The sequence below is a fragment of the Mustela putorius genome, unplaced genomic scaffold (assembly GCF_011764305.1).
Source record: "Mustela putorius furo isolate JIRA1106 unplaced genomic scaffold, ASM1176430v1.1 tig00003909_pilon_pilon_pilon, whole genome shotgun sequence".
Lineage (NCBI taxonomy): Eukaryota > Metazoa > Chordata > Mammalia > Carnivora > Mustelidae > Mustela > Mustela putorius.
This window is the reverse complement of record NW_025422057.1, coordinates 27,515,188-27,656,877: the sequence shown is the minus strand read 5'-3', so window position 1 is coordinate 27,656,877 and position 141,690 is coordinate 27,515,188. Positions and strand designations below refer to the sequence as shown.

General features: G+C 51.7%; 1 protein-coding gene across 8 annotated transcripts; it reads left to right on the top strand.

Moving 5' to 3' along the window:
- The first annotated feature begins 40,481 nt into the window (after positions 1–40,481).
- Positions 40,482–120,935, top strand: PAX2 (paired box 2). 8 transcript variants are annotated; one of them, XM_045068806.1, is made up of 11 exons: positions 40,674–40,864; positions 44,400–44,568; positions 45,358–45,555; positions 71,884–71,969; positions 73,645–73,764; positions 79,310–79,378; positions 98,244–98,419; positions 100,818–100,944; positions 115,857–115,958; positions 118,087–118,173; positions 118,672–120,935. In XM_045068806.1, exons 1-11 carry the CDS (start codon positions 40,822–40,824, stop codon positions 118,791–118,793), a joined length of 1,299 nt encoding a protein of 432 aa, XP_044924741.1. In that variant the 5' UTR covers positions 40,674–40,821; the 3' UTR covers positions 118,794–120,935. The 8 variants fall into 8 exon arrangements, with proteins under 8 accessions (XP_044924747.1, XP_044924741.1, XP_044924742.1 ...); XM_045068807.1 differs by having other exon boundaries at positions 118,653–120,935; XM_045068808.1 differs by lacking the exon at positions 79,310–79,378.
- The last annotated feature ends 20,755 nt before the right edge of the window (positions 120,936–141,690 follow it).

Sequence of the window (141,690 nt, the reverse complement as noted above, 5' to 3'; positions counted from 1 at the left end):
CAGGCTCCCCACTCAGTAATGGTCTGCTTCTCCCTCTCCCTCTGCCCCTTCTCTGAGCCACCCCCCTCCCTGCTTGTGTGCCCATGCTTTCTCTCTCAAATAAATAAATAAAATCTTTTAAAAGAAATACAAATTTAAAAATAATTTAAAAATGGGTGTTGTTTTAAGCCACTAAATTTGCAGTATTGTTATAGCAGCAACAGAGAATTAATACCTATCTTAAATCCTGTCTGCTCACAGGAAGGTTGGTTTCTTTTTTTTTTTTTTTTAAGATTTTATTTATTTATTTGACAGAGAGAAATTACAAGTACACTGAGAGGCAGGCAGAGAGAGAGAGAGAAGGAAGCAGGCTCCCTGCTGAGCAGAGAGCCCGATGCGGGACTCGATCCCAGGACCCTGAGATCATGACCTGAGCCAAAGGCAGCAGCTTAACCCACTGAGCCACCTAGGCACCCCAGGAAGGTTGGTTTCTTTCCATGACTTTGATCCTACCATGGCCCAGACCCTCTGATCTCACTTCTGCCCACCTCAAATATTGGTCTTTGGGCCTTTCTCCCCAAACCCATCCAACTGGCTCAATACCACCAGATTAATTTTCCAAAGTCACACACCCTGATTGTATCTTTCTCCCGCTCAGAAAGCTTCCACAACAGTGTACTTTGGTGGTTATACACTGGAACCAGAATGCGGGGTCTAAAGCCCAGCTCTGCCTCTTAAGTAGCGGGTGACCCAGATCAAGTTGCTTAACCTCATCCATAAATTCAAAGGAAGAGAACCAACTTCACAGGCTGGTTGCAAGGGTTAGATGAGACACGCATGCAAAAAATTGGCATGCATGACCCAGCACTGCTAGACACTCCAGGCTATGGATGCTGGTTGTTGGCATATCACTATCAATGACTCCAGGCTGCCGACTGATCAAGCTCTTCAGCCTGGACTTCCATTCACACCCCACCCCACAGGCTGTACATGCATGCGGACAGACAGGCGAGCGAGTGCGCGCATGCGCGCGCACACACACACTCATTTCTCTAGCCTTTTCATTACTCCTGTTAGTCCCAACTTTTCCCTCCATCTTCATCACTGCCTGCCTCCTTCACACTATCCCCTTCTATTCCCAGGGTCACACTCATTCACATACCTCCATTCTCTGCACCCATCAGGGACTGCTGAGAACACAAGCCTGGCCGTGTCGCTTGTGGGTTTAATTCCTTCCATGGCTCCCACTGCTGTCAACATAAAGTTCAAAATTCTTCCCCCAACAGGTGGCAGCCTGTCCTGCCAATACCTCCAACCCCTTCCCTTGCTTTCTGCCCTTCTCCCTCATATTCACCAGCCCCTCTGCCATTGGGCCAACCACCCTACTGTTTCCTCTTCCCCAAACATTCTTTTTTTTTTTTTTTTTAAGATTTTATTTATTGACGTGTCAGAGAGAGAGAAAGCAAAGGGAGAGCACCAGGCAGACGTGGGACTCTGGGATCACGACTGGAGCTGAAGGCAGACACTTAACTGACTGAGCCACGCAGGACCCCTTCCCCAAACATTCTTCTCTTCCCTCTTTGCCTGGTTAATGCCATTTGTCCTTGTAATCCTCAGTTTGGTGGGGAATTCATCTGGGAAACCTTGCCTGACTAGACAAGACCTCTCTGGGGTGCCTGTGTACTTCAGTCGTTGGGCCTCTGCCTTTGGCTGAGGTCATGACCCCAGGGTCCTGTGATGGATTCCCGCATCGGTCTCCCAGCTCAGTGGGAAGCCTGCTTCTCCCTCTCCCACTCCCCCTGCCTATGTTCCCTCTCTTGCTGTGTCTCTCTCTGCCAAATAAATAAACAAAATCTTAAAAACAAAACAAAACAACAACAACAAACAAACCACCTCTCTCTCAGAGGTTCTCTGTTCCAGGGCTCCTTTGCAGACCTCACAGGAGAACTTACCTCTTCCTGTTCTTATTCAACTGGCCTAAGGTCCACAAGGCCTGGGGCCATTTCTGTTTTTGATCACCATCGTGTCCCAGGTTAGAGCACAGTGCCTGGCCCAGAAACTCTCCTCAGCAATGCAGGTTAAAGGAATGAATGAGTGAACGGAGTACAAGGACTCTGCTTCAGCTAAGCTGGATTGCTTTTCCCACGGATGCTTTCCTGTCTGCACAACCTGCTCACTCACGTTCCTCCCCCTGATATGCTCCCTTGCCAACTCTGTTCTATAAATCCAGCCCACCCCTGGCAGTCTCTGCCAAGTAATCTTGCTCAATATTTGAGCCTACAGTGGCTTCTACCTCCATCCCTCCCTCCGCCCCACCAAAAGCGTCTACAGTTGGTATTCTTTCTTTCATTTTTTAAAAAAATATTTTATTTCTTTATTTGACAGAGAGAGAGGAGAGAGAGATAACAAGTAGGCAGAGAGGCAGACAGGGTGGGTGGTGGGGGAAGCAGGCTCCCTGCTGAGCAGACAGCCTGATGCGATGATGCGAGGCTCCATCTCAGGACCTTGAGATCATGACCTGAGCTGAAGGCAGAGGCTTAACTCACTGAGCCACCCAGGCACCCCTGTATTATTTCTTTCTGATCTTGAAACCAATACACGTACATTGTAGGAATTTTAGATAACACAGCTAGTGCCAAAAAATATACAAGAAGAAAGAAAAACCGTTCAAAGACCGTGACCCAGTGATAACTGTTGCTTTTGTTGGAGAGTCAGTCCACTCATTGTCCCTTTCCCAGTCATGGAAAAGTTTGTAAATTTGTAACTCACAACAAATCAATGAGGTTCATGTTGATCCCATTTTATAAAAAAAAAAAAAAAAAAAAACAGAGAGAGAGAAGAAAAGGAAAAGGGGGGAAAAAAAAGGAAGGTAGAAGGTTGGGATAAGTTTACTAACTTGCTCAAGATCACACAGAACTAGTGAAGAACAGGGCCTAGCTTGGGATACTCAATGACCCTGAGCCCCTTGTTCCTGCCCTCTCTTCTGCCCCGTCTCCCCATGCATCTCCTCTTCCTCCTCTGGGACTCCTGCTTTCTCTCTTCAGACCCAGAGCCAAACTCTCTCTGGCACATACCCTTTAACCCAGTAATTCTACTTCACGGTTGGTCACGTTGGCATTCTTTGCAATAGTAGAAAAGTGGTAACAACTGAAATGTACATCCACGTTGGTTTGATTAGTCACAGTACATCCTCACCATGGAGTATTGCCCTGCTGTTCCGAAGAATAAGGAAGATCTTCACGTATCACTCTAGAATAAGCTCTAAAATAATTTGTGCCCTGGTCCCCCCTCTGGATGGGGATTGCCCAAATAAGGCTCACGTTTTCTGAGACTGAAGACCTGGTCTCTTCCACCAGACTAGTAGGAATCTGCAGTTACTCCAAAGCTGGGGACTTTTGTTCCAGCCCTGGCTCTGGCATTTGCAGGACATGTAACCCTGGACAAGTCATCTGACTGCTCCGAGGGTAAAGTCATTCCGTCTTCTCCATCAGTCAGAACCAAGAGTCCTCCACCAGCCTCCTAACTTCCAGATCTTCAGTCTGTTCCCTCCTCCTAGAAGATAGTTCTCTTCCCCCTCCCCTATCTTAGTAGCTCCTACCCATCCTTCAAGACTCAGCTTTTACGTCACCCTTGAAGGAAGCCATCTCTCATCTCTTAGTCAAAGTCCTGTTCTTTTGCTGTGGACGTCCCTATCACAAGCCCCATCACACTTAGTCAGCAGGACATGTCCAGGGTCACCTTCCTGGTTAGACTAAAAGCCCCATGAGGACAGGAGCCATACCATGTTTCTCAAACCTAGAACAGTGCCTGGCACACATGCAGGCTCGGTAAATATTTGCTCTGAGAGTAAATGGCCACGTTGCCTTTGTCCAGAGCCTCACCTCAGATACTGTATCCTGACAGACTTTAGCAGCTTCTCCTGGGCCTCTCATGAAGGACCATTGTCGTTGGGGATGTGTCCCCTCCGTTCCTATCCTTTCTTCAAGGTCTCTTAGTCCCCAGGGGCATCAGAGCCTGAAATCTTCCCCACAATCACATCTTCAGTCTCCAAAGCAAGTTTCTGGAGGTGTCAGCCCAGTGTAAGTCTCTCCCTCAGGGAAAGGCCCACCCAGGCCAAGGCCTGGCCTCAGACCCATTCCCCACCTCCAACCCAGCCTGAGAACACAGTGACCCAGCCCAGCCTAGCGGGCCTGGCCCATCAATCGTGCTCCCAGGGGTACAAACCAATTTCTCTTGCTTTCCTGAGCCCGTCTCCCTGGCGGAGCCTGGAGGAGCCTTCAATCGCATTAATCCCAGCCTGGCGGCGGTGACGAAGACGGATTTCTCCACCAAACGATCCATTTGTATCTCTCGCGCACTCACTTGGTTTTTTTTCTGTGCGGATGTTCAAAATATCATGAAAAAGGCGTTCGCTGGGTAGCTGCGGCGCAGCGAAATAATAGAGTGATCCGGCAATGCGCTCCTGACCTTGCAGGACAGCTAATCCATCCGCACATCTATCTTAATTATTCCCGGTTACAAAAGAGAAACTCCACCATCCATTCATTCCAGGCTGGCAATTCCATTTTCCACCCCCACTCACGCCCCATCCTTTCTCCACCATTCCCCTAGCCAGGGAGGCCCATTCACCAGGGTGAAAACAGACTCTCCCCATGGCAGCCCAGTCTAGCCAGGCCTGGGCCCATTCCCGGGCTGCCTGAGCCCTAGCTTGCTGCTCCTTGAGATCACAGGAGACGCCCCTCTGACTCACTTCCCCAGATGGCTGACTGATGTCCACTGGAGGAAGACTAGCTACCAACAGGATTGAGTAAGGTACAGCAGGGACACACATACACACACACACACACACACACACACACACCCTGAGACCCTCACAAAGGCAGCCCTATGTAGACTCAATGTCATCCAGACTCTGACATTCAGACCACCTCTCACGCAGACACTAGCAGACAGGCCCACCCCCTCTCCACCCCAAACCAGATCATTTTAAGCCTCTTGCCGCCTTGGCACAGATACTGGGACAGATGCTAGGAGGGACATTTTGACTAAAGCGGGGGTGGGGGGTGCTCCGTGGGGGATGTCTTGGTCTCTCTGTCTCCCTCTCCCAAAGCCAGAGACCCACATATCCTTTCAGGCCAGCTCAGGGGACACAGCCTGGGCACCTGGAGGAGCAAGGTGAAGCAGGGCAGATGGAAAAAGCAAAAGAGGAGGAGAAAGAGGAAGGAGTCTGAGCAGAAGTCAGGCAAATGGGAGAAAAAGGAATAAGGGAAGGGAGGGTGGGCATGTCGGTTTGTGGAAGTGTCTGTTTGTGTAACACAATTTGAGCTAATTGTACCATATTCACTTTGGGGATACATGTGTCAGTCTCTAAAGCCCTTTCTAATTCTACCCCTTCACGTACAATTTTCAGATCCCTCATTCTAATGATTTTAATGCAATCAGCAAAACTAAGCATGTAATTGTCTTGGCTCTGTGCTTGGCCATGGTGGCTCCAGGGAACCCCAGCTCCCAGTTCCCATGCCCTCCTCCACCAATCCTTCCCTGCCTCCGCTTTCACTCCTCTTTTCTGCCTTCAGTCAACAAGGGCACACTGAGGCTTCTCTGGCTCTAGGGGCTGTGAGAGAAGTAGAAGGAGGCGTTTTAGTCCCCTTACCTCCCGAAGCCCAGATCTGACTAAGGAAAGGAGAAAGGACACTGGGTGTCTAGGCCAGAACTGGGCAGTGGGGACTGTCTGCTGGCCCAGCCTGGCTAGATTATCGGGCTTGGAGAGGGAACAGGGCTTCCCGGAAGAGCTCCGCGGGCTCTCCCTCCCCTTCCCAGAAGCAGCAGGCAGCCTGGGCTGGGCCTGTGGGGCTGTGTGCAGGGGAAGGGCCATTTGTCCCGAGACAATGGCAGAGAAGGGGTCTCGAAGCGGCTGTTGAGAGCCAATTTGTAGTGGTGACGGCCGAGGTTGCTCCAAAGGCTGGGAACAGCTGGAGCTCCGGGTGACTGATGGGTGGGCCCAGGAGAGGGGCCATTGGTCTGGCAGACACAAAGGCCCCGATGGTGCGCGGATGGAGCCCGTCAAAATCATTAAGGGCCGAAGATGGGAGCCGTGGATTTCAGATGGGACCAGTGGTTGGGGGGAAGAGGTCAGGAGCCGGCCCCTCCCTCCCTGAAGCCCCTCCTCCACTCCATCCCCCCAACCCTGCCCCGGCTTCGGCAACTCGGCCACCCACGCCTCCGTGACCATCTTCTTTGCATGGACACCCCACCCCCAGGCTCACGCCAGGTCCCTGGCCTCACTCCATTGAGAGTCCAGGTCCCAGTCCGATTTCGGCAGCTCTGGCTCATGGGGCCAGCCCCGCGCCTCTTCGGGGGGCCTCGTCCCCCCTGGGGCACTGCCTTTTCTAGCCAGCGGCCTCATGCATTTCTCAGGAAACAGGACATCCTTAGTTCGGGACCAGGAATGGGCCTTCACCCCACACACCTCCATTCCAAAGGGAAGAAACCAAGGCCCAGGGTGGTGCTCACTTTCGGTCCCTCCGTGAGAGATGCTGCTCCCGCCTGACCTTGCCCCAAGGCAGAGGGGGGCGGGGAGCCTGGGGGACCCCCGCCCCTCCCCCGGCTGGCGGCGCCCGCGGCGGGAGAGAAGCAGTGACCCGGCCAGGTGGCGATGACGCGGCCGGCCGCGCTGGTCACTCTTGGCCGCTCCCCGCGCGCAGCCCGACCCCCCTCGCACGGGTCACGGCGCCGGCAAAACTCCCTGACACAGAAACGCCGCGGGGCCTGCGCGTGTCGGGAACAATCCTCCGCCTGATGGGAAGCGACAGCTCCGCTCCGCCTCCCTCCGCTCCTTTCCCTCCCGCGGCTCCTCCCCTGAGCCTCGCTCGCCGCCCGCCGCGGCCGGACCCGGGGCTGGGGCGCCCCAGCAGGTGCCCACCGCCCACCCCCCCACCCCGGCCCCTCGCTCCAGCCCAACAAGTCGCCGCGGCCGCCGCCGCCGCCACCACCACCAGCACGCCCTCCCCGGGGGGGTCCTAAGGTGGGGATGGGGAGGAAGAGGAGCCTCCCTAGGCAATGAGCCCTCGGGGCTGGGGTGAGGGGGAGTGGGGACTAGAGGGGCGATCCAGAGCCCTCCACGATGGCAGGGGGAAAACAGGCAGCAGGACCCCTTGTATGGTGCCACCCCACTTCTGTTGTGACCATGTTCGCCTAGAAAAAACACTGGAAAGAAATATCTCAACTTTAGAGGGGGGTGTGGATTGACAGGTGGGGTTTCCTTCCTTCTTTTTGCTTCTCTGTATTTCCTGGGCTCTGCATGTGTCTGTGTTTGTAATAAACACATTCGGAAGCCATGCCAGGGCAGAGGGGCTGTTAGAGGGAAGCTCCTGCCCGGACTCCAGGCCCTGTTGAGGCCCGGCACTAATTCAGCCACAGGGAGGGAGGCTAGTGGACTCTGGAAGGGCCCTGCAGATCAGAGCAGGCCGGGGAATGACCTCTCACGGGTGGGGGGGGGGCGTTGGGGGGGGCTGCACTTCCTCCCACTGCACCTGTGAGGCTGAAGACCTGTGAGGAAGAGCACTAGCTATGGGGGAAAGGCCCAGACGGACACAAGTCACCTCTCAGCATTTCCTCACAAAAGGACACTCAGGAGCACACTGACATACTGGCAACACCCACGCACCTATAACACACACTTATAGTCACACCCAAGAACACACTCAGAGCCACAATGCTCTGGTACTCACACACTCAGCCTGCCCTTCACAACCTCAAATACTACATCCTTCTCCAGCTGTTTTTCTGCTCACCCAGTCTTCTCCACTCTGTCGGCGGCCCTCTCCCTCTCCCTTAAGCTCCTACTCCACTTGGTTTTGAGATAAGAGGGAAAATTTGCCTGCTCTCCTACCTGCCCTCAGCCCCAGATTTGGCATGGCAGGAGCAGTGCCTGAGGGAGAAAGTGAGGGATTCTCCTTCCCCATCCTCCACACAAACCCCCCTCCCCCACTCCCCCACCCCCCTCCCCCAGAGATGAGGCCCTCCTACCTTCGATCTGTGAACCCAGCTCTACCACAGAGGCTTCCTCTTCCTCCCTTCCTCCTACCCATCCTTTATGGCCTAGCCTGAAGCCCAGGCTCTCTAGAAAGCCACCCCTCTGGAGCTACCAGCCCAAGGCCTGCCACTTGGGACTTGGGACTCCTGGCCCCTGACTTTCCCCTCAGTCAGATGACATTCCTTTTGTGCCTTCATCTTTGATCCTCTCTTCATGGTTATGAGTCCTGAGAGCTCCTACAACACAGGGGTCTCATCATGCCTCCCCCCAACTCCACCGATCTGCCTGGCGATCTCTCACCTGACTCCAGGATAAATGAATGAATGAGCTGAAGGCTGTTTGTGAACACGGGTTGTCCGTGCCATTCAGAGTGACTGTGTGTGAATGAAGAGGAAGTAGGAACAGAGGCAGCTGCATGGGGTAAGTGCCACCACCTGTTCCCTCTGTGAAAGTACCAACAACAGTGTAGGCCTCCCAACTACTGGATGTGGGAGGCCTCCGTTGGAAAAGGAAACAGACTCAGAGGGGTTACAGGATTTCCCCAAGGCCATAGCACTGGGCATGGCAGAGCAAGCCAGATTGTCAGACTCAAAGGCAGAGGATGCTAGCTAACGGCTTCTGCCTCCCTCCTCAAAGCCCAGGATGGAGCAATGGTGGGAAGGAGCTGCTTTCAGATAACCATCCTGCCCCACCCAAACTCTCCAGGGAGGGTCTGGTCTCCTCTCCATCCCTTCTTTTTCCCCCTGAAAGTTTCCCCCTGAAACTTTTCTTCCCCACTTTCCACCCTCTCTATTACATCATCTCTGTTCAAGACCACCATCTCCTCAGTGTTCCTTTGGCCTTGATCACATCTCCAGGAGCAAGAAAATAGGGGCTACAGTCTCTGCTTCATCACTGACCAGCTGGTGGCCTTGAGCATATCACAAATCACATGTCTTCTCTGACCTGGGTTGCCCCAAGTGCTTGCAGTGGGATGGGGCTTGAGTAGGAGCTGTCTGAGGTCCCCTTCAGTGTCAATCTGTGTTCCAATCTCTGGTGAGAGCAGGGCACAAACAAGCCAGCACCTTACCCAGCCCAGTCCACCCCCAGGCCTCCCAGAGGGGCTTGGGCTCAAAGAGGGCTGGGAAATGCTGTGAATTAATTACCATCAGACCTCCGGCCGCTGTTCATCTCTGTAAACAAACATTTTAATATGCAGTAATTAATTACATCTGCCACACCAACCCTCCTCTCGTTCATCCTTCTTCAGCTTTTCTTCTGCTCACCCTGAACCAACCCCCTCCTCCCAGTTGGAGCCAGAGAACCCAGGCAGGCCCCCCTACCATCCCCCCAGCTTTCTCCCCGCCACCAGATGCGGAGGGGGGACTCACATCTGCCAAGCTACTCTGCAGCTTTTTGTTCCTCTTTCCTGTTACTCTAATACCTGCCTGTCTTTCTGACAGTCCTTTGTCTCTAGTTCTCTCTGCCTGGATTTCCCTCCCCAGCAAAGTTTGTTGCCAGGGACACATTCTGAGAGAGAGAGGAAAATAAGGAAGCCGGTGGATCTGCCTCGGGGGCCAGAGAACCTGAGCGCACGCTGGGACTCCTTCATGTTCCAGGACCAGGCTCATTTACAGGATTATCGGAAAGCCAGAACAGACCCTGTTCCGGGGTACCCCTCCAGGCCCTAAGAGTCCTCTTAGCCTCCCTCCCTTCTCCTATCCCACTCCCTGCCTCCACAGTAGGTCAGTGTGAAAAACACAGAGGGGGCGCTTCCGCCCCAGCCCACATCACAGTTACTTCTTACCACCTCCAAGGGCCAGGGGTACTACCACTGGATTTCCCCTTCCGCGGCGCAGCCCGCCCCAGCCCTCCCGGTCCTCTGTACCGGCCAGGGATCATGGGAGACGCCCCCAGATGGTGGAAGGGAGTGGCCCCCTTTTATGGAGAGGGTCATTGTGCCCTGCCTGCAGTCTGGATGGGAGCGGGAGTGACCACACTGGATCAGAGGCGAGGACCCCAGATGAGAACGAGACGAGAGGGACCAGGAACCTATGGCTCGGAGCAACAGAAAGGGTGGGAAGAGGATGGGTGGCCCGGGAGGTCCAACCCAGCTCGGCCGCGCAGGGGGAGCCGGGAGCGGGGTGGGCGGGGTAGGGCGGGCGCCACCAGGCGTGGCGCAGGGAACCGAGCAGAATGAAATGCAGATGCAAAACGTGCTCGTAAGAGTTTCCTCTCTCTCCCCATCTGCCAAAGCCGAGATTTTAATCTTTAATCCATGAGCAATCAGCGAGCAGCGGCGAATGGCACATTACAGATGTTTTACTGTCGCGGGCGCTCGCAGCTTCCGCGCTTCGCACAGGCGCGCCCGGCGCCCCCGCCCCGCCTGCCCCCACCCTCCCCCTGTGGTCCTCTTCCTCTCCCTTTCCCTAGTCCTCTTTTAACAATATCCCCCTCACCTGCACGCTCCCGGCCTGCTGCAGAGGTGGGAGTAGGGCACAGGACCATTAACCCTTCCTAGCGGACCTGGAGCTCCGCTAGTGCCGGCACAGGCAGGGGCACTGGTAGGGCAAGGGAGGCACTCTGGGTTGTGTCGAGGCGGATTCCTGGTCCGTCTAGATCCGGGAACCGGAGAACAGGGGTGTCGAGTGCCCCGCTAGCTGAGCTGTCCCACCCCCACCCCTTTCCCCGACCCCACCGACAGGGCCGCTCGCTCGCGGCTCCTGCGATTAGCGCTCCAGATGTTCAACTGCGCTGGGGCTCCAACTTCCAGATGTTGGGCACCTCTGTTCTCACGCATGGGACCACGATCCCCTCAGCATGAAAAGGGAGGAGAATACTTTCGTGGTCAGATTTGGAAGACCCTAGGGAAATCTGACTGGATGAAGTCTTGAAAACCAGCTGATAAAATTTCACTTTGGTTGCTGCAGAAGTCCCTCCTACCTCTTGGGAGCTTGAGCAGGAGGCAGAAGAGGAAGACCTTATCGGGCTCTGAGTCCAGTTTGCTCCCCATAACCCCACTAGGATTCCTGAAAGCCACAGGGATGTACTATTCCCCCAGCGCAGAAATCCTTAACAGTGATCCCAGTTTTCTAAGGAATTATTTGTGTGATGATTTGATTACTATCTGTCACTTCCACTAGTCCATAAGTTCCATGAGGTCAAAGATTGTGTTTTCACTCATCATTATGTTCCCTGGGTCTTAATACTGGGCCTGGCACATAGTAGATGCTCAATAAATATGTGTTGACAGAATGAAGAATTCATATGGTCTGCTGTAGTCTTGGGATCATATTTTCTTGTGCCCTTATCAGTGAAGACAGGCCCTTCTCCCCCATGTACATAGCGCATGCTCCCTCACACCCCTCCAAAGACTTCCCAATCTGTAGCTTTCATCTCTTTAACTAATAGCCCATTTCCTTCTCCCTGCCTTACATCCATGATGGGTCTTTAAAATTAAATAGAAGGGGCTGCCAGAGTATGTCCGACACTAAGTCAGGGCTTCTTTGGCAAGCTGCCTTCTCTCCCCAGACCCTGGGAGCCTGGGGTCCCTCAGATTCAGTCTTCCCCCACTACTCTTAGACATCCTTCCCCTTTCCCCCACCTGACTCCCTCTGTTTGCATGGACAGACACCATAACCTCTCTGACATTTCTCTTCCCTAGCGACCCCAAATGTACCCCCACTCCAGGCCCAGTCCTAACCTAGTCCAAAACCCTATTTCACTAAGCAGGGTCCACCCCATCCTCCGGACCCTACTCTCCTGCCAAACAGCTTCTGGTCTTCTGAGAAGAAAAGAGAAGGGAAGGAGATGGAGACTGGAAATGCAGTGGTTAAAGGGGTGGAAAAGAAAAGCCTGATCCCCCTCTCTCTCTGCCTGCCTCTCTGCCTACTTGTGATCTCTGTCAAATTAAAAAAAAAAAAAAATCTTAAAAAATGGGGGGGTGTGCCAGAGTTGCTCAGTGGGTTAAGGCCTCTGCCTTCGGCTCAGGTCATGATCTCAGGGTCCTGGGATCGAGCCCCACATCGGGCTCTCTGCTCAGCGGGGAGCCTGCTCCCCCCCCCCCACGCCCCCCCCCCCACCGCCTGCCTCTCTGCCTACTTGTGATCTCTGTCAAATTAATTAAAAAAAAAAAAAAAAAATCTTAAAAAAAAAAAAAAAAAGAAAAGCCTGAGAGGAAACCTAGACAGTTGTAAGAAGAGATCCGCAGCATAGGCCGGGACAGAAAGGGGCATACTGAGAGGACAGAAACACGCCTGAGAGAGGGAGAACAGGAGAGGCAGAAACAGTGATTGGCAGAGGTCTTGGGAGAGGCCCAGGCCTGCGTTGGTGGGAAGAGGGATGGTAAGGAGGGAGGGTGCTGGAGTCTGGGTGGGGGAGGGGAGGCTGAAGAATGGGGCAAGAGGAAGGACTCGGCTTCTGGAAAGAGAGCGCCGGGGCGGGAGAGCCGAGGGACCAGGGTCTGAGATGGGTCCAATCAGCCCCGTGTCTGGGCCTGCCCTAGCCGCGATGCCGGCCAGGCCGCAGGGCCCACAGGCGGCCCTGAGAGGCGGCAGCGGCGGTGAGGGAAGCCGGAGTGAGAGGCAGCGGAGCCGCGTGTGTGTTTTTATTATTATTATTTCTGATTAAAGAGGAATTCATCTCGTATCTGCCTCCTGCCAGGGGCCGAGGCGCCGCCATTGGGGTTAACGGTGCGGAAGAATACAAAAAAATTTCATTGAGGAGGATTATAAAAGTTACTAGCTGGAACATTAACAGAAGAGTAACTTGTAAAAAATGCAATATTACAATATTCACAAGGACGGCAGAGCGTGGTAAAGCTATAAAATTCAACATTAAAATCTTCCACAGCCTAGATAACCTAGTTAACAAACATGGTATTGGAACTACTTTTCTGTTGGGGATGAAGGATACGAGCCGGGGGCTGATCACACCTCCGCCGCGGCGGGAGGGGCGGGGCGGCCTATGCTGGCCCCGCCCCTCCCCAGCCTCAGCCTCCTCCCCAAGGAAATGGGGATACCCCCTCGGTCCAGGGTTGGAAACGAAACACTTCACAACCTCGGGTAGGGCTGTACACTTGGGAGGTTATTTTTTATGTGAAGTGCTAATTAAAGACGACTATTCACCATGGACTTAGTCCTGATGAATAGGATATAGGTTTCTGTAACCGCAGAATGTGCGTATAAAATGTATCAAGAAAGAATTGTATGTGTGTATGAATATACGTATTTGACGTGAGATATCGTGTGTTGGTGCAGGATGTGTGTCTTCCCGGTCTCTGTAGGCATGCGCATCGTTCTGGAGAATGTATGCGTAGCATGGAAATGTGTACGTAGGTGGGGTATGCAGGGCACAGAGCTTTGGGGGTACAGGGTGCGATGTTTAAAATGTATGTATGTCAAATGAGTATGTAGGGTATATGTGTAGGTAAGATATGTGTCTAGACAGAATAGGTATTTGCTAAGTTTATGTATGTACTTAGTGTATTTATGTGTAGGTAATGGTGTCATTGCAGGCACATTCTATATCTTTGCAAGATGTATATTTATGAAAAAGATATATGTTTGCTTGGTTCTGTGTGCATCCATGTGCCAGGCATATACACGACAGGGCATTATGAGGTTGTGAACACAGAATGTGTGTGCAGATAGCAGAGAACGTATAACACGTTTGCTGTATGTGCAGAGTATGTCCTTATGCATAAGCTCTGTAGGGACAGTATGCATAAATGTGTTTGGGGCATGTGTGTACGAGTGCAGTATGAGTGTGTGTGAACAGAGGGGATGTTTGTGAATGTGCGTCCAGGTATTTTGTGTATATTCAATTATTTGCATCTCATATGTATGTGAGCAGAATACATATATGTGGAAGGCATGCCTATGTATATGTTATATGTTTGTGAACAATATATAGACATCATGTGAGATGCCTGAGTGTGTGGAATGTCTATAGATGTCACAGGCCCCCGAATACTTAATAGACTTTGGAGACAGACAGATTCGGACTGAATTATAGCTTCATCATGCACCAAGTGTATGATCTTGGGCAAATTTAACATTTGGTGGCCCTCGCTTCCCCAATGGCAAAAACAGGGATAATAATACCATCCACTTCATAGAGTTGTTATTGGAATCAGATGAGTTAATACTTGCTGTGGCAGGCAGACTAATGGCTGGTTGCCCCAAAATGTTCAACTCCTAATCCCCAGAATCTAGGATTATGTTACCTTCCATGGCAAAGGGATCTTGAAGATATGATTTTATTAAGGATTTTGAGATGAGAAGATTGTCTTGGATTATCTGAGCAGGCCCAATGTCAACACAAGTGTCTTTACGCCAGGGAAGCAGGAGTATCAGAGTCAAAGAAGATGGGAGGACAGAAGCAGAGATCAGTGACGTGGCCATGAGCCAAGGAATGTGGTGGCTTCTAGAAGCTGAAAAAGGCAAGACAACTCATTCTCTTCTAGAGTCTCCAGAAGGAAAACAGCCAACCTATTTTAGACCTCTAACTCAAGAACTGTGAGATAATCATGGTGTTGTTTTAAGCCACTAAATGTACTGTACTTGGTTACAGCAGCCATAGGAAAGTAGCACACTTGTAAAGTGCTTACAACAGTGCCAAGTACACAGCAAGAACCTTGTAAGTATTTGTTAAATACATTTCTTGGACATGATGCTTGAGGCTCTAGGGGAAGCTGAGTGTGTTAGTCACTTGCCAGGTTTGCTACCCCCATCTAAGGCTGCCTTTGGCTACCCTGGGCCCTCCTAAGATTCTGGATCCTGCCAGAGCATCTGTTTTTCCAACATGGAAAAACAAATGAATAGGCATGGACATATTCATGGAGGTTGGGGGGGTGTTCCCTCAGTATCTGCCTGTTTCTTCTCCCTTAGTCATGCACTAGAGTTCAGGCTAGTACTGGGGATCCAGCCATGTGGCTGAGGGGGCAGGGGGAGGCAGGCTGACAATCTCTGGTCTTCTCAGTGTACTTGCTCTTTGACTCAGGCTTAGCAGGAGGACAAAGTTGTCATGGGGGAAGAGAAACTTGTGTGGGAAGCTGCACCTTGAGTTCTATGGAGTAGACACATGTCCTTGGGCACAGAGAACTACACCAGGCCACTGGTCACATTCAGCCACCATTTTAGCCAAAGAACTCAAGCCATCAATGAGGGAAGTTCTTGCTTATAGACTCTGGCTGTCCCCTTACCTCTCTGCTTCTTTTGCTGTCTTCCTCCATCTCCAGCTTGGGGACCCTGGGTAATGCTCCCCCCACAGTTTCCAGATGGGGACAGGGATTATGGAGACATTGCCACGAGATAATGGAGTAACTGGATTAATTTGCACCACAATATAGTTTTAACTCATATAAGTAGATGTGATGTATGAGTCTCAGTTTCCTCATCCACAAAAAGGGAACAATAATAGTAATCCTTTCCTGCCTTCCTCACTTGTCATTAAGAGACTTGAGAGAGAGCATGCTCTACAGTCATTTGGTCCTGCTAGTGCCTGGGGCCCTGGAGCCAGACTCACATTTACTTGGAGAAAAGAGGCAACTCTAGGGGTGCCTGGGTGGCTCAGTTGGTTGAGCGACTACCTTCAGCTCAGGTCATGATCCTGGAGTCTGGGGATCGAGTCCCCAGTGGAGACTGGCTCCCTGATCATCGGGGAGTCTGCTTCTCCCTCTGACCCTCCCCCATCTTGTGCTCTCTATCTCTCAAATAAATAAATAAAATCTCAAAAAAAAAAAAAAAAGAAAGAAAAAGAAAAGAAAAGAGGCAACTCTAGTTGCTCTTGGGCATGGGGCAGCGTATAAAGATAGAAATAGGAAGGCTGAGTCACAAGGGATCTGAAGGTCCATTGTTGGCATTTAGGTATCCATTTCTTCTCACCACGGAAGAGGACAGAGGAAGTCTGTGCAGATGCATCTGGACTCTAGAAGCCACTGGACACTTGTGACAGACCCGAGGGAGGTATGATAGAGCATTCTTGGGATGAGCCCACCGTGGGCACAAGAACAGGTTGCAGAGTTCTCTATGTGTGTTGAGATGGTTAAACACTGAACTCTGAAATTAGAATAACCAGGTGAGGATCTTGGCTTTACCATTTCCTAGCCAATGTAACCCTGGGCACCTTAATTAACCTCTCCATCTCAGCTTCCACATCTGTAAAACGGTGTCTGATTCATAAAGTCACAAGGATTAAGTGTGACGCGAAATATTTATCACAGTGCCTAGTATGTAATAAATTCCCAATAAACATCGTTGTTGACAAAGATAATGTTAAGCATCCTTCTCCTCCCCTCTTCTGGAAGATGCAGGATGGTGCTGTGGCCTATGTGGCCTATGAACTAGAGGGACCTGGTTAGAATCGAAGCCCACTGCTAACTAGTTGTACAAACTTGAACTGCTCTACAACCGTAATCCAGAGGAGCCTGAGCCTCCTCATCTGTATAATGGAGTCAGTAATAACTACCCCCTAAAGACACACCATAAAGATCAGAGTTAATGAATATGTGACCCAAAAGCTGAAGCTGGCCTTTAACTGGGTTTGCCCTGCATCTACTGTAAATAGGTAATTCATGCAGTTACTGCCAAGGCCAAAATATACTGAGCAGTACCCAGGGGAAAAGCTTTCCTTCCACCCCTGCCTCTTTCCTATTTCCAGTCTCTTGTATACCTTCCAGAGCTCGTCTGTCTGGCACAAATGTGTGCATGCCTGTATATGTGTCTCTTTTTCTCTCAGTAGATGGTACCTTACGCATTGTTCTGTGCTTAACTTTTTCACTTAATTCACCTTGGAGATCTTTCCATTATCTTTTTTATTTTTTAAGATTTTTATTTATTTGACAGAGAGAGAGACACAGCAGGAGATGGAACACAAGCAGGAGGAGTGGGACAGGGAGAGGCAGTTTCCCGCTAAGCAGGGCGCCCGATGAGGGCTCGATCCCAGGAGCCTGGGATCATGACCTGTGCCAAAGACAGACACTTAACAACTGAGCCACCCAGGAGCCCCTTTCCATATCTTTATATATAAAGATTCATTTCATTCTTAGTGAAGGCTGCCTAATATTCCATTCCATTCCTGGGTGCTCTAAAAAAATCAGACAACTTCGGGACACCTGGGTGGCTTAAAAGTCTGGTTGTTAAACGTCTGCCTTCGGCTCAGGTCATGATGCCAGAGTCCTGGGATTGAGCCCCGCATTGGGCTCCCTGCTCAGCAGGAAGCCTGCTTCTCCCTTTCCCACTCCCCCTGCTTGTGTTCCCTCTCTCCCTGTCTCTCTCTCTGTCAAATATATAAATAAAAAATCTTTTAAAAAAACAGACAACTTGGTATCCTTGGCCCCCACTTCTACGTGGCAGGCACAGACATTAGAGGCCTCACCCTCTCTGTTTGTCCCAGAACCCCCCACCCTGTTGTCTTCCCAGGCATTTGTGCTTATGAACCCCAAGTAAGGCTTAGGATCCATCATATGTAAATAATGTCTAGCAGCCAAGAAGTGTTCATGTGTCCGATTCCTGGGGAAAAACTCATCTACAGTCTTGTTTTAGGGATACAGGTTTTTGTAGTGTGTAGTGGTCCTAATTGTTGCAACAGCAGGAGGAGCCACACTCAGAGGCCCTGGGCTCATACTCATAGGCCTTTCATGGCTCTGGGAGGAGGGAGAGGATTCCTTCCCACACATCCTGCCCCATTTAATGAAATGAAGACCAACCTGCCCAGAGACCTGTCCTGGTCAATAGAGTAACCATCAGCCACAATTAAATTAAAGAAACCAATTGAAATAATATATATTTTATATATAAAATAAAAAAATCAATTCCTCGGTCTCATGTGGCCCTCTTGGAGTGCTCAGTTGCCACATGTGGCTAGCGGTCCCTGTAATGAAGAAGGTAGGTATAAAATATCTACCCTATCACAGAACTATAGTTCCATTGGACAGCATTGCTCTAGACTGCAATCTCCATGGAGGCAGCGCTGGGTCTCTCTTGTCCACCACTGTAATTCCCATGCCAGGCCCAGAGCTGACAGAGGAGGCCCTCAGCAGGGGCTGTTGAATTAATGACTGAGGAATGAATGAATCCACCAACAGCCCACAGGACAGAGAGTCACAGGCTTCTCCACAGCGACCTACTGAGGCAGGCTTTTGAAGGGAAAGTGAAGATGGGCTGGGTCAGAAGGAACCTCAATATGGCTGCCTCCAAGGACGCCAGCAAGGTCCCCTCAGGACAGAAGTCCCAAAAGGAAGTAGTCACCTACCCATGGTTGTTTGAGTCAGAAATCTGTGTTCTGAATGTTCGTTCCCGCTGTCACTTTTTGTGAGGTCTCCCTCCTTAGAATCTAAATATTCCAGTGTCTGAGCCAAGGAGACCTCACTAACCCTGTGGGTCAATGCAGAGCCAGTGCACGTACAGGCTAAGACAGACAGAGAGGAGAGACATGAGGGAGCCTAAGACTCTGGGTGAGAGGACATAGCCCTGTGTGTTTGGAATGTGTCCTCCTGCACCTCTGGGCTTCTGTATGTGCTGAGGGCTGTGTGTATGTATGTGGGGTCTGTGTGTGGTATGAGGGGAAGCTTTGTGTGTAGAGAGAGTGGGCCCATGTATATGGTTAGGCTCCAATGTGGGGGAGTGTACTGGGGGTTGTGTGTGTTGGGGGCTGTGTGTGGTGGATGTGGTGTGGGCCTCTGAGTGCGCTGGGGTGTGTGTGCTAAGTGTGGTGTGTGTAGCTGTGTGTATGCCTTCTTGTGGGGTGTTGTTTGTAGTGTGTAGTAGACTGCAGTGTGTGATGCGCAGGAACAGTGTCTCAAGTGGGGCCTTGCTTCATCTGCTCAGACGCTGCATGGGCCAAGGGCCGCCCCTGAACTGACCTGGGGAAAACCTCCTCAGTCCTGGAGCCGGGGTTCAAGCTGTTCTGTTACAAATTGCCCTTCTTGCTTCTTGGTTCTGGCAGGGAGATGGGGATGCCACCTGGGGAGAAAGCGAAAACCGAAAGAGACAGGGAGATAGAGAGAAAGAAAGATATAGGAAAAAAGAAGACCTGACCAGGCCCTGGAGACCAGGTGAGGGTCTGGAGGTGGGGAGGAGTGAGACAGAGAGGGAGGAAGCTAGTGGGGAGGGAAAAAGCAGAGACACAGTGGATCCGAGGCCACAGGGAGAACCGAGAGAGGGAAGAGAGCTGGAGGGAGAGGAGAGAAAGAGAGATTGATGGGGAGAGAGAGAGAGAGCGCGATGGGGTCCAGCCGAGGCAGCGGATCTAAAGCCAGAGTCGGGGCCCACGTCCTGGGTGGGGGGAGGGGAGAGGAAAGGGGGGCGAGGGGAGGGGGCTCGGCGGGGGAATTGCCGGGCGGGCGCTCGGGCGCTCCGAGCCGCGCGGCTCCCCGGGGAGACGGCAGACACTTTGCGGAGATGTTACTCCGGAGTTGGAGACGATGATAAATATGATAATTTGTATAAAATCTGAATGGGTCTTGTTTTCAGGGAGAATGCCTCGGATGATGAATGGGCCCGGCTCTCAGATAGATGACTGATAAAAAGTGTATTGGATTGTTGAGAGCGATTTTAATTCTCATTCTGTACCTGCAGATGCCGCGGCCGCCGCGCCCGGCCTCCTCCTCCCTCCTGCCCACCGCGCGGGGCGGCCGGCGGCCCGGCCGGCCTCGGCGGCTCAGGAGGCTTCTGAAATGACTCTAATTACAGAGTTATTAATTTTAAGAGGAGGGTGAGCGGGGGGTTTATGATTATTAATCGAGCGCCGGCGCGCGGCGGGCGGGGTGGGGCGGGCCGCGGGCTAGCGCGCTCGGAGCGGGGAGGACGCGCCAGGCCCCGGGGCAGCTCCAAGCCCGGCGGGCTCCTCGGCGGCAGTGGCCAGGCCGGCGTTAATGGCAAGCTGCGGGCGACCGAGTCCTCCCGCGCGCGTTCCGCACTTCTCTCCACCCCTACCCCTAATCCGACCGGGCGGTCCAACAGCCGAGCGCCGGACTCTGCGCACCCGGGATCCGTGGGTCCGCAGCCTCAGGCCCGAGAGGCGCGACTTTGCCCGAGGAGGCGCACCTCCCAGCTCTCAGCTCCCAGCTCCCACAAGTGCTGACGAGTCCCGGTGAACACCGAGCCTGGGACTGAGGCAGTGCGGGCTGCTTCTTAGGCCTCCGATGATAACAATGACATTTACGGGGGTCGCTGTGCATACCAGGAGCTGTGCCCGGGCTCTAATGCTTTAATTTCCCGGTGCAGAAGCGAGGCACCTCCCACTTAGACGGGGAAGATCAAACTTGGAGAGTAACTTGTCTTTGGGAAAGGATCTATTTCCTTCAGGGATGCGGCAGGCAGCCCTCCCCAACACATCCCCTCTCCCCCCAGCCCCCCTCCTCCGCCAAGTACACAACTTTAGTTGCTGAAGACCTGGGGTGGGAGACAGGAAGGCAGCGGCAAGAGAGACAGCTGCTCTCTAATCCATCCTGTCACCAGCGCTAGGGGACTATTGCCTCACACCCTGTCCATCTTGGAGGAAGGTTTTCAAAAGACTAGGCTGCAAACTGGAAAGCAGTCACCTAATAGTCCATAAGTGGCTTTGCTCTGTGGGGTGGCACTTTGGCAATAATATCTTCCTGGCTACAGTGACTATTTAAAAAAAAAAAAAAAAAAAACCTCACAGGTAAGGAGTTGGTTAAATTCCAGTAGAAAAGAAAATTTATATACAGGAGACCTCTCAATATAGGCTCAGACCTCTCCTCTCACAGGCACACATTCATCCCTGTCTCACTCTACCTGGATGGGTTAAAAGAGTGTAGATAGTTTTGACAAGCCTGGGGAATTCCAGAACTTCTTCAACTTCTGTCTTTTGGCAAAGATAACTCCTGCTCCGAGGGGGAAAGGAAAGACCTCTGTGGGCCTAGAGAAAGGAGGGACTGTAGGTAGTTCCCACACATAGCGGGAAGGGCAGCTCTTGGGCCACAGGGAAGTCAATGCTGGGGAGAGCCACAGTGCCTGTTAGGGGGACCCAGGGAAACCAGCAGAGAGGATGGGCTCATGAACAGGGTCCTCTGCGCTTCTGTGCAGTTCCCAGGGACAACCAGGTCAGTCCTGGAGCATAGGGGTGGAGGGAAGGGCATCAAGATCAATCTAGGCAACTCCTGGCTGTGAGGTTTAGGATCCACCTAGGTCTGATCAAAGGCTGAGTCTAGGTCCAGAAGCTGGAAAAGCCTGGGAGCCCCAACAGAGGGACAAGGCCTGGCTGGGAAAAACCACAGTGTCCCAATACAAAGGATAGCTCTTAGGGTGGGGCTCCCAGCTTCCTGAAGGGCTGAGTGAGGGGTGGTGACCCTGAAGCCACATGGACTTGTCTGGCCTGGTCACGGGACCCAGCTCTGAATTTCCAGATTCAGCAGCCCTGGGCAGAGAATAGAAAAGAGCAGGAGGCTGGGAAAGGGACCGGATGTGAGGATCTGCAAGAGAGGGGAGAACCCCTGGGATGCCCTGGAGAAATCCTCTCACACCCATTCAACCTCTGAGCCACAGCCAGCATCCCTTCTCCCCCTGGCTTCCTTGGGGACACTAAGAATATCTAGTATAGCCTGTGTTTAAGAATGTAGCTTATGGAAGCAATATCTGAAGTACAGATCCTACTTTTGCTATCTACTCACCCAGTGATTGTGGACAAGTTATTAAAACTCTCTGTGCCTCAGTGTCCTCATCTTTAAAATGGGGTTAATGGTAACAGATGTGAATTAACAGAATTAGTATATGCAAAGCACTTAAAGCAATGCCCGACACTCAGTAAGCCCTCAGGCATGGTTTGTTAGGATTAACTTTGCTCCAGTGAAGCACCTGGCCTTCCCTCTGGACTGACAATTTTTCCAGAGTATCTCCATGTCCCTCTTCCTGGTACCCCCTGACACTGGTGCCTGTGCAAGAGAAAATGCTGTATGAGTGCGTGCAGAGGCCTGGGTCTGGGCTGGGCATAAAGAAGGAATTCATGTGGTCATACATCTATGGCTGGGGTTAATATACCCTTTAATACCCTCCAACAATTCCATGAGGCAAATATTCTTGTCCCCATTTTACAGATTGTGGACATGTAGGCACAATGAGTTCAAGGGATATGCCCAAGATCACAGAACTAGTATGTTTTAGAACAGAGAAAGGTGGGGTTAATCTCAGGACTACCTGATTCCATTTTTCACTCTTCAATACTGCCTTCTTTGTCTTGGGGTTAGTGAGAAGTTACCCCCTTCTTGTTCTATGAGGCTGCCTGGTAAGGACGCATGAGGTGAGGAGGAAAGTATTGCTTCCAAACCTGATATGTGGATTTCCACTTCTATAATCATTATGAGGGGGAGGATTTAAGAAAGGGGGGTGGTGCTCGCTTTGGCAGACATATACTAAAAAAAAGGGGGGGGTGAGTGTGGGGAGGGGTCACAGTTGAGACTGAAGTTATTCAGAGACCTAATTTATCATTTTTTCCATCACACGCGTGCAAACACACACACACACACACACATCCCCTCTGTGCCCAAGTACTCACCATCCTGCTTCCATCTCTGACATCTCTTCTCTATCTCCCTCAGACTCTTTTCAACCTTCCATCTTCTCTTGTCGAGAACACTGTTTTCTCAGTCTCTGCTGCTCTCTCTCTCTCCCTCCAGCCCACTGTCCACACATGGAGATTGGTCTTTCCCCTCCAAATCAGATCTTCCTCCTTCCCTGATTAAAGTCCTTCAATGGTATCCCATGGCCAAAAGGAGAAATCAGAACTTAGCAAAAGTGTTCCTTGATATAGGCCCCATCTACCTCTCAGTCTTATTTCTTTTGCCTCACCTCTGACCCCCTATTACTCTCCCAGAACCCTTAGCAGTTCCCCCAATAGGTGGGTTGTTGCCCCTTCCCCATGTCTCTGCCCCTGATCTCCTTATGCCCGGGGAATATCCCACCCAGCTGCCCCCCCACCTCTAGTGGACATCTAATCATCTTGCAAGATACCATCCGTTTATGAAGCATTCTCTGACATCCTCTGTGTCCTACATCTTGACACTTTCTGGAGTTTTTTTGGCAAAGCTTTCTTTTTGCCACCAGATAATGTCCTCCTTGAACGCAGAGGCAGTGTCTGACTTACTTCTGGAACCCCGGTGTCCATCACTGAGCAGACCAAGGTGGACTGACCAACTGACTGATGCCCTCTGAGCTGGTTTAGCTTGGTCACCACCTCGCTACTTTCCCCAGATTGAAAGGGTTCTGGTTTAGGTATCAGTTTTGTCCCGTCTCCCTACAAAAGTAGAAATGGACTGAACTGTCAATCTTCTTCCTGAAGGTCTTTTCCCCCAACTCTTCTAGTCTGGCTCTGTGGCTGCTCGGGCCTCCCAGGGAAGAGAGAGGACAGGGCAAGAGGGAAGGGAGGAGTGGACTGGACTGGACCATACCCACCCAGAAATCCCAGAGGCTGGAAATTTTCCTGGCGCTAGTTTCCACGGGCTGCCTGGCAGGTGCCAGGAACCTTCTCCTCTCTTGGCCCCACGTGCACAGAGGCCCCCGGCGGCCCTGTTGGGGTCTCAATCTCTAGCCCGACGTCCTGGGGGCGCCACAGCACAGGGGCTTGCGATGAGTGAAACCAGACCGGGAAGGGGACATCCCATCTTTGTCCGTGAGGTGACCTCCTCAGACCGCAGGGCGGCTGCTCCCTAACATCCTTGTACCCTCTTTTCCCTGCGGTACACATTTCCGCTTTTCATTCCTCTCTACTCTTCTGCTCCACTACCCCCCTCCCCCCAAGTCCCCTCTCCTGTTCCTCCTCTTCCGCACTCTGCCCCGGGCAGCTCGCGGCGGGGCCTGGCCCCTAGAGCGAGCGGAATCTGCGCCGCGCCTCTGTCGCCGCGGGGAGGCGGTTCGGGAAATGCGCCCTCCACTGGCGCCGGGGCGCGGTTCTCTCTGCGTGACTTTTTTCTCCAAGCTGAGCCTGGCGCGCCAGTCCGGGCGCTGGGGTTCTGCAAGAGGGGGCCGGGCTGGCGAGTTCTCCAAGGCCCTGCAGAAGAACAGGGTCCGGGGGTCCTAGGTGCGGGGACGCTGAGGGGTCTGAGCTAAGCGGCCGAAGCCCGCCTGCCCCGGGTCCCCGCCTCCCTTTGCGCCAGGGCAGGAGGTCCTAGGCTCCCGGGACGCGTCCAAGAGAGCCTTGCGGTTTTTATCTCCCATCCCTTCTCCGCCGTGGATCCAGGGTGACCCCCCCACACACACACACAAACACCATGACTTTCGGGGTCAGATACTCCGGACTCAGCCCCCTGGAACTTCACCTTGGAGTCGGAATATGTGCCCGACCCGACCTAGAGCCCCGAGTGCGAAGGCTGCGCGGCCCGCCGGGGCCTCCGGGGTCTGCGACCCTGGCGAGGGATCCTTGACCGCGGCGGGGCGCGTTTTCACGGCCGAGCCTGCGGCAGAGGAGTTATTGTAGACACAAGCATTTGCTCTTTTGGTTTTCTTTTATTTTCTTTATTCTTTTGTCCTCACCTTCTTAAGCTCCCCCTTTTCGCCCTCCTTTCTTAACTTCCACTTCCCCTCATTTTGCCTTTCTTTTCGTTCGCTTTTATTCATCACTCTCCCCGCCTCTCTCCGTCCGTCTTTTTCTGTATCTCCCTTGCTTATTTGGGCCCCTTCTCTGCCGCTGGGTCCCTGACTTTCTTTGGGTTTCCCTTCCCGGACCCTTCGCTCTCCGCGGACTAGGGTTGCGCCATCTCTCTGCCTCTTTTTTTCCACTGACTCCGCTCCCCTTTTCACTTTTTCGTTCTCCCGGCGGCCCCAGCCTGGCGGGCTCGGGTCCGGCTCCCCCGCCGCCGCCGCCACCACCGCCGTCGCCGCCGCCGCAGTGATTTATTCGCCTCACCCGGCGGAATCAGGTGCTGAACCGAGCTCCGGAACGAGGGAACAGATTTCTCCCAGGAAGGGTTTGTGAACTAAACGATGCTAATTACGGGGTGGGGGACGCGCCGCCCGAGGAGGGGAGGCGCGCCAGGCCGAGCGCGCGGGGCCAGAGGAGAGGCCGAGGCCGGGGCCCGGGCACGGCCCTCCCAGGCCGCCTCCCCGGCCTCCTCCCCTGCGGCTGCCGCCCTGGCTTTCGCCTTTCCCTGGGAACTTTCCTGTCTGAGTTAACTATTAACCGCTGGCGAGAGGCAATTTTCTTCGGAATTCAGCGATTTCCTTTCCGCGGTGGAGGCAGATTAACATGCAAATGCGAGATCCTCGGCCTGAGTCTGCGCGCGGGCTAGGATGCCTCCGTCCCTCCAAACAGTGTCCTTCGCGACCGCGGAAAACTACAGCCCCGGCCTCCGTGCCCCACCCCCACCATGCCGAAGCAGGAAGCCGTGACCGAGCCAGTGCCCCGCAGGTGCCCGGAGTGAAGGTGGAAAAAGCCGAACGCTCGTGCTTGGGGGCGGGGTTGAGGGGGAAGCTTAACCTGGGCAAGCCCGGGGAAACTCAGACTCAGGGCTGGGCACGGCCATCCGAGGAGCCTGCGACCAACACAGCCTGGTCTCTACTCCGAGTCCCATTGAATGCGGGGACGCTCCTGGGGGCGTTGGCAAACTTTCCCGCCTCCAGAACCCCAAGACTGCGCCTCACTTCCCCCCTTCGCCGCTGAGAGCACCCCTACGCACATGCACACACACCCTGCTCTGGCTTGTGACCGCCGCAAACTTTGTCAAACTTGAGCCGTTGGGCACGAACTGCTCGCCTTTTCCTCCTTTCCTCTTTTGCTCGGGCCGCTCTTCCTGGTGCAGGACGGGAGAGGTTCTTGACTTCCAGGCATGGGAGAGGACAGTTTATGAACGTGTTGGCCTGGCCTCGCTGGGACGCTAGCCCCTGCCTCCCTCCAGGCCGCCGGACCCCCAGCGCGTTCCACCGCAGAAGGCGCCTTGGAGAGACTCAGCAGGGCCCCGGCCGGCAGCCCCGACCCCTCACTATTGCGCGGGGCCGTGCTGGGCGTGGAGCCCGGGTTCAGGGCTGCCAGGCCCTTGGCAGCCGTCCTTTCTGCGCTCCTAGTCTTTCCAGCTTATTTCTCCCCAGCCCACGCCCGGGGTTAGCTCTCTCCCGCCCGACTCGCCGGCTCGTCTCTGGCTGGGCGGCCTCTGTCTCTCTGTCTCTCCCTGTCTCTCTGTTTCTGTCTCTCTTGTTTGTTTCGACGCGCGGACACTGATTGCGCCTTATGAAGTTCTAACTGGTTTTGTGTCAGGAAGATCTTTCTCGCTGCTACCCAGCCTGGCGTGACGGATTAAACATCAACTAGTTAAATAAAAATTAATATCAACTGCCTCCTAACTTCTAATGTCATGTTGTTTATAACTAATGAACTGATTAGGGGATAAACACATCACGAAGACGTTCGGCTCTCCTGCCTGAGCTCGCCGCCGCCCAGTGCCCACTCCCTGGCGCAGCCTGAGGGCTGCCAGGCCAGAAGGTGGGCGGGGGTCGGAGGGGCTGCGAGCTCCCGGGGGCCTGCTCCTCTGATTGACTGACTGCCTTGGTCTCTTTCCTGCTCTTTCCCTGTACATTCCTCTGTACATTTCTTTTTCTCAGGCTCTCCTCTTTACCTTTTCGTTCCTTCTTTCTTCTGTCTTCCTTCCCTTTCATTCCTCTCTGGCCTCTGCTTCTCTGCAAAGACCAGTCCCTCAGACTGTTCCTGGTTGTGTCTGTCTGTCTCTATCTCTCTTCCTTTCTCTAGGAGGTAGTTGGGAGCCTACCTCTCTCTTCCCAGCTCTCCCCCACCTCATTTGGATTCAATTCTCCCCCAGCACAGAATGTAATGATTAAAAGTGTCCTTGTGACTGGGCTTCCGCCCTGCTACAAAGCAGGAGGCTGCCACCCCTCCCTCAGCACCTAGGGAATGACTGACACCCCCCTTCTCAGCTATTTAGGGGAAAGGGAAGGGAACTAGACTAGGTGGGGTTTGTTTTTTTTAAATTTCTCTTCTATTTAATCTGGAAGAAGAGGGAGAAAAATAAATGTGATTTTTAAAACTTTCACCTTTCCTCTTGTCCCAGAAGCAATTAATACAGGTTCAAGTGTTCAATTAAATATTCAAGGAAAGAAAAAGTGCTTTGGTGTTCTTCCTCAAGAGGCTTCAGAGCTCTCTCAACACACATGCATCCCACCAACCCATCCCAGTCTGATCTGAGCAGCTTCCTGAAGGCCCCTTTCCCTAAAGATACTTAAACCAAATCACAATTGTCATCATGACAACAATAAGTCAGGAGAGCAAGTAATCACAGACCTGGCCTCAGTGATTTTTTTTTTTCCTAAGAAGCCACAACGTTTAAACTTGGTTTGCCCTGGACCACAGGGTCTGACAAGACAATAACAACAGAAAAGGCTTTTAAAACCAATTTAGCACATGTGAAAATGTAATTCTAATGAAGAATCAATAGACTGGTGGTTCATTTTTCCTGGGACTCCTTGGAGAACCTGAGAGAGACTTTCAATCAATGGGGCGGGCAATGAGCAAAAGGGCCCAAGAGACAGTGTGGAACAGGGGTGAGGGCTGGAAGACAAAGAGAAGCAGAGCCTGAGGGAGGAGGCTGGAGGGAGGCCGAGGTACAACTCTGGACCCTTTGACTGGCATCACTTTGCAGGCTTCCGGAGTCCCCAAGGCTCCAAAGGTATCAGAGCCAAGAGCTAAGAAAGTTCCATTCCCTTCTTGGTCTGCCACAGGCTACTTAGCACAATGACCTCAGCTGCCTTCCCCTGGGCTTAGGCCCCAGCCCTGGCACTGCCCCAACCCTGGGCCCCATGTTCAAGTAACTGTGACGAGCTGGCTCAGGGGCAGGCAGGGACAGTGATCCAAGTGTGTGTGTCCCCAGTTCAAAACACCTGGTTCCCCAGTGGGTACCTCCCTGCTATGTGTGTTTCTGGAACATTGGGGTCTCGGTTCCTGTGTCTGATAATGCGGTAACAGGAGAAATGAACGTGTGTGTAGTCACACTTCACGTTTTATAAATCACTTCCACACAAGTTATCTCTGGAGAAATGTGTGAGAGGTGCAAGGTTTATGAGCGCTATCTTCCAGAGGTAACAAAGGCACAAAGAACTGTGCAGAGAAGGTGTGACTCAGCAGGCCCTGGATGTATGTCTGGGTATGGTTCTGAGTAGGTGACAGGGTAAGAGGGGTGTGTGTGTGTGTGTGTGTGTGTGTGTGTGAGCATTCATGAGTGTGTAAAATGGTAAGCCCATGAGTGTGATTTGTGTGTGTGATTAGGGTTTCATTTATGCACATTACTCTCCCATCCTTGTTCTTTGGAATAATGTTGCTCTGTGCATAACAAAAAGAAAAAAAAAATCTGTTAAGTTTTTGTGCTCTTGGAATGGAAAAATCACTGTTTAATTTTTTTAAGAAGAAGAAGAAGAGAAAAAAAAACACACACACACCAGCAAAGTCTGATGCTTTAAATCACAAATGTTGGTAAGATTTTGCCATGACTTTCCTAAAAAGGGCAGAAATTCTTGTTCCTGTAGGAAGATTTTTAGACGTTGAGGAGCAATGATAAAGGTTTTTGCCCCTGTGCCACACACCCCACCCTGTCCCTGGTCACACCATCTTTCTAGAGGAACTTTCGCTGAAATGGATGGGACTCCCAGAGAAGAACTTCCAGTTCCTTACCCAAGGGGGCTCAGTAGGCCGCACGAGCCTGCCCTTTGCTCGATGGCCTTCTGCCTGAGGCCTGGAGTTGTCTGTACAGGGGATAAGGCCAGCCTTAGACCCCTGCTTGCACATGGGGTCTTACCCAGCACTTTTCTTTGCAGCCTCTCCGTGTTACTCGACACACGTGAGCAAGGCTTTGTGAGCGTGGGAGGCCCAGAGTAGGACAAGTAGGTGGAGTTAGAGAGCAGGGTAAATGAGAAAGGGGTACATGGGGGCTAGAAACGGGAACATTGTGCTTGAGGGGTGTGTGATTGTGTAAGTAGAAGTACAAGAGTGTAAATGTGAAAAGTGGTGGATGAGAGGTTTGAGGGAGAATTTGTGACAAGGGTGTGAAGAGCGAATTCCAGATGGGGAGGGCATGATGTGGATAAAGCGAAAGTGAGACTCGGATTAGGGCTGAGTGTGCTTGGAGATGGTGTGAATCTGAGGGTGCAAGGGACTGTATATGCAGTAAGAAGACCAAACTATTTTGGAATACTGTGGCTCAAGTGGGGGTTTGAGTGTGGCAGGACCTATGGGAGGGGTCTGGCCATTGCCCCTTTCCTCCCTTTCCTGTGGCCCTGATCACCTCTTAATGGCAAAGAAGCCAAGACTTTTTCCTTCTATTCTCAGTTAAAGGGAGGAGGAGGAAAAGAGGAGGAAAGGGGAGAGAGGAAGAGGAGGAGGGGGAGGAAGAAGAAGAAGGGGAAGGCAAAGAGGAAGAAAAAGGAGGAGGTGGAGAGGGAGGAAAAGGAGGAAGAGGAAGAAGAAGAAAACGAAAAAGAATCGGCAACAGGAGGGCTTGTGAAGAATTTAGTGAGCAGTTAGTTCCATAATGCATTGGTGACAAGGACCTTCAGGGAGCGACCATGCGTTCCGACAAAGTTGGGGTGCGTTTGCAGGGCCTGGAAACTGAGGCTGAGACGGGGGTTAGGGGGTGGCAGACTGTGGAACCCCACATCGGAAAAGCGGAATGGGGCGAAGCTGAGAGTGGGGGGCGGGAAGGGGGCCGCACAAAGTTGGGGAGTGCACGAGAGTGAAGACGCCCCTGCGTGCGAGGCTGGGCGGCTGACGGGGAGCGTGTGACAGTGAAGAAGAGGGGGTGGGGTGAGAGGGTGTGCCGGCATCTAGGCTGGGGATTCGGTCTCTGGGTGCCTCCGGCAGCGCGGGCGCCGGCGTGCCGGCGGCTGGCTCGGGGCCTGGGTGCGTGTGCGCGCGTGTGCGCGGGGCGGAGAGCCGGGGGCTCCTCCGCGCGTGGCTGTGCCTCGGAGCGGCGGGCTGTGCGAGCGCGGGCGCGAGCGGACGCACAGCCCAGGCGGCGGGCAGCCGGGGTTATCTGAGCCGCTCGGTCTTGGGTGGCTGCGCTCAGATCTGGGGGCGGCGGCGGCACAGGCGAGACGCGCTGTCGGGCCGCGGCGGAGCCGAGAAGCGAGACCCAGGCCCGGACGGCAGCGGCGGGGCGCAGAGCATGGAACAGCGCACGGGCCGGGCAGGTAAGAGCGAGGAGCGACTGGTCAGCGCCCCAGGCAGCCGGTAGTGAGGTGGTGGGGTGGTGGGGGGCGGCATGTGGGAAAGATGGGGCAACCAGGAAAGAAGGGCAGACCCCACTCCTTCTTCCTTCTGTGCCCTGTGGCGGGGGCCAATGTAATTGCTGGGGACTGGGACTCTGCGGCCTCTCCCCACCGGTGGGACTTCCTGTGCTCTCCCTCCCGGTGTCCTCTAAATCTGCTAAAAACTTTCCACCCAGAAAACGTGAGTTTTACAACTTCTCTTGGTCTCTTTACAGAACCGGGCTTTTCCATTCTGTTGTGCCTTTAGGACTTTATCTTTCCGCTTTGCAGTGTATAAATGTTTTGCACAACTTCCTCCAACTTGGGTGCAGAAGGAAGGCCTTGGTTTCTAGTGGGAATGGAGTGTGGGTGTGTGTGCATATGTGTTAGCGGATGGGGACACGCTGTGTGCACATGTCTGTGTGCACGTGTATGAGGGTCTTGTGTCTTTGAGTTTGAACTTAAATGTAAGCACTGATGTAGATGTGTCTGATGTTTAGAGAAAAGGCTCTGCCACCAAAATAAACTTAAGGGAGGCCTGAGGCAAGGGGAGGGATGGAAGGCCCCAGGGGACCCAGATGGAGAGCAGAATCTGAACCCATTGACCCACAGGGCTAAGGGAGTGGAGGGCTGCTCCTTTTTTTTTTTTTTCCTCCCTCCTTCTCTCCTCCAGGCCTGCAAATTCAACTCTGTCTGCCCACTACGTGCCCTAGAGTAGCATGGGGGTGTGAAGCCAGGTAGCCAAGTTTCGTTTTGGATTGGTGGGGAGGGACAGGGTTGGATCAGTTTCCAAGAGTTTTCCAAATAATTCCACAGAGGTCAAGGACCTACTCCGGGCCCTTTTTTGCTTCATTCCTCACCTTTCCCCTGTCTCCCTCACCCCTTTCACCAGACCCCAACAGCTCAGGTTCTGTCTTTCAGCTGATAATCCAGTTCCACTCTCAGGATTGGTCTTCCTCTAAGCTTCTTGGCCCAGTCCCTGGGCTGCCTCCATTCCCCCTTGGGTGCCTGTACCCACTAGGAAACCGGGGCCCCCAGGAGTGTCAACTGTGGTCCCCTGGGCTTTTAGGGCTCTGGGCCACCCCTCTGCACCAGAGGTTTAAGTAGGGAGATCAATAGCAAACAGTTGTAATGATCTAATTAATTATGGCAAAATTAAAAGCGAGTACAAAATCAATCTCTGATGGTGTTGAAGATGGAATTCAATTGAGAGCCCATCTGTGCACCCCCTCGACCGTATAAATATGCAGCCCAAGGACAGACCTAATGGCTGGGCCTTCCTGGAAACCTCTCTCCCCCTTTCTTCCTCCCCTGTCCAGGGCTTCTCTCTCACTCACTGCATCTACTTTGCTTCTTACCACCTCCTGCCCCCACCCTTCCTTGTTTCCCTGTCCCTCTGCTCAGGCTCTGGACACTCCCAAAGGCGGCTCTTTCTGCCTTGCAGGCCTGAGGTGCGCAGACGGGTTCCCAGTCCCGGCAAGTCTCCCAGCAGATGCAGCCAGGCTTCCTCCCCAAAGCCTCGGGAAGGAGAAAGAAGAGCGGGTTTGGGGGGGGGGCATCCCTGAGCTCTGTTAGAGCCCTCACCCCGTTTCTGAGCCTGCGGGATACTCCAGAAAGAACCAGGGCGCTTCCCCAGCGTCGCCTGCGCCTACCTGCACCAGGCCTGGTAGCCGCACTCCTGGCGCGGGTGGTAAAGAGAACCGGCGGACCAGCTGTGCACCGCACTCCCTTTCCCTTCCCTCCTTTTCCCGCTTTGGCCAGTGCGGGGATCGCAGTCCAGCCAGCGGCGGCCTGGGGGAAGAGTGGGGAGGAACGGAGCTGGGCAGGAGGCAGGGCTGTGTTTGAAAGGAGGAAGCCACCATTCTCTTCGAGGCGGCCCCACGGAGCCCCGGAGTCTTCCGCCCTCAGAGCCGCTTTCTTTATTTTCATGCCCCCCTCCCCGGCCCTAATTTCTACTTTAGGCACGTCTGGCCGGGACACAGCTCCCCGGGGGCTCTGCGTCCCCCAGACGGCCCCCACGCCCCTTTGGCCTCATCCGCCTAGTTCAAAATGACAATGACACGCGCGCGAGAGCGAGCGTGCCTGCCTGACGCCCTGGCGCAACCGCTGCAGCCGGGTTTGCGAAGGATGCGGGTTTTATGTAGTGTCGCTGAGCCAGATCTGGAGGAGCGAAAACCACCAGGAAAAGGCGAAGCATGGAGGAAGGAGAGAGAATCTGCAACTAGGTCAATTGTGGTCTTTGGCCTTCGTTGCAGATACCCCCAGAATCACAAAAATAAGACGTTTGTTTGATGTCTGCCGGCCTGTCCTAGCTGGTTCTCTGGCTCCCTGTCCCTGGTCCCCTACCTCTCCCTCCTGGGGCTCTGCGCCCACTCCCTGGCCCACACTGAGTTCCCAGGTTTCTTTCTGCCCTCAGAGACCCCTCCCACTCCCTGGTCCTCCGCCGGACCCTCAGAGCCTGGGGGAGACACAGCTCAACGCCTCCCCTCCCTCTTTTGCCAGGCCTCCTCACCCCGTTATTAATTGCTGTGTTGACCTGCAGGATTGATTGGCGGCCCCGCAGGAAGAGGCTGAGAAGGCCTTGGCCTCGGAGCAGCCTCGGCAGAGGGCAGAGGGAGGAGGGGGAGGTGTTGGCTGGAGATGGGTCTTGAGCTCCTATCTCAGCCCAGCCTGGGACACAGCTGTTTGCCCAGACACCCTTCTCCATCCACTCCCCCGCCCCACCACACACACCTTCCAGGCACCCTTACAACATTCTCAGGCGATCCCCTCACCAAGAGATGTTCAACCCCAAGGAGACCCATCAGAAATTCTCCTTAATTGATTTAGAAATGGAAAGAGGCTTCCTCCCTCCATTAGTCAGTTTCTTCAATCTGTTCGTTCGCCGCGGGTCTAGACCTCACCGCGGGTCCAGACACGACAGAGAAAACTACTGGGACCCGGCTTTTTTCTGTCCAAGATTTACTTTGCGTCCCCCCCCCTCCCCGCCCAGGAGCAGTTACAGAAAGTTAAGAAATAATCCTGGATGCAGTGACCTTTAGAGTCTCAAACCAAAGCACTTTTAACAGGAAGAGCCCTTGTCCTGGCTCCTGGGAGAATTCGGTGCAGCCCTTTTGTTTCAAGTTCGGGGCGGCTCTGTACCGCCAAGGGTGGAGGGCGGGGGCTTGCAGCAGCCTGGGGCTGGGGTCTAACCCTAGAGCGGAGACCCTCCCTCCTCCCCCCACTCCGCCCCCCCCCCCGTCTGCTTAAACCTTCGCGCGCGCGCACAGATACACGCGCGCACGCGCGCGTAGACACACACACACACACACACACACACACACACACTCTCTCTCTCTCTCTCACAGGGCCCCCACAGCCACAGCAACACCCCTTGCCCCGATCCCAGGCCACAGGCCCACGGGCCAGGCACCGGAACAGGAGCGAGCCCCCCAGACGTCCCGGCTCTGGTCTGGAGTGGGCGGAGGTGGCAGGAGAGCCGGTCCCTGTGCTTTGGTTCTCTCCCCGTCTCTATCAGCCCCACTCTTTTCCCTTCTCCCATCCGCTCAGGTCCTTTGTCTCCAGCCACTTCGCGGCGCCCAGTAGCTTGTCCCCCGCCTTGGCGGCCCTGCCCTGCGCTTCCCTGTGTTCGGTTGGCGGGACTCCCCCTGCCTTACCCGCTCCCGGCTCTGGCGCGTTCTCCGCCTGCTCCTCGCATCCACACGGCTGCTGGGAGAGGAGGAAGGGAGGGCGGGCGCGCCGCGGATGGATCCGACAGAGTAGATTTGGTGCTTGCTCGCAACTCCGGCAAAACTCAGCCCGCCGGGGTGCTCCCGCCCCTCTCTAACTATTCCTCTGCGCTGCGGAGCCGCGCGCCCGCGTTTGGCCCCTTCCTTTCCTTGCACGTCGGCTGTGGCTCCTTCGCTCCCCGCTGGCCTGCCCAGCATCTGCAGTCGCGCTCTCCCCGCTGCCCTGCACTCCGCTCCCTTTCGGCTGCCCCCCAGCTAGCTCCCGCCCGCCCCCTTCCTCTGCAGCCCCCTACGTATCGGTGGCGGTAGCGGGGAGCGCCGGGTCGGTCCGCGGCCCGTCCGTATGGTCTCTCCCTCCACCCCAGCCAGGTCCGGCTGCAGGTTCCAGGCCCGGCTGAGAGCGGGTGTTAATCATTACTTGCCCCCCACCCCCACCCCCGCCCGCACAGCCTCACTCGCGCTCTCTCACCCGGGCTTGGGGAGGAAGGGAAGAGGTGTTGGCCGGCTGGGGACCCCGGCTTCGTCCAAACCAGCCTCTTCGGGCCTTCCAGAGACAGGTGTCTTCTCCGTTCCCTCAGCACCCTTTTCATGTCCCTTTTCTTCCCCTCCTCTCTCCCCGCCTTCCACGATTCCCCTTCAGCAGGCCTCTCCCCACGGTCTCAGCTCCGCTCAGGCTTTGGCAGGTTGACTGAAGGTCCTGGGAGGACCAACTTTCTTTGTTTGGAACCAGACTGGACGGGATTTCCTTTCCCACGTCTCGGTGAATCGTCCAGCCACCTCCCAACGGTTTTGGCAGACTGGCCCAAGGGGGACCGCGCCTGAGGCTGCAATTAACCTGGCTGTTGGGGGGGCGGTAGGACTTTAACGGGTCCTCTAGCATCTGCGCTGAGGCAGAGGGGTGAGGGTGCAGGAAGAAGTGAGAATGGAGTGTCAGGAAAGACAGAGCAGAGTGGTAAACATGGACAGGGTGTGGTATAGTCAATGGAAGGAGGAAAAATCCTGAAAGGGGGGAACACACGAAGGGAGGCAGCAAGGAATCCTCTTGTTTCCTTTATAGAATAGAGGTTGGATGTAAAGCACCACTCCTTGGCTTGCCTAACCAATTCAGATCCCTCCTTCCCTTTGCGGAAAGCTGAGCACTTACTCCTTAACCTACCACAGAAATGTTTTGTTTTCAAAGTGCTTTGGTCCATGGAGTAGGCAAGACAGGTAATCATCCCTATTTTACAGGTGAGAAAACTGAGGCCCAAAGAGGGAAAGGGACTGTGAATGTGGTGGCTGCTGCTTCTTCTGGGTTGTGGGGTGAGTGGCCCCTTTAGCTGTGCAAGTCCATGAGTGTCTCGGTGGAGATGTGTGGGACAGGCTGTATGCAGGTCTGAGCTGGGACCCTCACGGGCTCTGTGGGCCTCTTGGCTCTCAGCCTCCGCTTGTTTTCGGTAACACAGGGCCCTCCACTCTTACCCTGTAGACCTACTGGCCCAGTTTCTCCTGGCTTGACAATTTTTTCAGCTCCCCAGTCGGGTGGCCCACCGGCGGCCGCCACCTGGCAGGCCCGTGCCGCTAAGAGGCCGCTTTGGTGGCCAAGTGGCTTGCATTGTCGTTTTCCCTCAAAGGGGCTGCGAAGGGCCGGGCAGGTCGCTGGGACCTCTGGCGAGGAGCAGCCGGGTTCAAGGGGGAGGGGCCGGCGAGGATAAAGGCGCAGCACGTGCGCCGGGCCTCCACAGGACCAACAGACCGAGCGGGCGGGGCCAGCCGGGAGGCGCCCCCCCTCAACCCGGGCTTCACGCAGGGAGCCCAAATATTGGGAACAAAAGCGGGAAAAGAAGAGTGAGAGCAGAGGGAGGGAGGGAGCAAGGGAGGGAGCGAGGAAGCAGAAATTAGGGGGTCTTAGATGAAAAAAAAAAGAAAGTAGCTTTAGGGGGAATGTGCCGTGGAGTGTGAAATTGCAGCCCATGGTGCTCCATATTGTACCAGAAGCTCTTCCAAAAAAAAAAAAAAAAAAAAAGCCATCCTCCAACGTGACCAGAGGGCTAGGAAGGGGGAGGGGCGGGGAGAGAATGGGGAGGGGGAGGGGAGAGGGCCGGGCGGGAGCAGGTCAGGCCTAGCTGGAGAGGGGGCCGGGTGCCCGCCCGGGAGGCCTGGTATCTGGTCGCGGAGAGTGGCGCCCCGGGCTGCGCCAGGACCCAGAGGGCGAGTGGGCCGCGGCCGTCCCACACTTGGATTGTCAGCGAACTTTTTTTCTCTTTGCTTTTTTCTTTCTTTCTGGTGCCAGTGGCGGCGACTTCCAAAGCCGGGACTAATTCAGAAAAGGAGCTCGGCGGCGAAGCTGCTACTCTGCTCTACCTTCCTCTCTTCCCTCCTCCGTTTCTGCTTCTCTTCCCTTCGGACTAGTTTTCTCCCCCCTTGGTTCTAAACAGCTTTTTTTCCCCCCTGAACTTTAATGCGTTTAATTTGGTCCGCGCAGTGGGGAGCATTTCCTAGGGAGATACATTTAATTTCGGAATTTCTAATCCCCTCCCTCAGAGGCCTGGCCCTGGCTCCCTTCGCCGCTCCCCAGGAGGTGGAAGGAGTGGAAGGAGGAGGACAAGCCCAGGCCAAGCGGGAGGAGTCCGCTGGGAAGCTCCCTGGCGGCCCCTACCCCACTAGGGCCCAGCTGCCTGCCCGAACTGCTCCAGGTGGGGGTGGAGGGGCAGTGGGGGGTGAGTCTGGGCTCTGGGTCAGGGCTCTGCCTACAGCCAAGAGGTAGCTACCCCTCTGCCTTTCCTCACCCCGACAGGAAGCGCTGGGCCAGGGAAGGGGAAACCAGGAAAGGAGAAGGGTGGAGAAGAGAGCTGGTGTAAGTGGGGGAAGCGTACAGGGTCTACACGAGCACTTCACTTCATGCACAATCTGTCCGGAAACGCATCTGGTAGCTCAGAGCACTAATGATGCTCGCCTTGGGATGCCTGTGCATTTGTCCACTTGGGGTGTGGGGGAGGAAGTCAAGGAAGGGGGTCCTGCTTCTCCCACACCTACACCCCAGGGGAGCAGGCCCTGGACAGCGAGAGTCAGGCCAGCTGCAACTCAGCTGCCAGAAAGGAGGCAAGAGCTGGGGCAGTGGGAGAGCCTGGCAGGGAAGGGAGCGGAGAAGGCGAAGGAACGGAGATCCACAAGGAAGATTTATTGGGCAGATCAGATGCACAGAGGCGGCTAATGAAGCAAATCCCGAGATGGGTATCAGAGCAACTCCCCAAAAGTTTATTTGCCTTTAAATTTCCGCAGGGAGGCGGGCGCCTTGTTTGAAGTGTAAATGCCCCTAGGTTGGGGGGTGGAAGGGCCGCTTTGAAAACACCAGAGAGAAAAGGTTCATTTAGAGGCAGACGGGAAAAGCAACCAACCCTGACAGGTCGGAGCCCGGGTTGTGTTTGGGGTTGGGTTGTTTTCTTTATTTCTCTTTCTTTTCCTCTTTCCTCTGCTTTCTTCTTCCCTTTTCCCCTTTCTTGCTATTTTTTTTTTCTCCTCTACTAGACTCTATAGAAGAAGAATGGGAAGAACAGGAAAGGGAGCATCAGAGGGAGAGGCCAGTGCCTGGAGAGAAATCTATAGGCCAGCTCCGGAGCCATAGGAGAAGGAAGAGCCTTGGCTAAAAGCATTTCTAATCATCAGGGATCATTGCTCTTTAACTTTCTAGACCCAGGAATGGGCTGGAGCTGAGGAGGAAGCTGCCAGGGGCTGGATTGGAGGGAGGATGAGTGTCCAACTAGTGCAGTGCTGGAGAAGGGGTCCCAGGAAGTGGGGATGACCAGGGTGGGAGTGATTCTGGGACATCAGAGGCCACCTGGGAAGTGAACTGTCACAGAAGGGTCTTCACTCCTTGGGGGGTACATGGGAATGATAGGTGTGCGAGTATAACTTGTAGCACACTTGTGCATTAAGTTCTCCTTTCACAAAATGTGACATCCCTCTTGCCCAATACATGGAAATGCCTGTTGTCTGCATCCACACTTCTTCATAGTATGTGTAACATAGAGATATGTCTAGCTGGGTCTGGAAAAATCAATGAGTCTATGTGTGTGTGTGTGTGTGGGGACTGTCTACAGTCTTATTCCTCATGTAGTTCAGACTCCCCAAGACTTAACTTTCTGGACCAATGTAGGGAAACCTGGGGGCAAAGGGCTCCTTGAGTTCTGAGCTCCTTTCAATAAGGGTCCTTCCCCTGTGCCTTTCCCTCCACCCAATCTTGGTTAATTACCTTCCTGAAGGAAGCCCGAGGCTGTACCAGGTAATACCACCTGAAAGCTCCTTTCTCCCAAGCCTGGGAGCCTTTCCCTTAGGCTGCCCGAACTGGGTTTTCCTTTTTTTCCGCTCCCCACACAAAGTTAGTGTGCGTACACGGGGTTGGGAGGCCAAAGCAAACCCGGGAGCGCCATCTGCAGGTCTCTAGAGGAAGAGACTGACCTTCGGGGCTAGACCCTGCGCCTTCACCCTCTAGCCCAAGGGAACCAGCCTGGCCGCCCACGGGAAGAGGGAGTGAGGGTTGGGAAGGAGGGGGCTGGAGAGAAGTTTGTTTTTTTGTTTTTTGTTTTTTGTTTTACCCTCCCAAAAGTTACGCTGCAGGTGGATTAAGCAAATTAGGCTCAGGAGGATCCAGGAAGAGGGAATGTCCAGCTGAGTCAGCCCCCTAAGGAGTGGGTGGTTCAGAATCCTATAGGACTGAGCCTGGCTAGATCCCCCTCCGAGGATTAAGGGCATTCTGAACACCACCCCCCCCCACCCCCTGGGTGCAAGAGGCCCAGTAGAAGTCTCCTGGCTGAGTGGAGCGGTGTGTCCCCCAGCCTAGCTGCTGCCTGGCCAGCGGGACAGCGTTGTGAGGCTGCGGCTCTTTCGCAGGCGCCAAGGTCTGCAGTCAGGGTCCAGAAGCGCCCGGAGACCAAGCAGCAAGAGCGGAGCGCGGGCTTTCCTGAGCCGCCCTTTCGCAGACCCAGGGAAGCGGGGGGAGGGAAGGAGGGAGAGAGAGTTAAAACATCAGCTGAAGTGCCAAGATGATTTATGAGACGAGGGAAAATATTTCATAAAGATCTCCCGGATATTCTGTACTTAACCAGTTAGGAGACAAAGGGCTTCTCCTGCCTGGTGCGTACGAGGGGACCCGAGCGAGCGCGGACGAGGGCTGCGGAGGCTGGGCCAGCGGCTCCGGCAGGAGCGGGGCCGGGCCAAGCGCGCTGCGCCTCCTGCGCTAGCTCGGGATCCGTCAAGCTGGCAGCGGGCGGCGCTCAGCCTCGTTCGCAGCCTCTTCTCTCCAGCCGGGGAGAGCAAACCTCGGTTCCCGCGTCCTCTGCCGCCAGCGACCAGTCGCTTTGCACTGTCTCCCTCCCCAAGCCCTTCTCCCAGGCCACCCGAAGGTCCAGAAGCCAAGTCCCTGGCTCTCCCACCGTCCGCTGGGTCCCACTGAGGCAGGTGGGTCCTCGCTGGAGGTCTCCAGCTCCATCCTAAACCGAGCGTTCTGGGCTACCCAGACTCTGATGGCCAAGGGGACGAGGGAAGTGCTCCGCGCAGCTGCGCGTGGAATGAGAGGACAAACTGCCGAGCACTTTGCCCCGGAATGAGAATTGGGGGTGCGTGGGTGGGGAGGCACCTCAGGAGGGAAAGGCGAAAGGGAAGGACCAGAGAGAGGAAGGAAGACTCAGGAAGGAACGGAAGGGAACTCAGAGCTGAGAGGAGGGGGGTTAAGACTAGGGATGCGGACTGGGCTCGGGGCCGCGTGGCCCACGCGGGCACTGGCCGGTGGACGGCAGGGCTGGGTGAGTTGGGACTGTGAGCCTGGCTTCCGAGAGCGGCGCGCTCCGCGGCTCTCGGTCGTTGCCTGAATATTCATTAGACTGGCCGCTCTTTATCCTTATCTAACGTTTATCTTATCGGCGAGTTTCGTTTCTCAGTGTAGTTTTAATCCCGGGCTCCCCTTTCCCCTCCCCCTGGCCCGCTCCCCTCCCTCCCTCTTCCTTCGCCCGCTGCTTCCTCCCTCCCTCCCGTTTCCCCCTCCCCTACCCTCCCCTTGCCGGCACCGGAGTGACAGGCGCGGGGCCCTCCTCGCCGAAGCTCGGGGCTCCGGCGCTGGCGAATCACAGAGTGGTGGAATCTATTGCCTTTGTCTGACAAGTCATCCATCTCCCAGCGCGGGGAGGGGGAGGGGGTCTGGAGGGGGCTTTGCAGCTTTTAGAGAGACACACACCGGGAGCGGAGGCTCCAGTCTCCGGCCGAGTCTTCTCGCAGCCGCAACCCACCTGGGGCCAGCCCGGTGCTGCCGGCGCTGCTCGGCTCCCTCCCTCCCTCCCGGCCCTTCGGCCGCCGCGGCGTGCGCCTGCCTTTTCCGGGGGCGGGGGCCCGGCTCGCGCTCTCCCCTCCCGGAGTCGCCCGCTCGGACATCCCGAGGATTGCTACTTCTCTGCCAACTTCGCCAACTCACCGGCACTTGGAGCGGCCCGGCTCCCCGCCCGGCGCCCTCGGGCCGCCCCAGCTCCTCGCCCTCTCCGAACGCCGCCTCTCGGATGACCGGGTTCCTGGGGAGTGAGCGAGCCACCTCCCCCCGCCCAGCCTCAGCCGTGGCCTCAGCTGCCGCGCGCGCCATGCGCCCCCAGATCCCCCCGGCCCGGCCCGCCGCCCCGGGTCCGCTCTGCTGACCGCCCAGCCCCGCGCCCCGACGGTGGGAAGTTGCGGTCGCTGCGGTTGCAAGCTCCGATCCGCCCAGGAAGCGTCCCCGCGGGGAGCTCACCGCGGCGTCCCCCGCCCGCCCCGCCGCATCTGGGCGCCCGCTCACCTCGCCCCCCTCCCAAACGTCCCTCCCTTTTCTCCTCAAGTCCTGAAGTTGAGTTTGAGAGGCGACACGGCGGCGGCGGCCGCGCTGCTCCCGCTCCTCTGCCTCCCCATGGATATGCACTGCAAAGCAGACCCCTTCTCCGCGATGCACCGTGAGTACCGGCGCCCGGCTCCTGTCCCAGCTCGGGGCTCCCCGTCCTAACCCTCTCCCGTCCTGTCCCGGCGCGGCCCTGGCCCCCTGCACTCAGGTCCCATCTTGGAGACTGCGCCGGCTTCTCCAGGCCCCCCCTTTCGTTCTTCCTCTTCCCCTCATTTTCCAGCGTTTCTAAAGCCTCCAGTTTCCCTCTTCTGCCTTATGTCACCAATACTTCTCCCTCTACCTGCCTTACTTTCCCCGGTGCCCATCACCTGCCTTCCTTTCTTCCACCTGCTCCTTCTGAGGTCATCAATCCACAGCCCCCCGGCCCTGGCTCTAGCCATTCCACTCCCTGGTCACCCTCTTGCCCTGGGCTGGGAGACTAACTGGCAGGCAGTTTTAGAGGGGTTTGTGTTGTGTTGTTTTCTCTGTTCTCTCCCTCTCCCCCTCTCACCTACCTCTCTCTCTCTCTCTCTCTCTCTCTCTCTCCCATCCTCCCCCACCCTTCATTCATTGCTACCTTTCTCAAACTTGAGTGTACTTGTCCAGGAGGAGACTCCTAGCACCGGCAGCTTCAGTGTCAGGGCAATCAGGCAGAAGAGTGTGGGGGTGGGGTGCCCCCAATTGAACCTCAGCTCCCAGCATCTCCAGGCCCTGGCAGCCTAGCCAGGGTTTCTTGTGAGCTGGCTTGAAATAGTTCCTCTTCTTTTCTTTCCTCCCTTCTTCCCCTCTCCTTCTCCTTCCCCTTCTCTTCTCCTTGAGTTGGGAGGCTGAGACTGGCGGGACACGGTGGTCATCTTTCTCCACTTCTCCCTGAGAGATGCTCTAAAAACAAAGAGGGGTTCCAAGGAGAAATCGAAGTCAGGAAGAGATGGAGTAGAGGAGCCTGCCAGGCGGCCCCTGGGCAGAGCCAAGCTCTGCTTGCAGTTCTGGAAGCTCTTTGCTGGCCTCCCACTTCATGACAAAGATGGTCCCGCCAGTGACCTGGCCAGTGGGTAGTCCAAGAGGGGGAAAGTGAGGGGGAAAGAACAAAAGGAAGGCAAACGCCCAAGCTGGGGAGAAAGGAAAGAGAAATTTTGAAAAGGTGGAAGAAAATAAAAGAAAGAAAACAGAAAGGATGTTATCCAGGAAAGAGGAGGGGAGAAAAAAATGAAAAAAGAGGAAAAGAGGAAATTATTTTAATGAAATTTGAATTTATCTAATTCATGTCCTGTGTCTTTAGCTTGGAGAACAATTCAGAGATTTTTTTTTTTTTGGCAGTCTTTTTTTTTTTTTAAGATAAATAGATTCTAAATAGAAAACTTCTCCTCCTCTGTAGATTAATAATTGAGGATGATTTGTAACTTTTCAAGGGGAAACTTTTTTAGCCCTGGCTTGGATCGGTGCTCCAGAAAGGAGAGCCAAGGAGGAAGACCTCTGTTTTTCTTTAAGCTTATAATTAGCATTACAGGGGTGAGCTTTAAAAAAAAAAAAATACTCCTGGGGTAAAATATATTTTTAAAAATAATTTCCAAGTACAGGTAATCCGAGTCAGGAGCCTCGGGCCGCCGCTGGTCTCCACCAGCTGAGCCAGAAATCCTGTCTCCTTTTCCAAGCGAGTGGAACCGGGTCTTCTCGCCTTCTTCGCCCAGCCCGCCGGCCTCCCTGCCCGGCCGCCTCTGCTCTCGCTCTCGCTCTTTGGCCGATTCCGCGGGGGATTTGCCGAGTCTCAGCCGCCCACTGGGTGTCACTTTGAAACCCAAAAGGGGGCAAGGCGTGCTGAGGGTGGTCGGAGGAAGGGAGAGAGCGCGGCGCGGCGCGGGCGGGCGGCCGGGCCGGCAAGCATCCGCAGCCCGAGTCCGCGCCGGCGGCAGTGGCGCATTCCAGGCCTGACTGAGCGGCGGCTCCCGGCCCGCGGCCCTGGACTCCTGTCGGGCCCCTTCCCATCCCCTTCCGTTAGATTGGGGACGAGGGGCCGGGCCTGGAGCCCTGGGGAGGCTGAATTATTCATCTTTAATCTGCCCGCAGCTGCCGCCTTTTCATACCGGTAACGCGAGTTCTCCCGGGGCCTAAATTATTGATGGTCGGGGTTTGGAGGGAAGGGAGGGGTGACGAGTGGGGCTAGAGGTAGGGAGAGTAGCGGGAATGAGAGGCAAAAATAAGAGGTTCTAGCCTTCCCCAGCCTGCAGATCGGGAGCCTCTCCCCAGGGGTTTCACCGGCCCTTGCTCTCAGTACCCACAGGAGGGGACGGGAAAGAAATGAGCCGATCGCAGATGTTCCCGCTTTCTCCGAAAGTCGCCTGAAGCCAGCAGGACCCGGCCTGTAGGTTCCTGGCCAAGTCAGGCCCGCCACTAGAACTCTGCGCTTGGATTGCTCAGGAACTGCGGCGCTGGGTGATTACTCTGGGTGCAGGATTTCTAGACTACTGTAGGCCAGGCACCGCGCAGCGTCCTCGGGCCTGATATCTGGTGACCACTTTGGCTCCGAGGTTGGAGGACCCCGCTGGAGACCCTGCGTCCTCCTCCTGGCCAGGAGAGCAAATGCCCTTGCTTCCTGGTGTCCTGGGATGCTGCCGAGGTCTAAGAGGTCGGAGGGATGGGAGCTAGCTCCGGCTGACAGCACGGGGTGTCCCATGAGCCCTCAGCCTGTCTAGGCGACCTGTACCATGCTACCTAGGTGAGGCAGTGGGTTCCAAGCCTGGCTCAGGGCGGCAGGCAGACGAGCCCCGGCAGCCTGTATTCTCTGGCTGCTGCCATGGGAGCCCCGCGCGGCAACCGGCTGCCTCCCCGGCTCTGAGCACGGACACCGGACCCCTGCATCTTCAGCCTTCCGTCCTCCACCTGGCTTTCTTTGAACTTTAGACGCTAGGGATTCAAGTGGGAAATACGGCCTCGAAATATCTAAAGATAGAAAACATAAAGGAAAGGAAAAATCCCGATCGAAAGCCAGAATAAAACAAAAACAAAAACACAGAGAAGGAAGCAGGAACACCAACTCTGATTAAAAATAGATACAAGAGGTAGGGAGCAAAAGGAAGGAGTCAGACACTTAGCCCCTCTTTCTGCTCAGAGCCCTTTTGTATTGAGTCTATCGGTCCCAGACCCCACCCCCCAAGTTATCTGCCTCCAAGCCCTAACACGCACCAACGACTCCCCTTGCTTGCGGCTCAGGCGGGATCCCGCTTGGCCCTGCTTCTGCTCTCTGCTCTGCCCTTCTTTTCCTCTCCTACATTCTTTCCTGCTGGCATTAATTCCCCCTCTGCCTTCTTCTCACCCTGCTTCTCCATTCCTTCCCTCACTTTCTCCCTTGAGAGGTGCTGGTCTTAGAGCCGTGTTCTTCCCTGCTCTCTGCCCTGCGTCTGGGTTTCCGCGTCTCTACGGCCCGGCCCGTGGGTTTCAATCCCCAGTCGCCCTGCGTTGCTCGGCAGCGGGGACCACCATTCTGCCGCGCATCCCAGATCACGCCCCTCCGCCCTGCCTGCTCCCTTCGCACGTCCTGGGCCACGGACCCTGACTAATGGCCGGTCCCTGCTGTGTGTGGGGTGTTGTGTTTTTTTCTTGTCTCTCCCCAGCAGGGCACGGGGGTGTGAACCAGCTCGGGGGGGTGTTTGTGAACGGCCGGCCCCTGCCCGACGTGGTGAGGCAGCGCATCGTGGAGCTGGCCCACCAGGGGGTGCGGCCTTGCGACATATCCCGGCAGCTGCGGGTCAGCCACGGCTGTGTCAGCAAAATCCTGGGCAGGTGAGGGCCTCAGAGCCACCCCTGGGAGAAGCCTTGCCTCCTCAGCCCGAGGCCCTGGGTCTCCAGACCAAGGACTTGGCTCAAAGTCCAGGATGCCAGTGGGAGATGGGGTATCTGGATACTGGGGGGGAACCTAGAGAGCTGCTCCTTTTGGAGAGAGTCCTCAGATGGTGGCCACGGGCCCAGGAGTAAGGGTGGAGAAGGATCACTCAGCTCCTGCCCAGCTTTAGGGTTCTTGAGAAGAGGCTGCCAGATCCCAGACTTCAGACAGGGAGGGAGTCCTCTCCCAGCAGAGTTCATGCAGACTGGGGGGCTCAGAGGAACAGGGTGGGGAGCGTAAATGGGTCCCCAAGAGGAAAGTAAAAATCAGCCCTGGGGAGGGGACAGGAAGGTCCTGGTTCTCACCAGGGCTCCGTGCTCAGTAGGAAAGGGCTGGAGGTGGGGGCCTCAGCCCTGGAGGGCCTGGAGGCCTGGAATCCTGCTGTTCCTCCTGTTCTTTCTAAATAAAAGGCCGGGCTTTCAAACTCCGAGGGGCACCTATTCCCGCTGGTGTGCTCTGCATGACTGTCTTCCTGGAGGGAGTGTCCCTCTCATCTTCCCCCTCCTCCTGCGGTCCATCCCTCACCCCAGCCAAGCGCACCCTCAGGAAGCTGGCTCAGCCACGCTGAGTCTTTTCCCTCCACGCTGCTGCCTCGGGTGGAAGCATGGCTCCACCGCCCTGAAACCTGCAGCCTCCCTGCCCCCTGCCATGGCCTGTTCTTGCTGACGCCGCCGGCCTTCCCGGCGCAGGTACTATGAGACCGGCAGCATCAAGCCCGGAGTGATTGGAGGTTCCAAGCCCAAAGTGGCGACGCCCAAAGTGGTGGACAAGATTGCTGAATACAAGCGACAGAACCCCACCATGTTCGCCTGGGAGATCCGAGACCGGCTCCTGGCTGAGGGCATCTGCGACAATGACACCGTGCCCAGCGTCTCTTCCATCAACAGGTGAGCAAACCAGCCCGGACTATAGGGTGGGGCATCCCAGCTCCTGCCCATCAGGGTGTCTCCCAGCTTGTGGTTTCTCTTCTTTCTCCTGCCCCTGCCTTTGCTCCAGGCTCTCAGCCCCCGAAGTCCTTAAGTCCTTGGGGCAGGGAGAGGAGACCTGGGAGGCAGAGAGACAGACAGACAGAGCTGTCTGCAGCCCAGGGCTGGGTATTCCCTGCCAGGCTTCTCCCGCCTGCGTCCTGGAAATGAATCCAAGTGTTTGTGGTAATTAAGACTCCAAGATTACGTGCCTCGGTATCTAGAGACAATCACAGCCTAAGTCGAAGCCTTTAAAATGACCAGTGTCTATTCATCGCTTCCAAACAGACTTCCCTTTCTAAAGGCATGCTCCCTTCCCCAGGGGCAGCGCCTGTCCTGGCTTCCCCACCCTCCCTGCCAACTCCCACAAAGCTTGCCTCCCAGGAGCCCAGGCCTTGCTGGCCAGCTCCGCACAGATTTCCGGCCTATAAGCACCAGTGTCCAGGCCTGAGAGCAAACGCTAGCCACCAGCCAGCAATTGGCAGGGAGCAGAGGAGCTGGACAAGGAGTGGGACACCAGGCAGGCAGGGAGAGCTCTAGACCCCCAGGCTCCACTTTGGGATGTGTAGGGCTAGGGAGAAGTCTGTGCAGTGACAGGCTCAGGCACGTGGGCCGACACAGGCTGGAGTTGTGCAAGGTAGCCTCCCACTCCCCAAGCCACTCCAGCCTGCTCTCCGGGACAGTACGCATGGACGCTCCATGTGTGTACACACCGTGCCGGTGTGCAAAAGTGGGCCTGTGTCAGCTACAGCAGGCACAAGGAGCAGTGGGATGCAGGGACCCAGGATGGCTTCAGCATCTCAGAACTATACTCTGACATCAGCAGAGACCCTGTACAAGTTCCAGACAGCCTGGCCAACCTTTCAAACCCCCCCCCCCATTTTAGGGCAGATTCCCAAGTGAGAAGAAGGCTGAGGGTTTCATACCCTTGTATTCTTTGTATTCTTCATAGACTCATTATCAAGACAACTAATAATACAGATGGTGCCTTTTTCTGAAACTGGCATCACGTATCAAGTTTTTTTTTTTTTTTAAATATTTTGCAAATGATATGGAATTATCCCAAATCATCCTGAAAACAGCAGGTAAAATTAGCTGGTAGAATGTACCTTGGCTAAAGAAGATTCCCTCTGCCACACTCGTGCTGTAACGTACTGTGAGGCGACCCCAGAAATTATCCCAGTGTGTGCCATCTGTATTAAAATGGTTATTCAGTTATGAACAGGGTAACATAATACTGATCAGCTAATTATACACCCTCCGAAAACCCTCCAGCTCCCTGGGCCTGGCTCGCTAGGTACTGAAAGCATAGCAGTTTGACATTCAGACACCTTCGAAGGAGCTGGATTAAGACTCTGGGTGGTTTGGGAGAGGAATGTGTCTTTTGCATTTAAAAGCCAGAGGAGGCTGGGGAAGCTCTGGGGCTGGGGCAGGATTGGCCGTTAGGAAAGGGCCGGGGACAAAGCATTTGTTTTCTGAGCCATCTGGAGACTCAGCCTCTTGGCTCTCTGCTGGTCCTGGGAGCGAGCTGGAACAGAGATATGCCTGATGAGGAACGATGCTGATGGGACTGGGCGCTGGGGTCCTGGGGGACATTCAAGAGAAATGCTTGTCATCAGTGGTAGGATTTGCAAGGCTTTGGAGGCCCCCAAGACATGCACAGTAAAGGTGGTCTGTTTTTCTTGATGGTTGGAGGACTGGAGCAATCAAGGCACTTCTGGGGCCAGCATTCCTTGCCTCCCATCCCACCACTGTCTAGAACTCTGTCCTTCCTCTCCCCAACATACACCTTCACTGGCTCAGATGTTTTGGAGACCTGGCTCATGTGGGAGTTTGGGAAGGCTCATTCTGAAAAGGCACAGAAAGCAGGGAACAGGTGACCCCAGGATTGACCTCAGAAGCCTGGGGGTGCACTCCCCAGCTCTGGGGGAAAGTAGAGGGGTGGGTAGGGAGTAGGAAAAGAACGGCCTCAGCTTGATAATGATGACAGCTATGGAATCTGCTCGTCGCGTGGAACCCCACCACCCTGAGGGGCACCGAGGCTTCCTTTGGGTGTGTAGCAATGGCCCTCCATGGGCAGGTGTTGCTGGAGATGGAGAGGGAGTGGGAGGAGAGGAACAGGGAAGCCACTGGCAGCATAGGCAGCCAGCCCTGGGTCTGCGACTAGGCTTCCCGGCTTGCTTTGCCGACAAGGAGCAGTCAAGGTATTCTTGCTTTCGCTCTGGGACAGTATCCCACCATGGATCCAATCTGGGAAAGAATTCTGAGGGCTTCCCCTTGTGCTGCTGAGTTGGGGCTAAGGGATGTGTCTAGGCCCGCATGTCCTCGGCTTCGTCCCTGGGGGCGCTTGGCTCTGAAGGGGGAAAGATTTATCTGAGATTTGTAGTTTCACCCTGAAGCCTGATAAAGACGGGATGTTTCTGTCAGCGTTGGTGATTTCAGGAACTTTGTAAATTTTTACTCAGTATAGGAAGGGCCTGGAGATTTTCCTCTGTGCAGGAAGTGTGGTGCCTTGGGGTGGTTCTTGAGTATAGGGCCTTACTCTTGGAGAGATGCCCACTTGTCATTGGTACTCTTAACTGTTGTAAGGGTGTGTGTGTGTGCCGGTGGCTGGCAAGAAATGAAGTCTACACATACCCACCTGAGCCAAATTGTGAGTTTTTTCCTTTTTTTTAATCTTCTCCTCCCAAAACAGATGCTGTTGCCGCACTTGAAATATGCTGTTATGGTTATAAATGAAATTGCCTTTCATGCCTTAAAATTGGTTTTGGTTTTCTCTGATCCTGTCGCGATAAAGGCTTGGACATTCCGTCCACGTACTCCACTGGTAAATCCTCAGAGAAATACCTCTCTGAGTCAGTGGAGTGGGTCAGGGATGCCTCGCAAACACACTCCTGCCCCTAGAGACCACTGTCAAAAATCCAGAGGGATGACTGGAATGCTTAGTCTGTGGAATTTCTGTGACTCAGTCTCGATATTGGATTACTGACCGCTAAGCATGGTGTTGCCACCCTCAGTTTATATGCCGCCCTTGTAGTGGACCAAGGTTTATAAACAGGTGACTTGAGACTGAAACCTAGTGGGGGAAATGGCCTGGGGGCTGAGCGAGAAGAGATGGAGGGAAATCCATGCTACTGAAGGGGGGAAAAGTCATCCAGTTATGTCACTGAGCAACTGACCAGGCTGGAAGGGATTTCCTGTTTATATGCCAGCGTCTTCTGATTTGGCCGTTGTTGTGGGCAAAGATTAGCGTTCCTTTGAAAGAATCAGTACAAACTCCAGGTGGAGTCTAGGGTTACCAAGGATCCCCTGAGGGTGATCTCTTAGAATGAGCCAACGGAAAGGCCATTGCTTTCTTAACTTTTCCAGCCTGCCCTACACTCTTGGGATCAGGGCCTTCCCTGCCCCTAGATCTTTGGAGTGGACTCTTCCAGAGTCAGTTTCTCACTGATCACCTGCTACCCATGCTCTCCCTCAGCCTGTTTGGCTCTAAGCGAGCATGTTCATTTTCCCAGCGGTGACAACACTGACTTCCAGGCTGTAGCCCCGGTGTTGTGCAAGGATTCCATCCCGTGTCATTCGAGGGCCTCATTGGAGGTCTGGCAGTGGGGTGACAGTAGTGGGTCAGCTGTTCATTTGAAGGCCAATCCAAAGAAGCTGGGAACGCTGAAGATATGTTCAGGGCCGGAGTATATGTCTTTCTCTGAAACTCAGGTTCTAGAACATGGCACATTCGACTCTTAGACTCTCAGACCTGGCTTGGCATGAATCTGGGCCAGAAGGATGGCTTTACCTGTCACATCTCCATGCCCTTGTAGCTGTTGGACTGTTGGTCTCATGGCAAAGAGCCAAGGCAAGTTGGTGGCCTAAGAAGGAGGCTCTGTCCTCAGAGGGCGAGGAGAAATAAGGACAGAGAACTTGCCTTCTGTGGCCCGGGGCCTACCAGACTGGGGGTCACAAAGAGCAAACAGATGCACCAGATTCTGTCTGAGGAGGCTTGCTCAACCATCCTTCCCCAGAGAAGGCTCTCCTGCTGCCAAGATCACCCATCACTAGACTAACATGGGAACTGGGTACGACTGTTGATCTTACTTCTTCAGATGAGCTGGAGCTGTCCTCTTGAAAAGCCATTTTTTAAAAAAGATTTTACTTATTTACTTGACACAGATTGAGAGACAGTGGGAGAGGGAACAGAAGCACAGGGAGTGGGAAAGGGAGAAGCAGGCTTCCCACTGAGCAGGGAGCCCGATGTGGGGCTCGATCCCGGGACCCTGAAATCATGACCCGAGCCAAAGGCGGACACCCAAAGACTGAGCCACCCAGGCACTCCTTGAAAAGCCATTTTTGTTCCCTTAGTTACAAGAGAGGGAAACTCCTCCTAACTAACTAACTAGTGTCCCAACTATTTTGAGAACTCAATAAAACAATCACATCAAATATGAAGAGGCATAAATCTTGTGTCTGCACAGGTAACCTACTCAATTGCTTTTATTATCATTCAGGCTGCCTCCATTTATTACCGTCCATAGCCTGGGCAAAGAAGGTTGCATGGAGGGTGGTCTCCGGGTGCAGTCCTCCACCCCGAGAGTCAACGATCAGCCCGTAGAGCCAGAGATTTCGATGGGAGCTCAGGAAAGGCCCATCTGTCTGCATGAAAACCAATCAATAATTCTGTAACCAGAGCCCTTGTCACAGGGAAATGGACAACACAACAGTTCAATATAGGGGCCACAGGGGGAATTAGCCAGGGGAGATGGGGCCGGGCAGGAGCAGCCCCTGGAGAAGGGAGACAGGGTACCCAGAGCAGGGAAGGTTGGGGAGGGAGCAGAGCTATGTGTATATCAGTAGAAGGGGCCAATTCCTGTGCGTAGTAGATCCAGGGACTGGATCTAGTGTTGGAAGTTGGTGTGGGAGGGAACAGTTGGGCTTATTCCGGTGCCTGCAAGAGAGTGTGGTTGTACATGGGATGGAATGTGCTTGTAGACCAGAACATCACAGCTTCCAGAGAAAGAGGAGCCGTGGTAGTAACTGGTGCAGAAGATGAATGCCACCCCTGCCCCCACAAACCACACCAAGAGCCTGCACTCTGAAGAGGGGCTTATTCGGAACCTGCAGGGGATAGGAGACCTCCTTCCCCGGCTTGTCCGTAGGACTGATGAAGGAACTCCCTAAGCCAAGAGCTCCATTTTCTGCTCCCAGCTTCCTAGATCTCCAGCTCTGTGACTTCCTCTCTTAGTTCTCAGGTTTGTCCTCAGTCCCTCCTTGTTGCTACCTGGAGTTGGAGGTCTCATAGTGAGAAGAAATGATGTCTATATAGTTCTTTTTCACTTCTGTTCTTTCTTTTTTATTTATTTATTTATTTTTAAAGATTTTATTTATTTATTTGACAGACAGAGATCACAAGTAAGCAGAGAGTGAGAGGGAGAGAAGCAGGCTCCCTGCTGAGCAGAGAGCCTGATGTGGGGCTCCATCCCAGGACCCTGGGATCATGACCTGAGCCGAAAGCAGAGGCTTTAACCCACTGAGCCACCCAGGCGCCCCTGTTCTTTCTTTTTTAAAGATTTATTTATTTATTTACTTGAGAGAGAGAGAGATCGTGCCAGAGAGACCGTGCAGGGGGAGGGGCAGAGGGAGAAGGAAAGAATCCCAAGCAGACTGCCTGCAGAGCCCAAAGTGTAGGGGGTGGGGTTCGATGTCACGACTCTGAGATCATGACCTGAGCTGAAATCAAGCGTCTAATGCTTACCCGACTGCGCCCTTCAGGCGCCCCTTCACTTCCTGTTCTTTAAAAGAGTGCAGTGAAGGCTTCCAACCTGGCCGGCCACCTCTCTGAATCCCTGCTGTTTCCCGGCACACCCATGCCAGGTGTCCAGAGTTCAGATTCTTGCAAGGGAAGCAGTTACAGGTGCAGCTGTGGCCAGTGCAGCGTACCTGGCTGTGTGGGTGAGTCCAGAAAGGAGAGAGAGATCCCTGACAGATTTGAGGCATGGGAAACAGTAACTCACTAACCAATGCCCCTATCCCAAGTGAAATAAACAGATGGGAAATGAAATTTACCAGGAAACCATGGGGTTGAAAGTTTTCCTCCCGTGGAATCTTTTGTTTGGGTGCTGGCAAGGTACAGCCTGAACACGGCTCACAATGGTTTCTAGGCACAGAGGTTGACATTGTGAGTGTGTATGGCTGTGTGTGTGTGTGCGTGTGCTCTTTGGCAAAAAGGCTCCGAGGCCAAGAGGAAAGAGAGGAAGTTCTAAAGGATGTGTCCTGCAGTCACAGACAAAGGCTGGACACCTTGTCCTTGCCCATCAGGTTAATCAGTGAGGCAGTCTTTGGACCAGTGGGTGATAGTAGGGCTCAGCTAAAGATTCTTTGTTTCATAATTTGGGCAAACTGAAGTCAAATTTTCCTTCAATCTTTGTTTAAGCTGTAATACTCCACGGTCCATTCAGCCCCCCAAAAGAGGGCCCTGGCTACAGGGATGTCACCTTCGTACTGGAGAGGTGTGAGGTCAGCTGTCCGTCTTCACTTAGACACTCACTTTGTCCCAGCCCAGTCGGCAAGATCAGTTAGGGACCAACTGTATACACAACTAAAAAGATGCTCTTCACAGTGGGTCTTTTTCCTGTACGTTCTAACGCCAAGACCCACCAAGGGATATAGGTTCCCCCCGGCAGGAGGCGTGACAGCAGCACGGGAACACAGTCATTGGCAGAGCTCTCCCAAGGGCCAGGCCCTGGGCCCAGCTGCCATGTCCTCCCCCAGGAACCCAGGAGCTGAGGAAATAAGGAAGAGGCTCTGTGTAAGAAACACGTAACTGGGGACTGGAGAGGCCTTGGAGACCAGGCAGGACATGAAGGCACAGGCAGATGCCTTGGGCTCCGGGAGCTGTCAGAAGTGGGAAAGCGGAGAGTGACAGGGGACTGGAGGAGAAGGAGCAGGGACCCATGCCATCCCCCGCAGGTAGGAGAAGAAAGTATATAGAAGGAAAGAGGGAGACGGGAGAGGCCATGGAGCCAGGCTCCTCTGGTAGGTCGTTTTCAGCAACCACAAAAACCACAAAACAAACAAACAAACAAAAACCCAAACAAACAAACAAAAAACAATGGACTCTTTCTTTTGGGTGTTGAGAGATAATAGAAGAAGCTATTTTGTGTGTTTCACGTGAGAGTGTGAGAAACCGAGAGTTGGCATTCTAGAGGGGTGAGGTTGATTGGAGGGACGTGGAGGGAGGAAGGTGGGGCTGTGGGAGCTGGGAGGGAGCTGGTGAGAGCTGGGCCACAGCGCTGGAGGATGTGGGCCCAGCCTAGAGGCAGAAGATTTGGGTTTTGAAAACTCCTCACTGGTGGATGAAAACGTGGCTTTAGGCCTGATTCAGTCCTGGGACCCTGGTCTGTAGCCCCAGGGCTGGGTCACCAGACTTGGCTTCTCTTCCCTGCTTCAGACCAGAGCTCTAACTGTGCAGGAGCAGGGGTGTGGGGGATGTTTCCAGAGCCCCTTAGTCCAGGAGCCCCCGAGGAAGGTAAGTGGAGAGGGGAGAGTCCACTCTCTACTGTGAGGGCAAGGGAGGGTGAGGCACGAGTAGGAGCGGGGGGGGGGGGGGGAAAGGAGGTGGGGAGGCCGAGGGGTGAAAGGGAGGGGCCTCGGAGCTGGCTTGGCTGGATGAGAATGGAGTGCATGGCCAGAGTACACAGCAGGGAGCTCTGGAAGCTTTAAAAGGGGGTTGGATCCCGTGTGTCTCCACCAAGGGCCTCTCGTGGTGCTTGGAGGTGGTCAGAGGGAGCCTGAGCTCCGGGCAGCTGGTAGACCAGGCTGAGAGGGACTTCAGGGAACTCAGAGGTGGTAAAAGAGAAAAGGGAGGCCAACCAGGAAGGACAAAGGGGGTAGGACATAGGAAGTGGTGTGGGAGGTCAAGTCGCAGGAGCTGGGGCTCGTGGCCAGCAGCACCATGAGGCAGGCTGGTGTGGCTGTCGGGTCACTGCAATGTAGTCGCTGTAGCCTGGTCCCCAGCAGAGGGGACAATCAGAGAGAGGCCAAGAGGGAGGGAGGGAGGTTCCTCACTTCCTAGGTGTTCTAGATTCGAGGCCCTCTGCCCAGGAGCCTCCAGCCACTCTGCCCTGGACTTCCTCCTTTGCCTGCCTTCAGCCCTGCCCGAACTGCTCTGCAGTGAGCTCTCCCTGCAGCCATTTGGGGATGGAGGAAGCCAGAGAGGGACGCTATAGGTCCCGCTTGGCAGGGGGAGCAGAAAGGCCGTAAGACAGGGCAGCAGGCTACGAGGGGAACTGTTCCTACCCGGTAGGCGCAGTGAGGTCAAGAAATCAGAGAGGAAGGGCTCAGAGGTTGGAGAGAGAAGGAAGGAGGGCAGGGAGGGAGGATGGCAGTGGCCGCAGGGTTGGAGCCCCTGAGGTGGCCTTCCCCTGCCCTGATGCTCCCTCTTGGCCGCAGAGTCTTTGCTGGACTGGTGGAGGAAGCTGCAGGAAACCAGCAGCCTAGTAGGCAGGTGTATCTCGCTTGACAGACCACAGAGATGGTCAGGGAGGAGACACTGCTTCTTATTTATTTTTTTTTTTTTAAGATTTTATTTATTTATTTGACAGATCACAAGTAGGCAGAGAGGCAGGCAGAGAGAGAGAGAGAGAGAGGAGGAAGCAGGTTCCCCACTGAGCAGAGAGCCTGATGTGGGACTCGACCCCAGGACCCTGGAATCATAACCTGAGCCGAAGGCAGAGGCTTTAACCCCACTGAGCCACCCAGGAGCCCAGGAGACACTGCTTCTACCTCCCATGACTTTCCATCCTAATTTGAGAGGACGAGATGGTGCCTGGCTGTGTGTCAGACGGAGAGAAGTCGGTGACCCTGCGTTGAGGGCCTCCGTGTGGCTCTGTTTTGGAAAGAGCCTGTGAACTTTGGAAAGGGCATGTGCTATCTATCTAGCTGAATCCAGTGTTCGTGTCCTGGGAAGCTGTCTAATTGGTCCTGGTATTCCAGGGAGCGCTTAAAAGAAGTCAGTCTTATCAAACAGAGGGCTAGTGGTTTGCTGTTCACAGAGTTTCTGGCTGAAGGGATTGTTTGGTCTCAGAATGAGAGTCTCTGCCATCGCATGAGTGACCTATTTGGGACGTTAGCAAATGTTCTCTGGTAAGCGTGGGTTGAATGGACGATAGATCACCCGATGGGTTGACGAGTGGGGGTCCGGTCAGGCGCAAAGTGTCCCAACACACTTAGTCTGTGTGCACACACGTGTGCATTTTCTCTGCTAGAGGTCAGGGTATAGAGTAGCCCATAATGGCCAGGCCGTGGGTGTGTGACACGCCTACCAGGAGTCCTGGTAGCAGCGTATGGTTTGTGTCTGTCAAGGTCCTCAAAGGGAGTGTGCCTGTAGGTGGGAATACAGGTCAAGCTGATTATCCCCTTTTATCATCTGCAGAGAGGACACCTCCGCTCCCTCCCCCATCACTTACCTTTTTCCTTCCTCTCTGTTCCTCCTCAGGGTAGCTGGTTTGGGTTAGGGGGCCAATCTCTGTAGACTCTAACTAAAGAGCTCAGAGAACTTGATAAGATAAGGAAGGCTGTCCTTCCTCTGGGGACCAACAGAGGTTTCATGTTCCCCTACTCCACTCGGCTTCTCTAGGGAGCTCACACCAGGGCAGGCAGCCTTCCCACAGACGGGGACTGTCTGGCCTCTGGGAGAGCCAAAGGAAATGAGGTATTCCTTGGGGTCAAGACTCGGGTTCCCTTCCCAGTCACCATGGGTCTGGGTGGAGGGACAGTCTAATGGAGCCCCTGACGAGAAAGACAGACAGAGAGAGAGAGAAGGGGTAGGAGAGAGATGGTCTAAGACAGGAAGAGGGAACTGAGAGCCAGAGGTAACTGACATGGGCCAGCTCTAGCTCAAACCTATTCTTTGGGCCACAGAAGTGGACTGAGTATGTGTGTTGGAAAGGGAGTTCTCTCTTTTTTTTTTTTTTTTTTTAAATCAGGGAAGAGGCTCTGAAACCTTTTGGCCTGTCTGCTGGGCTGAGCATTCAGCTCTTTGCAGAGGGTACAGCCCTGGTTCGATCCAGTTCCCCCCTAGAAATAGTGGCCCCCCTCACTCTCACACGCCCTGTCCTCCAGCCTCAGCAAGTACACATTGGCCTCTTCCCCTCCCTGCCTCCCCTTAACTTGGCCCTGAGGATCAGGTAGTTCCTGGCCCCAGGGAGGCCACCCGGAGACTCCTTAGGAGATGACCTCCCAGGGTGGGTACAAAAAAAGTTGAGAGAAATTCATTTCATGGCCAGTGGCTGCTTAGAAAAGGCGATTCGAATGAATGTGATAAATGTTAACTGAGCATTAATCGCATTAAAGAGGGCCCTATAAACTTTTCATTTCTAATTAAATTCGTCCAGTGATGCTGCCCAAGCGAGTACTCTGGGCCTTTGTTTATGTGGAAAATTAAAATGCAAATACAATGGGATTTATTTCCAGGAGTGGAGGGATGGGCTGGCCCCTCTGGCTACTGGCCTCCAGGCCTCTCAGGCCAGGTAACTGCGTCTTTGGATGTGCCAACCCCACCCCCACCCCCTATGGGACACATTGTGGTGAGAAGGGAGAGGACAGAGTTCAAGGTCAAATAGAGTTAGAGATGAGGAGAGGATGTGGCAAAAATTGAAAAGAGGAAGAAAAAAGACAGGAGATGACCCCGAAATCTAAGAAGGCGTTGCCCTGCCCCCCTTCCCCTGCCCACTGCCAACTCATGGCTCTAAGAGAAGAGATCTCTCAGATCTGGCTTGTGAGTCGTGTCACCACAAGCTTCCACTGCAGCTCGGGGATGAAGGGGATGGGAGGGGAAATTTGGAGGAATCAGCCCTGTGAGGCATAGGTGGACCTCCTCCTAAAAGAACAAAGCCGGTCACCTGCAGGGAGGGCTCTGGATTTATCTCCAGCCGTTTGAGGGGCGGCTGCTGGTTTCACCAGCTTGGTTTCACCGAGCTCTTCCTACCAGTGCCCAGCAGCATTGACGCAGGGCAGCGGAGCCGAGAGGCACACTCTGGGGGCACCGCGCAGGCACACTCGCACACACATGGCCTTCTCATGTGTGGGGACAGCCGGTCACTCACGGGAGTAAACAAATGTCCCCTGCACAGAGTCCTTCAACACCGTGATGCCTTTGATAAAAAGCAATAACCCCAAACACCGTTGAATAGAACAATCTAAAGTTCCTATTTACCAACACATAAATTAAGTCGAGTGGAGAGAAAACACGGGTCAGAAAAATCATGTGGGTAGATCAGTGGAGACACTGAGGGATCACCGCGCTACTATATGGATAAGAAAGCTGTAAACAGCATTAAAAAGGAGAGAGGGAAAGAAAATGGAAGTGGAGCCATGATAAAAAGCAGAGCACTAAATCACACACGGGGGTACATGTACAAAGTCACAAACCAGATTTACGCCAAGCGTTGCAAGATCTACAGCTTGGTCGGATCGCATGTGGAGATACTCTGTGCCCGGGCGTGCAGGCGTCCACAAAGTGGATGAGGCTATGTCAGCATGAAGGGAATGGATTTGGCCGTAATCTGGGCCCTCCCTGTCAGACCAGTGAGACTGACCCCTCAGCTCCACGGCGCAGGGATCTGATGGGGCCGGCTTTGCAGACAGCCGAGGAAACACCCTTAGGAGGTCTTTAAAGGTCTTCGAACCCATGAATCTTTGTGAGCCAGACCTGCATTCTAACGGATGTCCAAGGCTGCAACCCATTCCCAGATAGAGTCTGCTTGACTAGTTTTGGTAGAGAGCTTGCTTTAGTCTCTTTTATTCTGAGTCATTCTCCTCCTTTTCAGCGTTCACTTGTGTCTCTTAGAAATGCATACGCACTTGATGACAAACAGGTAAATGTGACAAGTCCCAAACATCTGGACGAAAACCCAACCTGTAGGCAGTCCTCTGTGAGGGTTGTCAATAAGAAGCCAAATATCTGGCAATTTAGAGACATCTGCATAATTGATCAGATTTCTTAGTTCTTATCCAGGCATCGACACTCATTTTCATTTCACTGGAGTTGCATTTCATGGGGAAACACCTGTTTGCAGAGGAAAATAGTCTAGGTGACAAAGTGTCGTGGTTAGAAAGCGTCTTTGATGCATTTGGGTCTGGTTTCTGGCTTACAAGGAGACGGGTCTGGTCTTGAGAGGCAGGTGGAGAGTTGGTGTTTAGAGAATTTGGTATTTGAACAAGCATAGCTGGTGGGCGCTCTCCCTGGAAAGCTGGTTGGGAGGGCAGATCACTTCGTTCAGATGAGGGTAAGCTGTCCAGTAGGCCTGGCTTCCCTAATGGAATCCACAGGGTTATCTTAAAGGAGAGTGTTTGGTTCTTAGGAGGCATGGTCTTTCATTCATTTATACTTTCATCTGTCCATTCAGAAAACCTTTGCTGAGCACCTGCTATTTGCCAGGCTGTTCACACAAACCTAGGTAACCCAGATAATATAAGAAAGTGGGCTCTGGGAGCGATGGCTGGAGTTCGAGTCCACTTCCCTACTGACTGGCCATGTGGTTTTAGGTAAATCTCCTCTCCTCTCTGGACCCCGGTTTCTTCACGCATCTAACATGGGGCCCACCATACAGCTCTCTCGTAGGTTCTTGGGAGGGTTACCTGAGTTAATCCGCACACCTCGGCATTGCCCCCAAGCACCTAGCAAGTGTTCAATACATGTGAGTTGTTATTATGGCGGTCATAGTCACCAAATGGTCTTGCTCTGTGTCTACATCAACGTGTGTGACTTCTGGCTTGTGTGTGCAGTAACAGTGACCTCTTTTAAATAAATAAGCTTGAGCTGAAAGGATATTCTGTGAACAGAAATGTGTATCGTGAATGCCAGTGAGAATTACGGTCCACTACGATCCCGGCTGGATTTAGGAAAGGGCCTGTTCTATGTGTGTGCAGGGAAAAAAGCCCACGATGAGTCAGTTATCTGACCACTGAACAGAATTAGTCAGGTAATTGCCCCTTTTGTCCTCGTTGGTTGAGATCCCAGCCTCTATGGTTGTCCGTGTGTGTGCGTACATGTGTGTGTGTATAAACTTCCTATGCCTGCACACTCCTACTAGCCTACTAGTGGTTGAGGAGTTGAAGGTTGGCATTTTCTGGGCTTCATGACATTTTCATGGGTTGTGGTGCTTTGCATTTTGTCATTTTTTTTTAAAGATAAAGTGAAACAGTCATGAAAAAAAATCCTTATTTTATGGGTTTGAAGGGTTCCTCTGCTTCTTAAATGCCATAGAGGGAAGAGAAGGAAGGTAAACAGAAAGAGGAAGGGAAGAGAGGAGAAAAAGTAAAGGTAAGATAAAGGATAAAGAGAGAGGAGAGGGGAAGTAAGCCAATATTTGACAAGTACAAACCAACCTGCTACTCTTGGCCCACATCTCTGTATGTTTCAGGGAAGCATGGGAGGTTGATAATCACTGCAGTTATTTTCGCTGTTAAGAGCTAGAAGATTTTAAGGAGCAAATTCAGGAGAAAAATTTTACTTTGGGCTTAACGTATTAAGCGTAATAGCTCACAGTAACTGGACAAGTACAAATTCTACTTACTCTGCGCATAACAGGAGCAAAGATGAAAACCAAAGTTTTCCAAACTCACGATGATGTGCTCTGGTTCCCCATCTTTACGGGAAGGTCCATGGACTGAGCCCAGCACTCAGTCCCATTCTTGCCTATAGCTCTCCCTGCCCCTTTGGCCTGGGTAGGTAGCCAAGTTCAGCTCAATGGACTTTCGTAAGATCCACACCCAAATGCCTTCAGATTCACTGATCTGATTCTTTTCTTACCCCTTCCTTATTTCCCAACTTGACCCCATGATTTCATTATCCCTTATTTATACCTAGTGCCTGACCAACGTTCTTCTTTTTTAAATTAGAAAGGAAATCTTTTAAATGAGCTAAATTTGGATCCTGAGAACTCAATTATCTTGGGATTTTTTGTCATAACTGTACAATGTTTAAGGGCCACCATTTTCCTTTCTGCCTATTTGTCCTCACAGGGCCGGATGCAACCTTGGTCTGGAGATGGGCAGTGGTGAAATCTATCATGTCCCAGCTCCTGCCCCTGTCCAAATGGACCAGAGGACCAAGGAGGGAAGTAGCCCTCTCTCCATGCTACCTGACTGCAGTTTTTGCACTTCTCTGCTTAAACCACACACATACCTTTACTCATCTTAGGGTTTTATGTATATTAGCACACATGTGGATGTGCTTGTACACATGCATAGGCAAATCTTATGGCTCCTTTACTTGGTAAGCCCTTATATTCATAATAATAGTAGCTAACAAGTGCTTTCTATAGCAGAAATCATTATAAGCATGTCGCATGTATTAATTGATTTAAGCCTCGTAAACAACCCCATAGGGCTTTATAGGATTGTTTGTAGGTAAAGTAACTGGAATACAGTGACGTTAAATAACTTACTCAGGTCACAGGCTAAGCAGCAGAACTAGGATTTGAACCCAGGCAATACTGGTTCTAAAACCCATGTGCTTGGGACGCCTGGGTGGCTCAGTTGGCTAAAACCCATGTGCTCCTCCAGCCACTCCCTGTTTCCTATTACTTTTCCATCAGAGAAAGGGCAGGTATCTACAGTCTCTTGTGGGGCTCTGTATATCTTACAGCCTCATGCCCTTCTCTTGACAAGTTCAGAACAGAGATCCCACACCCTGGTAGGAAGTCACATCTTTGAGGTGTTGCCTTACTCTCCTGTGCTGTGGGTGTGGCCCTGTGAGTGCAGGGGATGCTGGGAAGGAAGAAGGTGCTGATGGCCAGAGTCTAGTTCACGGAGACTAGTGAACTGGGGAGCTAGAATTCATGCTGGACTTGGGTTCACGTTCATTGGAATCGGGGAGTTTACTCCCATCCATCCTCCTCTTGTCAAATCAGGGACCCAGACTTTCAGTAGGCACTGAGTCCAGCTTCAGGCTTTGACCCTTCAGGCAGATGTAGGCAAGGTGGTACCAGGACCTGTGTCAGAAGTGTTCATGGATCAGGGGCAGCTGGCTTCCAACAGGACAGAACTGTGCATTTGGTCCTCGAGAAGAGATTCCCCCCCATCTCTAGAATCTTCCTTCTGGAAAGCAGCAGGGCAAACGACTAAGCTGGAGCAAGGTAAAAAAGCTAAAGGATGGGCCCTCTCACCCACCTCCCACAACCACACTGAGAAAGCAATTACCGAATCCTACACCACCACCCAGATCCAACATCATTACTCAACCCACATCACCAAGGAGACACCCATTAACCTAATCTCTGAGACATACATTACAAAAAAAAAAAAAAAAAAAAAAAAAAAAAGATGCTGATATGATCAACGAACACAATAATTCAAAGCAGAAACCTAGACATTGCTGCTAAACAATACCCACATTCCTCCAGCTCAGTGTTACACAAAGTGCCGTCACCTCAATACAATATCACAAAACACCAAGTAACAAACCTTAAGCCAGCTGCAGGAATGCATCGGGGCACAATGCACTACAGCGTACACCCAACACAATTCAAACTCTCCATCCCACAGGCACACCCATACACAAAGGCTGAAATCCTGTGGCTGCCAGAGCAACAGCAAAGGCTGGTCACGCATGCGCAGAGCTGGAGCCAGTGCCGGGCCGTAGAGCCCCCAGCCCCTCTGCACGCCCAGCAGAAAATGGTCAGGGCCACGGCCTCCCCGAGCGCAGTGCCCAGCCAATCCCCAGGCACAGCGCAGCCTGCCAGAAAGCAGCAGCGCCATCCCGTCTCTCCAGCAGGTGGATGTGTCCAGACCATCACCTTCAATAAGGCCTCTGGGCTCTGGTTGCTAGTAAGAGAATAAACTGTCCCCTGAGCCTGCTTCCTGAGACAGGACAAATCAGCTCTATCCTGGCTGGGGTTTAATAAGACTTTGCTGTTACTGAAAATGACAGAGCTCCAGGGATGGAGGGAGAGGTGGGGGGGGGGGGGGGCCCGGAGCGGGGGCTCACCGAGCTGGGTGCAGGAATTCCCCTTCCTCCACCAAGCCCTGCCTTCAGTGGCCATTCCAGAGCTGAGGCCGTCTTGCTGGGTGTTCACTGAGTATCGATTCAGTCTGCAAGCAATTTTAATATTTCTTCAGGGACTTTCCAGCAACAGCACAAGTCATTAATTCACCCTCCCAAATTGCTTATTCAATAGCAGGAACATGGCTCCTGAATAAAGTCCCAGAATTTATGTGACTCGCACGAGTCAGGAGGTCAAACAACTGTTATGGAGCGAAGTTAAAAATCCAAATAAAATATTGACACTTTTTTGGGGAGGGGGAGGGGGGGGAAGTAAAGGTATTTAAAATAGGTTTTTGTTGCAATGCCCCCAGGATAAAGAATGGAAGGAGACTGAAGACAAGTTGAAGTTTATAAAATCAATGGAATTTATTGCACATCTACTTGGCATTTAATAATTCTCTCATTTCCACATCCCCCCCACCACGTCCTAGCCATAGACAAAAAGATACACAGGTGTACAAGTGCACATCTATGCACATCAATACAGATGCATGGACCAATATAAAAACACAGTTGTGATGTGAGAATCCTAGATGCTCTGGAAAGGGACTGGTGCAGAATGTGACTGTGGCTTACATATTTGACAGAAATAGGCATAACTGGGGCAGAAATTCATGAAGTAGGTTTTGACAAATATATCTAGTATTATAAATTGTGGATCAATGCATCAGAGCCGACATGAAAATAAAGATACACTAAGCAGGATAGTAGTTTCTAGAAACATAGAAACACTTTGGTGTGTGGTACCATTACACACTCACATACTTGATTCGGAAACTAAATAAGTAGATAAATAGATACAGAGAATTTGGAAATCTACACCCAAAACCTCCCAATGCATATAAATACTGAAACCATAGCCACTTAACTTAAAATTGTGGATCGTTTGTAACACAGATGCACTGCTCATCAAACACAGGGGAGAGGCTAAGCATGTTCAGAATCGCTCCTATACGCAGTTTCTGTCCATTGTCTACGCATACATTTGCTCAGGTGTCCAGAACATAGATGGGAAAAGACGAGGCCCAAATAGCAAACACAGATAACTGTTAATAAAGAAATTTCCAGAAGAGGTCATATTGTTCAGTCTAAAGACATTGGAGTCCCAGGCCTGCACCCAGAGTCTGGCTCCGGTGTTATTAAGCACTTGACCTTAGGCAAATTGCTCAGCCACTCTTGTCTCCTTGGTATCATAGAGAACATGCCTATTTAACAGAGTTGTAGCTAGGATTTAAATGAGCAGATGCATTTGTTACAGTGGCTGTCAGTGAATATGAAATAAGTTCTAGTTACTTCTTTTACTACTATTATGTGCAGCTCTTCTATCGGGCCAGCCTCTCCTAGATTCTACCATCTATTCTGGGTATGAGCTGTTCCACCCAGTGGTTAGCTGCATGGGTTCTGAAGCCAGGTTCCCCGGTTTAAATCCTGGTTCTGCTGCCTAACAGCTGTGTGCCCTTGGGTCAGTTACTTAACCTCTCTGAGTCTCGGTTTCCACACCTGTGCAATAGGGATAATAATCTTGCTAAGAAGTTGTGAGAAATAAATTAATTCATGTAAAGTGCTTAGCACAGGGCCTGGTACACAGTGAGTGTCTATTAGTACACTTCATTCCCAAAGATGTTATCCTTATCATTATTAATAATAACCTTCATTTGTTATTCAGCAAATAGTTTTTAAGCGCTAACATTCTGCCAGGCACCGTTGCTAGGTGCTGGAAATACATTAGTGAGAGAAATGGGTGTGATATCTGCCCATGTAGAGCTCAGGGTCTAGGGGAGGACTCAGTGTGAATTCAGTAAGCAAGGAGACAAGCTTTCAGCTCTGTGCTAGACCCTGAGGGCAAGAGGGGTGCGGAGAGAAATAGATTGGAAAGCCAGGGCGGAGCCAGATTGGGAAAGATTTTGAAGGCCAGGCTGAGGAATTTTGAATTGATTCTGTTGGTAATAGAAAGCAATTGTAGGGTTTAGCCACGTCACATTCTTTCAGGAGACAGACCGATGGATTGTTTTCGAATGCTGGAGTCACTGGGCCAGAGGTGGGAGGGGCAAGAGGCAAGGTGGTCAGGCCCCACCTCTGCTGCTGCTCGGGGCACTTCCTCTAGGCTTCCTTCTGCTTGCCTAGGGACGAGGGCTTGCCGGGGGTGGGACGCGGAGCCTGGGCAGGGAGGACTTGGTCCCAGCAGGGAGGCTACACGGCACCCCTTTCACCATCACATCCGGCCAATCTTCTAGCCTCTGGACTTCCCAAGCAGGACCGACCGTGGGGTGAACAGCTGGTGGACCCCAGTTCTAGCCCGGAAGCCCTGACAGATGAGGGCAGGGCTCGTGGTGAAAGAAGCTAGTCTGGTCACGCTCTGGGCTTGGCATGCACTGCAGACTGGTTTCCAAATGGTTAGTTAAACACATTGCCCCTTAATTTTTAAACCTATGCATATCTTGAAGTTAAATCAATCCATATGCTTACCATTCATCATATAAACCATCACTATTGCCCCCTTGGGCCAGCCCCATGGCCCATCTAGCCTGGTAAATTGTATCTGGCCTGGGCTCCCGGGGACACGTGGTGGAAGGATTATCGCCTGTAGTGCCAGTCTTAGAAGGGTACGTTGATGCAGGATATCTAAAGAAATACTATTTAAGGTGATAGCCAAGGAACCCAGTGGGAATCTAGTATCTGGCAATGTACAAAAACCTATTTTGAAATTATTTTTATTTTTAACCTCTAGTTTAGTTTCCACGGAGGAACTGTGAGAACTTCTTGAATTTTGGTTCCTGGGTCAGTGGGAGTCAGGATCAGCAGACGGAGAGAAATGTCGATGGACAGATAGGAGTAAGGAAACTTTGAGCCTTCTAAGACTTTCTCTCAACCCTCTCAAGACTCCCCTATATTACCACAAGTGTGGTTTCTTCACCCCCTGGCTTAAGCCGGTCTTCTCAAATATTATAGGATTTAAGAATAATCTGGGCAATTTGCTTAAATACAGAGTCCTGGGCCTTAACACCATCAGACATTTTAATCAGGAGGGCTCAAGTGCCCCCCAGGGGATTCCAGTGCAGGTGGTTCAAGGACAGTGGTTTGAGGAAGCTCTTGTGCAAGCTTTTCATCTCTTGGAGCTCAGTCATGCCTTCTGAGAGGCAACAAAGGAGGCAGAAGCTCTTGGCGCATTTGCGGGAGGGGGTGGGCGGGGGAGGTGCGTTAAGCTCGGAAGCCCAGCATTCCAGCTCTACCATGCTCTAGCTAGAATGGAAGTTCCTGCCGGAAGCTTCCCGTCTGCGGCCATGTTCACGCACAGACCCTGCCTGACCTGTGGGTGGTTGTCCACGCTGAAACCTGCAGGGGTCTGAGTGGGCATGGGCGAGCCACTCTGACCTGCACAGACTGCTGAGCAGGAGCCTGGGAAGATGACTTTGCACCAAGCACTTCCGGGCTGCAGTGGGGAGAGCAGGTTGGACAGATACTGTTTCGTCTGCCAGGGGGCGGTCCTGAATGTGAGGGCTTTGATTCCTGGGATGTACGGAGGGGAAATCCTTGTTCCTCAAAGTTCTCAGGAGGATGGGGAGGCAGGAACCATTTTTTTTTTTAAGATTTTATTTATTTATTTGTCAGAGAGAGTGAGCACAGGCAGACAGAGTGGCAGGCAGAGGCAGAGGGAGAAGCAGGCTCCCCGCGGAGCAGGGAGCCCAATGTGGGACTGGATCCCAGGACGCTGGGATCATGAGGCAGGAACCATTTTTAGGGGAGGTGAAATTCTCCTGAATAATCTATGACAGTTCACTTGAAGTTCTGCCATGAAAAGTCTCCATCCAGCTGTTTGCGCTGTTCCAACTTGACTCAGGGCTCAGCCCGAGGACATGTAGCCTGCAGAGGCAGTTCTCAAAGGCCTGTGTTGAAACAGTTACGTGCAAAATGTCCTTTGCTGAAGCAAATATCCTTTGTCCTCTGGAATGATCCAGCCTCTAATGCCCAGGAAGCCCGAGGGCGCAGAAGGAGGCCCTGCCCACCACTCCCCTGGCTTGGTGGGCTGTGGGGCCAGCCAGGCTGAGACATTGTTGGCCCCTGGAGTTCCCTTGATTTACCAAATCAGGACAGACTTTCCCCCTGCGAGGAATGAAATATTTTCTGCAAAAACTCTGAAGTGGGCAGTCTACCCTAGGACAGTTTGAATTGATTTATACATGTGCATGGCACGTGTATACAGACACCTGAATTCTTGCCCTAAAGACCCTTTCAGCAAACCAGTAACACGGCCAAGCCTGGGACCAACCTGCCGTTCTGCTAAGAAGTAATTTCATTGCGGGGAAAGCCGTCTGCTCCAGGCAGCCAGACAGGATTTTATGGGGACGTGTTTGGAGATCCCATGTAGATATCACGTTGTCAGCGGCTGGTTCCTACAGGTGTTATTACTCCCATTTTAGAGAAGGGAATACTAACTCTCAGGGAGCCCCCTACCCTTTGTTTCTCAGAACACAACAGAAGAGGCTGGAAATAGAATCCAGGAGTTTGGATTCTGGGCTACAGGGCATTTCTTTTCTGGAGGTAGGCTAGCGTGGTGGTTACAGGTGTGGACCTTGCATTTAGTTTCCTTGAGTTCAAACCCCAGACTTGGCCATTTATTAAATGGGTGACGTTGGGCAAATTGCAACATGCCGTATCTCCAAAATGGGTTGTTGTGAGGATTAAGTAAACTGTTAGGGACACGTAGAGCATTGCCTAACGCATAGTAAATACTCAGTAGACAATGGATTTTATTCCTGGGGCTCCTGTTAAGGAAGCATTGCTCCTAGAAATCCTGACCAGCCTCGCCCTGGCTATGCTGTCACCTAACTCTCTCCAAGGTGAGCTGTCTGAGGTCACCTCGATGCTAATAGGACCTCTCCTCGTCTCCACCTCAGGGGAAGTTTTTGCACACCATTTATTATCATATAATACAATGCAATATAATATCATACATAACATAACATAATATGATGGGTAGGTTAACTTGGAAACCCTGAGGCGGACCGTGGATGGATGGATAGATGAATAGATACATTTGTACTAAGTATACATACATTATATCATTCTATTGATTTGTAAAAAGTTCCCGGTCTGCCTGGCTGTAATGAGATTTTTGAACTTTGCGTGGTGATCAATGAGTGGAATATTATTGGCCTGGAGAATTGATATACCTGCTCTCAGTGGCTTGTTCTGCTCCTAGGCTGCTCCGGCCCCCCAGGTGTACGATTCCAGCAGACACTTAACCTTTTTTACAGTGTCATCAGGCTAAAAGGAATCTAATAGTGACACAGGACTTGTGCTCAGCACTCTGCCACTATTGCTTTCCTGTCACAAATAATTTATAGCCTTCTATTTCCATCCCCGAGCCTGCACCCCAGCCCTGCCTCCTGCTTTCCCCCAGCTCCCAGGAATCAATAACCTCACACAGCCACAGTGGGACTATGGGGCGCAGAGAGACAGACGGACCCAGAGAAGGGAGACCCACAGATGGGCAGAGAGAGCCACGGGGCAGAGAGACGGAGAATGACACACAGAGGAAGGAAGGAGAGGAGGAAGAGGAAGTGAGAGGAGTAGGAGAACCAGAAGAGGAGGAAGGATTTCCTTGCCGCTTTCTTAGAATGTTCAGAGCTCCTCGGTTTCTCTATGAGTTTAGCAAACTGTTAATAGGAGACTCATTACCTGCTTTCATTCTAACTCACAGAGCTGATGAAACTGTTTTGATCTCCAGCTTGGTGGGAGGTGGAGGCCTCCTGGGAATTTAACCAAGGAAAGAGTGACTTCACCTGCCTTGTCATTTATCCTTGGAAGCACAGTCACGGCCGCCTGGCATCTACTGGGCCCTGAAGAAGCTGGGGCTCATGCTGTCTGTGGATCCCTCCCAGGGATCCTGGGCGGAGGGCCCTAGTCTGTCTCACTGCGTGTCTCTCTGATGCGCCTCTTTGCGGTCAGGCTACGACACCTGCTGCTTTTGCTTCTTGTCTTCTCGATGCTCTGTCGGGGGCCCCCATAGTGGCGGCACTGACCGGGCTGGACCATGTCAGCCTTCGAGGCCTCCTGCCTGCACCTGGCTCAGTCCCTAAATAGAAGGCAGCTGGCCCTGATGGCCACCCACAGGAACATGGCTACTCCTAGACATTGTTTTTATTATTAGCACTAGCATTTACTGAGCCAAGCATCATACTAACCATCTGACATGCATTATCTTATTTAAACCTCACGACAATCCTGGGAGGTGGACAAGTATTATTATCCTTTTTTATAGGTGAGGGAGTAAGAAACTGTCAGAGGTCTCATTAGAGAAAGTCCCCTGAGCTGGGACTCAGACTCAGGCAGACTGGGCCCAGAGCCCACCCCCTTCATCCCTTTACCCTAGTGACACCCTTGCGAAGCTCCTCAAATGCCTCCTGCTGGGCTCAGGCCAAGCCGGGAAAGGTTGGAGAGGAAGGGCCCATCCTTGTGAAGGAGAACATGCTGGAAAAAGAAGTAGGGAGCAGGGGTCCTGACAGGGCCGTTTTCCCGTGGCAGTAAGAAATGGCACTTGCTAGCTGCCTAGTAGAGACATGGGCTCCCGGACTCCCCACTGATGCCCCCAAAGATCTTTACCTGCACACTTGACTTGAGGGCCAGACCCGCCTGGGGCCGTGGAGGACATGCATGTGTCTGGCTGTCTTGCAGTGCCAAGAATGAAAAAGATGGGGAAAGAATGAGGAGAAAGTAGTATCAGACAGTCACCCACAGAAGTCCTATACTTTATCTTTTTAAGCTCTGGTGATAATCCCTGGCTTTGTCAGTCATGTACAGGATTCCAGGTCAGCAATCAATAACCACCAGGTATCCACGATTCCAGTTCTTAAATTTCCCCAGATCAGCTCTGGATTCTAGCAAGTGTCCACTTCCTGGGGGGCATGGATGGACACCAAGAAGACAAGTAACTCACGCAGGCGCCCTGCCCAGCTCCTCTCCCAGGATCCCCAAGCCGCTGTCAGGAAGTAGTGATTTTCCATCACTTGCTACCTCAACTAAATCTACACCAGTGCCCCAGGGGTCAGAGGTTCTTGGTAACAAAGATAGAAACTCCGTAAGGCCATCCAGTTATCTGAGTCAACCAGCCCCAGCCCTGGGGTTTCCTTAGTCCAGGGCTCACCAACCTGCAGTCCAGAGCCCCCACACAGTAGGCCCAGTGAGATACCAGAAGCTTTTGCTGCAATGAATTCAGAGTGGCTGCTCTGAGCTGCACAGCCCCCTTCTAGACTTTTCCTATAGACTATTCTCAATGGGCTTCAGCTCCTGTCTGATCTTTCCCATTGTGATTATGCTCCAAACCTTCCCCCAGCTCTAGGGAGATGAACTTGCCTTTTGCTGTGCTGAGAGAGAGGAGCTGTAAAAGCTCCTTTTCAGAGCTCTTAGCCACCTCAAAATGCACCATCTCTCGCCAGCTCTTCCTGCTGCCTCTCCTTGCTCTGCCTTGTTCTCCTAGTCATCTGCATTCTGCCGGGCAACTTCAGGCTCTCCCCCTAGTTCTCCCTCCTCAGCCTGCCAACATATCCAGGTCCTTCCTACCTTAAAAGGCCTTCCCTCCCCCTCAGCTGCCAGTTCCATCCACTGGTTTCCACAGTTCCTCTCCTTTCCTTTCCTACAGACTTCTGAAGGCACTCGTGTCTACTTTCACTGCCTCCCTCTCCTCCTGTTCACTCCCTAACCTCTTTCTGTCCTGTCCCAGTTGCTTTAATGAGACCGCCGTCCCCCAGATTCTCAAATCTGTGCCTCTTATTCCCAGTACCCTCTAGTCTTTACATTGTCATTGATGCTGGGAATTATACTCCTTTTGGAAATGTTCTTCACCAATGACTTAGGTGAAATGGCCCCATTGTGATCCTGCCATTTCCAATGTGACCAATTCTGAGCCCTCCGCGAGGTCAGGTTTTTTTCCTCAGCCTGTGAAGGTGGGTGCCCTCCAGACACCCGCTCCTTAGGTCCCTTGTCTCTCTCCCTTGACAGTCTAAGATCTGTGTCTGCTGTGCCAGCTGGACACTCCCTTACCACCCCAGACACTGCAAGCCCAAGACAAAACCAGCTACCTCCTTCCCTATCCTCTCCTGACAGCGGCACAAAGCACCAGCCTGCCTTGTCCCCAGAACTGAGGGTCTTAGGGCCGTGGTTGACTCCAGCCAGTTGCTAAATCCTGGTCATTCTGCTTTCACAGTGTCTTGCAGACTCTTTCCTTTCCTTCCTGAGACCTTGTGCCTGTGTGCTGCCTTACCCGGATCTCTAATTTTGAGATCACTCCCGGCTTGAGACTCACTCTAACCCTGGCTGCTGCATGTTGACAGAAGTGTGACAAAGTCACAGAGAGCACCCGTTTTAGGGATGGAGTTCTACCTCCGCCCTCACCAACAGTGTGGTCTTGACTGAGCCACTTAACCTCTGTCAGCTTTGGTTTTCAACCTGCAAAATGAGAATAGTATCTACTCGGGAAGTTGTTGGGAGAAGGAACCGTCGTATGTATAAGTGATATAAATTGCATATAATTAGGGCACCTACTAGATGATGAACAGATGGAAAATCACTTTTACCATCATTACTTCCAAATTTTCAGCCTTATTTCCTCTTTCTCCTTTATGTACCTCCACTGCTCCTGGCTGGCCAGTCTGGGCTTTAACCCCTAAAACCAGCTTGGCTTCCATGCCTTTCTCCTCCCTTCCTCCAGCACCTGCTTATAATGCTCCCACCCTACCCTGCCACAGCCGCTTTGCTCATCTTAGAACCATAATGTTTTTCACTGGGAAGCAGCCCTTCAAGATCCTGTAGTCCCACCTTTTTACTTTACAGCTGAAGAAACAGAGGCCCCGAGAGACCGATGGGTGAGCCCCAGAGCTCTTGTGGCTGTTGAGAGGCAGAGTCAGAAGCAGGACTCAGGGCCCCTGCCAGACCTCCTGCTGCCCCTTCCACTTCTCTCCCTGCCCTCGGTCGCTTCCTCCGATCAGCCCTGCCCTCCCCTGAAGGTCTACGTGAAGATCTACTTCCTCAGGAACTTCTTTCCCAGTCCCCCACCTGCAAGGGGCTGCGATCCTCCTCCTCCTCCTCCTTCTAACGTTTACTTCCAGGCTCCTTGGGGCTCCTGAGCTTTCTCTGGATGTGTGTCCTCGCTCCATCCAGCTTTACCTCTAGCACAGTGAGGCAGGAGCCTTATCTCTGTTCCCGTGAGCGCTCGCTTAAACCAGAGCGGGGTCTGCTCACGGCTTCTGACTCACCTGGCTGGTTTGGGTGAACTTGGCCCCCACACTTCTGTGTAGGGAGGGGCAATGCCATGGGAGAAGCTGCTTTCAAGGGTACCTATTTGGACTAGTGGGCGAAGGGGAGCATTCCTTGGTCTTGGCATTGGTCTTGTGCATCACTGAGCCGTGGGCTCCTCAGATCACTGACAAGCAGGCTCATCCCAGCCCTGGGGTGTTTGATCCCACCCCCGGCCCCCGCCAGAGCATACAGGGTGGGTGCCAGATTTTTCAACTAGGCTAGTAAAGACGCTGTGATCCAAGTAAGACCCCAGAAAAGCAAATCATTGGGCCAGCGAGCTGGGCAGTGCATGGACACAGGGAGAAGCTTTTCAGGCCCTGGTATTTGGTGAAGGGACCGTGAGCTATGCTGGAATTCCAGGCACAAAAAGGGCCCCCTGTGACCCAGCCCTTTCCTGGTTATTTTTTTAGCTCAAGACGTAGGGAAATCTTACTCTGTCCCCCAACTCTGAAGGACTGTGGTACAGTCCCAATAGGAAAGCCAGCTCCAAAATTATCTCCAGACCCAGGGAGTCCTGTTCAGAGGAGCTTTGCATGTGGTCGAGGAGGGAAGGGAGGGCAACAAGCCACCAGAGCCATCCCCACCCCCAGAAAAGGGAAGGATGCTGTGCTCCATCACTTTGCTGCCCCAGTCCTTGCCACTGAAAATCAAGCTGCGGCTCAGACAATGCACACCGCAGGAGAGCATGCAGACCGCCTCTGTCCAGCTGCACTAGGCTGGTTCTGCAGAGCCCTGGGGCTGGAGGGGGGGGGTTTGACGGCTTATGCCTCGAAGCAGTCAGCGAGGGGAGCACACGGAACCCTAGGGATGAGGAAAGAGCTGGGAAGCTTGGGAGAGGCCCTGTGCAGGGCTGGGCTGGAGCTGGTGCTGGCAGGAGTAGGCATGTGATGTGTGATGCTGTTTTGATGCTGTTGCAGGATCATCAGAACCAAAGTTCAGCAACCTTTCCACCCAACGCCGGATGGGGCTGGGACAGGAGTGACTGCCCCCGGCCACACCATTGGTAAGAGGCCTTAAGGAAGGGAGGAGGCGGGGGCCCCACCTAGGAGAGCCAGACACTCTCCCCTGCCGCAGAATGGACCACCTGCCCATCTACCTGAGGTCCCAGGCCCGCTTTCCCATGCCCACACTCTTCTTGAGCTCCTAGAGGTCAGGATCTCCCCAGGAGACTCACTCACCAGAACCGTTCTCTGCCTTCTGCCCACATCTCCTGGCGGCTCCTTTTCTGTCTCTGTCTCTGTCTAAATCAAGATTTTCCTTTAGCTTTTAAAAAAAATATTTATTTATTTGACAGAGAGAGACACAGCGAGAAAGGGAACACAAGCAGGGGGAACGGGAGAGGGAGAAGCAGGCTTCCCGCTGAGCAGGGAGCCTCATGAGGGGCTCCATCCCAGGACCCCGGGATCATGACCCGAGCGAAGGCAGACACTTACCCTGAGCTACGCAGGTGTCCCCATCCTTTAGCTTTTCCTCTCCCCCTTCCACCTCCTCCCTCATCTTTTGTTTTTATCTGCTTCTGTCTCCACTTGCCTCTTTCTCTCCTATCTACCTTCTTACCGCATGTAATTTTTCAAATTCTTCTTCTCTTCTCCCCTCCTCTGCTTTATCTCTTTTCCCTCCTCTCTCTACCTTTCCCTTTCTCTGCATGCGTGGCTCTGGATCTGTTCCCCCCTCTCTGCCCTGCTCCTCATGGCCTCTTTCCTCTCAACCCGTCTCTTCTTGATCTGTCTCTCTCCCCTCCTGTCTGTACTCTGCTGCTTCAGCCTCCTTTTGTACTGATCCTTGCTCATGGCCTCTCAGAGACATGACCCAGGCCCACCGCAACCCCAGCTAATGTCCCCTGCCATATAGTCTTCCCTTTGACCCAAGGGCCCTTGATGGGGCTGTAGCCATAGATGTGGCCTGGGGCATAAGGGACTGAAATGTGGTTCTACTTCTCCCACTGCCCCTCTTGGCAGCTCTCCCCTTCTGTCTGTACCAGCAGGAAGTAGAGTGGCTGGTCCAAGCCCTCCTGCCTCCTGAAGTTGGCAGGAGCCGTAGTTTCCGAGGCCATGTTACAGTGTGTGCCGGGAAGCAGGGCCGGGCCAGGCTGTACCCGAGTTGATCACTGTACAGTGAGTGTTTTCACTAACCTGTGCCCTGAGGGAGAAATGAGGAGCTTCTCAAGTGATTTCAAGTCCAGAAGCAACTGGTAGAGAGGAGCCACAGCCTCCTGGGCAATTATCATGCCCATTCTTGTATCTCCTAGAGGGTCAGAGACAGAGCCTAGAAAGCCACTGCCTCTGAAACAAAGTTGGTAAAGGCCGGCCCAGGAGCCTAGAGACCGAGAGCTGGGGTATGTTTAGCAGGGTCAGGCCGGTCCCAGGGGTGACTGGCTATGCAGGGAGGCCTGCTAGGAGCTGCGCTTTCTGCAGAAACACCGAGTCACTCTTGGGATTGAGTCAGGGTTAGTGTTTCCCTCCACCCTCAGGAAGTGAGTTGAAGGGCCCAGAGGAGTCTCTGGGGTGAAGACCTGGGGCTGTAGAGCCCTGCGCTCCCCGTAAACCTCAGAGGACAAAGGGGACTATGAGCTCCCCGTCCCTCTTACTGCCTCTGCCCCTCTCTGCCCCCAGCCCTGGGGTTTCAGTCTGCGATCACAGCTGTTATCCTGATGGCCTTTCCTCCTTACTCTCATCCAGTTCCCAGTACGGCTTCCCCTCCTGTTTCCAGCGCCTCCAATGATCCAGTGGGATCCTACTCCATCAATGGGATCCTGGGGATCCCTCGCTCCAATGGTGAGAAGAGGAAACGTGATGAAGGTAGGGAGGAGGGAAGAGGCTTGGCTTCCCTGTGCATGCTTTGTCCTTGGACTCGGAGCTCCGGTTTCGGCCCGGCCTCGCAGCTGCTCTGCTGTGAGATCAGTTTTAGTAGCAAAGCCCAGGTCCCCCCACTGCCCTGCTGGCTCCTGGAGAGGGAGGCAGGCTGCTGGCCATCAGCTTCACCATCTGCTCTGCAGCCTCAGCGGCCTCCTCTTCTGCTGGGACTGCCCCTAACATCCCAGCGGGGTGCAAGGGTGAGAGCATGAGCCCTGTATCTTCGGAGTGTCAGGAAGTTGGGAGACAGCTGATCTCTGACCCAAGGATTAAAGACCAATCTGCCTTTGTTCTTACCTGATCCCAACCCATCAGAAGATGGGGGCATGACATCACATGCAGCTGACCCAGGTGTCCTTTCTCTGTGACATATGGATTCTGCACCCCACCCCGCCCCCACCAAAACCACTCAGGGAGCTGGACATGGGCCTTCTGTACCCCATCCTATGGGAGGAGACACCACTCAGGCTCTTGTCTGCCCCCTTCCCCCACCTCCCCGTTCCAGGTAATGCTTCAAGGTGCGACCAAGACCCGTTGGGCAGGGAGTTCAGGAGAGGGAGAAATGAAGAGGAGGAAGAGGGGAAAGGACTCGAAGAGGGAGTGCTGGCCAGGAGCTTGGGAGAAGGCGTTTTACAAATGTTGAGATATGAGGAGTCCCTTGGTGACCATCTGATTCTCTTCCGATGAGAGGAGGGTCCAGGGCACAGGGCCCACAAGCCCAGGCCGGTGGAGACACCAGTGTCTGGAGCCTGCTTCCTGTCCTGGTCTCATGGTCCCTGCTGGGGAAGCAGCAACCTTCTGGTCTAGGGAGGGTGTATGATTTTAAGGGGACCTCCCATGAAATAGAATCCTCCAGAGATGAACATAAAGGGGCACTGCATATCCCGTTAGCCGGGACAGTCCCAATTTATGCTTTTTGTCTCTGCATCTTGGTCCATTGGCATCTCTTTTTTCTCTAAAAAATGTCCTGTTTGGACAATAAATCACATGGCCATCCCAAGCATAGACAAGCCTTTGATTGGGATAGCGTTCAAGGGTAAGGAATGGAGAAAAGGGACAAAAGTGAGATTCCCTGGGCCCAGGCTGAGGGCAAAGAGAGTGTGAAAGCCCCAGCCTCCAGCAGAAGGGACGGAGCATGGGAGAGGCCTGGGTCTGGCAAGACAGTGATGACCTGGTGCTGGCCTCCTTCCAGAAGCCCTAATGGCCTCGTTTCACAGGGAAACAGCTTGTCTGGCTCTATTTCTCCTTCTTCCAAAATATCGAAACCCATTTGGCTGCCACGGCCTTTGCCACTCACTAAATTTCATTGTGGTTGTTTTGGCGGCAGCCCCTGATGGGCAGGGAGAGGCTTCCGGAAAGGCGCTAGGTCCCAGTCCTCCCTGGGGGCTTCCCACACTCCAGCCTTAGCCAGGCGCCCTGGCACCCTGAGTGGTGTGGAAGACTCTTCCCCCAGACCCCAAGGGCTCTCCCTTTCACCACCAGCCCCTGCATTTTTTAGAGTGCGAGATGTCCACCAGGCGGGGCCGGGGGAAGCCCTAGGACCCCACTCCCCTGTGTACTGTTCCTTTGTGTCTGTGTTTGGGGCCAAACATGCGCTGTTTCCTGGGCTCCTGTGGTTCTCCTGAGAGGAGGCCAGTGCAGGAGGCTGTGGCCACCCAGGGCTGGGCCCAGCCGCCCCAGAACAGAGCGCTCTCCTCCCTGCAACTGACCACCTTCATTGTTTCAAGTCAGTTCAATTCAGTGAACCTTTCTTGTGCATCCGCGGCAAGAAAGGCTTGGTGCTGGAGGACCCCAAAGCAGAACAAGATACGATTCTGGTCCTTAAGGAGCTTACAGTCTAGTGGGGCATGTAAATCATGTGAGCCCAGAGAGCAGAAAGGCCCATCAGATAGCTGTGTTGTGATGGAGGTCTGGGCCCAGGCCATGGGAACCCAGAGTCAGGAGGGAGTAGCCTGGTGGGAAACGGCTGCATTTCAAGGAGGGGCTTGAATGATGGGTCAGAGGCATGTTTGGAGACAATGGCAGTGTGAAATTCTGTCTGGTAGACTGTGCCTTGTGACCAGAAGGGGCTGTGGTGGGAAGACTCACGTGTGCTCTAGCAGGGCTGAAGGGGTGAGAGAGAAAGGCTGGGAGGGAAGGCTAAGGCTAAGTGCATGGGTTAGGGCCACAGGAGATCAGCTCAAGACCGGACCATGTCCTTTGTTCTGCAGACATGAGTAGCCACTGTAAGTGTCTGAGCAAGAAGGGAGAAGAGCAGTGCTAGGTTTGGGAAGGCCATCCTCCGGGCAGGGTGACTGTGATGGCAGCGGGGAGATAGCTCAGGAAGCAGTTGGCATCTTCTAGGTGAGGGCTAATGGGAGCTCTCGGTTTCCCCTATGGCTTAAACACCTACCTCCTGGGCCCAGCCAGGGGACAAGGAGGATCCGAGGCCCTACTTCTTTTGGGGTGCGGGGGGATGGTTCTCTTGCCTTGACTCCCGCTTCCTCTGACCAACCCCAGCACAGGTGGAGCCGCCATTTCCCTGGTAGAGGGCAGCGCCTGTGAGGGAAGCCCGTTCTCCCTGACCTGCCCCCGTGCCCACCCCGGGCCGCTGCACACAGTTGACCTGTCGGTGGGATCCAGGTGGAAGGGAGAGGAAAGGAGAGAGCAAAGGCAGACCTTTTGCAGCTCTGCCCCCTCCCCCATCCTGGGTGCCTCCAAGCAGCCAGGCCCAGTTTGCATTAGGGAGCAGCTCAGATGATTAAGAATAGGAGAGATAATTATGTGTCAAGATGATGTAGCCCAAGTGTGCGGTCAGGCCAAGGTAGCACAGCAGCTGGCAGGCCGGTGGCAGGAGGCGGCCTCAGGCACGGGCTGCAGACACCCAGGTGTGTCCTTCAGCCACCAGGCGTGCGGCACAGGCTACAAGGAAACTGACCGGGGTTGGGGGTGGGGTGGGGTAGTGCCCTGCAGGGCACTGGTATGGGAGTGGGGATGCATGCCAAGGGACTAGACCTCCAGGGAGCAGAGGGGCCCATCTCCCTCCAGGAGGACCCCGCCGCCCCTCCCTAGGCCCATGCACTGTGGCATATCTCTAGAAGTGCCGTACCCCGAGGGCAAGCCATGAGCCTCTCTGTCCTCAAGGAAGCTGCTTGGGCTCCTGCCTCTGGGTACAGTTGGGCCTATTCTTCAGCTCTAACAATGTCACGGTGGTGGGCATTAGCGAGGACAATCTCTGCAGCATGTGCTGGCATTATTGGAGACAATCTCAGCGGTAGTTATTGGTGTTCACAGTGATAATACCCAGAGCATTATTGGCATTGGCACTTGGAATACGGACGGCGTTATTAGTATCTGCAACAATCATATCTGTGGAGATATTAGTAAAGGGCCGATCAGCTGTGACTCCGGGGAAAGGGGAACTGACAGTGTCTGTGAGCCTGCCTGAGATGCCTTCTCATGCCATTGGAGGTATGGGAAAATCCCTGGACTTTCCTTTAAGACATGTGCTAGTCAAGAAGCTTTGACACTGTCCACCTACCTGAGTCCAGGATCTCCCAGAATGAGACAGGGAGATGGACCAAGGATAGACGAGGAAGCTATGTCACAAAGCATCCAGAAGCCAGGCTCTCCATCAGTCGGAGAAGGTAGATCCCCAGTTAATGCCCTGCTAAGATCCTTACCTCGTTTTGGCTACGATTTCAGTTGAGTATATTAGAGTCCCTTGAAGGGACACTGCTTCCCTGAATACTGTATGCCCTGGTTTATGTGGCTGGGAGATAGAGACTCTTGTATTCTTTTCAGGCTGGAAAACCAGAATCCTTTGCCTTCACCTAGTTGCTTTCGGCCATAGCCTAAAGCACTGCTGTCCATGCACGTTGTTGGCGCACGGAGCAATTACATAACTTGTCCAAAAATCCAAATGAAGTCATAAGGTATAAGACTGGTTATCCGTGTGAAGGAAGGCTTGTTGGTATCACCCTTTGATGTGTGGGCTTGCTGGGGGCCGTGATTTTGCATTCCATTAATTAGGTGCACAATGAGTTGTGCAGTTAAGAGGTGCCCAACCCTGTGCAGGGGTGTATTTGCAGACTGGGCGGGTTGCAAGGAAATGGCTCAGTCCTGTCACATATAGCCATAACTGGAAAAAGAGCCTTAATTCCTGAGTTAGGTGTTGCTCAGGTTAGACGTGGAGCAAACGGGGGGATTTGGCGGGGGCAATGAGCAGCACCTTCCCGGTCCAGGAGCCTTGGCTTCGGGCAAGAAGAGGCTGCAGGACCCCAGCCCAGCAAGGAGGAGGACGAGGGTGCCAGGTGGAGGCAAGCAGGCTGTCCCTGGAGTGGCGTGGCTGGACGGTGTGGCTCAGTGGGGAAAGGCGTGGGCCCCTGGAGTGAGGCCACCCCCGGGTTGGAATCCCAGTGGCTCAGGCAGATTGCTTACCCTTGATCAGCTCAGTCTTCTCTGTACAATGGAGATGGCATCACACTCACTTCAGGGGGACTGTGGAGAGGACCACACAGAAGCACGGATACAGTGTTGAGCCAACTCCATCTTGGAAGGCAGGTCGTCGAGGGTCTGCGGGAGAGGACCTAATCGGCAGGTTTATACTTTGAAGGAAAGTGAAGTCATGTCAGAATAAAATCTATTTGGGCCCACGTTCCCTAATCTTGGTGCAGGAACCTGACACTGGGACAAGCTCACAGGGATGGGGCCCGGGAGTGGAGGAAAGATGTCCAGCCACCCGTGTGTGATCGGGAGGACCTTTGTCCATCTCTGCGTGGTCATTTGCTGTGTGGTTATCTGGGTGGGCCACGTGTTCTCTCTTAATGTCCAAAGGCATTTTAGATGCGCATAATTAAATCTAGGCCCCCTTCTTTTCTAACATGGAAGCATCCCTCCCTCTCTCCATTGCTGTGCATTTCTGCTCTCACATGTAAGTGTATTTATTTAGCTAGGGAAATGTATGCGTGTTGTTTTATGGACACCATGTAATTTTTTACGTGGCTTATGCAAATATGGGTAAATGTGCGTTTTCCACCATTCTGAGATCTTTGGGTGAAAAGGGGCGTGGAATGCCTGTATGGGGTGGGTGTGCAGTCTTCTGGGTAGTGTATATACTTGAAGAGACCGCCAGGTGTGAGCAGGTGCGTGTCTGCCAGCACTAGTGAGCAGAGAGAGCTCTAGGCCAGGCCTGAGCCTTTTAAGGCTCCGAGGTCCAAGTCCACAGGTGTATAGAGTGTCACCCAAAAGGCCCCATAGGCACCACCTTGCATTCTGGAGGCAAAAGGGTGAGCTGTCCTGAGCCTGCCTCCTGGTTTGCCTGGGGCCCAAGGCTGGGGAGACTGAGGCTGGGGACCCTTACACCCTCAGGCTGTGTGGGAGTTATCACTCAGAAACCTCACAGCCCTTGCAGGAGGAGCCTGGTCTCCCAATCTCTGGGTCTTGTCCCCAGTCTTCTACCTGCCTGTCTTTCGGGATCTCTCAGTGTCTGTCTGTCTCTTATTTGCTCTAGTCGAGGTATACACTGATCCTGCCCACATTAGAGGAGGTGGAGGTTTGCATCTGGTCTGGACTTTAAGAGGTATGGGGGACAGAGGGAACATGGCGTGGGGGTCAGGGGACAGAGCTGGGGGGTGGCGGTTAGAGATAATTCAGAGGGTGGGCTCCTAAGAGCCAGGGAGCAGAAACGAGGAGGTGGGTCAGGCTTCCACTGGGAAACCAAGAGGCTAACAGAGTCTCAGGGCTCGGATCACTTCGGCCACGGGCCACTGCCGGGTTTTGGGGGCTGAGGCCCCAGCAGCCTGGAGGGTCAGACACTCCGTGGATGGGGGGCACTTTTTCCAGCCCTTGGAAAAACAAAGAACAGATCGGGTAGTAAAACAAAAGCAAAGGAGACCTGGAAGCACCTGACAGCCCTAATTCATCACGGCCCAAGTTTTTTCCTGTGTTCCCATTATATTTGTTTGTAAAAGTGGAAATCAATTTTGAAGGTAATTTTCTGGAAAGAATGGAAGGGAGGTGGGAGGGCCGGATAAGGCAGAGATGGTAAAAGGAAAAATTTAGGCCAGGCACAGCCCAGGGGCAGCTCTTGGCAAGGTGAAAGAAAATTGCATATTCAATCTCCATCCATGAATCTCCCTCACTGCTGCCCGCCTCCTGCTTGAAAACAATGAAGGCTTTTTCCCAACGCTGGGCAGGGCCTCGGTATCAGCCTCACTTTAACTTCAGGGTCATTAATTCCCTGATTATTGAAGGAGAAGAGAGGGTTGCAGCATCGTCAATTTCGAAGGCACCCCCCCCACGACTCCCCCCCCATGTGATCGGGCCCTGGCTGGGCTGGGGTGGGGGGCAGCCGGGGTGAGGTAAGGTGTTGTTTCCAAAGAGCAAAGGGGTGGGGAGGGAGGAAATGGGGAGCCAAGCGGACTGGGGGGAAGGCAGGCAGGAGGAGGGTGGAGGAAGGCAGTCATTACTGCATACCTCTGTTGTGTTGTTATTGCAAATTAAAAGTAGCATGTTCCACTCCACAGCTATCTTTGGGGAGGGAGGGGCACCAAGGGAGGTGGGGGATCTTATCATTGCTTCTTCAGCAGACCAGCCGTGGTGTCACCGTGTGAGGTGACATTTGAATTTACAATTCCGCTGAGAAAAGCCATTAATTCACAAATTAACATTTCTCCCTCTCCCTCTCTCTTTAACACTCTCTCCCTCTCTCACATGGATGTGCAAGCAATTGAAAAGACAAAGGAAATAGCCTTAAGGAAGAGACTTTACTGCTAGTCTGTCTGTGCTGAGATGGCTCCCCCTGCTTCCAGATAGATAAACCAATTACCTGAGCCGCCCTGCTCCTGGCCGCCCGCGCTCGCCTCCTTTTGTAGGCGGCTGCAGTGGCCGGACTACACTCAGGGTAGCTCATTAATGTAAAGCAGGCGTGCCCTGGTCACCAGTCTCTCTTCTCCACTCTCTTCTTGGAGGGGCAGCGGGAGGAGTGCTGGTGTCAGAAGAGGCAGATGAGGAGGACCCCCAGCCCCCCTCACCCGCTGGGGAAGAGGAGAGGCTGCCTGGCCCTGGGACTTCCCCTGTGCCTCCTGGAGGAGGCCGGTGGGGGGACGGCCGCAGGTGGGCTCTGCTTGGGAGGCTGGCGTGAGGCAGGAGCCAGAGCCTGACTCCCTCCGGCCTTTTGGTCCAGATGCCAAGGATGGCCAGAAGCAGAGAGCAGTCGGAGTGCAGCTTGCGTGGGCAGAACCTAGGGAAGTTTTGCAAAGCATAGGCCCTGTTAGTGGGACAGGGTTCTCTGCCGAGGGAGCTGGGAGGGGCTACCAAGGAGTGTCCAGGAGACACCGTGTTGCAGAATCCTTAACCGACCCAGCACCTGGGTACAGCCATGTCTGCATACCCCTTCCTCCTTCCACACCTACGTCCCCAGCCCTCGGCTTCCCTTCTCAAAGAATACCACCCCCCACCCCACCAACCCAGGAGCACGGAGCCCAGAGCCCGGGGTGGTGTGCTCTCAGAACCCTTGTGTCAGCTTCCATCCTGGGCAGGAAATCACAGAACCACTGTGAGAGCTTTCGCTCTCCTCCACGCCCTGGCCAGGCACTGTAAGAAAACATTTTGCTGGCAGAGGGAAGCCGAACAGAGTTGGAATTTCTCTAAGGAGAGGTCCTCTGCGAATTATGGCTGGAAGGATATGATTTTACATCCCCATACGACCTCACCCAGGTCATAGACTCTGCCCCTCATGAAGCAGATCTTGTGAAAGTCCAGAAACCAATCTACATGAAGGCAGTCATCTGTCTGGGCAAGTGTCCGAGTTTAACTGTATCCACAAAGCTCAACCTATGTTCCTTTTCCCAAAAATTGTCAAAACCTGGCTAATGTCCACTCCAGTCCGAGAAAGAGTTAAGACACTGAAGAAAAAGAGAAATCCTCTTATGAGCACACACTCGTTGTTATGATTCTATCTTCCCAGTAACCTGGGAGATCAGACCATTGGTACCCGAGAGGGGAGTTTCTCTGAGATGGATCACCTATTTTAGCCCCCTTTTCTGGGTAATGTCGGCCATGAGCCTGTTGAACACTGATCATATTGTTACCCAGAAGTAGGGGTAGGTTATGTCGATATTTTATTTGGCGTCTGTGCACCTGTGGACTTGCTTTTGTCTGTGGGGAAGGACCAGGGTTTGGCCATGGCTCTGTGTACTCAGCCAGGGTGTGTGGATTCGTACGTAAATCTCTGCGTTCACCCCAGAGACCCGCAGCCAGATCACTAAGCGGTGTGGTTCCCCAACCAGTTCATGCCTCTGTGAAGAGTTGTATTTGCTTGTTTGAGGAAGACCATTGAGATCTAGCACAACAGAGACTTTTCTTCATAAGGAGCTGGGACAGACAGGTCGCCACTGCGCTCAGGAGAGAATGGACAGATCTGCCGTGGAGAGGTTCCCTGTGTCGGGGTGGAAACCGGGGTGGGGGTAGTGTCGTACCCGAACTTTCCCGGCCAGGGCCTCAGGTCCTCTTGCTGCCCCCTGTGCACGTGTGTGCATACACCCCCGTCTTGTCAGAATGTGTCTTCACCTCCAATCTTCCCCGCAGCAACCCCCTTCCTGCCCTGAAGGTAGGCATCAGTCTCCTTCCTCCACTGGCAAGGGCACCAGGCGAGAAATCCGCTGCCTCAGCTCTGCCCTTCTCCCCCAAGTGCAGGCTCTGGATGTGGGAGGGAGGAGCCGGGCCCTGCTGACCCTGGGCTCCCCTCCCCAGGCACCTCCTCCTCCTCGGCAGGCCAAGGGGCAGCTGCAAAGGGCAGGGGCGAGGGGGACACTTCAGGGAAAGGGCTTGGGAGGCAGGCAGGCCAGACGGCTGCCTGCCGGAGGAGTGGGTCTGAGCCTGCTGGCTGCCCACGGAGGAGCCCTGAGCTCAGAGTCTTCCCTGTCTGCCCTCCCCCGGGGGACCACGGTGGTGGCCCGTGCCCGCGGGGACTCTCCGGGACCCTCCCCATCCTGCCCTGGGTGGGGGCGCAAAGGCAAGGAAGGTGGGGGAGGGCTGGGCCTGGCTCTGGGGCTGGGAGACAGATCACGAGCCTCTAGCTGAGTTGCAGGAGAGCCAGTAATTCAAACCATCCTGACCCTTCGGTGAACCTGAACCTGCTGACCTTGACAACACCAGACAAGGGAGGCCTCACAAACCTCAACCTGCACGAAGGCCTCGCCTTCGCTCCCTCCCTTCCTTGGAGCCCCAGGGCCCAGCCTCCAGGTGGCTCCTGATTTGGCTGTCCCCACCATTTGGCTGTCCCCACCACACATCAGTATCCCTCCCTCCCTGAAGGACCCCCCCCTCCCTGCCTGCCTCAGAAGGCTCTCTGTGCAAGGCTCCCCTGGAGACCCTCTTCGCACCTCACAGCCCCCCCCCCCCCGCGCTGCCAGGCCGAGGGGTTCTCCTTTAAACACGGCTTTCACACCCTGCGCATTCTCCTCCTGCCTGAGCCTTGATCTTTTTCAGAAGTACTGGCTATCGTATGCGTGTGTGTGTGTGTGTGTGTGTGCACGTGCGCACGCAGGTGTGCGCGTGTGGGGTGTGGGTGCACACAAGGGCAGAGGTAAAATGTGATCAAGACAGAGCGGGCAGAGGAGGGAAGAAAAGCCCAAGGAAAGCAGCCCCAGGAACCTGCATTAAGGTAAATGCAGTTTATGAAGTTTATGTTTCCCTCCTAGGGAGAGCTGGATTCCATTCAACAGCCTCTCAGAGGCTGGCAAACAGCTCCTGAAGCAGAAAGTGCGGGCAGGAGCTCAGGCAAGCCAGTGACAGAGGGAGGGATGCATAGACTCTCTCTCTCTCTCTCTCTCTCTCTCTCTCTCTCTTGTCCACGGGCTCACACAGATCTCCCTAGCCTCCAGCCGACTGCAAAGTCTGGATGGGAGGGGTACAGATGGTGTGTTTGGTAGGAGTGACTCTAAGAGCTTCACTTTCCTTCCCTCTCACCTGCCCAGCTCCCACCCCCCATCTTCCTCTCCTTTGGTGGTATGGCCCACCCAGACACACAACCAGTGAGCACGCCCTCCCCGGGCAGACTGGTGGCATGGCAAGCGGGACCGAGGGCCGGGTGGACCCCTGGGACAGCCAGCCTGTAAAAGCTACTCTGTGTGAGGGGCAGTGGGGACAGTCTCAGGCAGATCGTTGTGAGGCATAAGTGGTAAAAGGGACCAGAATGTGGTCTCCCAGGAAGCTATATTTTTTCTGACACTGGGATTCCTTTTCTCTGGTATCTTGGTCTAGGCCAGCTGGGTACCTTGTAGCTCCTGAAGACAGCTACAGTTGGGGTCTCTTAAGGAGAAACAGAGACAGTGTATTTTTTTTCCTGGGACTTCAAAGGAAATGAATGATTGGCAAGATTAAGGATAAGGGCTCTCAGAGGGACTTACGAGCAAGGTGGCCTATCTGCTCTTCTGGGGGTTTCTTGGTGTGCACAAGCACATGGGTTCACGTGTGCGTATACTAATCATGTAAATGGGCTGGAGTCCTTGACTTTGGAGGAAAGGAGAGTGTGTAGTAAAGGCCTTCACTCCGACCCTTGGGGTTGACAATCCCTGGCTTCGGTGACAGGCCTTAGCTGGGGATGGGACACGGGGAGGGGAAGTCTGTCTCCTGCCTCTCCCCAGGAACTTGGTGTCCCTGTTCAAGTTCCACCAGGAGCTGGGACAGAGGAGCATAGCAGAGGTAGAGTCATCCAAAGGCGGACCGTGGAGGGAAAAAGAGTTGAAAGGAAAGCGAAGGATGGGCAGAAATTGCTGATTATGGAGAATGCTCTGGAAGCCAGGAGATTTCAGGCATGGAGGGAGGCAGAAACTGGCCAAGGATGGCTTTCGCCCTTTCTCTCCCCTTCTCTCTCCTCTCCCCTCCCTCCTCCCCTCCCTCCTCCCCTCCCTCCTCCCCTCCCTCCCTCTCCTCATCCCTCCCCTCTTCCCGCCACACATCTTTATTGGTTCCGGTAATAGCGTTGATTTGCATGTCAGGCAAAGCCTTGCTACACACACAGAAAGAAAACCCCAGCCGTGGAGGCTGGCAGTGTCAGCTCTCGCTGTTGTTCGACAGTGTAAAATTAAATTAATAAAGCCCCCAACACAGGAAAACATAACAGGAAATTAATGGCCTTTACTGTCGCTCTGATGCAGTCATTTGCAACCCTGCTTTCCGCACCAAAGACTTCATAAATGCAAGCAGTTTCTCTAAACAAGCATACTTAGGGCGGCCTGCTATGTAATTTTTCGCCTTGCTTGTGTCCTTTGAGCTAACAAAGCCCCCTTCCCTCCTGGCTCCAGAGAGGTTTCTAACTGGTCCTGGCCCCAGCTGGAACCCAGCACCAGGTAGGAGGCCCCAGCCCTATCCTGAGAGCCCACATAGGGCTGGAGGAGGACTCATCCCCACACAGACAGACGCTGGACCAGCCCTCCTTCCCCACTGATGGCCAGGGAGCCTGGAGCCCTAGCCTCTGCCAGCCGGCCAGCAGGAAGGCACAGCGCCCGCTCTCAAGCAGGGAAGTTGATCACTCTGGGGAATTCACCCAAACCCACCCAGGACTCACCCTTCCCCTTTCTCTGTACAGTTCAGTTCTCTCTCCACTGCCTGTTCACTCCCCTCCTGTCATTGCTTCTGGTCACCCCTTCCCTCCAGCTTCACCTCTGCCTGCCCCGCCTCCCACTTCCTAGATGGGTCACAGGCACTCACGCTGGCTGTGTGTCAGCCGTGGGGGCTCTTGCCTTTCTTTGCTACAGGTGCCTGGGGATTTGGGGACGAGTGGGGACTAGCTTATTCAGAAGGGGGGAGGTCACTGTACTGGTATAATTCTCTGGATGTCTAGGTCTCCCCTCTACTGTTTGGTGAGGAACTGTGAGGGTCACGCCTCTGTCCTCAGGCAGATTTCCTATAAGCTGTTTCAGACAGCTGAGAGTCTGTGGTTTTCCTTTGGTGTGTAAATAGTGGAATATTGAGAAAACTTAACATCTCTCGCGAGCTTGGTATCAGTGTGGGTTCAAGTGCCCACTGTGTTGGGATGTATGAGAGGAAAAAATAACCAGGAGGACAGGAGTCTCCAGGAATTTATAATCTACTGGGGGAGGCAAGGCTATCACACATCAGACAATAAGCTATTAATTAAATGCTGAACCATGTGGCCAAGCATTCACTAGGCATCCAGGGAAGTGGCTAGAACAAGCGGGAGTTGGGACTTGAGCCCCAGAGTACCTAAGATGCGGAGAGACTGTCTCCAGAGACCCCTCCCAGGGGAAGGGACATCAGTGGCTGGGCTGAGGATGGTGACAAGTCAAAGCATCAGATTCATAAAGGTCATCTGGTCTTATCCGCCACTCCCATAGAACTCTCCCTTCCCACAGTTCTGGCTGACAGACCACAGCCCCTGCCTGCACATAGTATATACATGGACAGTTGTCGTTGTTAACAGCACTGCCTTGATTCTGAGTCAGGGTAGTGTTGAGGGAAAACCTTGGAAGCCAAATGTCTGGCTGTGGGGTCCATCTGCTCTCCTTACTGGTTGTGGGACCTTCAGCTATTTACATGATGTCTTTGAATCTCAGGTTCCTCCTCTTTAAAATAGAGACAACAATATTCACCACTTAGAGTGATGGTAAAGATCTCCCTTTGATGCCCTCTCTTCTCTCCCTCCCTTCCTCCCTTCTTTCCGTCTGTCCCACCTGGTTTGCTGAGCCCCCAGGTGAATTTTAATTTCTCACATGATGTGGTCCCTGCACTGGAGGAAGGTTTCCCACCATCCTGGTTGCCCATATCTGAATTCACTCTTGACAGTTAAAGTCTTTCCTACGTGCCCACTGAACCCTAGAGGCTGTCTAGCCAATGCCAAGAATGGTAGAACCATGGTCACCCTCCATCTGGAGATTCTGCCTCCATAACGTAGCCCAAGATTACATTCGATTTTTTTTAGCAGTTCTGTCAGACTCAAGATCATATCGAGTTCGTGGTCAACGAAAACCTCGAGATCTTTTTCACATCAATTGCTATCAAGCCAGGTCTACCCCATTTTGCACTTGGATAATTGATTTTTTTTTTTTTTAACCTAAACATAGGGCATTCCATTTATCCCTGTTGAATTTCATCTTGTTGGTTTGGGCTCTTAATTCCACCTGATTAAGATCATAAGGGTGTCTTCTGTAGCATCATCCTAATCGGTTTTGTTTGTTTGTTTGTTTTTTACAAGAATTATTTGCCTTGGGGCACCTGGGTGGCTCAATCGGTTAGGTTAAGCATCTACTTTCAGCTCAGGTCATGATCTCAGGGTCCTGGGATTGAATCCTGCATGGGTCTTTCTAGCGGCAAGTCTGCTTCTCCCTCTCCCTCTCCCTTTGTGCTCTCTCTCAAATAAATTTAAAAAAAATTTTTTTAAATGATATGTCTTTACAGTAAAGGAGAGACAGTGGCCCACCAGTGGAAACTTCCCTCCTGGTTGCAGTAAATGAATGCCTTGGGTACTACTAAGCCCAGCAGCCATCAAGCATTTCACTTTTCTTCATCCTGCCCATAAAATTAGGAAGGGGATTCTCTGTGAAATGTTAACATTCACCACATCCACAGCATTTTCTCAATCAATTAAAAATACAACTGAAGTTGATGAGCAGATTGAGTGCCTGTTATGTATAAAACATGGCGGGACTGGTTTACAAAAGTAAATAGAATGCAGTTCTTGACTTTGAGAAGCTTCTAATCTAGTAGGAAGGAAAATATGCGCATCATTATACAAGCGGAATGCAATAGATGCTATGATCAAGGTATAAAGTGCTATGATGAGTGTTTAAAAAAGAGAGAGAGCGCGCACAGTTGTTTCCAATCAGGGCAGTTAAAAGAGGTTTTAGTGGGGTTAGCATCTGATCTGAGCATTGATAGCTAATGAATGTGCCACAACTTCTTCTTGGTGGGTGCAGGCAGGTTCCGGGGTAGCCCCATGTTTTTTCCCAGGGCCCACACATTAACTGTATAACAATGTCTTCTAAAAGATTTCCCGACCCTAGCATGAAATTTATTAGAGCGTTATTTACATGAGCCCCCCTCCCCTTGGCAGGGAAGATGGCATTGGGCTTTGTCACTGCCTCACGCTTTCATTGGGACTTCTCAAGGGTTACCAGCAAAAAATGTAGGATCCTATCCACTTTCTCTTGGAGGGTGCTGGTAGATGAATTATGTGAGCCCAGGGAAAGTTAAGTACATTGAAATAGAGAAGAGTTACCTGCCTGGCCCCCTGCTGATATGGGCAACTCATGCTGGTCCCATTTTGAAGATTCTTTGCTTTGGTGGAGAAGAAGGCAAGCAGAGGGAGGGAGGGCCAAGAGGCTCTGCCTTCTCCCCCTTTTTTCTCTCTTACTCCCCTTGCCAAGAACTGAACCTAAGCCTGCCTTCCTTTTTGTTCTTTCTTCAGACATAGCTACGAAAGCCCTTTTCTGTTGTCTCAGCTTGTTCTGACCTTTTGTCTTCCTGACAGGTTCACGTTACTCTCATATCCATCCTTCCATCTGTTGTGTCCTTTTTAAAAGGGAAAAAACTAACTTTTGTCTGATAATAAGTGTCATACATGCTCATTGGAAGGTATTTGAAAGATACAGTACATTTTTTTTTTAAAAAAACACCCATAATCTCATCACTGAGAGATAACTACTGTTAGGATTTGGTATAGTCTTTATGGTCTTTTTTTTCCTTCCGTGCATATATAATTTTTTTATCAAAATTGGAATGATACTGTATATACAGCTTGTGTCTTGCTATTTTCACTTAATATTATATAGGACCATTTTCACATATCATTAAATATTCTTTGAAAACATGATTTTTTAATGGCTGCATAATCTTCCACTGTTCAGTGTACATGTCCTTTTAAAATCTAGGCTCATCATATTTTAAAGCTTATCCGTGTGCAACAGCAATGATTTTTCCTTAAATGTCCTTCTCTTTCAACCCTTCCCCCGCTCCAGTCCCTTTACTTTGTCAGGTTGATTATTTGAGCTTGTAGAGGTGGAATTTCATTTTTAGAGCACCCTGTCCTTACGGAGCTATACTCCCTTGTAGAATCTCTTGCCGTGGAATCACACGACCGTTCTTGCCTTCCCTGTGTAGCAGTTTGCTTGCCTTAAGTTGGATTCTGTCCAATGCCTCCTTTGCTGGCTACTGTCAACTCTAGACATGCTTGCTTTCTCCGCAGATCCCCATCACTTCCCTTTTATCTTTTTTTTTTTTTAAGATTTTATTTATTTATTTGACAGAGATCACAAGCAGGCAGAGAGGCAGGCGGGGGGGGGGGTGGGGGAGGTGGGGGAGGTGGGAGGGAGAGCAGACTCCTGGCTGAGCAGAGAGCCGGATGCAGGGCTCCATCCAAGGAGCCTGAGATCGTGACTTGAGCCGAAGGAAGAGGCTTTAACCCACTGAGCCACCCAGGTGCCCTGCCTTTTATTGGTTTTTGTCTCTTGGTCAGAATTAAGCAGCTGGGAATAGTGAAAAGGGCATTGGGCATTGAGAACCTCGGTTCCCATCTTAAAGATCACCAGCTGTGTGACGTGGGAAAATTGCTCAACCTTTCTGAGCTTTTTATTTATTTTTTTTTTTTTTTGGTCTCTAAGAGGGAATCTGATTAAATGATCATCTCCATGATAATTTGCAGCTGTAAAATGCAGTGACACTGAATCCAGAGTAGCAACTCACTTCGTTGTTTCTTTTTTCTTCTAAAAGGTAAACTGTTAAGCAAAGCAAGTTAAGAGGTTATCTACCTTTGCTTCTGGAATTCTGTTAGATGAACCAGCCAATATTCCTTTTTTTTTTTTTTTTTTAATCACCTCTGGCCCTATGCTAGGTTTACGAAGATGAAAAAGATGAGTCCCTGCCTTCGAAATAGTCACAGTTTAGTGGAAAAAACAAACATTAAAAAAAGAACGATGAGGGGCGCCTGGGTTAGTGCCCAGTGGGTTAAAGCCTCTGCCTTCAGCTAAGGTCATGATCTCACGGCCTTGGGATCAAGACCCCGCATCAGGCTCTCTGCTCAGCAGAGAACCTGCTTCCCTTCCTCTCTCCCTGTCTGCCTCTCTGCTTACTTGTGATCTCTGTCTGTCAAATAAATAAATAAAATCTTTTTAAAAAATAAATGATGATACATATAGATTCTAAATTTGGCTCTGGCACTTACTGGCTGTAGTAGGTAATTTGGGGTAAGTTGCTTAACTTTTCCATCCCTTGGTTTCTCCGGGTTACGAACTTAAGCTGCCACCAGCATATTGCCTGTGTTTCTTCTGTCTCTTGCATCACTTGTTAGCTGTGTAAACTTAGGAAAGTTCTGGAACCTCTGCACATCATTTCCTCACCTACGAAATGGAGATAATAATAGAAACTTCCTGCTTAAGTTCTTGTGAAAATTAAATGAGTTAACATATGTACAATTCTTAGATGAGTGCCTAATATATAGTAAGCACTTAATGTTAGTCGCTGTTATTGTAAGGATTAAGTCAGTGTCTATATGTTACACATAGTGTCTGCTACTGTAATAGGAACTGGATCGATTTCAGTTATTATTATTATTTCTACAATAGAGGTTTGGATAGACGGCAATTGGAACACAGAGAAAGAAGAAATTAATACTGCAGAGGGAGGAGCTAGCCACCCACTGGTGTAACTTTGAGGAAACTCAATCCAGAAGAGCTCATGGGACTTGGCCAAGGCCATGTAGCACGTGAGCAACAAAACCAGGATTTCAACTCAGATGTCACTCCTAGTCCAGTGTCCTGTTAGGATCACCAGTGCAGCTTAGTGTCCCTAGAGGCACATGGGTGTCAATGGACACAGCAAGACTGAGGTCAGGCAGGCCAGGCACCACGCCCACTTTTCCCCATACCATGAACTCACTGAGTATCTGGAAGCTGAGCTTGGTCAAGGAGGGGAGGTGGTCTGGCAGGGCCAGAAGGCCAGGCAGAACCTAGTCTTGCTCAGAGCCTAAGCTTTGGGCCATGTTTCGAAGGGCTTTTTCATGCCCTGTCCTCGGCCACAGCAGACTCACAGGTTGTCTAGTTTAAGGATGGGAGGCACGGGGGAATGTCATCCAATCTCCTTGGACAAACTGTGTTCCCACCCGCACACTCTCCAGCCTGGGCCTTGCAGCCCTTCCCAGCACAGGGCAGTAGGATTTTCTTCCTCTCTCCTTTTCCTGTCTGTTTCTCCTCCCCCCCCCCCCAGCTTCCCCTCTTCCTTTCTTCCTCTCTTCCTCCCTCCCCTCCCCTTTCCTCCCATTCTCTCCTCCCTCCCTCTCACTCCTTCCCTTTCTTTTCCCCATCCAGACCCCTCCCTGTGGCCCTGAATCCCTGCTCTTGATCCCCTGAGGAAAGCAAAGTAGGGGAGGGGGTGCCTGGAACCCAGCCGGCCCGCACCCCATCAGCTGGGAGGCCGGCGCCGCGTGGGGGTGGGGCCGGGCTGCACCAGGCGGGCTGCCCTGAATGACAAGCGGGGATATTGATCGCATTCTGAACTCAGCCCAGCCGATAGAAGGTAATTAATGACTCCATTTGCCTCAGTACCGAGGAGAACAATTGAGTTTGAAACTGCAACAACTGGCAGCTGGGGGTGAACCCCTCAGAGGGGGAAGGTAGTGTTAGACAAGGGGGGGCGGAGCTGACACCACCGGTCAGAGCAGACGTTAGCTCGGAGCCCCCTACCCCAAACACAGAGAGCCCAGGCCTTTCCAGCGCCCCTGCCCCCTGGGGGCCGAAGCCCCTCATGCAATGATCCAACTTCCTCTGTCCCTTTTCTCTTTTCTTCCTGTCTCACTTCTTGGGGTCATTTTTCTGTCTTCCAATGAAGTAAGACTGACATCCCCCCAGATTGCTTCCCCTCTGCTGTGTGATCTTGCGCGGTTTTTTTTTCCCCCCCTGGTTTGTAAAACTGAACTAATGGTATCTCGTTGGCAAGTGTTGTGTGAGAACTGGAGATGCTACGTGTGAAGCTTCTGAAGCCCGCCTGGGACACGGTGTCCATACATGCTAATGACGATGATGGTGATGACCTTTGACATAAAAGGCAAATTTGGTGGCGAATTTGGAGAGGGCTTCAGAGTCAGACATCCTGGAGTTCAAATCCAGCCTCTGCTGCTTTGTCCTTGGCTGTTGTTGAACAAATAATTTTCCTGCTCATCTGAAAAACGAGAAGTACCTCATAAAGTCAAGCGGATTTAATGAGTATATGTAAAAGCTCTACTGTCAGTTTCTCCAGAGGTAGACGTGTGTACTGGGGCTGTGAGAGCTGGTGGTAGCATACTTCTTCCCTGTACTTGATAAAGATCCCTCTCAAATGCCTAATTCTTACTTCTTGGGATTTGTGGGGGAGGTAACCCTTATTCATCCCACCTTGATTTTGTAGACTTTGATGAGCCTGGGTGTTTTCTGGCCAAGGAAATGGCATTATTTCATTCTGTCTCTAATCATCCCCCACACACTTTTTGGTCAGTGCTCAAGACTTTCTCCTGTCCTTCGCAGTGACTACTTTGAAAATTCAGGTAGAAGGTCATCACATAAGGAGGACGGAACACCTTTGTGCCTAGCCCTCACCTTTAGGATGTGGTAGTCAGTGGCTTCTCACCTGCCCAAATTGCTGGGCTCTCTCTGGACAGCACAATTCATGACTGGCCTGGCCTGGAGTCAGAGAAGGTAGAGAATGTAGAAGGTAGGGCTCTGCTCCCAGGAAGCCCAGAAGAGATGGGGAGTGACAAGGCTAAGTGAGTGAGATCAGATCCTTTCGCTGGGGGAGTAAATGACATTTTTATTGATGATTCTAGAAGTAGTGCATGCTTATTGTACAAAGTCTGGACAATATGGAAAAACTTAGGTGAGAAGAAATGATCCAGATTTGCTCATGATCCGAAGGTAACCATTGTTAACCATGTTCACAAAGCGGCTCTACTTCTAGTCAAGATGATCTTTGGTTGTGCACCTGTCTTTGTCCCTATGGAGACCAGGGCACCGCTGCTGGAGCCCCCGCTCTGGACACGGGCTGGGTGGGCTCCTGCTGCCCATTGTAGCTCCGTCCTCAGCTGTCCACGGAGCACCTTCCCGGCGCCAGGCTCTCCGGTGGATATGCCCTTGAGCCAGCCTCCCACTAATCTCTACTTTGTTTGCTCTGAGCTCGTTTCCTCACCAGTAAATAGGGGATCATAATCCCTACCTACCTTGGAGAGTGGTTAGGAAGCCCAGATAACCTAAGATCTGGGAAGGCGTTCTGTTAACTGCTCAGCAAACAGGGAGCAGTCAGAGGCAAAGACTATATGAGCCTTTGTTCCCCCGAAAGAAAAATATTCATCCATGGTTTAATTTAATATATTTATTTATATCCTGCCTTATTCCAAAAAGGACTTGCCGTAGCTCACTGTCCTTGAGAGTGCTCTTGCTGTAGTGGACAAAACACCCAGAATGGGGTCCAGTCCTGAGAGCCCTAGCGCCGAGCTGTATGACCTCGGGGTGGTCACCTCCCCCTGCTCGCTGCTCACTCCTGCTAGTTTTTCTCACTGTAAAATGAGAAATTTGGACCAAGTCTCCCCTAGTCATTTTCAAACAGTCTGTGCTCAGTCAGCAGAGGGCCACAGGCTGTGCCTTCAGTGTAGGAAGTGTGCAAGGCAGAGAAGTAAGGATGCTAGGAGGGAGACCGTACCCCAGATGGAGTCAAGTGGTCCCCATCTGAGCCCCTGGGGTTAGAACCTGGGCAGCAGAGTGAAATGGCGTAGTGGGTAGGCTCTGGGTCAAGCAGACCTGAAGTCAAATCCCGACTGTCACTAACCAGCTGCCTGCCCTTGGCTAAGCCATGTAATGTCTTTTTGCCTCAGTTTCCCTCCCTTTCACATAGGTATCACAGTCCTGACCTCACAGGGTTGTGGGGAGGATTCAATGGCATGTAGTAAGCTGAGTACTGTGAGCTGCTCATGGACGGTGGCTGGGTCGGGGACAGAAGGAGGACAGGACTGAATCCCCCACACGCAGGGACTAATTAGCACACGGTCCCTTCCTTGCTCCAGCAGCGTGCGGGGTGAGGTCTCACTAAACCTACAGCCGCCACATTTTCCAACCTTCGTCTAAAATAGGGCCTGGCAGTGGGAAAGAGAATTAAAAATCAGAATTGTTCCACAAAGCCCAGGACGTGAGGCCACCATACTCCAGCCCTGTTCTTGGAATCCTGACAGGGGGTTGGCTTATCTCATCAAGATAAAGGCCAAGGGCCTCCTCCCATCAGTTAGGAAAGGCCTTCTCTGGAACCAGCTTCCACCGTGGGCCAATAGACCCATCTTATCCTACCCCCCCCCGCTTGTCTGTGACAGGGCCTCGGTGTGGGGAGTCCAATTCAGAGGTTGTCTCTGGTCCCTGTTCCCAAGCAACCTCTGCTGCCTTCCTAGGACGGTGGTTCTGCAGCTCCCAGGTCAAGTGCTGCTCTTAACTGGGAAGACAGCATTCTCTGTCCTTTGGGCAAAGGTACCATAGGTGGGCAGGGTGGTGTTGGTGAGAGGGCCACTGTTAGAAGCTCACCAGCAGTAGGGATGAGTGAAGAAGGGGCATAAGCCCACCTAGGGCCCTGCTGTGGATCTTCCCACATCCTCTGATTGGTAGGGACCTGATAGTCAACTGGGTATTCTGGGGTGCCAAGCCAGTCAGGTGGCCATCCAGAGACCTTGGGCCAGGGGCCTGGGTCAGCCATCCATTCAGTCACTCATCAAACGCCTCCTCTATGCCCATGTCCGTGCCCAGCGCTAGAGCCACAGAGATGAATTCAGTCATGGTCTCTGCCCACGGGGAACTCATGGCCTGGCTCTCTGTTGGATTGGGAATCTTTTTGGAGAAGGATGTTCTCTAATTACTCATGCATTTCCTTTCCCGCTCACTCTGAAACCTAGATCAAGATGTGCTTCTGCCTCCTCCTCTGTCTTGGCCGGCTCCGCCAGCGAGCCTTGACTCCCCGGGGCCTATAATGTCCCATTGTGGTTCCATCCCTTTCCTTGGGTCACCTCTCAGAGTCTCCCCTTGGGAAGTCCCACCCAGAGGGCTCTCTCACCATCATCTTCAGGAGGTCTCTGCCCATGGGCAGCGCTGAGCACCACTTCGTCTTCTCTTCCTTTTCTAGTCTGTTCTTCCATGTTCTCTTTTTGTGTCTGCTCTTCTTTCTCTCTTCTCTTCTGTTTTTTCCCTTCTTCAGCCTACCCTCCCCCAGCCCCATTCAGGCCCTTCTACAGCTGGACCCCCAGGTTCCCCGTTCAAGTGACTTCTCCCCAGCCAGCACTTCCCCGGGCTTCCGGGGCAAGGAGCGTCTTCCCTTCTTCCTCTGCCTGTTCTCTGCCTCTGCCTTTCCTCCTTTCCTGGACTTCTGCTTCTTGAACCTCTGATCCCAGGCTTCTCCCCACCACCTCTCCTCACTCCCTTCCCACACTCTCCCCTTGCCTTCATCCTTTCCGTCCTTCTCCAGCTGAAGGAAGGGTGCCACCGCTCCTCTGAAGAGAGCCTGCGAGAGCTTCCTGTCCCCACTCTCCATGGCTCTACTGCCCATGCCCTGTCTCTGCACCCCCACCCCCCCACTCCCTCCAGAAGTTTCTTTGTGCTCCTTCATCATTCATCATTACCGCTGCCTTTCCTGCCTCCTCATTGCCTTCTTCTTCCTCTGGGAGTTTCCTCAAGCCTCCTGTAGCCTCTCTTGGGGTTCTCTGCAGGCTCTCATCACACCACCTTGCTTTCCTGATCCTCCAGCACCTTCTTTCTCTCCCTCACCCCTGCGCCCTTCCTCCTCCTCTCCTTCCCTGTGCCCACCTCCTGCTGCCTCCCCTTCCAGTAGCAGGCTTCCCTTCACCTTTCCTTCCTCCCTCCCTCTTCCACTGCTGCCTCTGTAACCTGTCTTATCACCAGGGCCTGAGTATACAAAAAAATAAATAAATAAAAAGGTCAGTGAGTGGAGGGAGCAGCAATAACCCCTAAAACAGTACTATCAGTGGAACATGATTGATCAATTGAATTCCATAGCGGCTGAAAAATGTGGGATTAAGTAGTGTATTATACGCACAATGAGTTGAGGCATGATGTTCATTTCAAGTTCATTTCGCCGGCCTCTGCCACCAGATCAGGCAATCAATAGGGGCAGCAGATATCATATATCACCTCTCTGCGGGCTGGGGAGAGAGCACCATAATCTCTCGCAAATTTAGAGTGACAGATTTGTCAAGATCTGAAGGGCCCCTGAATAAATGAAGGAAAAGAGACTCCTCCAGCCAGTGACCTGAGGACAAAGCTTCAGTTCAGCCCCCATACACACACACACACACACACACACACACACGGTGGAGTCAAGCCACACACAGGCTCAGACACAAATCCACGCAGGGGCACGCTGTGAGCCTTCCCACACGTATGCACACACTCGGGCACTGAACGCAGGAGCACCTGCTCACAGACAAATGCACACCTTCCTTGCCGGGACCCATTTGGCAACACCGCAATAACCGCACACAAAGACACCACCACCTCGCTCGGCCCGACAGCAGGGATTCCCAAAGAGGTTAGGAGGATTCCAGTGGGAGACGATTAGACACAATGAACACGCAAAGAGCTACAGGGGTAGAATCAGGAGGCACATCCTTGAAAGAAAAGCAGGCACAGAAGAAACACGGGGCACCTGAGCTCACACTCCTCGTGCAGTGACACATGCATGTGTGCACACACACACGTGCGCACACGTGCGCACGCGTGCTTGGAGAACAGCTCTTGTTCTGTCACTTACACAAATACCCACACATATCTGTCTGGATATGTTTACACGTGTACAAATGCGTATACACAGAGAATATCCATATGCAAGGAAAAACTAAGTGTGCCGCACCCTAACTTATATAAGAGAGACACATGCAGTGTCTAAGACAAAATCGTTCCAGAGGCTTGCACAGTAAAAAATACAACAACCAAGTTTTGTGTCCGTAGGAATGCAGGGAGCATGGAAACCCCATGGAGGCTGGCCCTGTGTCTGTCTCTCCACCTCAGCCTGGATCCTGCCCTTCATTTTTCTCTCTTTCACATGCGTGTGCACGCACACACACACACACACACACACAGACTTTCTTTGCTTTCCAACCTCCTGAGGAATACAGTACAGGGAAGGGAAGATAGTGGGTCCCATTTGGAAAGCAGACCCCATGCTCCATCTGGGAGGCTGGAAGAGAGGATGGCTGCAGGTTGAGGTTAATCAATATGTAATATTTTCTATGGTCTCCCGAATGATACTGTACGGTGTTACTGTATATAATGCAATATTGATTATATCATATCGTATAATCACCTATAAACTGATATATATAATAGTCCCAGAGGAACACCCTGAGGCCTCCAGCATGTGCTGGCCCCAGGCCCAAGGCTCCTCTGTGGGTCTTGGGCTGAAGGAAGCCAAGGAGTGGCCACACTGGGGCTGGCAAGGACCCAGCCTCGGGTTGGGGTGTTGCCACATAGATGTTCACAGGGAGAGCCAGTGAGGAGACTCTTAGCTCACTGCATGCTCTGGAAACTAAAAGATGGCATGCAGGGGTGCAGGGATTGGGGGGAAGGGTAGCAGAAAGTCTGGGTAGAGAGGAACCTGGACAGAACTGGCCTGCCGCCCCAGGGAGCAGGCACAAGTGTGGCACCTCCGTGGTTTTTCCTTCACAGAGTGTGTCTCCGCACTCTGTGACAACCACAGGAGGAGCCAGGCACCCATGGGGCTGGCCCCTGACAGAGGCTTGGCTGGAGTCCAGATCAGAGACAGACTGAGGAGGGCAGTCTGGGCATAGGAGCACACTCTGGGCACAAAGACACTGTCTTTAGTCTCTGCCCAAGGCGGGGTCTCACTCCTCATGTATCACCTGCTGTCCTCCTGCTCTGGTCTCTGTCCTGGCCCCACGAGAGCAGAATCCCTCAGCTTGACTTTCAGAGTCCCTCCTCCCTCGGTGGTGAAGTTAATTACTTCACCCGGTCTCCGTGCTACACTCAGCCTCGGAGATTTGATGATTTTCCACCCTTGGAGTCAGTGGAACTGAAATTCATCTCAGAGCCGAGTTCAATTCTCCACAGGCTCGGTAATGCTGGTCTGAGACACCCAGCTCCTCCCCCAGGCTGACCCAGGCCTGGGGACAGAAGGGGTTCTCGGAGACATTCCCTCAGGAGACCCCCTGGCTATAGCTCTGCCCAGTCCTTCCCACACCCCCGGCTGCCCACACTGGGACAACTTGCCTTTCTTTTCCCAGGTCCTTCAGAGGCTCTGGCTTCCCCAGCCAGATTTTGGAGGCATGGTCAGCCCTGGGTCAGCTGCTCTACCTAGAAGCTGGGGGTGGGGGGTCCCAGCAGGGCTACAAAGTCCCCTTGACCTACTATGCCTGTGCCAGCCTGCGCTGATGCAACCAGTGTCCGTGTGTCCTCCAGATGTGTCCGAGGGCTCGGTCCCCAATGGAGACTCCCAGAGTGGCGTGGACAGTTTGCGGAAGCACTTGCGAGCGGACACCTTCACCCAGCAGCAGCTGGAAGCTTTGGATCGGGTCTTTGAGCGTCCTTCCTACCCTGACGTCTTCCAGGCATCAGAGCACATCAAATCAGAACAGGTGAGGAAGGAGCTTTTTTTTTTTTTCTTTTTAAATATTTTATTTATTTATTTGACAGTAAGAGACAGCACAAGTAGAGAGAAACAGGTTCCCTATTGAGCAGGGAGCCCAATATGGGGCTCCATCCCAGGACCCCGGGATTGTGACTTGAACTGAAGGCAGCCGCTTAATGAATGAGACACCCAGGCACCCCAGGAAGGAGCTTTCTGCTGCAGACGTGGACAGGGACAGGGCAGGACAAGGCCTCTGAAAAACGTGTGTACCCAGCATCACCCATGTGACATACAGGTACACCATGTGCATGCCAAGTAGACACACTCACACCGAGATGCTATGGTAGTGTTCAGAAAAACCATTATGGTATATGGCAGTTAGAAATGATGAGTTCTGGGTGATAGGTCTTGAGTAAGTCTTGTTCCCTTTCAGAGCCTCAGTTTCCCCATCTGTAGAATGGAGGACTTGGGTAAGGTCTAATAGGTCGCTTCTGGCCCTGCCGTTCCACGCATGTGGCATAGAAGACCCAGGACACGTCTTTGTCCTCTTGCCATGTCCCTTGCCTAAATGCCTCAAAGGTCTTACAGAAAGTTTGTGTGAGACCAGGGTGCTCTTCTCGCCCTCGGGGCCTGCTTCCTATTCCCAAGTCCAGCTGTCCAGTGTGACCCGAGGTCAGCTGATGGCCTACCCCTCCGCCCCGATAATTCGTCCAGACGCAGCACAACCCTGCACACCACACAGCCCACAACATACCCGCACAATACACAACATAGACACATCTCCTAACTCCTTACATTTACACTTGTGCACGTGTTTACACACCACCACCAGGCACCTGCTCCCTCCCCCCACTCACAGCTCACACTCCTGCTAGGACACACACCCCCATCCCATCTGCCAGAAGGGGGACTCTCTCCCAGACCACAGCTTGGCACACCCCCAGCACCTGCCTCTACCCACACATCCAGAGGGGCCCCAGTGCACACACTCCCATTCCTCCCACACCTAAGGCCCTGGCCAGGCTCACAGCCACCGCACAACCCCGTCTGCTGGGCTTGCACGCGCACATACACGCTCGCGAGCTCTCACACCTGCGCAGCCCTGCAGGCTCCACGCGGCGTGGTTCCGCTCTAGGACGCCAGAGGCTCCCAGCCACTCGCCTCTCTCTCCGCCCGTCCTTTTATCCCATAAGCTGTTTGTCTTCATAAAACAAAAATCAAAAGTCTTTTTAAGGTGCCCTGAGCCATAAACCAACAAAGGAGGAGCCGGCCGAGGCGGGCGGCTCGGTGCACCCTCCACGAGTCCCTGGCTGTATTACAATGAATAACCTTTATTTACTTTCATTAGACTATTAAACACCAGCACAGTCATTTTTCCCCCTGAAACTCGGAGCAGGGCCCATAAAGCAAATCCGAAGCCTAATTGAGTTCATTTTAATTTCTCTCCGATCACAGCGAATTACTCTGGTGATAAATCAGGGGGCAGCTTCACCCCCAGTAGAAGGCCTAATTTGCAGCTAATTACAAAACTGATTTCTACAGGAAGATCAATACGAGAAGGAATTGGAAATGACGAGGCAATCCCGGCCAGCCAGGGAGGGGAGGGGGCCCTCTGGGGGGGCCAGGAAGTGGAAGGGAAAAAAACGGACCCGAAAGAGCAGAAAATCAGTTTTAATTTAACGTAATATTAATCAGAGCAACTTTTCCTGCTTTGTGCAAGCTCCTGGTCGGCCCGGCTCCGGGGTCTGGCTGAGCGGTGACGGCAATAAAAAGGCAATTACCCGAGTGTTTCGGGCAGGACACCCTTTCAGAGGCAATGACTGGCCCCCTCCCACCCTTCTGTTAGCCATGTGGACTCTCCCCCTCCCCAATTTCATACCCCAGTGCACAGGCAGAGAGCGAGGGGCCCGTGGGGCTGTCTTTGTTTGTTTTTTAAAAAGGGGGCGCCAGCACCCGATCAGCCAGCCCAGCAGTGCCAGGCCCAAAGCCCCCCTAGGCCCTTCCCCCAGCTCCTGCCTCGGTGGGCCCATCAGGGCCCGCCCCTCCTCCCCAGGACTCCAGGGGGACCTGAGAACACCCCTTGCTTCTCAGCGGGGGGGGGGGGCCCAACTGCTAAACTCCGCCCTTGGGGCTTTGTCGGCAGGAGAGGCTACCGCAGTTCAGAGAGGGCTGGGATCACCACCACTAACTATCCTCTAGCGACCCCCAGTTGGGTCTCCCCCACCCACACAAAACTCTCCATCATCTGCTGAGCCCGCCCCTCCCTTGCTCCCCTCCCTCTGCCTGACCATCTCCTTCCGCCCCATCTGGGAAGGCTCCCTGTCCCTCCCCCCCATCTGCACACCGAGCCCTCTCTCCGTGTGTGCACATCAGTAGAGAGCTGTCGCTTTTCTCTCTTCTCCCAGGGGAACGAGTACTCCCTCCCAGCCCTGACCCCCGGGCTTGATGAAGTCAAGTCGAGTCTATCTGCATCCGCCAACCCCGAGCTGGGCAGCAACGTGTCAGGCACGCAGACATACCCTGTTGTGACCGGTAAGGAGGCTTCCAGGAGGTGGGGGGAGGCACTGATTTCAGTAAGGGCACCTCAGCCCATGCCATCTGGGGCCCAGGGGGACAAGGGGGCCCCCGTCATGATATCTGCAGAGAGCGCAAGCCTCCGAAAACAGATGTGTGCAGAGGTGAGGAGAAGAGATTGTGGTCAAGGTCTCTGTGTGCTTCCGCCTGGAAAGGTCGAAGCTAGGAGGAGCTGTTGCTGGTGCCTTCTGCCCATCCTCTTGCCTCTCTCTTTGCCTTTTCTCTTGCCACCCCCAAGGTGCCTGGAACTAGAGGCCTCTTGCTAGGATGTGCACAGAAGAGGGCAGAGGGTAAATAATTTAGGCCAGACTTGGGGGAGGAGGGTGGTGTCCAGCCTCCCTACTGCCATGCCTCCGAGGCTCCTCGGGGGTCCACCTTCCTCTCCCTCTGGGCAGCCTGGGGAACTGCGGTTTGGGGCTTCAGGGCAGGGCCTCCACTCCTGTGGTTACAGAAAAGCACAATTATTCCAGTCGCCCTCCCGCTTCCCAGAGAAATCACTGAGACTGAGGCTTGATTTCAAGGCCAGGCAGGGTCAGGCCTGTCCCACCGTCAAGTGCAGGGGAGAGGACATCTAATCCCGCTGCTCCCGTGGATTGGGAGCAGCAGAGGCGGCTGGAGGGGAAGCAGGCTGAGGTGTGGTGCAGCGAAGGACCCAGCCAAGGAAGCTCTAGGCCTCAGAGCTGCAGGCTAAGGAAGGCGCCTGGCACTGCAGAAGGGTTTCCGGGCCAGGAAAGTGCCCAAGTGGGAGAAACACACATTGAGGTGTTATTAAAATTCACCTAATTATTCTGGAGACACTAAAGCCAATGTGCCGTTTGTTCCTTGGGAGACAGAATGATTGAGAAGGGTCTCGGTGGGGATTGGGAGACACTGAGGCGTTACCTGCCGAGCGAGGCGTGTGGAGGCGGCCCGGGGACCCAGCGGCGGGCCTGTAGGCAGCCAGCGTCATAGCCGGTGGCAAAAGGCAGGAAACAAGGCCCTGGTGCTGGTGTGGAGCTGATCTGAGTGGGGCTCAGGTCTGAGCTGGGCTGTGAGTGGCCATCCAGCTTCCACCTGTGGGCTTAGGAGGGCCTTGTCCTTAACCTTCCCAGGCTGTCCTCAAGGCCTGTCCTGGTACAGCTGTTTCTGGCCCAGACAGGGTTGAGCTCTTCAGCTAGGTGAGCAGAGATGGAGTTCTGGAAGTATCAGAGACCCGGACGTTGCTTTTGGGAGTGACAGCCTTGGCTGGGTCAGGGCATAGCCTATTACCAACTGGCCCTCGATATGCTCCTTGGCCAACATGGAAGCTCTCTGACCTGCTGGGTGTTCTGACCCAAGGCAGAGAGATGGTGCAGGCCAGGCCAACTTTCTGATCTGCTGAGAGTTTCAGTGGCCACTTCCTGAAGGTGGCCCAGCCCAGGCCGGGGACAAAAGAGAGCCCAAAGGACGTTTCCCTCACATCCCAGCTGTGCTTCTCTGTGCCTGGGACCACACGGTCCAGAAGGCAGGGGCTCCCCAGGGTGGAGAGATGGATCTTCGGCTAGGGTTCCTGCTGCAGGAGAACTCGGGCTGGTACAGAAAAGTGCCTCCACCTTGAGCCTCCCCCGCCCGCCTCCCCCCCATGGCCCTGGAACGGTCCCAGCTCAGCCTGGGAACATCTCCGGCTGATCCATCTGGATCCAAGTGTGAGAAAAGTTCATTTCAGACCCAGCTTGACATTCCCAGGTGGCAAGTTAGCACTAACATCTCAATCTGTATGCGACATTTCAATCAAGCGAGGAGTAACAAAAGCAGAACCATTAACATTCGGAGCTGTTCACCAGTGGTAATGACGGGAAACTCGCTCAGAAACTGGAAATTACCAAAAAGAGAGAAGTGTGTGGAGAGGTGGGGGAGGGGAGATGGGAGGAGGTGGGGGCAGGGAATGATTTTTCTACACTTAGGCCAAGATCCAATGTTTGGATTAATGGTGCCATTACCAAAGAGAGGGCTGCCGATTATGCTCATTCTTAAAATGTTTTTGCTGGCAATTAAACGGCTGCAGTTATTGATCTTTGTTGATTTTATGTCCTCCTAATTTGCATAATCTATTAAAGATGAATGATTCATGATGTGTTTATTATGGGGACAAACAGAATTTGCAGGAGGTACTGTCAAGGTGAGAAACGGGGCAGTGCCCAGAGACTTGATGGGCCACCTCGGGAGTGGGTCCAGCATGGTGGCCTTCGGGCCAGGACTTTAAGGGTAGCAGTAAGCAGTGATGCAAGGACAGCAGACACAAGAGACTTGGACTTGGGCTAGGTTCTTCTAGAAAGATCTTGGCATCTGTGAAAACTTCAAGCACAGCTGGCATATGGGAGAGGCTTTGGGAATATTTGTAGACGTTCCTTTGAAAATTCTTAAAAAGCATATTTTGTTGGAAAATATGAAGGACTTTAGTCAAGAAAGAAAAGGGGAGGCTCTTTCTGGGCAGGGGTGTGCTAACCGTGAGGGAGCAGGGAGGTCGTCTGTGTCCACAGCCTGGCTTGGGTGTGCTAAGGTGTTCCGGGCCCCCTCGTCATCCCCTGTGTCTTGGGCACCCAGCTCATCTTCCTCCCTGGGGACAGGCAGCTGAGGCTGTAAACCTTTAGGGATGAGTCCTGGGGAAACCGGCCCAGCAATGCCCTAGCCCAACCTGGAGAGCCGACCTTATTGATATTCCTGCCACCTCCTGGCACCAGAGGCTGATTTCAAACTTCACCAGCCACTTGATACAGCTGTTCCACAAGGTCAGGACTGAGAGGAGAGAGGAGCCCGGGCTATTGTGTGGAGGGGAGAGAGGGACCCAGTGGGCCAGGACACAGCTAATCACATTGCAAGCAAGGCTGGCTGCCAGTGTCTGGGGCTTGGCCTGATAGTCCCCCTCCCCACCTTCCATCTTGGAACCAAGGAGAGAGACGGATTTTTCCGGGTGGTGTTTGCAAGTTCTGCCGAGATTTTAATTTCACTGCATCACAACTCAGCAAGCTGCCAAGTCAAGCTGGTTATTTAAATTTATCACCCACTTTCCCTTCCGCCGCTGGGCTGCTCGAGCTCAGCGGCATCTCTTCTCTCCAGCCCACTGCTCTAGGCTGCTGGTCTGGAACGGAGCCGAGTCTCTCCAAAGTGATAAGGAAAAAGGGACCAGCTAGAGGAAAGAGTGAGTTGGGGGTACTCTGGCCCCAGCCTGCCTCAGTTGGGCTGGTGGTGGTTGGTACCTTCTTCTATCAACTTCTTACCCTTCTAGAGGACCCCATGGGGGCTGTCATCAACCCCTCAGTAGTCCCAGGGACCTCTGGACCAGGACTTCAGTGAGGACTCTTGCTCCAACTGGGTGCTGGTGCCTTCAAGTCTCCCATCACTGGTAGAAAAGAGTTCTTCATCCCCATGAACTTCACCTTGGCCTCTTGCTTCCTGCGTCTGTCCAGGTCTTCAGCCATAGAGCAAAATGAAGGGGCACAGGCAGCCGTGTTGATCTGGGAGAAGATGAGTACTAGTTTCAGGATGCCCCAAGTCCCTTGGAGAGGCGCCTGAGCATTTAGAGGGTCCCTTGTCCTGGTGGAAGTCCACAGTGAAGAGGAGCACAGGCTCCCTACCCTGGAGGCCACATAGAGCGAGACACGGAGTGTGCGGCAGCTCTCCACGCTAACCCTAGCAGCCCAGGAATCCACCTGTCAGTCCCTGGAGCTGCTGCCCTGAGCAGGCTTCACTCCCCTCTGGTGGGCATCGCCACCAAGCGCTGGGAAAGCTTCGAGCAAGGGTAGTTCTTCTATCCTTCTTTTAGTCCCAGAGAGGTAGTGGAGGAATTGAGATCCATGTCCAGAAACAAGCGGGCTACACTCCCCAAAACCCAGCTGGATAAAAATGTTACAACAAGAATTGTCAACATACAACCAAACATCACGCTCTGGTGCCAGAAGGAGAGGGAAACTCAAAGCCAGAGCAGTAGGTGAGAGCCCAAGGGTATCACCCTGGAGCTGGACCCTACCTGGGGGAGACTATGGTTATAACACGCAGACAGGAGCCACGACCTTGGGTCCAAAAGAAGTAGGAAGCCAGAAGTGAGTATCACCCTGCGTAAAGCCAGGAACAGAGCAAGACAATGCCATGTGTGAAAGGGAAACACACAAATTATCCCAGTGACCCAGGGAAGCAAGTGAATGAAAAATCGTCTCCATGAAAAATGGAGTCCCCACTCCTGACCCTGGTTCAGGGTCCAAATTTATACCTGAGTATGTGGCAGGAACCCCCAGCCAAGACCTGACATAAAAAATTTGTCTAGGATAATAACCTACTCTGAAACCCCAGCAGGAACCAGGGCAAACCTTCTCTACAGAGGCATTCCCGAACATAGGGCACATGGAACCCCAGCAATAAAGATGAGCTCACTACGAAAAATTACACCCCTCATGTAAATGCAAGCTATCATGAGGGAGAGTTAGCAGAAACAAGAAATAGGACAACTAATACCCCTAAGAACTAGAGAGAATAGAACAGTCCAAAAGCAACTATAAAATAAGCATGTTTCATATTCCAAAAAAGATAACAGAAAAGCATCAGTTTTGTGTTTATCGCGGATCTGGATCCTTCATCCCCCCCACCCCCACCCCAGCAGCCAGTCTTCTGGTAATAAAAATCAAAAAGGCCAGGAAGGAAGACTACAGCTATATATAGCTTATTGTTTTGGGGTCCAGGAGCCTCAGGCGCAGCCCTGAGAGTAGAGCCTGCCCCCTACTTATCCAAGCTCCCAGGCTCAAGTGTCAGCACAGAATCTTCCCTTTGGAAAAAAAAGTCTGAACTGTGGAAAGCTAGGGACAAGGAAAACACAGTGCTCCTCAGTGAAAAAAAGAGCCTTCTTAGCTTCTCTATCCTCTGTGGATGGCAGTGGAGGGAGTAGGTGGTTTTATTCAAGCGTTTGGGAGAAACTTCTCTTGATGCCTTAAGGCTACAGCTTGGAAAGAATCCATAGCTGAGATTCAGGAGGAGGTGGGGATGCTGCCCAAAGGGGGGTGCCCAGGAGGGGAGAGGGAGCAGAAGCTTCTCCTGGAAGTTGGTAAGTTGGGGGGAGGTCAATAAGGCAAAGTTCAAAGCTGAAAAGCAGGGCTGACCCCCCAAGGTCCTGGAGGCCTGTGAGAACCCTGCAGGCTCAGCTTCTGAGAAAGGGTTGGGAGCCCTCAGAAGCTCAGACTCCTTGCCCATATCTGGGATGGTCAGTGATGCGGCCTTTTAGCAGACAGAAATGTGGATCCTGGGAAACCCTCCTCCTCCTACTCAGGGAGTCCTGAGGACCTCCAGAAACTGCCTCTTTCCTGTAGTTAACAACCCCCTTCCAAGGCAACTGCACTTCCCTCCATAAAACAAACAGCTTAGCCCTTGGCCAACCCCTCCGGGGGAGGAGAGGGCAATAAAGGCTGAGAAATGTTTCTAAAGGAGGCTGGGAGTCTCCTAGCCTTGTCTGTCGGCTCAAAGCCCCTGATTAGCTAGAGGAATTTAGGGCACTGACATCAGAGCTCCTCTCCAACCTTGAAAGGAGGGGGCTAGGGAAACTTCTGACATCTAGCAAGTCCCAGCCCTTTGCTGTGGAGGCCAAACCAAGCCAGAGGGCTTCTTCACACACCCATGCCCCCTGGACCCTTCACGTAGGCTTGGAAGGCCCAAGAGTATGAAGCTAGCTTCCTTCAAACATCCCTGAGGCCTCCAGCCACATCCCCAAGGACCTCCAGCCCCCAGACCTCGGCTCTGATTTAATTACGGGGGCATTTCCATAGCAATGAGACATTGACAGATAATGCGGGTGCCCTGGGCCTGCAGCCTAGGGAGTCATTGGATCTGGGCTCTTTCCCTTCCTTCTTTATCCAGTTCACCTTTAGAGGGAAAGGAGATTGAAAAGAAGCACTAATGCACTCTAAGCCTGGGAGAGTCAGATCGGAATTGGAGCCAAATAAAAACTGTACCACCCCCAACTCCATCCTAAATCCACGTCCGTCCATGTCTGTGTCTACTAGCCATCCCCAGTGGTGACGGCCTGCCCATCCCAGCAGGGCGCCTTAGACAGAAGCACACAGGGCTTCTAACGGAGCTGCAGAGGGGAGCAGCCTAAGCTGAGCTCAGATGTGGCCCATTACCTTGAGCTTTCATCTTGACTTCTCCCTTCACCTCCTCCCTCTGCCCATGAGACCCAAAGACTGAGCACCCCAACAGGACGGTGCTTAGTCCTCCACAGCTAGGGCTCACGGATATGTAGAGATCAGGAAGAGGGGCCAGTTTTAGTAGGAATCAAAATATGTTTAAGAAATCAGTGATCTTTATTTCAAACACATATAGTAGCCAACTCAGGCTAATGAAGGGTTGCCCAATAGCACTGGGTACCGTTTTCACGATTCGCTAGGTTATGGAGAATCTCTCAGCTCTTTTTTTTTTTTTTTAATATTTTATTTATTTATTTACTTGATAGAGATCACAAGTAGGCAGAGAGGCAGACAGAGAGAGAGAGAGAGAGGAGGAAGCAGGCTCCCTGTGGAGCAGAGAGCCCCATGCAGGGCTTAATGCGGGGCTTGATGCGGGGCTTGATGCGGGGCTTGATGTGGGGCTTGATTCGGGGCTTGATGCGGGGCTCGATCCCAGAACCCTGGGATCATGACCTGAGCTGAAGGCAGAGGCTTTAACCCACTGAGCCACCCAGGCGCCTCAACCTCTCAGCTCTTATACGGTTGTTTAGAGATGCTTGGGGTATCCCAGAGGATATTTCTCCAAAAGGAGGGGGGTCCCCTGACACTGAGCTTGTTTACTCCATTATTTGGCACTTTCTAAGAAGAAAAGTTTGGCTAAGTAAAAGTAAATCAGTCAATTCAATCTTTTCTGAATGACCAGAAATCCTAAATGGTGGTGTCCCAATGAATATTATAGGTATGCTTGGAACGAAGGGCTCAGAAGTGTCCTGGTGGCCTCAAAGGCCCCCAGATAAGACCTGAAGGCCTGTTTACCCCAGAAAATCAACCAGCCCTCAAGGGACTGGAAGACACACCCCCCCACCCCGCCACCCGCCCTACACACACTGCTTCCCTAGGGGGATCAGAATCTTTATTTCCCTGCTATCAGCCACAGGACAAACAAGCCAGCCCTTTTTCAACCCTGAGCTTGGGGAGGCAAGCCCTGCCACTAGTGTTACTTCTGAGAGCTTTGCTCCCTTCAGCCTGGAATCCCCCCACTCCTCCGCAGTGGCGGCTGGGCTGCCAAGGAAGGGAGGGAGGAAGTCCGACGGCTGCTCCCAGAGCGGCCTAATGCTCCGGCAGCTTAAGTGGCCCTTCTCCTTGGGATTAGGGTTTCACTTACACAGAGCGCCTGAAAAACGCTGCGCTTTCGGAAGGATTAGAGCTGACAATTCAGTGCACTCAGGGAACAAAATAAAGCCGGAGAGGAACTGGGAGACCTGGAGTATCGGGAGACTGTGCAAACAGGCTTAACCTCTGCCCACCCAGCAAGAGGGTCTCTCGTGCTCTGAGCCCATCCGTGAGTCAGAGCCGGCCTCCTGGGCGCCCGCACCTGCCCGCGTGCGATTTGCTCTTGTTGCTAGAGAAGGCAGATTGGGGAGTGAAGGAGGAGAGGGCTGGGATGTCGTGCCCTCTCTCTGAGCCTCAGTTTCCTTCTCTAAAAAAATAGCCAGACTCCCTCGCAGGCCTCTGCAGATGTGATACTCGCCCTCACTGCCTAGCCTTCTCCCAGGATCCCGAGGCTATGGCTCTATCCGCCATCCGGCAGAGTTTAAAGGAAGCCACCTCTTGGGGGGCCCTAGGCCAGCAGGCGACCATGGCCCAGAGAAGGGCAGTGTGCTGGAAGGAGAAGGAGCGGGAACAGCCTAATTGGTTGTACCCAGCTAGTTGGCTGTCAGGGTGCAGACCTTCCCGAGCCCACCCAGCTCTGGGCGGCTAAAGGTCCAGCTGTGGGGGAGGAAAGAGCAGCTGGGAGAGCAGCCACCTGAGCTGGGGGCACAGCCCCCTCTGCTGGAACCCAGGGCAGACAGGGCTCAGAGGAAGCGCTCTGGGGCCAACCCACCGCCTGGGGCTGGTGGCTCTCACTCGGGCAATCCTGCTCCCCTTCACCCCCAACCCGGGAGAAACCTTGGATTCAGAAACATGGGAAATAAGAAACCAAACGAAACATGTAGAAAACTCTTCTCCTCTCCTTTAAAAGCAGCTTTTACGGATTTAAAGTTTGTGGCTTCTGTGTATTATGTAAACTTGGATTGGTCATAAAGTGATCATCATTGAACAGTCAGTGTAAACGTACAGTATACGCAGACAGTAATTACAAATTTAATAACTGTGTTCTTGGAAGTATTATAAATGCTTGTGTCAAAAGCAGGCACAGACTGCCAACCTTGGAGCGATCTAACGTCTTCATCTTCACCACCTTATGAGAAGCAGACAAAAACTTGAGAATAGGATAGTAAAACAAGAGTTATGTTTTCTGGCCTTAGGGTCCTCCATAGTGTCAAGTGGAGAGCAGAAGTGCTCATTTTCAGAGAACGATGCTGAGGAAAAGCATCTCCACACTCACTGAATAGAACTTCTGCTGTATAAATCTACGTCTAATAAGTCTTGGGGTCTGAGTCATCACCGGTCCAGAGCGTCTCTGCCACGCTGGCGGCTGCCTTTGTGTTATTTCCTGGGTCTCCTGGATGCCGACGTTCTCTTCGCCTGAGATCAGCCTCTCTGCCCCTCCACCTGTTTATTTGCTGTTCTTTGTGTGAGCTCGTCTGTTGGTACAATTCAAGTGCGTTCAGACGAATCGGTGTCTTTCTTATGCCAAAGAACGGGTTCCTTTGGTTTGGGAAAAAGAGTGTTTATCCATCTTGGAGTCGTGAATACTTCTGAGAATATGATAAAAAGCCGTCTAGATATTATGTATGTGTACCTATAACATTTGATGTATGGCTTTATATGGGCTCTGTGAAGCGGATCCATAGAGTCCTATGGGATCAGTGAACCCCAGTTTAAAATCCTTGCCGTAGAAAATGGAAGAAGCCAAAACATGCAAGCAACAAGAAGCAACAGGATGTTGTTTTAGGAAGGATTCCCCTAGCATAACCCCAGGTTACTCGCCTGGACCAAATACCTATTTTCTGAGTCTGTAATATTCAAGGACATCATTCCAGAATCAATTCCCAAGTATACTGCTTGTTCTTTTCATCCAGATTCTGCCCTCTTCTCTCTGTGGAATCTTGAACATAACACTTAGCCCCTCTGGGTTTCAGTTTTTCATCTATACTGTGGGGATTAAAAACAGATCAGCATCATTGGTTGATACAAGGATCAAAAGAGAGAAGACATAGAAAATATTTGGGATGGTGCCCAGTTGTAGTAGGTGCTCAGTGAGGGCTAGCTTAGTCTAGCTGAAGTAGAAACGCAACTCTGCCCTTGAATCTTAGAGCTGACAAAACAGCATAAATCGTCTGGGGGCTGAAATTTTCCAATTTCTTAATAAAGTCATTCACTTTGCTGTTCTCTGTACTTGTAAGAGGAACTGCACTTAGATTCTCCAAAACCGTTGATTCGATCTGGCCCATTTGCTAAGGAATGTCTGACAGAAGTGCACTGTCTGATTCAGATGCAGTGATTGCTGTAGAAATCGGCTGTAGACTCTTTGGGGACTTCCGCAGTTGAACTGAGAAGACATCTTCATCAAGTACAGTGCTTCTCACACTTCTGGGTACTTTAAGATTCCCAACTACTGCTGTTTCTTGAAGAGCCTCTTTGTTTTTTAGAAGACTCTCCAAGGAGATTAATACTCCACCCCGTGAAGTTTTGTCTCAGACTTTTGGTGTCAGTATTTTATTTATGTTTTTTTTTTTTTCTTGCCTTGTCTTAATGACGACAGTGACGATATGAGATTTTTGCTTGTTGGATGACTTCTTTTCCTTTCCTTCAGCTCTTTTGGGGATTATCTGGCTTCATGTTGTCATTCAAAGGCAATGTCATTCAAAGGCAATTAAACAGACATAGCTTTGAATATGGGCTCTCTGGTTTACTAGCTCTGTGGCCATGAGGAAGTCATTACACTCTGCGCCTCCATTTTCTTGGAGACAAGGAAGTTAGATCATCTCGAAGGTTTGTCCATCTTTAAAACTTTGTGACCTTAGGAAACAAGTCTCCCCCACAAAATGCCCATCCTCTGGTAATATGTGGGTTTTGGGTTTTTTTTTTAAGATTTTATTTATTTATTTGACAGAGAGAGAGAGTGCAAGCAGGAAGAGAGGCAGGCAGAGAGAGAAGGGGAAGCAGGCTCCCTGCTGAGCAGAGAGCCCAATGTGGGCTCAATCCTAGAACCCTGGGATCATGACCAGAGCCGAAGGTAGAGGCCTTAACCCACTGAGCCACCCAGGCGCCCCCCACCTTTTTTAAGATTTTACTTATTTATTTGAGAGAGAGAGAGAGAGCATGAAAGGGGGGAGGGTCAGACTCCCTGCTGAGCAGGGAGCCTAACGTGGGTCTTGACCCTAGGACTCTAGGATCATGACCTGAGCGGAAGGCACTCACTTAATGAACTGAGCCATCCAGGCACACGGTTGTTGTTGTTGTTATTGTTGTTGTTTTAATTCATTTGTGATTCTTGGTGCTGGTATCACATTCCTGGGATGGTGGATGAGCAAAGCACCTCGCCACTTCTGTCTTCTGTTGGGCGGCATATACTTTGTAACTGATGTGTTTTGCTATGTCACTGTTTTCTCCTCTTCCCGTGCTTTTGCTTGTTTGTTTTGAGGGGGTGGTTGTGCTGACAATCTTGGAGCCCCTCTGCTCCCCTCTGTCCATCCGTCAGCAGGGCTCTGTTGACTCTCCTTGCACACATTCCATTACCCATTCATATCTCTCACTAAGAGGCTTGCTCAAAGAATGCTGCTGGGCAAATGGCATGATGGTCTTAGTAATTTGAAAACTTCCTGCAGTATGTGTTTTCCATTATTGACAATGGCGTTCCAGAAAAATATATGGCTCTGGCAAGAGTTTGGTCAATTTTTTCCTCTTCTTCAGGTGTCCCCTGTGTACTAATGAAGTCATTGAGAGTGCTTTATATGCGGTGGCTTGTATCTCTGTTGGTTCAGGGGTCCTGACGGGCACCTCTTTGTGGTGATACTGATGTCACAGGAGACAGCGGCACAGCTGTGTGCAGAACACCAGGAAGCCAGTATGCTTCTTCCTCATCATGGGCCTCTTATCTCACATTTTAAAAATGTCTGAATAGCACTTCCCAGATTCAGTTTTTTAACTAGAATTTGGAAATGTGTTTGTCAGTGAACAGTTCTCTGGGCGACTTCCAGCACACAGAAGTTTCTGTATGCTCCAAGTTAGCCTGATGTTTTGCGAGAGGAAAAGCCGGTGGAAATAACCATCGTTTATAGAGTAAATCCAGGTGAGCTGGAGACACCTTTCCAGGAGTCCGGCCTTTCTTCCTCTCTCCTGAAGCCAGGTAGGGAATTGTATGACAAAACCTTAGATAACAAGGAATTCATGTGTGTCATGTTGTAGGAACCAGGCAGCTGAAAAATCGGAATTTGGGTACATTTAAATTCCTGTTTTTAAAGAAAGAAGCATCCCGAGTGCCTGGGTGGCTCAGTTGGTTAAGTGACTGCCTTCGGCTCAGGTCGTGATTCTGGAGTCCCGGGATCGAGTCCCGTATCCATCGGGCTCCTTGCTAGACAGGGAGTCTGCTTCTCCTCCTGACCTCTCTCCTTTCATGCTCTCTCTCTCTCAAATAAATAAATAAAATTCTTTAAAAGAGAAAAAAAGAAGAAGAAGCATCCTTCTTTTCCTGGCTGTTTTGTAGGCATTAAGATCAGGGACCAAGAGGAATTGACTTTCTATATCTTTTTTCATTGCAAAACCTCTAACTCTTCCTCAACTCTCCTTTGTCCTGGGCCCTCTTGTCTAATAAATGCCATATTATTCATCTCTCAGGGAACTTCAGACCCACACCAGTGAGAGATGGACAGGAGGAATGAAACTTTTAACAACAATAGAAGTCAGTGAAATAAAACCCACAACAAAGCAGATGCAGATTCTTTCCTCTGTTTCCCTGGGAGTCTGAAGTGATCTCTTGTCTGATGGTTCTGCTCTGTCATCTGTTCTTGAATTCTAGGAAATGTAGGATCTTCACTGTATTGGACAGGTATCAAGGAGAACCATTCTATTGCATGATAAAATGAGTCACAATAAGTCACTGTCATCTCTCTCCATCCTGTAAAGATTCATAATCCCTTGCTCAAACTGTTTTTAGAGAAAAAGCAGATTTCAGCATTTGCATTTTATCCTAGCCTTTACCTCTTCAAAGGAGACCAGCACACATGAAGCAATTAGAAAACTGTACAACGCACCTGGAGTTGGCTAGAAGTCCAACAGAGCAATAGAGAATCAATCAGTAGGGTATTTACTGAGCATCATTTATTAATTTCTCAACTATGCAAGACAGAACAGAAGACGGGGCCCTGCCCTCAGTTTGATTATGGTCCGTTTGAGGAAGTAAGCCACCATACGGAACAGGTCCATTGTCTTACGAGAGATAATGACACGGTCAACCATGCAGCACAGATATTCTAGAAGTTTAGAAGAAAGAAACTTCCCTGAGGGGTAGAATGGTAGGCATTTTTAAGGCTGGAGGTGGAAAAAGAGGGAAACTATGAGGAAGAAGAAGAAAATCAAACAGCAAAAGCACAGAGATGTTCCACAGCATATACGCTTGTGAAAACAGTCCAGCTGAACCAGGTGGAGTGAGAATCAGCGCTAAGAAAGTCAGGTGGGAGAGTACCCAGGAGGCTTTGAAAGCCTGGCAGGGTGGAGGTTCCAGCTGTGGCCTACAGAGAATCAGTAGTGGTTTGCACAAGGGCAGTGATATGTTGAGAGCAACGTTTCATGGGGACTAGCCAGACAGCCACACCTGGGACAGACTGGAGGGGCAGGAATGTGCATGCAGGGAACACCAGCAAAAGCACGGTTATGGCAGACCAAGGGTGGGTTCTCAGGAGCCGAGCTCTGTAGGCTCTAGAGGAAATGGAGATGGGACCAATGGAACAGACATTGCTCAGGGGAATCGGGAACACCTGGTGACTGACTTCATCCAGAGGGAAAGGACACAGGCTATATCAAGAAGGATTTCAGGGAGCCTGGGTGGCCTGGTTAGTTAAGCGTCTGACTCTTGATTTCAGCTCAGGTCATGATCTCAGGGTTGTTCAGGATGGTGAAATCAAAGCTCTGTGTTGGGCTGGGCATGGAGTCTGCTAAAGATTCTCACTCATGTTCCTTACCCCCCCCTTACCTCCCCCCACTCCCCACAGCTTGTGAGTGTGTGCACGCTCGCTCGCTCTCTCTCTCTCTCTAAACAAAAGAGGATTCCAAAGATTTTTGGTTTGGTGGTTTTCAAGAAGGACTTCAACACACCTGATTGGTGGGGGGAGGGGAAGATGAGTTGGCCTTTATTCCCCTTAGGTCTGAGGCAACAGTGGGACAGCTAATGAAAATGTTCAGCAGGCAGCTGGAAATACAGAAACCTGAGCTGTAGCTCTGTATACTTAGGAGACGATGAATCACTCAGATGTGTTAAGGGAGGAATGAGGAAACTCACATCTCAGAAGAGTAGGAGATGAGGTGAGATTCAAGGAGACAGTGGCAAGAGAGCCAGGGGTGTTTTGGAATAGCCATAGGGAGGATGAAGACCAGGGCAACTGATGAAAAGAAGGTGTACTGGGCCAGATATGCAGAGTTCTGTGACTTCCCGCAGTCACCCTTCGCCTTCTCATGGCCAGACAGAGGCGCTACAGTGGGGGAGTGGCATAGGCTGAAGAGGGTAAGGGGGATCTGGAGAAGATAAATGGGACCCAGGCACCACGTTTTCTCTAGCACATGGAAGTGTGGGAGAGGGAAGAGGGCAAATTATTGTCATTAAAGATTGGGACATATATTGCAAGGCAGGTGGTGGTCCCTTCATGGTGATGGAGGGGACAGGCAAGGAAAAGAGGCCACTCAGGTGTAGCTGTGTCCCAGAGAGGTCTTTGGACTCGGGTGGTTCCCTTATATTGGCTTGCCTCACCTTCCCCCCAGGACACTGCTAAGGAAAGTCCTGCCCTCCACCGTCCAGACTCTAGTCAGTAGAAATTTCCAGGGACAGAAGTCTAGCAGCTAGTGGGGGGGCACATTTTGCTTATTGGAACTTTATCCAATCCACTTGAACTGTTGGCTCAAAGCTCCCGATTTTCACTTCAGGGATGGTTTTCTATTGTCTAAATGCCATAAACACTAACAGCAAAATAGCTCCCTAGTGGCACAACCCTCCCCCTCCCAGCGCCCCCACCCCCGACCGCCTGCTTGCCACACCTGCCAGGCCCTGTACCTGCAGCTCTACTTAGAGAGAACAAGGAAGACCCATCAGCCCCAGCATGGGTTGGGGGGGGTATCCTCCAAGCCTGAAGAGAAGACGGGGTGCTAGAGAGGCGAGCAAGATGATAGAGGTCCATTTGGTTACTGGAGAAACCATAGCTGACTGTCTTGCCGGAGAGGAGGAATAAAAGCAGGTCGTCTCCCTCCCTTCCCCATCTGGGTTTGGGCTACAAAGGGACCCATGCAAAGCTAAACATAGGCACGTAAAGCACGCAGAGAGACACAGAGCGCTACACAGAGCAGAGGTGCACAGCCCGTCACAGGACATTTGGGGGACAAGCTTAAACCCATGCAAAGGCACACCTGTACCCGCTCATTCAGACATTCCCCCACGTATCTGCACACAGCTCTGTCCTCTCTAAGAGTTTCCTCCCCATGAAGTACCCTGGTGTGAGCAGAGGCAGGCCCCTCTCTTCCAGGCCTCACCCCTTCCCCTTTGTGTTTTTCCAGGTCGTGACATGGCGAGCACCACTCTGCCTGGTTACCCCCCTCACGTGCCCCCCACTGGCCAGGGAAGCTACCCCACCTCCACCCTGGCAGGAATGGTGCCTGGTAGGTGACAATACTGCAGCTGCCCAATTTAGGTGGGGGTGACTAAATTGTGGGTGAGCTGCCGCGTGCTCAGTAGTCTGGGGGTGGGGGGATCCAACATCCCTTCCCCCCAAAACCAGTGCTGTTCCGTCCCTTTGTCTCCCTAGAGGCTGCAGTTGGTCCCTCATGAGCAGCCCAGGGAGGGAGTTTACAGAAGTGGCTCTTGTGTGCTCCCACTGTACATCACGGCCCCTCCACAGGGCCCGCCCACCCGAGCCTGTGCCCGGGGAGCACTGAGCCTCAGCTCCTCTCTCAGCGCCCCAGCCCACCCCCAGCCAGCTGACACTGCTTGGAAGAGCCTGCCCTGGTTTCCATGGAAACTTGGAGCCAAGAACCATTTCCAGGGGCATTGTCAGTCACTCAGACAAAGCCACCCTGGTCCACACCAACCCACAGGGAAAACTAGAGTGTGGAGAATTGACCCCACCCCAGGGTGAGGAGGGAGCTAGTCCCTAAGGAAGAACAGAGAGGACAGGCTATGGCAGGACCCAAAGATACTGGCTTCAGAGAAACAAGCTCGAGCACCACGTCTCCTCAGAGGTACTGGGGCCCTCGTTCCTCCTTAGGAGCTGGGTCTGGACTGTGTGGATCAGAGAGGCAGAAGCCACACTTAGGGTCTGAGGAGCCCAGCTGGAGGTTGTGCTCTTCCCAGCCTCTCACCCCTGATTGAGAGCTGGGCTTGAAGCCACAGAGTTGAAGCTTCTATTAGCAGAAACACCAACAAACTCTTGTCTTAAAGAGGGTGAGACTCGCTGGACCTGCAGCCCACCTCTGCTGGCGGCCCTCCCCTCGTGCACAACCCTTATGGTCGGGGAGGATGGAAGAGGGTGACTGGCCCTCTTCCTGGATGTCCATTCAGGGACAGCCCTGGCTAAACAGAGCTTGGGGGGATGGGCAGTGGCAAAGAGGGTGCTGCACCACAGGGGCTGAAGGGAGTTAGAGGGCCTTGCTAAGGAGAGCTGGGAGGTGTGGGGGAGGGTATCCCTGCCCAGATCTGGAGTGGGGGCAGAAGTGTTGGGGACAAGGAGTGTCTTCTGGGAAGGTCCGAGCAGTGAGCAGGTGGAGGCTGGAGGTCTTAGAGAGGTGGGGGTGAGGGAGGGGGTGTCTGCAAGGAGGTGGGGATGAGGGGAGCCGCAGAGAGCTCATGGTGGCAAGGGGGGAGTCGTTAAACAGAATCTAGTGCTGATGAGGAAATTACACTTGTTTCATTAGCGATGGGGAAGGAGATAGCTCAGTTCCTCTTGGTCACAGTTGAGCTCAGAAGCTCATTATCCTGCTGCACGCATGCTTTCCCTCCTCGTCAATAAACAGGCTTTCCAGTGGCTGCATCCCCCACCCCCACCCCAGCTCCCTCTCGGAGAGGGGCCCCTTCTCCTCTACTTAACCCGCGGTTAGGGATCACTGTAAACAGTCTGGGGTCATCACACAGGAGAAAGGGCGAGGGGGAAACCCGGAGGCCTGGCCTTTCTCCCGCGGAGGGAGGGAAGCCGCTTCCGACGGCTCCCAGCCCACGGGGCCCTCGGCTAACCGCCCATGGACCGGCGGAGAGTCCACCTGCTTCCCACCGCCTCCTTCTCCTGCTGCGTGGCCAGCGTATCCAATCCCAGGAGGGAAAGGCGGAAGGGGGGTGTTTCCCAGCAGAGCCCCCACCCCTTGCATTGGCATCTTGCTGAGATGCCATTCTTAGGACTTTCTGGGACAAAGTGTCCCGAGGGCCTTCCTTCACCACCTTCCCCGGCTTCCATCCCGTGGGGCTATGGTTCCTAGAACCAGAGTGTCCACGCCCCCCAAAGCAGCGGGGTAGGCGCACAGGGACCAGAACAAACCCTTCCCAGGCGGCCCAGAGTGCCTCCTTGGGGGAGCCCCAAGTCCCCGGGCCCGTGTTGGTGCTTCTGCACCCGCCCCACCACGGGCTCTCCCCACGCGGACCCTGTGGACTGCCCTGCCTCTGTCTGCCCTCATACCTTCTGCGGGGTCGCCCGGCCCACCGCACCTGCACCTGGGACCCGGGGGAAGGCCGCTGACGGGGCACGTCGGGTCCGCCCCGGCGTTGGGCTTGTCTGATCCCCACTCCCCCACCCTTCCGCAGGGAGCGAGTTCTCCGGCAACCCGTACAGCCACCCCCAGTACACGGCCTACAACGAGGCTTGGAGATTCAGCAACCCCGCCTTACTAAGTGAGTACGCCACCTGGCTGGCGGGCGGCTCAGTGCGTCCGCCCTTGGGCCAGCTCAGCCGGGCGGCCTCCCGACGCCGGTCTGACTCCCCGAGACCCGACCTTTGGGTGCCGGGCGGACGGGCGGGCTCGTTAGTGCCGCACTGAGGTCCCAGGATGCCTTGAGGACGCCCGTGCCTCTCGCCCTTTCCCTCCTTGTCTCTCCCTCCCCCAGGGCTAGAAGGTTCTCCGCCGCCCCCACCCACCCTGGATCCCTCTGGAGGGCCCCCAGTCGGGCGGCGGCGGTCACCGATCGATCGGGTCCCTCTCCCACCGGTGAATGAAGCTCTCCCGGGGGCGACCGGCCCCCTGACCCAGCCGAAGTGTCCCTGCCCCGAGTCCGCCAGACCCCAGCCCCGGGAGGTCTTTGCTTTTCTTTCCTTTTTTGTTCTCCTGTTTGTCCTCTCACCCAGCCCATTCTTCTCCTGTGTTAACTTCCAGGTTCCCCTTATTATTATAGTGCCGCCCCCCGGGGCTCCGCCCCTGCCGCTGCTGCCGCTGCCTATGACCGCCACTAGTTACCGCGGGGACCACATCAAGCTTCAGGCCGACAGCTTCGGCCTCCACATCGTCCCCGTCTGACCGCCCACCCCGGAGGGAGGGAGCACCGACGCCACGCGATGCCTCCCGGCCACCGCCCCAGCCCCACCCCCATCCCAGGAATCCTGCAGCCCTTCACACCACCCCGTCCAAGGCCGGACAGGACGGGTGGAGCCGCGGGCGGGACCCTCAGGCCCGGGCCCACCGCCCCCAACCCCGCCCGCCGCCCTTCCCCGCCTGCCTGGACTGCGCGGCGTCGAGAGGAGGGCGCGCCCCAGCTCGCTCCGGGTAGGCCCGAGCCGGCCCCGGAGCGGACCAGCCACACCGCCCGACCCTGGCCGGGCCCGCCTCTGCGCGCGGGGGACACGTTTCTGTGACACACAATCAGCGCGGACTGCAGCGCGGCCCAGCCCCGGAGCAGCCCGCCTCGGACGCTCCGGAGCCGGGAGGCTTCGCTGGAGGGACTGGGCGAAGAAAATTAAGAACGAAACGATTTTCTGCAGAAGGAGGAAGAGCCCCCTGCCGAACCCTCGGGGAAGAGCCCTTACCCTCGCGCTAGCCGGACTGCCCCTACCTTCCGAGTGTGCCCTGCCCCAGGAGGTGGCATGGAATGGGGGCGTGGGGTCATCAGGTCTTTCCGAAGTTTTGGGACCCAAGGCACGCAGGCCCCAGCAGCGCGCACCCACCGAGCCCTAGGCTTGGCTCTTCCCTACTCCACCTGAACTGCCTGGTTCCCTAGGGTCCAGGCACTCCTACTAGTGACCGGACTCTCAGCCCCACCTTGCCCCACCTCAGCGTCTTTTCCATCAGCCGACCTCCCATTCTCCCCTCCTGCCGGTCCTTTTCCCATCCCACGACCCCCCGCATCTCTCCTCCTCAACTCCTCGCCCCTTCGCAGGCTCTCCAGTGCCTGCCGCAGGACCAGTTTCCGTAGGCCTCGGGCACTGGTCTTGCCCGGCGGCTACTGGATGTCCCCTCCCCCGACACAGACTCGCGATCTGCCGGTAGTAGGAGCAGTTCTGAGCTGGCATCTGCGGCGGGGTGGAAGTGGGGGCTGCCCAGTCCAAACCCCCCCCCCCACGACCTCCAGCCTCCTCCTCCGGCAGGAACTGAACAGAACCGTGAAAAGTCTACATTTATTTAATATGATGGTCTTTGCAAAAAGGAAAAACGAAACAGAAACTCAACAGGATGCTGCTTTGTAGAAAGACGGTGTGTGTCGTGTGAAGGCGAACCCCTGTGTATATAAACCCGCCCCACCGCCCCGCCCCGCCCGGTAGAGTCCCCGCTGCCCGCCCGCCCTGCCTGTAGATACGCCCCTCTGTCTGTGCTGTGAGAGTCGCCGCTCGCTGGGGGGGGAGGGGGGGACACAGCTACACGCCCACTAAAGCACAGCACGTCCTGGGGGAGGGGGGGCATTTTTTATGTTACAAAAAAAATTACGAAAGAAAAGAAATCTCTATGCAAAACGACGAACATGGTCCTGTGGACTCCTCTCGCCTCTGTTTCGTTGGCTATTTCTCTGTAATTCCGTGTTTTCGCTCTCCTCGTCTCTCCGCATCTCTCCCCTCTCTCCATCTCTCTCTGTCCCGCTTCTCTCCCCCTCTGTCTCTGTCTCTCCGTCTCTGCCCCTCCCTCGGCCTCTCCCCCAGCCCAGCCCCGGCCGCCTGGCCCACGCAGGCCCGCTCTCCGGCGGCAGCTCCAGCCCCCGGGGCTCGCTGCTCCGGCCGGGCACCGTGCGCCCTGGGCCGCCGGCGGCCGGGCCGCCCCGCCCCGTAGTTGCTCTCTCGGTAGCGGCGATGCGCCCTGCATGTCTCCTCACCCGTGGATCGTGACGACTCGAAATAACAGAAACAAAGTCAATAAAAGTGAAAATAAATAAATAAATAAATAAATAAAAATCCTTGAACAAATCCGAAAAGGCTTGGAGTCCTCGCCCAGATCTCTCTCCCCTTTGAGCCTTTTCATTTGAAAAGGAAAACGAGAAGAGACTAGTTTAAGGGAACTGCGGGCGCCGGGCAAGGCTCCCGTGGCCCGAGCGGGGCGGCGAGAGCACTGGGGTTCAAACCCCGAGGCCCGGTTCGTCCCAGTCTCTGTGGAGCTGGCCGGGCAGGGGCCCCAGCCCCAGGACCCAGCCGAACCCTCGAGAGATCCCCCTGACAGCTCTGGTCTCCTGAGCCACTTTCAGCGCGTCGGTTCGTTTTGATTCTTTTCTTTTTCTTTCTTTCCTTTTCTTTTCTTTTCTTTATTTTTTTTTTGTGCACATGAGAAATAAAATAATAATAATAATAATAATAATAATAAATAATAATAATAATAAAAATTTTGTATGTCACTCCCCTCGGCTCCAGGTTTGTCTCTCCCTGTCTCTGGGATAGGCCTCCCCTCACATTGGTCGATCCCAAACAACCCTTCAGGGACCCTCCCAGCGCGACCGACTTTCCACCCTCTCGCCCAGACCCTGTGGGTGGTGGCTGAACGCAGGTGGAGGCCTGCCTGGACGCGTGTGCCCTTGGGTCGCCACCTGCACCGCCCACCCCACCCTTGGGGCAAGGAGTGGAGCTTCCCAAAACTTCAGAGTAACTCTTGAGTTCCGCGTCTATACCAGGCCCTGCCTCTCCACCCGCCTCGGGCTCTTGGGACACGACGTCGGAGCGCTCTCCCCACAGGTGGGGCTTGTCTGCCTCACGGGTTCCTTCCCCCGCTCGGCGCGCAGCCGCAATTTCACCCCCGCGTCCGCGCCGAGCCGGCGGACACCGCAGACGCCCGTGGCGTGACGCTCGCTGGGCGTTCACTTCTAGGGCCCGACCGTGCCCGGCCCTGCAGAGACCCAGGGACACCCCGCCGCTCGCAGGACCTCGCGCGCCCTTGGGTTCCTCCCGGAAATGAGGAGAGGGCGCACAGTTGCTTATGCCTGTGTGGCGGTAGGTGGCTTCCATTTCTGTTCACGTGGGTCAGTCTGTCCCTGGGGCGGGGAAGTCTGTTGGTGGGGTGGGTTGGAAACCGGTTTTGTTTTTTCAGACACTCTTACTGTTCTTGTCGCTCAGTGTCCAGGGAACAATCTGTATGTCTGTCCCTGTGTCTGTTCCTGCATTGGGGAGGGAAGGAGTGATTGTCCAAGACTGTCCGGGCTGCATCTGAGATACTTGGAAGGGGTCCCCCTCTCTATCTCTTCAGCAACCTCCCCAGCCAGTGTCCATCTGGTCTCTGCTCTTAGAGACTTACTTTCTCTGCCCTTGGGGAAACCTGTCACTTAGCCCCCATGTCTGCCCCTTCCCACCTGAAAGGCTGTTGAAACTCTGGACTGCCAAGAATGGCAAACAAGGCCTGGAGGCTGACTAAAGAATGACCTTCTCCCTTGGCCAGTGTCTCCCAGACACCTCCTTCCCACCAGGAACCCAAAGGCCTTTCTTTCCCCAAGCCCATTTGCTCAGCTTCACCCACATCATGGGACTTCAGGAGAATAGGAAGGTCCCCCCAACAAATCAGCAACCCCTAATAGAGTCGATTCCCTCTCTTCTCCCTCTAGGAGAAGGTCTCCTGCCTAGTCCCCATCTCATCAAATGACGGTCCCATTGTCTACCCTGCCCTGTGCTGCTCATTTGATCACGAGTCTCCTAAAAGAGTGGTCTTCAAACTTCTTTGATCATCCACATTATCAATAGAAAGAATTCTGAATGTGCACTCCCCGTATAGGTATATTTACTTATTTGCCAATTCCATAGATATACTCCTGGACTAACATTATGAATTTTAGGACATAAAATTAAAAAAGGACACAATTGGAATACATAGAAATAGAAGTTGTAATGGTCTCATCTCATGCCTAAATGGATTATTTTGCACTCCCTGGAAAATGTACACCCCACTTCAGAGATCCTGCTTAGAATCCATCAAAACCCAACATGGCCAAACTCCTGTCTATTGCCTGATACCCAGTAGGTCCCCACTGCCTGGCTTTGCCTCCAGGTCCCCCAGACTGGGAACCCTGCCCTGCCCAACCCATTAAATTGGAAGCCACGCCCTTCCCTGGGCCCCACCAAAACTCCCTACCTTCTGTTCTATTTCTGGTCACTTTCAGACCAGCTAGGACAGCAAGGATTCCACTGTCTGCAGTGACCACCTTCGCCCAGAAGCTTTCATGTTGTGCTGTGTCCCTCCGGAGGCACTGATTTCTGCTTGGAAATCTGAGGCCCCCCAGAATTTTCCGTACTCTTTGACCAGTTTCCTGTTCTAATTGCATTCCCATTTACCTACCCCAGACACAAATAGGGCCCACTTCAGCATTCCCCAGAACTCACCTAATTCTGGCTCTGCAGGCCCTGTCCCCATCCCACCCCACAGAGATCCCAGCTGAGGTACACCAAGTATGACAATTAGAAACAGATGAAGAAAGGTGTCCTGGGTTGAAGGAACAGCAGGAGCCAAGACATGGAGGCATGGAAATATACCAGATAAAATGTGGCTGGAGTATCAGGTGCCTGGGGAGAGTCAGGGGGTGGGGGTAGAGAGAGATGGCAGGAGGTGAAGCGTCAAAGTAGTTGAGAGCCAGGACACTGTACTGGAAATGTCAAAATCATATCCTTCAATTCCACGGCTCCTTTAGGGTAGCTGCCCCACTCCCAGCCCCTCCTGCCCTTGTAGACACCGTATCTCTCTACTCTGCTACTACGGTTGGACTCCAGTGCAAATCCAAGCCAAGCCAGTCAGGACAGAACACAGGATGCAGGAGAGAATGAGGACATTCCCTGAGGGAGCAAAGCCCAGTGGAGGCCCCGAGGGGATTCCCCAGCTTTTGTCACCTCCGTAAAGGACAGCTGAAGTCTACCGCTCACTCCAGATCTGCACTCACGCCTTTTTCTTTCCCATCTCACATCTGAGCCCCCAGCACGAGACATCTCCACCATTAAAAGAGGCACGGAACTGGACCACTTCTGACTACCCACCCTGTACTGTCCGAGACCAAGCCATTGTGATCCTTTAGCTGGGTTTGCAAAAGGACATTCTAATTGGTCTTTCTGCTTCCATCTTTGCCCCCATCCACCCCAGCCCATTCTTACGCCAGCAGCCAGAGTGATGCTCCAGCATGTAGAACAGATCATGTCCCTCTTGCACATGTTTTGGCTGTCTCCCCCTCACCCCTGCCCCACCCTCACTGCTACTCCCTCTTGACCTCACCTCCAGACCTCCCCCTGACCTCCTCCAGCTCACCTCTGCACAGTGCTTCTGTTACTCCAAGCATGAGCCTTCCTCCCTCCACCCCGATGGCTCCCCACTTCCTTAAGGGCTCTGCTCTGATGCTCCCTGACCAACAGGGCCTTCCCTGACCAACTTAAATGAACTAGCACACACAAGCCATCACTCTATTCCCCTCCCCTGCTTCTCCGTCCGCTCTACTATGCCTGACAGGCTGAGAGTTATGGATTTCTGTCTTGTCCTCTCCCATCAGAATGGGAGCTCCATGAGGACAGATTTTTGTCTGATCTGTTTGCTGCTCTGTCACCAGTGGCTGGACAGTGTTTGGCACATACACGTTCAACAAACAGCGATGGATGAATTAAGGAATGGAGTGAGGGGAACAGGCAATCAGGAGTAAGCAGGAGGCTGAGGCAGGGAAGAGGAACACAGGAGAGAGTGAGAGATGCTCGGAACCTTCAGTCACGTGGAGGAAGAGAATAACCAGCAGAGAGCAGCTGAGTGCCTAAGGGAGGAGGTGGGAGAGGGCAGGTGCTGCTCCTACTTCTCTAGAAGCCCAGTGGTTTGATGTGATCACTGAACTCCTTAAACAACTCCCTCCATTACCTAGGGTGACTTTTCCTTACCACCTGAGGCTCCCACCATTGTCCTCATGGGGGCGTCAAGGGGGCACCCCTTCATCCATTGGGAAACCGACCCTCCAGCCTCCTTTGTAGCCCTTGTGGGGCTGTCAGTCCGAATGTCCCTCAGCTCCTGACCACAGAGATGGGCCTGAGACCCACATCTGCCTTACAGGGATCTCACATCCCTGTCCAAAGAGCACACAGTCCTCAGGTTAGGAGCAAAGGCCTCTCAGAAGGCTCATTATCGGGAACTGGAAGAGAGGCTTTCTCTTCTCTTGGACTGCCAGCTGAAATGACTAAGGGCTTTGGACCTCTAAGGATGGTCCCCTACCACATGGAGAGTGCAGACCCACTTAGAGTCAGGCAAGAACACACAGAGCTGAGAGAGGTAGAGAGGAAAAAAGCTCTGGTGGTATTCTCCAAGCCTCTGAAGCCAGCTAGGCCTGAAACAAGACCGCTTTGGGGCTTCCAGAGTCATAAGCCAGTACATTCTCTTTCTTTTCACCTAAGCGGAAGTGCCTAATATCTGTTGGTTGTAGTCTAAGAGGGTCTGACTTAAGTGGTTCTGGAGTGCACGAATGCCCTGGGAAGTACTTTGGATTTTGTTTTTTTCTGTAGGCCATGAGAGCCACAGAAAGTGTTTGAGCAAGAGAGTGGTTTAATAGGCCTGCATTTTTGGAAGGGCTCTCTGGCCATGATGTGAGCGATGGGATACGAGAAGAGGTAGTGGGTACAGATAAACTCATACGAACTGACTTTGGTAGCCCAGGCAAGAGATGGTGGTGGTCCATCTACACCCAGGATTCACTCAGGAAGGATACTGGCATGGAAACGATAATGTTATATTTTTAAATAAAAATGAAAAGAAAAGTACCAAACAGTAAATAGATTGTATAAGAAAGAGGAAAAATTAAATAATTTGCATCTATAAACATAAACATTGGAAAGATAAACAGCAATCTTATAAAAATGGTTGTCTCTGGGTGGGGAGTAGTGTGGATACAGACCCAGTAGGAGTAAGATGGCTGTGAATATGTACTCTTTGAATATAATTTTAACTTTATTGAAAAATGAAATTTAAATTAAAAATGTAAAAAGACTTGGGGCGCCTGGGTGGCTCAGCGGGTTAAAGCCTCTGCCTTCAGCTCAGGTCATGATCCCAGGGTCCTGGAATCGAGCCCCACATCAGGCTCTCTGTTCAGCGGGGAGCCTGCTTCCCTCACCCCCGCCTGCCTCTCTGCCTACTTGTGATCCCTGTCTGTCAAATAAATAAATAAAATCTTTTTTAAAAATGTAAAAAGAGGAATGCCTGAGTGGCTCAGTTGGTTAAGCGGCTGCCTTCGGCTCAGGTCGTGATCCCAGCGTCCTGGGATCAAGTCCCACGTCGGGCTCCTTGCTCAGCGGGGAGCCTACTTCTCCCTCTGCCTCTGCCTGTGCTCACTCTCTCTGACAAATAAATAAAATCTTTTAAGAAAAATGTAAAAAGACAATCAAGCTCTTGACACATATAATCATAATTGTTTAGTGAATAAACCAAATTTTGCTTTTTTCTGTACAACTGAGGAGAAGACCATTGGATTTGGGGAATAGGGGTACATGGTGACCAGAAGGCGTGTGCTTTCTAAAGGGGGAGGGAGGACTAAGGGGTGGCAAGGAGAGGTAGTTAAGACCTGAGGAAGCAGGAGGCAGAGGGTAAACTTGTTGGAAAGGTTTGGAGGGGGAGGGGCTTTAAGTGATTCGTCTGGCAGATCAAGGGAAGGTTTTCAGGCCAGGAGCTGTGGACAAGCCTGCTGGCTAAGGCATATGGTGGAAGGCAGGGGTAGGCAGTGAAGATGTTTGGAGGTGGATGTGAGAGGCTTATGAAAGGAGGTCTGAAAGAATGGGGCCAAGGTGTAGGGGTGAGGGGCGGGGAGGACCCAGAGAATTCTACTGGGGAAAGGAAGGTCATAGGGGAGGGGAGCTGCTGGGGTTGCTCAGGGGGTTTGTAGGAGACCCAGCTGCTGTGTGCACAGAGTGTGGGGAGCAGGGCTGGGCCCAGCCTTGAGGAGAGTAGAGTTCTGGAAGAATCTCCCGGGGACTCAGAAGGAAGTCTAAGAGCAGGAATGTGTTGCCAGCAGCAGGGAGAACGCACTTGGGTGGTAGATCTCTGGCTCCCCTTGCCCAGGCTGGTTCCAGCTTTCAGGACACAGCAGCCAGAGTCCCAGGACTACATTGCTCCTCCCTTGCTGACCTGATCCCCATCCCCCTCCTCCACAGGCCCCCACCTAACAGAATCCCAGCAGCAACTAGGGCCCATTTTCATGGTCTGATCTTGGTACCCGTCCCTCCGCTAGTGGCCAGGCACGGCCTCAACCACCTTGTAGGAGAGGCCTGTGGAAGAACCATCTGCCCAGCCCCCTCCCCCCACTCCTCCAACCCCCACCTCAAGGAATTCCCAGCCCCCATATACAACCTAGGGACAGGACAACAAACGTGGTACACAGAGGCATCTCTAAGCCAAGAACAGAAGGGACCTGAAAGTTGGCTGGGTGGCCTCCCACAAGGTCCCTTCCTCTCTCTGTGCCTCAGTTCCTCCATGTGTAAAAACCAGATGGCCTCTGGGATTCCTTCCCCTTGGACATCCTAGGCTTCTAGAGGTGTATACTGTAGGTGCTCAGGCAATCTCTATGACCAGTGGAATCTGAGAAAGCTCTGTGGAAGTAGAGGGGGTACATTCAGATGGTGAAGGGGATGGAGAGTACTTTTAAACTCTAGGAGGAGGTGTGGATTTATATGTTGCCATCTCTCCCATCTGGGAGTTAGTACTGCCTTTTCCCCCTCTTTTCCCAGTGTCTGCCCAGAGGTCTCTAGGGACAGGGGCTGCAAGCACTGAGACAGGAGAGTGGTGGGGCCCATTGAGGGTGCAACGTAGGGGACTAAGAGAGGAAGACAAAGGAGGCAGTCATTTGGGGCCAACCACATTCCCTACCTCCCCCCACACCCCCACCTGCCCAAAGCATCCCAGTACCCTAATTAGCTGGTCCCTTAGGCCCCTGTTAGCCAGGCCGGCTGAGCGCCCAACTCCCAGGGGACCAGCCCCTTACCCCCTAGACTAATCAGTCCTTTGCTCCCTGTGTGCATGAGTGTGTGTGTGTGTGTGTGTGTGTGCGTGTGCACACAGAGAGACACACATACCTTGATTCTCTCCCAGAGTCTCGGGCCCCATTCCAGCCTTCTGAAGGTTAATTTAAGGTAGTACAAAATTCTCCCAATGAAGACACCTCAATTGGAGATGACTGAAGAGTTGGGGAGAAGCCAGGCAAAGTTTGAGGGGTTCTTTTCAATTGGGGTTTTGCTCTCAAACTTGTAGGGCCAAGAATGTGTATCAAAGGATGAAGCCATGAGTGGGGGTGCTCTGTGGCACCCCAAGCCCGTGGGCTGGCACCTCTCAGGCCCCTGGCTATGGTCAATATTCACCCCAACCCAGACCCCCTCCTCCCCTGCATCTCCCATTTGTCTACCCACCCCCTTACACCCCGACACCCACACTGTCAGCCCAAACACATGATAAATTGCCCTGTCAACAGAATTCATTCAGGGACCAATTAATTCCACAGAAATGAACCAGGAGCCATCAGTTGCTGAAAAACTCAGAGTGCAGGGAGCGGAGGGAGGGGGTGCAGGCGGGGGGTGGGCGGCAGAGGAGGGGACGGGGAGGCTGGGGAAGTTAGTCTGACAGAAATTGGTCATTTAATGCTTAAGTGCACGCTAGACAGCCCTGTCATCGCCCGCGGCCCCAGCGCGGGATTAATTATCAGAGGAGGAGAGGGCAGCCCAGCCCAGCCCAGCCATCTGTCACCAACCAAGGCTAGAGTCACCCAGGACTTGGGCCACCCGGAGTCCACTTCCAAGTCTTCAAGCCTCCTGCTTCCTCAGCTTACATGTCCTCCCAGATTCCAGTCCTAGGACCAGCCTCATATCTTAGACCCTCCACTGCATTTAGTCAGGCCTTGCCATCGGCTAACCCAACCAGGAAGGCTTCTTTGACCCCTTGGCAGAGTTAGGTCCCATAACTCCCTGTCCTCCCCGATCATTACCCTCAACCATCTTGGGTGACTCTTTCTGTGGAGGTCAGGATATGATTGTCCCACCCATGGATCCTAGTGGGACGGAATGACACTATTGTCCACATACCATCTCTAACCAGAATCATACTAGTCGTTCTTGACCCCTTCCTCTCCCTCACCCCTCTCATCCAATCCATCCCAATCATCCAATCTTTGGGAATCCCAATCCCAATCTCTGTGCAGCCTCCTATACACGTATGAAATCTGAGCTAGCTGTTTCTAGCTCCTACCACCCAAGGCTGAGCCATCAGCAGCTCCACCTGTTCTCCTGATTTAAAGCTCTTGCTAGTAGCTAACATCATCTTTAAAAATATAAGTAACATCCTCTTGTGCCCCTCCATGTGTGCACTCATAACAATACACACACACGCCTTCCAATTTAATACTCTTTGGTGGATGACCACGGACCTATAGGGTGTCAAGTTCAAACTCTTAACTTGACTCACAAGGCACAAAGCCCCAGCCCCTTACCTCCAGCCTGCATCCCCTTCTTTCTCTGCTCCAGAGCCTCTGACTTCGCTTTCCAGATTTGTAAACTCTGTTTTTCTCCCAGTCTGCAAACGCCTCCCCCGCAATTAACTTTACTAACTCCTATTCATCTTTGAGATCACAGATTCAATGTCACTCCCTCCAGGAAGCCTTCCCTTACCCCTTGATGTGCTTTTACAGCTCCAAGACTTCCTCATTCATCAACTTGTCACTTTACTTGTGCATCTGTCTTTTCACAAAAATGTTAATTTCAAGAGACCAGAGTCCATGTCTTTATCCTTCTATCCTGGCACTTAATGGATACCAGAAAATATTTGTTGAATAAATAAATCAATGAATAAAGGCCTAACTTTGTCTTGGTTCTCTATCCCTGGCCCAGCTCTGGAGCCAGGCTCCCCAGAGTCAGAAAGCTCTCCAGAGTCCGATCTTTCCTGGAAGCCCAATACAACCTAGGGTGGCTGGGGAGATGAGAAACCCTCAGGGAACACTCAGGAAACTTGTGAGCCCATCAGACTGACCCAAACCAACTATGTTAGTTGGGCTCAGAAGAGGCGGCTGAGATATAGAGGTTAGAATAGTCAAGAGAAGGGCTGGAAGGACTTCCTAGAAGAGCAAAGCCCAGGGTCTGGAAGAAGCATGCTCTGTGCAGAGACATGGGTTGGCTGAAGCATGGGGCTGATCAGAGAAGGAGGGGGTATAAAAGTTGGAAAGAGAACTTTCCAAATATGATTTTGATTTATTTACCAAAGGTTGAACTGACAGAACTTAGACTGATTGGATAAATGGAATGAGGGCTGGGAGACCAGTTTGTGAAGGACAATGAATGCCAGGCTGAGTTTGGCCTTTCTCCTGCCCTTGTTGGTCGCAAAGTGTTGGGACAGTCATTGGCTGCTTCTAAAGATGGCCAAATGCAAAGTTTTATTTGCAAAGCTAACTCAGGCTGCCCTACAGAGTGGTTAAAGGAAAAAGTTGAGGCTGGGAGGACAGTGCTGTTAGAAGAGAAAGAGAGAGAAAAGTTGACCTGTGGAAAGAAGTTTTATGGTGGAGAAGTCTCCCATGACAGTCAAAGGAGGATGAGATGAGATGAGTGATCTCCATCTCCAAGAAGTCCAAGAAGGCCTGGTGACAGCCTCAGTTAGATGGCATATCTGGACTTCGTTGCCAATTGGATCTGAAGCTGAGAGAGAGAGAGAGAGCACACGTGCAAAGATCACCGTCTCCAAAGTTTGTGTTCCAAGAGCCTGGATGAGGCCATCAGTGGTGGTAGGAAGAGAGGCTGATGTGGTACTAGAAACAATGAGCTTGACTTTGTATACATGCCTGAGTTTGGCAGCCCTGAGCATGATGTCCAACAGACAGAATGAAAGAGCAGTAGCTCAAGGGTATGAATTGGCCTTGGGATGTAGAATTGGAAGATATACCTTGCCACTTTTGTTCTCCTATCTTCCAAATTTGCATTTCAGTTTGGATAAGACAGTGTAATTTTGTGACAAAGTAACAGTATAATTCTCAAAGTGATCCTACAATAATATATAATGCAGTAAAGATGTGTCCAGGTACAAGTGATCGTGTAAGGCTGTAATAATGTAATCTAGAAATAAAATAACAATGTGCCAATTTACTAATATCAACCAGGAAATGATGGGTCCGTATATTGGCTAACAGTTTGGGCTCTACTGTGGTAATGAGGTAACCATGTAACCAGCGATACTGTAAATGCTGAAAGACTGTAATAAGCCACACAACCCAGCAATAAAATGACAACCTGACAGTGTAATCACGTTAACTTGGCAATGAGGTACTGATGCAAAGATGCCATGGCTTAATGGCAGAGTAGTGATGAAGTCACACAATGGAAAGAAAGAGAATAGGACCCTTAATCTGAGCCCTGGGGCCCTGAGAATAGAGAGAGCTCTGAGTTTGAATAGAAGCTTGCTCAGGATGCAGCAGAGTTGTGGAAGCAACCTCGGGAGGGATGATACAACCTGAGATAGGAAAGAGCTGAGCCAAGAAGGAAAGTTGGCAAGGCAAAAAAGAGAAAGAAATGCTGATGGCTTTTCAGGGCAGGTTAGGGCTCTATGGAGCTGGCCAGGATGGAGGGGCCTGGGCTGGGGTCAGAAGGAGGCAGCCCCAGATTGCAGAGTAGTATCTGAACATCCCCAAGAGCATTCAGTGCTCTGAGTGCTTGTTTGGCCCAAGAGGTGTCTGTTCCCTCAGAAGCTAAAGAGGACGGTAAATCACATCCAATGTTTGCAAGATTCTTGGAATCACCAAATTGGCAAAAATAGAAAAGAAAATCCAGAGCTAATAATAACACAATTGAAAACAATTCACATTCATCCATTCTTTAGCAAGGGCCAGTCACTGTGCTCAGTCCTTTTCCTGCATTATCCATAATAACTCCATTAAGAAGGTTTTATTGTCTCTACTTTATAGAGAAGGATGATGAGACTGGTTAACATATTTGCTCCAAATCACATGGCAAGTAAGGGGTAGAACTGGAATTCAGACTCAGGCCCATTTCCCTTTAACCACACCATGTCCTTGCCATTGGGTATCTGCTTTAATAAGTGTGTGTCCCTAAGTAAGAAGCAAACCAGGGAGCAAGTTGAGTTGCAACAAAAACATGTAACATATTCCCAGACACTAACTTTATTAAAAGACCAATGTTAAGCTGTATAAAGTTATGTATAATAAGCAACCATTTAATAAAGAAAGGAGGAATATGAATACAAATGCTTTTTTACTTATATTTTATAAAATGAAAAGATAAACCAAAAGACTTTTTAAAATGTTCATCCATTGAAGAATGGAGGAAATAAAAGGACAAAAACAGGATAGAAAAAAAAAATAGAAAAAGAAAAAAAAAACAGGATAGAAGATAGACATAACTGATTATAGCTTATCTTATAGATTTGACTTTAGAACCATGTAAATATTTTACATAATAATACAACAAAATTAGGTAAATAAGTAATCCCCCCAAAAGAAAAACCAAAAGCAAAATGAAACAAATGAATCTAACTATCCATGGAGTTGGTATCATAACCACATGGAAACTATTTCAAGTATTTTAAAACCTAGTAATTGACTGTACATACATTCCCTAGCGGGACATATACTAATAAAACAAATAAATAGTGATATCAGTATTCATGGAGGTTTTCAGTGTGAGAGGAACAAACAAAACCAGATGGAAGATCAATGAAGATAAGTAAAATCCCATAGCCCTGGATTTAATTGGCTATACTACTAATAACTCTTTTTTTTTTTAAGATTTCATTTATTTATTTGACAGACAGAGATCACAAGTAGGCAGAGAGGCAGGCACAGAGAGAGGAGGAAGTAGACTCCCTGCTGAACAGAGAGCCCAAAGTGAGGCCTCGATCCCAGGACCCTGGGATCATGACCTGAGCTGAAGGCAGAGGCTTTAACCCACTGAGCCACCCAGGAGCCCCTACTAATAACTCTTGATGCATTTTACCTTTTAAAAAAAATTTTTCCTGGATCTGTCCATGGAAAAAGGACAAGAAAATGACCAACTCGATACCAATAAGCACCTCTAGTCCCCAGATTGTGATCTTTAAATACCACTTTGCACTGAGAGGAGCCAGGGCTCGTGGGGGAAATTGAAGATTCCAAGTCTAAAATAAGAAATATAAAAAATGATTCTGGAACTCTTGTTATCTCAGAAGACAGAAAAGCTATTAAAGACTACTAGGGTCATGTTAAAAGGACTTAGCTGCCCATGAAAGCCTCCCACTGGCCAATGACTAGATAAATGAATATCAATGAGAATAATAACTGCAATTAATTCAAACTCATCAAACATACTTAAATTCATGAGTCCATACTTATACCTAAAAGAAAAGCCTTATTGATCTTCTTTGGAGGGTGCTAGGGAATCAACTAATTACTTGGGAAACCCAAATTATTTGGGATAAAGAAGAAAAAAAATCAAGTACTTATACAGTTTTTCTTATATGAAATGTACCTCAGGAAAATGAAATAGTGGGTGAGGGGAAATTTCTTTTTATAGAAGTCCTCTAGCAAATAAATGAAGAAAGAATGGATAGAATTAGAATATCATTTTGTAACCCCTAATGGAATAATAGATCTAGACAACGCTCACTGATGGCCGTTAATTTCACAAAAAAGAAGCAACAGAACATTATGTGCCTCTCGATGAAAATACAAAAAAAAAAAAAAACCTATTAAGTAGTATTTCCAAAAAAATCATACCTGAATCTGATCAAGCCACAAGATGTAACTATCATTTTACAGAAAATATTATAAACAGAGGAACCACAGGGATGCAATCTGATTTAGGGGCTTGCCTATATAAATTCCCCTGACTGAGAAACTTTAGTGCAAATAATCTGGCTTCTTCAGTAAGGAAATTGTAAGGGTGGGGGAGGGGGCGCGGAATATAGACTAAAAGAAACTTAAGAGACATATTAACTAATTGCAATGTATTTGAATCTTGCAAGTACTTAAAAAGAAGAGGAGCAGGAAGAAGAGAAGCTATGAAGTAATCAGGGAAATGTAAACATTGCACTAATTATATATATATATATATATATATATCAGTATATATACATTATATATACTGTGTGTGTGTATATATATATATATACATATATGTGTGTGTGTGTGTGTGTGTGTGTGTGTATTACTTCATCCATTCATCAGTCTATGGACATCTGGGCTCTTTCCATAATTCGGTTATTGCTGATAATGCTGCTATAAACATAGGGATGTGTGTGTCCCTTTGAATCAGTGTTTTTGTTATCTGTTGGGTAAATGCCTAATAGTACGTTTGCTGGATTGGAGGGTAATTCTATTTTTAGATTTTTGAGGAAACTCCATATTGTTTTCCAGGATGGCTGCACCAATTTTCACTTCCACAAATAGTGGAAGAGAGTTCCCCTTTCTCTGCATTTTCACCAACATCTGTTGTTTCCCTTAATTTTAGCCATTTTGACAGGTGTGAGGTGGCATCTCACTGTAGTTTTGATTTGCATTTCCCTGAGGATGAGTGATATTGAGCATCTTTTCATGTGTTTGTTGGCCATCTCTAGGTCTTCCTTGGAAAAATGTCTGTTCACGTCTTCTGCCCATTTCTTAACTGGATTATTTGTTTTTTGGGTGTTGAGTTTGATAAGTTCTTTATGGAATTTGGATACTACCCCCCCCATCAGATATGTCATTTGCAAATATCTTCTCCCATTCCATAGACTGCCTTTTAGCTTTGTTGACTGTTTCCTTCACTGTGCAGAAGGTTTTTAGCTTGACGAAGTCCCAGTATTTCATTTGTTTGTTTGTTTGTTTCCCTTGCCTCAGGAAGTGTGTCTAGAAAGAAGTTGCTATGCCCAAGGTCAGAGAGGTTGTTGCCTTTGTTTTTCTCTAAGATTTTGATGGTTTCCTGTCTCACATTTAGGTCTTTTATCCATTTTGAATTTATTTTTGTGTGTGGTATTAGAAAGTGGTCCAGTTTCATTCTTTTGCATGTTGTTACCCAGTTTTCCCAAAACCATTTGTTGAAGAGACTATTTTCCATTGGACGTTCTTTTCTGCTTTGTTGAAGATTAGTTGACCATAGAGTTATAGGTCTATTTCTGGGCCTTCTCTTCTGTTCCATTGACCTATATGTCTGTTTTTGTGCCACTACCATACTGTCTTGATGACTACAGCCCTGTGATATAGCTTGAAGTCAGGCATTGTGGTGCCCCCCCGCTTTGCTTTGCTTTTTTAAAGATTGCTTTGGCTGTTCATTTTCTTCTGGTCCCATACAAATTTTAGGATTGTTTTTCTTGGCTCTGTGAAAAATGCTGGTGGTATTTTGATAGGTATTGCACTAAATATGTAGATCACTTTGGGTAATATAGACATTTTAACAATATCAGTTTTTCCAATCCATGAGCATGGAATTTTTTTTTTTCGTTTCTTGTGTCATCTTTGATTTCTTTCATCATTTTAAAATTGTTTTCAGAGTAAAATCTTTTACTTCTTTGGTTAGGCTGATTCCTAGGTATCTTATGTGTTTTTGGTACAGTTGTAAATGGGATCAATTCCTTGATTTCTCTTTCTGCCATTTCATTATTGGTGTATAGAAATGCAACAGATTTCTCTACATTGATTTATATCTTGTGACTTTCCTGAATTCATGTATCAGTTCTAGTAATTTTTTGGTGGAGTCTTTTGGGTTTTCTCTGGAGAGTATCATGTCATTTGTGAACAGTGCAAGTGTGACTTCTTGCTGATTTGGATACTTTCTATATCTTTTTGTTGCTTGATTGCTGAGGCTAGGACTTCCAGTACTATGTGAAATAACAATGGTGACAGGGATGGACATCCTTGTCTTATTCCTGACTATAGAGGAAAAGCTCTCAGTGTTCTCCACTGAGGAGGATATTAGCCGTGGGCCTTTCATATATGGCCTTTATGATGTTCAGGTATGTTCCCTCTATCCCTACTTTGTTGAGGATTTTTGTCAAGAATAGATGTTGTATTTTGTCAAATGCTTTTTCTGCATCTATTGAGAGGATCATATGGTTCTTATCCTTCCTTTTATTAGTATGATGTATCACATTACTTGATTTGTGAATATTGAACCACCTTTGCAGCCCAGGAATAAATCCTACTTGATTGTGGTGAATACTTTTTTAATGTAGTATTGGATTTGACTTGCCAGCATCTTGGTGAGAACATTATGAAGTTTTTAGATGTGCTAATGATATTATGGTCATTGTAGAAGTCCTTTTATTTTAGAAATATAAACTGAAATATTTACAGTTTTATAGCAAATCTCAGAAATATCTGAGATTTGCTATAAAATAATTTGGGAGGTGGAATTGTTGGGGATTATATAGAATAAGACAGATATAAACTGATCATTGTTGGAGCTGAGTTTGTTACACTATCCTCTCTATATATCTTTGAATTTTTCAGTGATAAAAAATTTTTAAGCATTGTTTTAGTAAAACAAACTGGTTAAATTGGAGCTAGCCATTTCCTGCACCTTGATTTTCAGAAAGCTGGCATCTGTCTTCAGTTGCTTAGCTGTCCAAGCTGGTGATTCTGAAAAAAACCTGACCAGTCCAAAAGAAAATACTTCTAGATTCTGGCTATTGGGGGTCCCCCACAAGACAATTGTTTCCCCCACCTTACTACTTTTAGATGACATCTACTAATCAACAGATCTCAAATATGCATACAGAGTTTCCAAGCAGTCTTTTATTGTCTTACTTTTGTGTGTTGATAGACAGGAAAATGTACTACTGGTTTTAAATGAGCTTCTAACATAAGAGATGAAGACCAGAATTGACTGCCACAAAGAAAAGAACTTGGAAGAATCAAAGACAATTCAGGGAAAAGAAGAAAACTAAAAACAAATCAAAGAAATAAAAATCCATCTATAATTATATAGCCTCACAGAGGTAAAACAAACAAACAAACAAAAAAACAAAAACAAAATGAAACAAAACAAAAAAACCCTCACATCCATGAAGCAAAAATAGGGTATATTTTTAAGGTACATTTGGAGAATAAAATAATTTTTATCCTCTTTGAAAATTAATATATATGTGTATGTGCTGCATGTATGTATATTACATATGCATAAATATAATACCAGAATTAAAAATATTTAATAAAAGGTTTTCAAGGTAAAGTTAAGAAAATATCCAGAACATAGAATGAATAGCCACAGAGATGAAGCTAGGGGAAAAAAGCAAGAAAACCAGGGGATAGATATATAAAGAATAAACATCTGGGTAATAGGAGTGAGAAAAAGAAGACAAGGAAAATGGGGGTGAGAAAATTATTTTAGAGTAATTCCATAAATATTCCAAAAATAAAGAACATGAATCTCTAGATTGAAAGGATTTCCCAAATACCCAGAACAAGGGATTTACAAATTCCTACATCAAAGCACATAATCATAAAATTTTAAACATCAAGAGATAAATAGATGCTTCCAGAGTGAGAGAAATAAAGGTTGGGAAAGGGTTCCACAACAGTTAGGAAATAAGAATGTCAGCAAACTTCTCAACAGCAACAATGGAAACTATTAGACGATGGAACAACAGTGTCAAACTTCTTAGGAAAAATGCTTTTGAAGCTAGAATTCCCAGCTTAAATATCAGTGTAGTATGAGACCAAAATAAAGTTTTTCTCACAGTTCGAAAGTCCTCCCACATTCCTTTGCATGCTTTCTTAACAAATTACTGGAGGATATACTCCATCAAAAATTCCACTTAAGAAAGTGGAATGTTTGGGACCCAGTAAGCAAAAGAGCTAACACTGGAAAGAAGTGAAGGGAATTCCTAAAATGATGGAGAAGGAAAATTTTATGACAAATGTGGAACATATCCATGGAATAGTCAGTACACACAGGAACAGGAACGGTTTTATGGTTGCTCCTGACCAAAGGTGTCTAGCTTGGTGGCCATAAGTATAAGCTAAAATTTATCTTGCACTTGTCTTGCCATGCCACATTCCTGATGAAGGAATGTTTGACTGCATCAAACCTAGAGGAAGAAGATACCCTTACTAACTGCTCTTCCCAAAGAGAGTCATCCCAGGAAGGTCCTTTGTACAATCCATCTGTCCAGAGGGATACCTTTTTAAGGAAAATTGACTCAAAAGGGTCATTTGTGTTAGTGATGGCCTTGCCTGGAAAAATTGCGGGTCCAAAAAAGATGCCATCAATAAAAACATGGTAACAAGATTGCAAAAATGCTTGACAAAATAAAAAAAAGTTTCATATCCCTGTCGGGAATTTGGATATGAATTAATAATCAGTAACTAGAAAACTTGGCAAACAACAAACTAACGCAGTTTCTAACTCCAGGGAAAGCACAACAAGTAAATAATGCAACTCCCTCTGAGGCAAATGACTGATATGTCAGGGATGGGAGTTAGTGGGAAAAGGGAGAACTTTTTTTCCCTTTTTATCTTACAGATTCTTATGCCATGCATTATTCTAAACACTTTAACTCATTTAATCCTCATAACAATTCAAGGTGGATCATCTTTATTTGATAGAAGAGAGTTGGCTTTCATTTGAAGTCTTTTCAATGAGCAGGTATTCCTTTTTAAATAATAATTTTTTTAAAATAATGAGTCAAAGAAATCTATTCTCCTTCTCATATGACAACCATTTGGTTATTTGAATTCTTTTCTTCCCTGGTATAAAAAACCGTAGTTCTTCCAATGATGTCTCAAAGGTAGAATTATTATGTATTGCAGTTATTAATAACACTTTCTTAACTGACTGAGCCACTGCCAGGTGCCCCCAGTAACACTTTCTTTTACTCTCAAATGTGTCCTAGGTTAGGTAATAAGTTTTATGGTAATCATCACTAGCCATCAGGGAGATTCAAATCAAAACCACACTGAGATACCACCTTACACCAGTTAGAATGGCCAAAATTAACAAGACAGAAAACAACATGTGTTGGAGAGGATGTGGAAAAAGGGGAATCCTCTTACACTGTTGGTAGGAATGCAAGTTGGTACAGCCACTTTGGAAAACAGTGGAGATTCCTTAAGAAATTAGAGCTTCCCTATGACCCTACAATTGCACTACTGGATATTTACCCCAAAGATACAGATGTAGTGAAAAGAAGGGCCATCCATACCCCAATATTCATAGCAGCAATGACCACAGTCGCCAAACTGTGGAAAGAACCAAGATGCCCTTCAACGGACAAATGGATAAGGAAGATGTGGTCCATATACACTATGGAGTATTATGCCTCCATCAGAAAGGATGAATACTCAACTTTTGTATCAACATGGACAGGACTGGAAGAGATTATGCTGAATGAAATAAGTCAAGCAGAGAGAGTCAATTATCATATGGTTTCGCTTATTTGTGGAGCATAAGAAATAACACAGAGGACATGGGGAGATGGAGAGAAGGGAGTTGGGGGAAATTGGAGGTGGAGACGAACCACATGAGACCTTGAACTCTGAAAAACAATCTGAGGGTTTCGGAGGGGTTGGGGGTGGGAGGTTGGGTGAGCCTGGTGGTGGGTATTATGGAGGACACGTATTGCATGGAACTCTGGGTGTGGTACATAAACAATTCTGGAACACTGAAAAGAAATTTATAAAATAAATATTTTTTAAAAGATATGAGAAAAAAGAATTTATGGTCATAGTACTTGGTGTTTAGACCTCTACCATGGGGGTTGCCTTTCTCTGGTCCTCACTCTTCAGAAGGGTCCTCAGCCCTCAACCTAGCAAAATATGGAAACTAGTAGGACCATTGGCCTTTCTGCATCTACTAAGACCTCTTGGAAGCTTGGGAGTCACCATATTCCTGGCAGGGCCACACAATTCATTCACAATGAATTAACTGTCAGATAAACTTTCTTTTTTGAGTGTCTTATTCTTTTTTTAAGATTTTATTTTTAAATATTTTAAAAGAATCTCTATACCCAAAATGGGGCTTGAAAACTCCCAACCCCAAGATCAAGAGTCACATACTCTTTCGACTGAGCCAACCAGATGCTCCTGAGTGACTCATTCTTAAGAGGTCTCCCAATTCTGTATTTGCACCTTTGATCTTTTCAACGCACCTGCAGGATTCTATATCCATCCTCCTTCTCCAATTTGTTCATGTAGGATTGTCATTCCAGCCTGTCAAGATCATTTTTTTTAAAGATTTTTATTTATTTATTTGACAGAGAGAGATCACAAGTAGGCAGAGAGGCAGGCAGAGAGAGAGGAGGAAGTGGGCTCCCTGCTGAGCAGAGAGCTCAATGCGAGGCTCGATCTCAGGACCCCAGGATCACGACCTGAGCCGAAGACAGAGGCTTAACCCACTGAGCCACCCAGGCGCCCCTGTCAAGATCATTTTGAATCTCAATTCTGTCATCCAGCCCATTAGTGATCTTGTTCCTCTTTGTGATGGTTGAAAGTGTGATGAACGGGACATCTACATCTTCATCTGAGCTACTGATAGAAACGTTGCATGACCACTGGCAAGACCACCCACTAACAAGATATCATCCTTATCATCATTGCACTTCTTTGTGTAGAGTGAGTCACCAGTTATAAATCCTCCAAACAGGGCCATCATGCAGCCTATATTTCTTCATTGTATCCACAAGGATTGTATGAAAAACTACTTCATACCTTGCTGAAAGCAAAAAACTTCAACATTCCCCTAACCTTCTCATTCAATGTCCTCACCAACAAAAGAAGTATTATATTCTGCCCTTTGATATGTGTTCTTAGAGAGCTCATGCTGGCTTCTGCCTAAAAGCAGACACAGTTTCCTTGCTGAGCAGTGCCGTATCCTATATATAATAATCATTTCAAGAATTTTGCTGGGAATCAACATCAGTCTTGACAGTCTTTAATTTCCAAACCCATTGTCTACAATGAGTATAATGGCAATACTTGTTCATTTCCATCCCATGGCTCCCCTCCCATCTCCAGGATTCCCCAAAGGTCACTGCATACAGATTCCTGATCACATATGATCTTGACACCTGTCTGGACCTGGACCCTTTCACCATGACTTTTTCCCTACAATTTCTGATTTAACATCATTCTCCTTGACTCCCTGGAAAGAAGGGAGTAGGACAAAGTAGCAGCTCTTCTCTGTCTTTGGTTAACACCACACCATGACCTTCTACCCCAAAGTTGTCCTGGGTATTTAACACATTTTATTCATTTATTTACTTAATAAATAAGCAAAATCCAACTGTTCATTCATTTATGTTTAATCACACAAGTGATACATACATATTAAAATGCAAATATTACAGGTAAATCTAGAGCTGTCATTGACCAGTCCTCCTAATTCTAGTCCATCCATTCTTTTTTGTTTTGTTTAGAAAGGGAGGTGGGGGAGGAATGGAAAGAGAGGGAGAGAGAAGGAATTTTAAGCAGGCTCCAAGGCCAGTGTGGGGCACAATGTGGGGCTAGATCTCACAATCCTGAGATCACGACTTGAGCTGAAATCAAGAGTTGGTAGCTTAACTGACTGAGCCACCCGGGCACCCTGTAGTCCGTTCTTTATTGTTACCTACTAGGTGTATACTCTCCTATGCATTTACACATCATTTATGTACATAAAAAACATGGGCCTTGGACTTTTGCTTAACTATGTGGATATATCCTGTAGAACATATCCCCCCATTAACATTTTCTTGGCAGAACATCTCTAGACTTTTCTGCACCCAGACTTTATAGAACACATGTATCTCCCCATAAGGTGTTTCAGATGTTTATATGGGAAACATACATATAGTATTTGCATTGTCAAAACTCAATATGGCATTCTTTTTTTTAATAAACTTTATTCTTTTTTTTAAAGATTTTATTTATTTATTTGACAGACAGAGATCACAAGTAGGCAGAGAGTCAGGCAGAGAGAGGGGAGAAGCAGGCTCCCTGCGGAGCAGAGAGCCCAATGCTGGGCTTGATCCGAGGACCCTGAGATCAGGACCTGAGCCAAAGGTAGAGTCTTTAACCCACTGAGCCACCCAGGTGCCCCTCAATTTG

Excerpts from the sequence above, each read along its gene's own strand:
- PAX2 (XM_045068805.1), top strand. The coding sequence starts at position 44,345 with ATGGCCGGTCCCTGCTGTGTGTGGGGTGTTGTGTTTTTTTCTTGTCTC. Across the intron at positions 45,556-71,883 it reads AGCGTCTCTTCCATCAACAG|GATCATCAGAACCAAAGTTC; the intron begins GTGAGCAAACCA and ends ATGCTGTTGCAG. Across the intron at positions 73,765-79,309 it reads GAAGAGGAAACGTGATGAAG|TCGAGGTATACACTGATCCT; the intron begins GTAGGGAGGAGG and ends TATTTGCTCTAG.